This window comes from Dendrobates tinctorius, unplaced genomic scaffold (genome assembly GCF_039654945.1).
Source record: "Dendrobates tinctorius isolate UK_male_01 unplaced genomic scaffold, ASM3965494v1 ptg000011l, whole genome shotgun sequence".
NCBI classification, from domain to species: Eukaryota; Metazoa; Chordata; class Amphibia; order Anura; family Dendrobatidae; genus Dendrobates; species Dendrobates tinctorius.
The window spans coordinates 100,087,686-100,209,581 of record NW_027361679.1 but is presented as its reverse complement, the minus strand read 5'-3'; the positions used below and the strand labels follow the sequence as shown (position 1 = coordinate 100,209,581).

The 121,896-nt window shown below is 47.0% G+C and overlaps 1 protein-coding gene across 2 annotated transcripts; it reads right to left on the bottom strand.

Annotated features, from left to right (window-relative positions):
* Positions 1-1,141: 1,141 nt before the first annotated feature.
* LOC141049172 (PC-esterase domain-containing protein 1A-like) lies at positions 1,142-86,947 on the bottom strand. Of its 2 annotated transcripts, none has more exons than XM_073545349.1 (9): positions 86,817-86,947; positions 41,185-41,280; positions 10,095-10,174; positions 9,759-9,991; positions 9,517-9,688; positions 9,158-9,398; positions 8,836-8,931; positions 8,669-8,716; positions 1,142-2,022 (listed from the first exon to the last, which is right to left on the bottom strand). In XM_073545349.1, the coding sequence occupies exons 1-9, from the start codon at positions 86,830-86,832 to the stop codon at positions 1,811-1,813; spliced, it is 1,194 nt and encodes a 397-aa protein (XP_073401450.1). In that variant the 5' UTR covers positions 86,833-86,947; the 3' UTR covers positions 1,142-1,810. The 2 variants fall into 2 exon arrangements, with proteins under 2 accessions (XP_073401450.1, XP_073401459.1); XM_073545358.1 differs by having other exon boundaries at positions 41,230-41,280.
* Between the last annotated feature and the right edge of the window lie 34,949 nt (positions 86,948-121,896).

Here is a 121,896-nt window from a genome sequence, read left to right as displayed (position 1 = left end):
TGCGTGTGGCAACCATGTGCCACATCAGTATCACACGTATTGGCGCCTGAGAAAAGCCACAACAGTTTGCCCTGTTCTCAGACACCGGGTGCTGAAAACAGCTCACATCATTGTCCCCTGCTCTGCCTGCGATCAGCAGGCGATCAGATGTTTAGAGTTGTATTCAAGTGTAAAATGAATAAAATAAAAAAAAAACAATATCCCTCACCTGTCCGAAGTTGAAAGAATCCAGTGTGTCCCACGTCGTAATCCTTCTGTGTGACATTTGCTCATCAGCATGAGCGGTGGTGGGAGGTGAAGGCTCATGATTAAGGGCAGGGGAGAATGACTCGCTGCAGCGAGAGCGGGCCTCAGGTGAACTGTGGTGACCTCAATGAGATCACCGTTAGCACCATGAGGAAAAAGTCTCATGATGCAGAGCCCAGCTCACTGAGGTCACCGCAGTTTAGGGGCCTGGCTGGGAACGCAGTCTCAGTGACCTGCGGGAATCTCAATGACATTAACGCTAGTCACTGACGCTGCGCTCGCAGCAGCTCATTCTCTAGTGGTTTGCAGCGTGGTAGGTCGCATTTTGGCACCGTCCAGGTTGAGAACTATTTATCGCAAACATGGATTACAGGCGTGGGACAGAACGTCTGATAGGTGAGAGATATGGTTGTTGTTTTTTTGTTTGTTTTTTACGGGAGACTAGGGCTTCAATGGAATGAGGTGAGTATAACTGTGTTTGTTATTTTTAGATATAAACCTTTACACTAGAATACAGCTCTCAACATTGTCCCCTGCTCGCAGCCGAGTGGGGGACAATGAGAGCGGTCTTCAGCACATAGCCCCGGGGACCAGCGAGAACAGTATTGTTGATTCCCAGAAGCCGGATAGTGTCACACTGATGACACACGGATGTGTCATTATTGATGGGAAAAAAAATGAATACACATCTTACCAAAAAACTCCTCCTTCTGTGGATCTTTCGTGTCCATCTATACTGGGTTGCTTGCATGGTGAACCAGGGTGCACAGGATGAGCGTGGCAGAACATGAGATTATAGGAATATGCATGAGATCAGAAAAACCTGGTGATTACTTTCAGTGGCTAGAATCTGTGGTTCGACCCCGGGGAAGAATTATGAATTAAGAACACTGACTTTTCTGACTGCTCTAGAGAAATTTAATTCCAAAGCAGTAAAAATATCCAATGTAACAAAAACAGGAAAAGTACAAAAAAAAAACAAAACATAAAAAATACAACTTAGATTACACTCTTGGAAAAAGGTAAGGACTCAGCCCCGTCACATTCACAGATTTGTACCAGTATATACTACACACAAAACTGGGGTAGGGTCAACCATTTTTCCCCACTGACTCCACACATCACTGACCAAACATAGAAAATTAAATGTAAGAGAACATCTGAGACAAATGTGCAAAATAGAGTAAACAGCAATTCTACAGCAGCATGAGTGGGAGTAGGTTAATACTATTTTCATTTTATAGATACTCCACAATACAGGACGGCGGTGACAACCTCCGGGGTGATGGTGTGTTATGCCATTTTACCAATAACATCATGGCCCAATAGAGTGCAAAATCCAAACATATAGCCTATTCAGGCATTGCTTAGTGCTATTGCTTGCCCCAGAGCACACACTCTGAAAGACGTAAATACTTTAGCAACAGTTTATAGGAATTCTTCCGAGAGGTTCAGTACAACAAACAAGTGTAAAAAAACGAAAAGCAGCAGTATAGTGCGAGTGACTGTGGTCGGACTCACACAATGCAGGGCCGTGAATTGTGTCAAGGGACCCCAGCTGAGATTAGTAGATCCTGGGCCAATACTTTGGAGGATGAACATATGGGTGGGTCCACATGTCCCTCGAATTCGGCCTCCTTCTTGTTGTGACCTTCATATTCCAGTCTTCTTGTGGGTACGGGGCATGGGAAGGAAAGTTACCGAAGTTCATGGGTGGTGCCTCGGTGGGGAAGAGGAAGCTCTTTTCACTACAACGGAGGTTGGCAAAGGCAAGACCTGGAGGAAGACAAGATAAATTATTGGAAGGCTCCACCAGCCAAGGTGTCCAGAGGGAGGACCTACTGAGGGAGGTCCGTGAGCAGGGAAGCCTTTCCGAGGTGGGATAAGGGAAGAGAGTAAAAAGGAGTGTGGACCAACCGAGAGGTTAATGGGGATGGAGGGACGACAAAGAAAGTTAGAGTGGAAGGAAGACAGACCAAGTGGTCGGTGGGGAAGGAGTAAATATTTACCAAGGTGTCCGAAAAGAGGGAGTGAGGGATGACTGATCGAAGCATCCTAAAGGAAGGGAGGGCTGACCAAGGTGTTCGAGGATGAAACATGGAAGGACATGGAGGAAGTTAGGGTAGGAGACCCAACTGAGAAGTGTTGAGGAAAGTAGAGAGTAATGGAAGGAGAATCAACAGAGGGTTGTGGAGGAAAGGATGGAGTAAGGCCTGAGGGAGGACCAACTGAGGTGTCTAAAGGGAGGGGCTGAGCAAGGTCTAGTGGAAGGGCAGAAAGATGGGTAAGGGGGTCTTATACAAATTCCATAGTAATTTTAGGGAGGTGGTAGTGAGAATGTTGGTACAGGGAGTAATTGTAACATTGAGTTCTGGGATTAATGATGCTGTTAATAGCAAGTTTGAAAAACAGGGATTTTTGTGATAACTCACCGCAAAATCCTTTTCTCCGAGACGCCCATTGGGGGACACAGACCATGGGTGTTATGCTGTGGCCAATAGGAGGCTGACACTAAGTTGAGATAGAAAAAAGTTAGCTCCTCCTCCGCAGCATACACCTTCCTGCTGGCCCCAAGTGAACCAGTTTGGTGCAAAAGCAATAGGAAATTATTAATATCATATTGGAGTACAATTGCCAACCTCATATCAGAGTATAACCCACTGAATGGGAGACAAGAAGCAGGAGCTGTCAGGCTAACAGGGTGGGTGCTGTGTCTCCCAATGGGCGTCTCGGAGAAAAGGATTTTACGGTGAGTTATCACAAAAATCCGTTTCTCCTTCGCCTCATTGGGGGACACAGACCATGGGACGTCCCAAAGCAGTCCATGGGTGGCAACAATATAACACATAAAATCCCATGTAGTGGCTGAGTAAAGGTGCCTGTTGCAGAATAATCTGCCGAGGACCGTACTGCAGGAGTCTGAGTATGAGTAGTGCTTCAAGAATGTGAAAATGCTGAGCCAGAACGCAGCCTTGCAGACTTGTTCGGTCAGCATACGAAGTCGAATGGCCCAGAGGGCGGACATCGACCACGTAGAATACGCCCTAATCCCTACTGGGATGGGCCGCTTCTAAATTAGTATAACTCCTGAACAGCCAAATTGATTTCTCTGGCTATTGTGACCCTGAAGTGGCTTACAAGAGAGTGCCATCCTCAGGACATACGTCCTGAGAGCCTCAATGCATGCAGGGCGTGCGTAACTACCTCCATCTGAAGTACCAGAGTCGGGCCCAAAGAGGGCAAGACAAAATCATTGTTAAAATAGACGGGTCAGCCAACGCTGGGAAAATGGGGTGGAAACGATCTGAGGACAATCGTATCCAGGTTGGAATGCAGAGAGATAGAAAAAACAAATGAGCTAAACAGGACATGTCTGTCAGCTCCAAGAGTTGAGTAATAAGTGACACTGCGACAAGAAGGGCAACTTCCCAAGACAGAACTGCCCGCGAGACATCCTGAAATGGTTTGAAAGGCGTCTCTTAAAGCCCACCCAGGATTGACTTAACATTCCAGGCTTCTAACGGACTTTTGTAGGGGGGTACCCCTGAGAAGTCCTGAGAATGAAAGTCATGAATTACGTCTTGGAAGCAATCCTGCAAGACCAATCCTGGATGCCTAGGAAGACTGGAAACGGCCACTACCTCTGTTTACGTGATGACCGTTGCCAGGAAAGGAAGACGAAACTGGTGCCACAGAGTAACCAGTCATGGATATCGAGACCGGGCTCAGACTGCTGAGTACCTTGGCCTTCAGTCTTGAAGCCATCAGATCCCCATTCGGATTCTCCTAACGAAGGCAGTCCTGTTAAAAACGTCCTCCGTGGTGCATGCCAACAACCGTGGAGATATGTTATTGATTCGAATGGAGTGATACACGAGTAGATACTGGAGCTGGTGCCGGGCAACCTGGATCACTTGGAATACAAGGATATACAAAAAGACTGCTCTCCAACCAAGAAGGCTGGTATAGATAGCCACTACTGGTGATTAGATCAGAAGAGAAATCTTTCTCTTTGGTATAGAGGGAGAACTTCCATGTCCACCGCCTTTGAGGCTATCCGACGTGCGGGGTGGGGGGGGGAGCAGCTCCGCCGCCGAGGAGAGCAGTCTTCTGGCGCAGACTGCCAGAAGATAATACAATTAATTGAAGAGAATCACTTCAATTGTTACCGCAATCTCTCCCCACCCCGTACCTCACGGCAATCCGGAAAGACAAAGGAGATGAGTGCCAAAGACTGTGAACTGAAGATGCTGTTCTCGATCAAGGTAAGAACTGAATGGAGGGACTCCATTTGTGGATGGTGTACCTCGGCCAAGATCCAGCGAGGGTCCTACAGATCCGTCCCTTCTGGGAAAGCATGGACAGATTGAATATGAATAGGCGATTGCTACATTCTGTAACATCAAATAAAGGTTCCTTCCTGATGCCGTACATCTACGGCTCGGAAAAAGAAGCCCTTGTTCCACTGCTATGACAAAGCGTCCAGGCCCGCGACACCACGGGAGAGTGCAGCGCATGAATGGGGCGTGTCTGCGCATGAGTCAGCGCTTCCATCTTGTTAGGCGTCCAGTTTCCCCCACTGCATAGGGGGAATCTCAAGCCACGTCCTGTGCAGTCTCTCATTCTTCTGCGGCCGCAAAGACGTCAGTCCCAGCGACTTGCCCAGGCTAATGCTAGGCGTCTGGTTCTAAGTTCTTTGGAAGACGTGAAGGAGAAAAAAACAATTTTGTAGAGGGACGCTAAGAAAAAAGGAATCTTTGCATTTAGAAGACCCAGACTTTGGGCTCGTTCGATACGAACAGCATACAAAAAAAGGAGACCTCACGAACCAGAAATAGGTGGCCGTCCGTAATGCTGTATGTCGACGGCTTATGCCGGAAATCACTGGGTGGAAAACTGTCAGAGACCTATCTCTCTTAGGTCCAGATACTTTGGGGGTAGACCCTTACATTGCTGGCTGGACCCATGGGAAGACTGGGATCTTTTGCCGATGGGAGCGCCGGATATATGCGAGGGGACCAATATCAGATTTGTTGCCGAAGGCAATGGGGAAGATGCTCTAAGCCCTGCTGGGGAAGACTTTTATCCTTTCTTCTATGGTCTTACAGATAAGCTGAACCCACTACTGCATAAACCACTCTGGTAAGAAAGGGATGTCGGAGTTCCTTCTGTGGGTGCAGCCCTCCCTCCATTCCGTGAGCCATAATGTCTTAATGTATGTGATGGCATTTGCAGCTGATGTGCAGCCGGCCGCATGTGAAAAGGACGTCCAGCTAAAAAGAGAAGAGAGCTGGTTTCGAGACTCACAGAACGGAACGAATCAGGCTCTCATCTGTAAGTCTGTGGGACCTTTAATTGACTATCCACCTGGCCTGCATGGCCCAGGGTTTCAACCCAATGTTTCCGCTAACCAGCGGAAAAAAGGGGGATTCCTTCCTTCTGGAGGCTTCTGATTTGGTTATCCCATCACTTCCTTTGCCGGTCAACTATGCCGCAAGCCACCCGGAGTGTGGTAAACCCAGTTCTTTCCTTTTTTTTTTTTTTCTGTCATCTTTAGAGAATCTAAAATCAAGGCAAAACATTAAGCTGATACACAGAGTCCTGTACTCTGTAAACCTGTGGTGAAGGGGAAGCGAGGCACAGAGCATACGGACATTTAAGCCGTAGTTGGTCGAATAGCGTACTGTGAGCCTTTTCTCTAGATGTCTGCGCATCTGTAGAATGCCTGCGTCTGCTAATCGACAGCTGCTGTGATCCTGTGAACGCTCTGATGCACAGAGGGATCGAGGATAACCTGTGCCAAAAGGAGAAGCCCACCGGGGGGGTTCATAAGCCAGGCCCAGTGTTGATGGAGACTAACACTGGCGTGGTGAGATGGCCTATGGATCTCCACGAATCAACCTTTCGGGCATGCGCAGGGCAAGTATAATTCCAGAATAAATACTGCTGGAAAAATATTCTAATCCTCTGGAATGCAGGCTGGCCGGGGATATAAAGGGTCAAAGAATACTCACATATACCTATATATATATATATATATATATATATATATACACATACACATATATATACACAAATATGCATCCACACACAGTATCTTCCAGGTCTCACCCTGTAGGCTGTGGTCCTTCCTAAGAAAACAGCACTCTTGTTAGCGCTGAATAGGCGCTATCCTTGCCCCCAGTGTAGCATGACCCTTTAAGTCATAAGGGTGCCCGCACCCTGGTCTGCAGGACGGTGGTACTTGCCCAGCCTCACGCTGCTTAGCAGCTGCCACCTGAAGGACAGAGCGACCGGCGGCGCACTCCGATGGAGGATGAGAGCGACAGTCCTCTGCTGACGGACCATAACTCCTCGAGGGGCATGGTCCCACAGCCAACATGACAATGTACGTAACCCAGGCCGGCAAGGAATATGGTCGTCGGGATTAGATCCCCCTCCTCCCCGCGGTGCGCGTCCCGGCAAGGAGCCTCCGTGATGGGACTTCAGAATGGAGGCGGCGTTCCCGTGAGAACCACCGCCGCGTCACTCTGGGAGAGGGGCTCCTCCGAAGTAGGCCGAAGCCGGAGCCTAGATTATTGACTGGCGTGGCTCCAGGGAAGGAGTCCGTGGGCCAAGCGCTTCCCAGCGCACGCTGGGGGAGGCGCTGACACTCCCGCTCTGCCATGCCCAGTGTACCTGCGAGAAACGTCAGGCAGGTGGGCGGGACCTGACGTGACGCGCGGCTGGTGGGCGGAGAAACCGCCGGCGGCCTAGTAAGGGCCAAAGCTGGGTGCTAGATTAGCGGTGCCTGGCCGGATAGAACGACCAAGCCCGTGACCCAGAAGCCCCCTTACCGTCACGCCAGGGGGAGTGAGAGCAGAGCCTCTGCCTGCAGGCCAGTGCTGCGACAGGGACGGTGCAGAAACCCTCAATTCACCATACCCTCTGAGGGAGAGGTGGAGAGGGACCATCCAGCTCCCTGCAGCACCGCTGTTCCATCAGTGGTGGTGCAGAAGGAGCAGCGCAGACGCCGTGGGGGGCCTCTGTGTATCCTGAGGGTTCGCTCCACTAGGAATTCACAGGGCTATGTCCGACTGCGGCAGAACTTGCGCTGCGTGGCTTCACGAGAGCAGTCACGCTCAGCCTAGAATGGCCGATGGCCTGGCACTCACCGCGGTGCGCATCCCGGCATGGAGCCGCCGTGACCTCGGACTGTTCGGTCACTTACCCGGTCACTTGAGGGGCCATGGGTAATCTTCAGGATGGTACGGGGTAAGTGAATGCCTCAATTCAGCATCTCTTAGAAGGGAAGTGGAGAGGAACTGTCCGCCTCCTTGCATCATCCGCTTTAAAAAGTGGTGAAGCAGTGGGGGCTGCATGGACGCCATGTAGAGGCCTCTGAGCATCCTATGGGTTCAATCCCTAAAGATGGGCAGGGCAGGTTGTCCGGCATAGGCCTGGCTGCGGAAGAGGATACATGAAGGCAACACTCCATCTGCTCATCTGTAAGTCGGTGCTGGGAAATCGGTGCCCTTTAAGAGACCCGTCGCCCTTGAATCAGCTCAGGCATGGCATCCCACGTCGCAGGAGAGGATACATGGAGGCGACAGTCGCACATGCTCGCCTGTTGTTGGTTTGGGGAAATCGGAACCTTGAAAGGCTCCGTTGCCCCTTCATCCGGATTAAAAAATGAAAAAGTAAAATTCAAAAATTAAAATAACAAATGGTCTGAAGACCAGACCAATGTGCCTCCTACAGACACAAAGCAAGAACTGGTTCACTTGGGGCCAGCAGGAAGGTGTATGCTGTGGAGGAGCCAACTTTTTTTTTTGTCTCAACTTAGTATCAGCCTTCTATTGGCCACAGCATAACACCCATGGTCTGTGTCCTCCAATGAGGCGAAGGAGAAAAGTAGTGATGTGGCTACTGTTCCCCTCACATTACCTCAACGGATCACGAAGCTGAGCTCATAGCGGAGGCAGATGCCTTCCTAAGATTATAAATCTCTACAATGGTCCCTGATGGCAGGGTCATTAACTGGAGGAGAAATTAAGTAACCAGTGTTTATGTTGGCTCTAAGGAGTGGTATGTTGGTTACAAAGATTGATACAGCTGGAACACAGAAAACACCATCTGTGGAGGGAGAAGAGGAGGAGATAACGCCGCAGTGCGAGAGGAAGCAGGGACAACACCACAGTGCAAGAAGGAGAAGAGAAATAGGACACAACTCCTTGGTGCAGGAGGGGGAAGAGGAAATGAGTCAGCTGTGGTGCAGGAGTATATGACACACTGTGATGGAAGAGGGATTAACCGGAGAAGTGGTGCACTCGGTCTTTACCATCTCAGTTGATGAGCTTCTTCTTAATGTAGTACCTGAGGCACAGGTTACATATAACGTTAATGAAATATCTATGAAGAACTGTAATGCAGTGATACTCACCATCACCAGATGTGGAGTCAGTGTTAATCCTGTTGAAGGTTATGTATTCTACAGAAACAGATAATTGGATTATGAGTCAATGCAGCTGCTCCCACACACAAGCCTCTGCCTAGTATACTGTAATTTTATGACTATCCCATTAAGAGCGGATGGTAGTAAAATCTTACCCTGGCTGTAGGGGGTACGCTTATTGGTTCTGGGGTGCATCTTGGGATTTTTTCTTAATGTAGCCAAGTGTGCAGGTGCAGCATGAAGAGTAGAGCCTGAAATAAAGATGGGAAAAAGAGCAAATTATTATAGGACTGCCATATGTATAGCTCAATATGGCAGGAGAGCCGATGTCAGGATTGTCTACAATGATATACTGAGCAAGTGGACGGAGCAAGTGTCCAGGATAGAAACATTAGATTGTGAGTGCCTCAGACTACAGGAAGTAATATGTGTGAAGTACAGATAACACATGATGAAGAGATAAGCAGTATCACGCACATTCCAACATCTTGCTCTTTGGCGGCTGCACCCCCCAGGCCATTGCAATGTGGGACAGCAGGATCTGGGAGTACTTCCGATGTGCCAGCTGATTCCAGTGGGTGGAATCATGGCATCGGAGACGCAGGTCGCCACGGAAGTGATAGTGCATGTCTAGCACGTCCAGCTTGTGGAAATCTGCTAGAGTGCCACTGAAGAAGTTCCCTTCCACGACGCTGATCCGAAGGTTGCGTGCAGGGTTCTGGAAACAGAGATTCACAACAGTAAACATGTTATACTGGAAAAATATACATGCAACCCCGATGTAACATGACTGATAACCGATATATATCCACATGGACTTTACAGGTTTTCCCTACCTTCCATGACTCAGACATTGAAGCAGTTACGTCTGGGAAGTAATTATCCCTGTATCCAACTGGCATGGTCATGTTCCATATTATGAGGCACTCGGGTCTAAGTACCTCCTTGAGACGCAGAAATAGGTAGTCCAGGTTGGTTTTGTAAGCTTCTAAATGTTTGTTATCAAATCTGAAAGACATGAGTACAATGAGGATCTGCCATCAATATGATGGCATCTACCGTGAACCATAACGATCACCTTGTGAGATCCCATATACAGGAGTTTGCTATCAGCACATCAGGTTGCGGACCACTCTGAAAATCTGACAGTATGCTCTCCAGGTAAGCAGAATAGACACGGGACAGGAAATAGTAGCGTACTAGATGGTGGCCACTCCGGTACTGGCGAACTTCTCGATAAGCAGTACCGTTTTGCATTCCATTTAGGATGCCGCCCTCTACCAGTGAGTCTTTCTCAAAAGTTATCTCCCCCTGTGGAGAAGAATTCAACGGTTGAATCATGTACAGCACAGGTAGACTAGAAGGACAGAGCATGTTAAGAAAGTGCAGCTCATGCACATGTTGAAGATTTTACCTTCCGTTTCAACTGTGCTTCAGATAACAACTTGTCATCTTGCAGGAGCATCACCAGGTCTTTATACACGGATCTCTGGACTGAAAGACAAAAGATTCACATGGCTCAGGTGTGAGCTCTAAACCATCACCATCATGAGAAGGAGCTGCCGACTCTGACCCAACTAAAGAGGAAAGACTGCTTAGACACGAGCCCAAAGCCACCATAACATTAAGAAATAGCAGCCAGCTCCATCCTGAATACTAGAGGGAGAAATGTTCAGGCACATACTTTGAGTCATCATCACTGAAAGTAGTAGCCAGCTCTGACCTTACTGCTTAAGCGGAGAACTATTCAGATGTGAGCCTAGATCTATTTGCGCCAATGCATCAAAGAGTTATGCCAAAAGCTGGTGTAAAAGCTTTAAAAAAAAAAAAAAATTGGAAAAATTTTGATGTGGCATTGTCACAGTTGAAAACGGCGAAGCAGGGAGGGATAGGGAGCAGTGAGGGCATGCTGCCGTTGTCACAGCTTGTCTAATTCATGAAGCGTTTTGTTCAGTACGCAAGAAATCTCAATATCACTAAAAAAAATAGCCAGATCTGACTTGACTAATGGGGGGTGAAATGTTAAGAAACAGGACCAGTGACTTCATCATGGCAAGGAGCAGCCGGGTCAATCCTGACTACTGGGGGGGAAGAACTGCTCAGGCACAAGCTGGGAGCCAACATAACTATGGGAAGAAGCAGCTGGGTTTGACCTGACTACTTGGGAAGAATTACTAAGAAAAACTCAGAGACATCATGGTAAGGGGATGAGCGGACACATGGAAGTATGGGTTCTGGTATCCGACCCGAACTTTATGCCAAACATGAGCCTGATGCTTTCATCGTTACCATGAGAAGCAATTAACAATATCAAAACACTATCAGAGCTTTGGAGAAGTGCCCGGCTGTTGAACATGGCAGTTAGACAGGGCAAGAGACAGGTAAGACATTGAAAGAAACCTATTTCCAGAACATTTTCATTGCAACAAATATTCACCATATACATTTGTATAATTTCTATTCTGGCTTCTGCATTCACTCACATCCACCATCCTTGTGTAAGCAGATGCGGAAATGCAGTAACGCAGGGATTGCAGAACAAGGCTATATAACAATATTATTTAATTTCTTAACAAAAGGGATGGCAATGGTCTCCTTGCAGGGAGTTAATAAACAATGAGCGGTGAACAATAAACAAGGGGGTTAAATGGTTAACTCGACAGTCTGGACAGTCTGATATTTAAATAGCACTTATCGTAGTCTTCTCTGGTCCTTATCCACATACTGTCTGATGGGAGTTGGAGTACCGGCAACGGCCGGCGTGGTGTCCTCAGAAGAATTCCAACAAAGCACGGTCCAGCTTCTGGCGGCAACGGGTGGTCACCGGTTCTGCCCGCTCAGCCCCTAGTCCATAAATCTGTGCAGCCAAAGTGGGGAGCGCTGCAGGAGTCTTTGTACAACAGGTTTGCTGCCGTGCATCTGTCAGCAATGGGGAACGCACCTCATTGTCCTGCACGTGGCACCCGTTCCTCTGCACGAGCACTGTACTCTGCTTCGCCAGGCACGCGGCACTCTGCACACTCACTGGCTTAATGGTGTGTACGCAAGAACTCTGCCGCAGCTCAACTCCACGCGCTCTCTCACACTGCGGAGCACGCCGCACACTTGCCTCTCCTCTCTCTGCCGGCGGGAAACTGAGACTTCTTTCCCGGGTTTCCTGTACACCGTTTGGCTTAGCCATGCCCCATCTCCCCGGGTCATGGGACCTGTCCGGTCCCTCATTCTTTTCCCCCAGCAACACTGGACGCAACCTCGACAGTTGCAGACCCGGCAAGACGCAGGTAACCGCAGCCCGGTCTTCCTCATTACACTTGCACAAACTCTTGGCACTTCATCCAAATCAGCCCCTCTGTCCTCTCCCATGTACAGCAATAATGTTATTTTCACAATCCTCAACTGTACAGATCCATTGACTTCCACCAAAAAACACAAGAGACGCTCTCATAAATCATGTAACCATCTGCTCACTCTATCCTCCTTCTCCTAGTTGCAGGATATGTCTTTCCCAACCCCGTCCTTCTTGTAATAGTAAGTCGAACTCGTCCCTTTCTACACTCAGAAACCCTGTGAGTCACATTAATATTCTCTGCATGCCTTCTGTTTCTTTTAACTGTAGCCTCTGGAACTCACGCTCAGATAAACTCTCCTACATCCATGACTTTTCCTTTTGAAATTCCCTTAACCTTCTGGCTCTCACTAAAAGATGGATCCAGGAGTCGGACACCACTGCCGCTGCTGCTTTTTCATATGGTGGCCTACATTTTTCACATACTCCCAAAGCTGTGCAGACAAAGTGGAGGTATTGGTCTGCTCCTATCAACCAAATGTACTTTTCAGGTTATCCCCCCATTACCCTCACTTATCTTTCCTTCTTTTCAGGTCCATACTGTCAGACTCTCCCGGCCCTTCTACCCGCGAGTGACGGTTGTGTATCGCCCTACGGGTCCCTCCCCGCAGCTCTTGGATCACTTTGCCACCTGGCTTCCACATTTTCTATCCTGTGACATCCCCACCCTCATTACCGGGACTTTTACACCCCCATTGGTGATCCCCTCTACCTTTCTGCCACTCACCTTTTGTAGCGCCTGCAGTCCCTCTCTTGCTGCAAAGATACCAGCGTACTCACCACCGAGGCTCCCATCCTGCTCCTTCCGGGTCTGCTGCTGCCCGTGGTGCGTGCACTCCTAGCAGGTCTCCAGGCACTGTGCTTAGAGTGCACGCACACACATGACCTCTTTTGTAAAGGAGCTGTGCCTGTTCCTCTAAAGTGTCCCCAGCCAATAGCTGGAGGTCTCTTACTATTTAAAGCCCCTCCTCCAACATGGAGGTGCCTTTGCAATGTTGTGAGTTTGTTCCTAACACACTTGTCAGTTCTCAGGTCCCAGTACTAGTATCTTGCCTACTGCACCCGCCAGTGCTTTCCTCAACGGCAGCCGAGCCATCTGCACTCACCAGTGCTCACGTCTGCATCTGTTGGACATTTCCCCGGGCCATCCCTGCTAACCGTTCCTAGGGGTCAGCTGCCATCTACCCAAGATCGGTCCTGGAGTAGCACCTGGATCACCTCCCTTGTCTCTCCACAAACCTCGGTGTTGTTAGCTGCTGCATGTCTGTGGTCAGATTGGGTGAGGCTCATAGTCACACCTCTCCAGGTCTTCCTTAGGCTCTGGCACAGTGGTTCCACCACCCAGCCCGTTACAGTTTGCACAGGTCATGGAATCCGCTGGCTCCCAGGCGTCTTCCATCTCGGACCTACACCAGGAGGTCTCCCGTCAGAAGGATCAGCAGGATAAGATTCTATCCTATGGTCTGTGAATACCAGTCTTGATGCGCTGGCAGTACTGGCCACTTCCACATCCTCTCAGGCGGCAGTTACCACCACGGTAACCCACCAGCAGCCAGCTATGCACCAGGTTCTGGACCTTGTCTGTCGGCTCCACACTTTGGCGGAGATCCCACTCTGTGTCGGGGGGTTCATTATCCAGTGGACGCTGCACTTTTAACTCCTGGCTCATCAATTCACCTCAGACTGAGTCTAAGTGGCGTTCATCACGACACATGTATCTGGTGAGGCCATAGCATGGCTCAATCCTCTGTGGGAAAGAGGGGATCAGTTAGCATCGAACCTACAGTCCTTCTTGGAAGCTTCTCGTAAGGTCTTCGAAGAACCCGTTCTTGTTTCTTCTGAAGCCTCTTCTGTGCTCCAGTTACGCCAAGGTAACATCTCTGTGGGCTAGTATGAGGTCCGCTTTTGTACCTGGTCTTCAGAACTCGCTTGGAACAATGAGGTTCTGGTGGCAATCTTCTGGGAAGGCCTTTTCGGGCGAATCAAGGATAAACTGGCTGGTCGAGAGATAGCCACCTCTCTGGATGACCTGGTGTCTCTCACAAACCGAACTCACGTTACGTTTCAGGAACAGACCATCAAAGAGGTGAAATGCGAAAGATCGGTATGCCTGGCTCCCACCTTTCAACAACATATCATTAAGCAAGTTCCTGCTGTGACTTCTTCACTGGAACCTATGCAGATTGCCCAGTTGAAGCTATCCAAACGCCACCAAGAGTTTTGTTGGGCCGAAGGGACATGCTTGTACTGTGGCAACTCCGAAAACCAGATTCGTTCCTGCCCCGAGAGACCGGGAAATGCCAGTGCCTAGGGTCAGTAGGAGAGGCTACCCTGGGAAAGACTTCTACCTCTCCATAGTTGACACTGACTGTATGTATCCTGCAGAAAAGGGTCTTTTGTTGAATTGGCCCACCTGGACTCCAGGTCTGCGAGTAACTTTGTTCAACAGGCTGTGGTCGAGCGGTATAACATTCCTGTCATACGTCTTCCGGATCCGTTGGTGATTTCTTCGGTGGATGGAAAGCCTCTTCCCTAGACCATCCAGTTCACCACAGAGCCCGTGGAGCTTCAGGTGGGGATGCTGCATTCGGAGAAGATTTCTCTTCAAGTGCCGTCTGGTCTCTCTTATCCTCTACTTCTAGGTCTCCCGTGGCTGCAAAAACATGAACCTGTTCTGGACTAGACGTCTGGAGAAGTACTCCACTGGGGCTCAGGAGGTCATGAAACGTGCCTTGCTCCCATTCGTTCTGTCCGGTATCATACTAATTTGCCTGGCCTACTCGCGGCATATTGGACGTATGCGGATGTCTTCAAGAAGGAGGCTGAGACCTTGCCACCTCATAGGCAAGACTGCCTGACTGACCTCCTGCCGAGCACCTCACCTCCACGAGGCCGAATCTATCCCGTTCCAGGCCGAGACTCGTGCTGCTATGTTCAGGTATAAAGAAGAGAACCTCGCAAAGGGATTTATCCGGAAATCCTCATCTCCGGCCGGAGCTGGGTTTTGCTTTGAGAAGGACGCTCCCTGTGACCCTGCATTGATTAAAGGGGCCTTAACCAAATCACCGTAAAAAATAAGTACCCCCTACCCCTAATCTCTGAGCTGTTTGATCGCTTGAAAGGTTCCAGAGTCTTCACAAAGCTTGACCTACGAGGGACATACAACCTGGCTTGAATTCGCCAGGGAGACGAGTGGAAGACGGCTTTCAACACCCGCGATGGCCATTACGAGTATCGTTTTATGCCGTTTGGACTCTGTAATGCCCCAACAATCTTCCAAGAACTCGTGAATGACATCTTCCGTGACCTGCTCTATACCTAGTATAGTATACCTGGACAAGATCTTGCTATTCTCTACTCATCTGCCAACACACAGGAGGGACCATTTGCCAGGTTCTACTAAGGTTAAGAACTGTCTCTATGCCAAATATGAAAAGTGCATATTCGAACAGTTCTCTCTTCCGTTTCTGGGATACATTGTTTCTGAGACCTGTCTGAAGATGGATCCCTAGAAGGTATTTTCTGTCATGAAGTGGCCCCCTCCAGATGGTCTTAAGGTTATCCAGCGGTTTCTCAGGTTTGCAAGTTATCGCCAATTTATTTAGCATTTTTCTTCCCAGACTACTCCTATTTATGCCCTGACCCGCAAAAGGAGCCAATCCTAAGGAATGAATTCCTGAAGATGACGCCTTTGTATGCCTCAAGCAGTCATTTTCCTCGGCTCTGGTGCTGCATCGCTCAATCCATAACAAGCAGTTCTTCCTAGAGGTGGATGCATCTTCCACATGGGCCGGAGCGGTCCTCACTGAGAAGTCTTCATCCGGTCGCATGTTGTCCTGCGGCTTTTTCTCTAAACTCTTCTCGGCACCAGAACGTAATTACTCTATTGGCAATAGAGAACTGCTCACGATCAAGCTGGCTCTGGAGTGGCGGTACTTGCTGGAAGGAGCGTTGCACCCTGTGGTAATTTACACTGACCACAATAATCTCGCTTATGTGCAGTCTGCTCAGCAGCTTAACCCCAGTCAAGCTGGTGGTATTTGTTATTCGCTCAATTCAACTTCACACTCCACTCTCGGCCGGCTGATAAAAACGTTAAGGCGGACGCACTCTCCAGGTCCTTCCAGGCCTCCGACCAGGAGGAGGAGTTTAACCATATCATCGAGCCCTACAAGATGATCACAAACGCTCCGCTAGACTTCTCTCGTCTACCCTCCAGTAAGACTTACGTGGTTGAACCTGACAGGAAACTGGTTTTTCTCTAGGGACCTCCTTCAAAGGTGGCGGGCCATGCCGGACAGACAAAGACTCCTCTCCTTATCTCTCGACACTATTGGTGGCTGACTCTGCGCAAATATATTGTGAATTTCGTCTCTGCTTGTTCTTCGTGTGCCTGAAATTAAACTCCCAAACAGCTTCGACCGGTCGATTGCTTCCCTTGCCTGTGCTCTCTGCTCCCTGGCAGCATATCTCCATGGATTTCATCTAAGATCTGCCAGTGTCGGCTGGATGTACCGCCATCTGGGTGGTGGTGGATCGTTTTTCCAAGATAGCTCTTTTCATCCCGCTATCTGATCTTCCATCTGCGCCAGTACTGGCAAAATAATTAATTCTTCACATAGTCTCCGATAGAGGTGTCCAGTTTACTTCTCGTTTCTGGAGGGCCACCTGTAAGCTACTGGATGTTACTTTGCCAAGTGGAACGAGTCAATCAGATTCTGACTAATTTTCTCCGGCATTTTGTCAATGCTCATCACAGTGACTGGGCTGAGCTCCTGCATTGGGCCGAATTCTCTTACAATAACCACGTTAGGGAGTCTTCAGCCAAATCTTCGTTTTTTGTGGTCTAGGGTCAACACCCCAAAGTGCTGTTCCATGTGGTTGTCACCTCCGAAATTCCTGCTGCCGATTCCCTCATCAGGAACTTTTCTGAGATATGGAAGGACACCAAAGCATCTTTGGTGAAATCCTCCGAACGGATGAAAAGACAAGTGGATAAGAGACATCTGGATTCACCTCTGTTTCATCCTGGAGATAAGGTCTGGATATTACCCAAGTATATCAGCCTCAAGATACCATCTTATAAATTGGGTCCTCGCTTCACTGGTCCATTCGAGGTGCTGAAGTGGATTAATCCAGTATCCTACAAACTCCTTGCGAATCCCCAATTCCTTACATGTGTCTCTTCTCAAACCTGTTGTCCTCAGTTCTTTCTTCAAGGTTCCTGGTGCCACTCCGACTTATGTCAACTCTAAGGAGGCTGTTTTCGAGGTAGAGAACATTTCAGCCACCAAGAAGGTAAGAGGAAAGACCTTCTTTCTTGTGTATTGGAAGGGGTTTTGTCCTGAGGAGAGGTCCTGGGAGCCCAGGGAGAACATCCATGCCCCTCTCCTCCTGGAGAAATTTGACAGGCTTGAAAAAGAGGGGGCGTAAGGGGGGTACAGTAGCGCCCGCATCTCTACCTGCAGTCCCTCTCTCCCTGCAGAGATACCAGCATACTCACTGCCGATGCTCCCGTCTTGCTCCTTCTGTGTCTGCTGCTGCCTAGGGTGCGTGCACTCCTAGCAAGTCTCCAGACACTGTGCTTAGATTGTGCACCCGCACACTTCCTTTTTCTTAATTAAGCTGCGAGCGTTCCTCTAAAGTGTCCCCAGCCAATAGCTGGAGGTCTCTTACTACTTAAAGCGCCTCCTCCTACATGGAGATGCCTGTGCAATGTTGCGAGTTTGTTCCTAACACACTAGTCAGTTCTCAGATCCCAGTACTAGCATCTTGCCTACTGCACCTGGATCGCCTCCCTTGTCTCTCCACAGACCTGGATGTCGTTAGCTGCTGCAAGTCTGTGGCCAGATTGGGTGAGGCTCCTAGGCCCTCCAGGTCTTCCTTGGGCTTTGGCACAGTGGTTCCACCACCCAGCCCGTTACACCTTTTATCGCTAAACTCCTCTTTCAGCCTTCCACTGCTTACTATCTCTCCTACACAAGAAATCGGAAATATGCAGACCTGATCTTCTCCCGGCTCTGCTCAGTGATGATTTTACTAACTACCCTCTACCGCTCTCTGACCACAATCTTCCTTCATTCTCTGTCATGAAATGTCACCCCACTCAGGAAACCGACTCTTTCCACACTTCTAGAAATATATATGCTAATAACACGCAGAAACTTATGAAGAATTTGAAGTCAACATTGGCCCTAATATCCTTCCTTTCATCTCCTGACTCTGCACTGAAACATTATAATAATACATTGCAGAGTGCCCTGGATGAAACTGCACCTCCTACACATGGAACAACTCTGTACAAACGTTGACAATCCTGGCATATCCTACAAACACATTACCTACAACGGTGCTCCTGGTGCACCAAACGTCTGTGGAAAAAAATCCAATCTGCCGAAGATTTCATCCATTACAAGTTTATGGTTAAAACATACAACTCTACACTTCACCTCTCCAAACAAACCTATTTCAACATCCGCATTACCTCACTATCCTGCAATCCTAAACGTCTGACACTTTTCTTTCCTTCCGCAATCCTAAACTACAGGCCCGACGACAGACCTCAGTGCTGACGATCTGGCCAATTATTTCAAAGAAAATATTGACCATATCCAACAGGAAATTTTCTCCCAATCCCTTAATATCATTCACTTTCCTGCCTTCAACACTGCATCTAGCTCACTCTCTGTCTTTGTACCAGTCATGGAAATGATCAGGGTCTTTGCATCTTCTCGTCTTACTTCTTGCACCAGTGACCCTTATCCCTCACATCTCCTCCAACCTATTTTCCCAGTTGTCACCACTCACCTAACTAAAATTTTCAACCTCTCTCTTATCTGGTATCTTTCCCTCCTCGTTTAAATATGCCAGCATACATCGATTACTTAAAAAACCATCCCTTGACCAAAATTGTGCTGCTAAATTAAGACCTGTTTCTAATCTTCCCTTTATCTTTAAACTCCTTGAAGGCTTGATCCACTCCCGTCTAAACCACTATCTCTCAGATAACCCTCTTCTTGACTCTCTATAATCCGGTTTCCGCTTTTTACACTCAACTGAAACTGCCTTCACTAAAGTCTCTAATGATTACTAACAATTAAATCACTAAACCATTCTGGATTCTCCTGGATCTCTCTGCAGCATTCGACATTGTGGATCACCAGCTCCTCCTCACTATGCCAGCTTCTAGGACACTGTTCTCTCTTGGTTCTCCTCCTATCTCTCTGTACGCGCCTTCACTGTATCTTTTACTGGATCCTCTTCTTTTCTCCTTACTGTCAGGGCTCCTCAAAAATCAGTCATAGGCTCATCATCTTTCTGCTTGCATACTGCCCCTATTGTACAAATAATCAGTAGATTTGATTTTAAGTACCATCTCTATGCCAATGACACCCAATCATACAGCTCTACTACTGACATCACGTCTGCATTATTACAAAACAAGAAGGGGAACAAAAAGGGAGGAGTCCAAGCTCCTTAAAACTTGAAAAATTCTTTATTACAAATCCATTAAAAATAATTGACAAATGGCTATTCCTCAGCAGTGCCATTGGACATGAAGCATACAGGAGTGCAGCGACGCGTTTCGATCACTAGGATCTTTATCACAGCTAACTAAATCCTATACCATACATAATTATATAGTCCAAACTAACCAATAGGTCCTGTCCGCTGCCATTTAGGGCTAGTGATACAGGGCATGCTCTGGGTAGTCTATTTAGACTTGTTGAGGTGGAGATGTGGATATTATCTGTGCACTTTGGATTATGCATGTGCACTTTATTAACCACTAATTTTAACATTAATTTACCGCATGCTGTAAATCTTCAGCACATGTAACATTTTTGTGCAATATTTGAAGAGCTTAGTGTACCATGTATATGAAGTGATAAGCCTTGCCTTCTGAGTATTTCGGCTGTCAGTCCTCTTTTATTCTACTCCTCCATTTTTTGTCTGGTTTGAGGCACCAACAAATTTAATCAGGTTTGTATAAATTGTGTGTGTATGAAAAGTGCCGGTTTATACGGTTCACTAAGGTAAATTTAGTTTTCATTTAGTCTCCCAATAAATGTGAGAATTCTTTGTTTTCTTTGAACATGCATAATTCCCATTTGTTATGATAAGAAAGTAAACAAACAGTTTTCCACGTACACAACAGTCGTGTGCAGGTACTGTTTTCCTGTGAAGAGAAGAAAAAGGCTGGAATATTTGATGGACCTCAAATAAGAACACTTATGAGAAACCCAAATTTTATCACATCAATGAATGAGACAGAAGAAAGAGCTTGGAATGCATTTTGTAATGTGGTGCAGAATTTTCTAGGGAATAAGAAAGCAGACCACTATGAAGAGATTGTGGAAGAGCTACTAATGAGTCTGCGAAATCTTGGATGTAAGGTTGGTTTCACACTTGCGTTTTTTTGCGCTGTTTTTGCGCAAAAAAACGCATGCGTTTTTTCCCTATACTTTACATGGGTGCGCATAGACATGCGTTTGTACGCGCATGCGTTTTTTTGTAGTGTGCGCCCGGGCGCACAAAATGCATCCTGTTGCATTTTTTGTGCGTCCGACCCGGCTCAAAAAAACGCATGTGCACGCAATGCGCACAAAATTCACCCAAAAACACATTATAGTCCATGGGATCGCTGATGGTAATGCGCACGTCAGCGCAAAAAAAGCATGCGTTGTTTTTTTTTTTAAAAAACCCATGCGCAAAAACACAAAAAAAAGCATACAAACGCATGATGTGTTTTTTATGTGCGTTTGCACTCCGCACGCAGCGCAAAAAAACGCAAGTGTGAAAGTAGCCGTAGAATGAGTATCAAGATTCACTATTTACACAGCCATTTGGACTTTTTTCCAGAGAACCTTGGGGATGTGAGCGAGGAATAAAGGGGAGCGTTTTCATCAGGACATTAAAACAATGTAAGAACGGTATCAAGGCCGCTGGGACTCACATATGATGGCTGACTATTGCTGGAGCTTGATGAGAGACAACCCAGAAGCTGTACACCACAGATCAGCCAAGAAAAGAGAGTTCAAATAACTGCCATTTGCCATTCATCTGTGTGCCATATATATTTGTGTTTGTATATTTTGCAGATTAATTCTGTAAGTATATTTGATTTGCTGTACATAGACTTTGTAATATTTGTTATTCCTTGATTAAAAATATACAAAATGTAGTACCGAAAATCATGTGTTTTTATCATAAAACATTCAATAGGAGTAATTTTCATCAAAAATTGGAAATATCTCGAAATCCTGATGTGATAGCCAAAAACGGAGTTCATATTCGTAATCAGCAGCCAAAATTGACTTAAAATATGTTTTAAAACCTTTTGCCAGAAAAATTGCGTTGACCAGTCAGCCTGTTTTTTGTTCAAGACACCCAGATTTAAACCTTCATTAATCATTTAAATTTATTAAATTCAATTGTCAGGTTTCCTTTCAATTTTTCAAAAGTAGCAGTGTCAGAGAGAAGTTCCTGCATTTAATTTTTATAATCTTCTGTGTTAAGGATCATGCCATCCTTATCACTTTTCTTAACCCCTTTACTCCCAAGGGTGGTTTGCACGTTAATGACAGGGCCAATTTTTACAATTCTGACCACTGTCCCTTTATGAGGTAATAACTCTGGAACGCTTCCATGGATCCCGGTGATTCTGACATTGTTTTCTCGTGACATATTGTACTTCATGTTAGTGGTAAAATTTCATTGATATAACTTGCGTTTATTTGTGAAAAAAACGGAAATATGCCACAGCTTGGAACGGAAGGAGCACCGTTTGACTTTTTGAACACAGAATTGGCTGGAATTGAGATCAGACGCCATGTTGCGTTTGGAGAGCACCTGATGTGCCCAAACAGTGAAAACCCCACAATTCTAACTCCAACCCTAACCCCAACACACCCCTAACCCTAATCCTAATGGGAAAATGGAAATAAATACATTTTTTTAATTTTATTATTTTTCCCTAACTAAGGGGGTGATAACGGGGGGTTTGATTTACTATTTATGGCGGTTTTTATGTTTGGCAGCTGTCACACGCTAAAAGACGCTTTTTATTGTAAAAATAGTTTATGCATCACCACATTTTGAGAGCTATAATTTTAGATGGATATTTATATGCGTCTTTTTGATTGCGCATTATAGCACTTTTTGTTCGGCGGTATGATAAAGCATTATTTTTTGCTTTGTTTTTTATTTTTATTTTTTAAGGTGTTCACTAAAGGGGTTAACTAGTGGGACAGTTTTATACAGCGGGTCGTTACGGACACAGTGATACTAAATATGTGTACTTTTATCGTTTTTATTTTTTTTTATTTCCAAAAAATGAATTTATTAGGGATTTTTTTTTATTTAGTGTTTTTTTTTTTTTTTTTTTTTACTTTATTACTTTGTCCCAGGGGGGGACATCACTGTCTTGTGCCAGATCGCTGATCTGACACTTCACACAGCACTGTGTCAGATCAGCGATCTGACAGGCGCTGCAGCAGGCTTCATCGTGTAGAGTAGCGCAGCACATCGCGCTGTGCTGGGGGTCTCAGGGAAGCATGGAGGGAGCCCCCTCCCTGCCGATGCATCTCTAATCCGGTACACTGCGATCATGTTTGATCACAGTGTGCCAGGGGTTATCGTGCCGGGGGTGGTCCGTGATCGCCCCTGACACATAGTGCCGGGTGTCAGCTGTGATCAGCGGCTTATATGTCGGATTTATAGGAGACTGGCTGCATTTTAAAATAGATCTCGGGTATTTAGATATCCTCTGCACTTGATTCCAACCATAAACTCTATCTGTTGAAAAGTCATCAAGATCACGTGCAAATTGCGATCCATGATCTCATTTTCCACCTTAGTAACATTTTCTTTCAATTTCAACATAGAGGAATCAAACTGAGACAAACTCTTATATTCATCGAATGAGCTAGTAACATTTTCCATCTCTTTTTGGATATCAGAAAGCTTTTTTTCTTCATATTTAATAATTAATTTCATCAAATTGATGGAACAGTTGGCTAAAATATGATACCACTCATTTTTAAATTCTGGTGTGTATATCACAGTTGGCACTTTCTTTAGTCTCAATCCTCTAGGGATCACTTCTTTTGATACATAATTTTGAAGGGTGGTAAAGTCCCACCAATCTCATTTCTTGCAAAGACAGTTTACAACTGTGACATTTTTGTAGTAAAATCCACAAGATCTGTAGTGTTATTGATTTCATTACCAAACACTTGTGCAGCTTTCTTCAGTCTACCATCAGGTATCAATGTAGCCATACTGAGGATATCAGATAAAACTGAAAGCTAAATGTGCACTGATTCACTATATCACCACATAGTATGTATGTGAGGAAAGACGGAAGAACACGGCATGTCCAAATATCGCATTTAAATAGATTTATCACTTTCAGATGTAAATTAATATTATATTCATTGGAATTAATGTAATCCACAGACTTTGGTATGGCAGACACATCTTCACCCCATATAATAAGGGTATCATCAATGTATCTGCCATACCATATCAGCTCCTCATAAAAAGGGTTATCAATAGAATAAATGTATTTACATTCCCAAAATACCACAGTGATATTAGCAAGAGAAGGTGAGTATTTGGCACCCATGGGAACCCCTGCTTCCTGAATGTACAATTCATCAAACGAAAAAAAAATTATGTTTAAGCAAAAAGAAAACAAAAACTTTAAATCAAATCCTCCGAATATGCACTATGATTGATGAGAAAATTTTTTAGAGCATTCATCACTAAATCATGCGGTATGCAAGTATAGAGCGATATGACGTCGCAACAGAGTTCAAAACGCGTCGCTGCATTCCGGTATGCTTCATGTGCACTGTCACTGCTGAGGAGTAGCCATTCGTCAATTATTTTTAATGGATTTGTAATAAAGAATTTTTTCAAGTTTTAGGCCATGTGCACACGCTGCGGATTTGGCCTATGCGGATCTGCAGCAGTTCTGCAGACAGTGTACAGTACCATGTAAGTCTATGTGATTTACAATCCGCTGTGGACATGCTGCAGTTTTTCAACTGCGGAAAAGCTGCGGTTTTGAATCGGCAGAAAGAATTCACATGTCACTTCTTTCCGCGGATTCCGCTGCGGTTTGCCACCTATTCCATTGTCCAGGTGTCAAACCGCAGGGGAAAACCGCTGGCCAATCCGCAGGTAAAACCGCAGGTCACTTTAGCTGCGGTTTTACCTGCGGATCCGCAGATACAAATCCGCGGGTGAATCCGCAGCATGTGCACATAGCCCTAAGAATCTGGGACGCCTCCCTTTTTTTTCCCTTCTTGGATTATATGCGTGAGTCCAGACGGAGTTCTGGGCACCTTCAGGCTGTCGGTGAGCTGGCTTGGGCGTATAACCCACTTTTTTCTATTATTACAAAACACCAGTGATTGCCTTTCTGCTGTCTCTAACATCATATCCTCTATCTGAAACTGAACCTGTCAAAAACCTTGTGTATCCATCCTCTACTAATCTACCTATGCTCGATATTGCAATTTCCATGTGTGATTCTACCACTACTCCCCAGCAACATGCCCACTGTCTTGGGGTCAAACTTAGTTATATAGGTTGAAAAAAGGCCCAGGTCCATCAAGTTCAACCTTCCCCCACCAATTGTACTTATTGTCACTAAATTAACTATAACTCACAAAGTTATGTGTATTGAGGAAATCATCCAGCCCTTTTTTAAAAGCTGTAATACAGTCCGCCATTACTACCTCTTGTGGTAGGGGATTCCACATTCTGACTGCTGTAACTGTCCTGAATTGCAGATAAGAACTTGCAGCTTTTAGCATAAACAGAAGATTCTATGTCCCACTGAATATCTTCATAGTTATCCCCTTCCTGACAATTGTAGTACATGATCGGGAAGGACGGACTTCCAGACCGATGCAGTACATGTATGACATGTCAAACATGTGACAACTGCGACTAATCACGCGATGATCACATGAATTTCCCTGCCGTTTCTCACAGCAGAGAACATGGCGCCTTCATCCGGGGGTGGCAGCGTCCCCCCCCCGCAACTGTTCGATCCACATAACTCCCAAAGCAAAATCTGTGTGGATGAGTCTCTAATCCACTCCACTTCAAGGGGAAACTCAAATTATGACAATACCTGCCCAGTAAGAGGGCCAGGTACTGAATTAAGCTGTACAAACTGTGTGAGATTACCTCAGGTATACTCACAAGTTTAGGGCTTATGAAGGGAAGGACACTCGGATTTAACTCCCTGAATGCCCCCCTGTACTGGGACTGAGTGGGAAAAATGTGAGGGATTTGGTGCACCCACTGCTGGATCAAGGTTATCACCTCTATGTAGATAACTTTTATACCAGCGTCCCACTGTTCAATTCTCTCTCTGTGTGAGCTACCGCAACCTGCGGTACTGTCCACAAAAATTAGAGAGGCCTCCCTAGGTTGCCAATTGGGCAGTTACTCAGAAATGGCAAGAGCAGAGCCCAATGTAGCGACAACATACTGATGGTCAAGTACGAGGACAAGACAAGAGGGATGTCCTTTTCTTGACCATCATACATGATGTTGGCAGAACCCCCAGCACTGTACGAGGAACCTCTACACAGGTCCACAAACCACACTGTGTACTCGGGCACAACAAGAACCTTGGGGAAAGTTGATCACTCTGATCAAGTTCTCCAGCCGTACACAGTGCCATGAGAAAAGCCAAGGTGTGGTATAAGAAGCTGGCGGTGCACATCGTACAGATGGCAATGTACAACACCTTCGTGCTATCACGACGTGCAGGCAAAACCAGGATCTTCCTTCAGTTCTAGGAAGTAGTGATCAAGGCCCTAATATTTGGCAGTCAAGAAGGAGCAGACACCAGTACTTCCGGAACCATAAGTGCCTGTGTTGTACTAGGCCAACATTTCCGCGGTGATGTCCCTCAATTTGCAAAGTGTGTAACAGAAGGGGGACAAGAAAGGACATCACTTATTAGTGTGACACCTGCCCTGACAAGCCTGGTCTGTGTATGAAAGACTGCTTCAGAGTCTACCACTCATCCATGAACTAATAATTTTTTTTCTGACTCGCACAACTCACATATGACTACCTGATGTAAACCACACAACTCATGTGCCAACCTGATGCACCCTACACTACTCACATATGCCAAACTGACAAATACTACATGTGTATGCCACCACAAAATTCACATACCAGGAAAACACTAGATCAATTCCAAACAGTGGTTTTCCTTCACATATGGGTATCCGCATACTCAGGAGAAATTAGACAAAATTAGTCTATTTTCTCCTGCGACTCTTGTGAAAAAAATATTGTGGCTAAAAGATCCTTTTTTGTGGAAAAAATTTTATATTTGAATTTTTATTTTCACGTCTCTACATTCTAAACTTCTGTGAAGCACCGAAGGGTTCAAGGCGCTCACCACACATCCAAACTTCCTTGAAGGGGGTCTAGTTTCCAAAATGGGGTTACTTGTGGGGGATTTTCCACTGTATAGGCATATCAGGATCTCTACAAATACGACAAGGCGTCCGCTCTCAATTCCAGCCAATTTTGCATTTAAAAAGTCATACGGTGCTCCTTCCCTTCTGAGCCCTGCCGTGCGCCCTAACAGTGGTTTTCCCCCACATATGGGGTATTGGGGTACTCAGGACAAATTTCACAACAACTTTTGGCATCCAATTTTTCCTGTTAGTTTTGTGAAAATAAAAAAGTGGTGTCTAAATTAAAACTTTAGTGAAAAAGTTAAATGTTAATTTTTTCCCTTCCACGTTCCAATTATTCCTGTTAAGTACCTTAAGGGTTAATGAACTTCTTGAATGTAATTTTGAACACCTTGAGAGGTGCAGTTTTTAGAATGGTGTCACTTTTGGGCATTTTCTGTCATATACAGTAGACCGTCTGAAAGTCACTTCAAAAGTGAGGTGTTCACTAAAAAATGGTTCTGTAAATTTTTTTGTAAAAATGAGAAATAGCTGGTCAACTTTTAACCCTTATAACTTCGTAATAAAAAAAAGTTTCCAAAATTGTGCTGTTGTAAAGTAGACATGTGGGAAATTTTATTTATTTACTATTTTGTGTGACATAACGCTCTGATTTTTTTTTTTTTTTAAATTCGTTTATTAGACCATAAGCAGTTTTACAGTACACACATTTAGTACAAGATGTTAAGCTCGATACAAAATATATAAGTTCAAATAGCCTGTAGACGTAAGACATAATGTATGTATCAATTGTGTGTAAATAAAGCAAATATAATATAAATTGAATCGCAGTAGTATTATGTTAATGCACCAGTAGTAAAACCTGCCTGGCTTCTAAACCCTACCTACATCTTACCAAAACATGAACATAAACTAAACTATTCCGCAGCCTACTTCTATATAGTGAGCAGTTTACTGTGCGATATCTCCGCTCTGCAAAGTAAGGTGAGAGGGGTTCCACCTCTCCCAAATCTTATTAAATTTACCCGGGCACCCTCTATTTTGGTACAGTGTACGTTCATATGGGATAATCGAATTTACCAGAGTGATCCAGGACCCAAGAGAGGGAGGTGAATTTCCCATCCACCGTAATGCTAGTATCTTCCGTGCCATGAACAGTGTCTCCCGTAAAAAATCCCAAAATAATGACCCCATGTCTCCTCATCCCACACTCCAAACAGACAGATCAGTGGCTCAAGGGGAACTGGGACTTGTACCAAAGATTTTAATAATGACGTCACCCCTCTCAAATATTGCACAACAACAGGACAACATCAGATCATATGAATAAAGTCTGCATCCATTGAATGACATCTCAAACACTCCGATGACGAGTATAGGCCCATCTTAAAGAGTCGGATAGGAGTCAAATATGATTGATTAATAATATACAGTTTGTATCATCTTGTTGTTGGCAGACGGAGACACCCAAATTGGTTACTCCAGGATTTCTTCCCATTCCTCACTCTGTGTATCAGGGATGAGCCCCTCCCATTTCTTCTTAACGGAATCTAAGGCACATTCTGTCCCCACTGACAACATATATGTATATAGACAGGAGATGAGACCTTGAGGGCCCTGTGACTTGAGGATCCTTATCAAGGGTAGAGACTTAATGGCATCACTCATATTTAGACTTCTCACATGTAATTGAAGAGCTGACCTTCGTTGTAAATAAAGGAAGAACTGGGATCTCGGAACACCTCGATCAGCCTGTAATTGCTCAAAGGACACCAAAGTCCCTTGATCGTATAGATCATCCATCGTAGGGACACTATACTGAACCCAGAACTCGGCAGATGGATGTTCACATAGCGCCGGGAGGTAGTCATTATTCCACAGGGGCATTTCAGCTATAATATCCCCAAATCCAACCACCCTCTTAATCTGTCTCCATATCGATCGAGCCAGACAGAGCAGAGGTAACAGCCCCTGCAGCATGAAGTAGATGACTCTCAGAATTCGGGAGGTGACCTCCAGGCATCCATGTACTTATAGCCTTGGCCTGTCCAGCTAGACAATATAAAAAGAAATCGGGTAATGCCGCCCCTCCTCTCCTCTTGGGCCTTTGCAGAGTGGTGTTTGAGTTTAGGCCTGGTTTTCCACCAGATAAAGGATGTGATTTGGGAATTTAGATTAGCAAAAAAGGATTTGGCCACCACTACAGCACTATGTTGAAGAAAATAGTTAAGCTTGGGGAGTAATATCATTTTAATTAAGTTAATACGTCCGGCTACAGACAGTGGAAGTTTTGGAAGTTACCCCAAATCGCGAATTTACCTTTAACCGTCTCCAGCAATGGTTGCATATTGAGTTGTAAATCAAATTTACTACCCTTAGAAATATAAACACCCAAATATTTAAAACTAGTTACAGTGGGTAGTAAGGAGAGTCTCAAGTCGTGGCATTGGAGTGTGGAAAAGAGGCATTAAAGCATATTTCTCCCAAATTTATGTATAGGCCAGAATATTTACTAAATTTATTTATGGTAGTGATCACTTTTGTTAGGGTCTCCTCTGCTTTGTCCATAAATATCACTATATCGTCAGCATATAGGCCTATGGTATCCGTCCTACCTGCTATTTCTATACCAGCAATATCAGGGGAGGATCATATACGAATTGCCAGCGCCTCAATAGCAAGAGCGAAAAGGGCTGGGGAAAGAGGACACCCCTGACGAGTTCCCCTATGCAGTGAGAATGATTCAGATATGGAGCTATTTACGATGACCCGGGCCTTGGGCTTCATGTATAAGACATTGACCCATTTTTGGAATCTATCTCCAAACCTGTACCTCTGCAAACATGCACGGAGAAAAGGCCATTCAAGCGAGTCAAAGGCCTTAGCCGCATCCAGCGATGCCAGTGCCCATTCATTATCTGGTACCAGAGAGCTATACTGGACCACTGACTAGACACGTCTGATATTCATGGAAGTGCTCTTACCCGGCATAAAACCAGTCTGATCAGAGTGTACAAGATCCAATATGACTGAATTTACTCTTTTGGCAAAAATCTTCGTAAAAATTTTATAATCCACATTGACTAGTGATATAGGCCTGTAAGATCCACAATCTAAAGGGTCTTTCCCCGCCTTTTTAAGAACTATTATATTGGCCTCATAAAAGGACTCCGGCATGCATCCCCCCCCCCCAATCCCACGAAACACTGTCAACAAAAGGGGCGCCAATATATCCTGATATTTCCTATATAACTCCACAGGGAACCCATCCGGCCCAGGGTCCTTCCCGGAGGCAATGTCTTTTATGGCATCCTCTACCTCCTCTAGAGTAAACTCAGCATCCATAAAGGCCTGATGGGAAGGACTTAGCGTAGGAAACTCTATGTCTAGCAAATAGTTTAAGCACTCCGGGCCATCCACATTAGTCTTAGAATTATACAATGAACCATAATAATCAGAAAAGCATTTTAGTATCTCCTCAGTTGAGGAAACTACCGTACCACCTGAATCATGGATTTGTAGAATTGTGTTAGTTGCATTATGCTGTCGTACTAAGTAAGCCAGAAACTTATTCGCCTGATTCCCCATTTCAAAATAAGATTGCCGGGCAAAAAATAATTTACGTTTTGTCTTAGTGTCAGTATATTGAGCATATAACCTTTGAGCGGTCAGCCATTCTACCCTATTACTGTTAGTTTGATCCGATATATAAGCTGCCTCCGAGTCCTTCAGACATCTCTCCATCTCGCCATCCTCCTCCGATGTCATCCGCTTAATGTGAGAAATCGTAGAGGATAGACAGCCCCGTAGATAGGCTTTGAGGGCATCCCAAAATACATTAATATTTCGGGGTTCGGGGTGGGACGAGACGAAGCAACGTAACTGATCTATCGTTCTATCAGGGGATGTTATCAGCTTTAGCCAAAAAGGATTCAGTTTCCATGCTATCCTATTAGTCAATGGCCCATATTTAAGTTTGAGAATAATTGGACTATGATCCGAAATCCCCCTGCCTCCATGTTTAATATCATCCACCCACGCCGCCAGACTGCTGGACCCAAAAATGTAGTCTATACGAGACAGTGAACGTTTGGTGGAGGAATGGCAAGTGTACTCCCTTGTCTCTGGATGGCGCACTCTCCATAGATCTAGCCACCCACTACCCGCTATGAATTGTGACAATTGGGATGTATTCCATCGCCCAGTCTCAATTTATCAAGATGGTTGTTCATGACCAAATTAAAATCTCCCATACAGATGACATGTGCGTCTGGGTAATTTAAAGCAAAGCTCAGTGCCTTCTGAACAACTGATATATTGGCCGGAGGGGGATTGTAAATACAAAGAATGACATATTTCTGAGAGTTAATTAGCGCGTGTACGAACACAAATTGTCCCTCGGGGTCTCTCCAGGCGTCCCCGGCCTCCCACCAAACATCCTTATGAATTAACAGAGAAACTCCCCTCGAGTAGCTGGTATGAAAAGCATGTATAAGCCATTGCACCCACGGTTTCTGTACCCACCGAACTGTATCTCTAGTCAGGTGCGTCTCTACCAGGGCCACAATGTGAGGACGGTAATGTCTGATTTGTGAGAACACCTTAATTTTCTTTTGAGGGGTTTTTATGCCTCTCACATTCCAGGTCATACAAATCAGCTCAGAACCCATCCCGTCTGTCTGAATATGGTGTATAATGGTGCCCGAACCAGGTGCAGAGAGCCCACACAGATAACAGAATTTGGCGTCGGCTGTGGCCTACATCTAAACAACTATAAAAATTAAAACTTTTAAGAAAGAAAAAGCAAAACAGGAACCTAGTAACATAGGCGTACAGTCTTACGCCCCCATCAAAAGATAAACAAGGGGATACCATCACTGAGTACAGCGTCCGGTATAGCTGGTATCTGGGAACTCGCCGGGAGAGCGCCAATTAGACCGGTAGTTGAAAGAATCTGAAGTAACAGCTGTCACCCTAGGACCCCCTCGCAGGGGATCCCCCATGGGACCGCAGCCACTCAATCGCCTCTGCCGGATCTGTAAAAAAATACGGAGGAACCCTCATGGACAACTCGGAGCCGGGCCGGATATATCATATAAAATGTTCCTGTCTCTGAGTCGCCTCTTGACCTCGGAGAACTGCGCCCTTTGCTTCTGCAGCTCCACGGAGAAATCCGGAAAGATGGAAACGACAGCATTGTTGAATTTAATAGGACTTTTCAGGCGTGCGAGATGCAAAGTGGTATCTCTGTCCTTGCAGTTGAGCAGGCGTGCCAGGAATGGTCGAGGTGGGGCCCCCGGAGGCAGGGGTCTTGTAGGGACCCTGTGAGCTCTTTCAACGGCGAACATGGAGGAGAATTCGTCCCCCAGGGAGGTCTTAAGCCAATCCTCCAGAAATTGCTCAGGGTGCTGACCTTCCGAGCGCTCAGGTAGCCCAACAATACGGATATTATTCCAGCGCATTCTGTTTTCTAAATCGTCCGCCTTCTGCTTCCAAGCATTCATGGAGCCCGCCACCTTTGTCAATGTAGTCTCCATAGGCGCAATGGTATCTTCCACCTTAGACACCCTCGTCTCCACCTCCGTAATGCGCCCCTTCATGGCCTGCATATCCTGACGGAGTATCCCCACCTCCGTGTAAACATCCTCAACTTTCTCCGTCAGGGATGTCCTGGTAAATGAGATAGCCTGCATCAACTGCTCAGATGCTTGTTTAAGGGTCAGTTCCTCCTGTTCCGTCTCATCCTCGCCCCCAGACTGGCGATTTTTGCGCTGAACTTGAGAGGATGTGCTCCTATTATGCCGCGCACCTTCAGAGGGGTCAGATCTAGCAAATTCCTTCAATCTTTCCGCAGCTCCCAACCCTTTAAGTTGGCTCATGATTGTCTGCGGTGCGTTTTGCTGAGACAACTGAAACTTGTAATCCAGGTAATACCCACTACAGATGGAAATCACAGCAGCTGGCAACAGTTAAATATGGTTCAGGCTACAGAGGGATGTCTGAGAGATGACAGGATGGCAGCCAGGCACAATTCAGATGATCCTTATGGCCCAGGGAGGGGGTCCCGCAGAGGCAGCTGCAGTGGGGGAGGGTGCACAGGGCCTCCCTTAATGATGGCGCCAGCCGGCACAGTGAGCGGGTAAGAAGAGAGGGATACCACGTGGGGCCCGTTTTCCAGGGCACTCACCGCGCGCTCCCTCAGGTTGTCAGCGGATTTTCTTCACCGCCTGGCGGCGGTGCAGCAATGGGAAGCCAGCGCTGCAGCTCTCAGCAGCTGAGCTGCGCGCCCAAGATGGCCGCCTCCTCGTGGGGGGACTAGCCGCCCGCCTCTATCTCCCCTGCCGCCCGCTCCCAATAGCCGTCTCCCGACCTGCCACGGAGTTCCCAGGGGGTCCCGGCATCCAAGGGGGTTCAGCCAGCCGCAAGTGAGTCACCAGGAGAGGGTCTAGGGATCAGGATTCATCAGGATTAAGAGGAGCTCTCTTCATCAGCGTCCTCTCCTATTCACGGCATAGCCACGCCCCGCCTAACGCTCTGATTTAAGGGCATACAAGTTCAAAGTTTGAAAATTGCAAAATTTTCCAAATTGTGCATTTTTTTTCACAAATAAACACAAGTCATATCGAAGAATTTTTACCACCCTCATAAAGTACAATATGTCTCAGAATCAGTGGGATCCGTTGAAGCGTTCCAGAGTTATAATCTCATAAAGGGACAGTGGTCAGAACTGTAAAATTTGGCCCGGTCACGAAGGTGAAAATGATTTCTTCCTTGCTCCTAGGTGCCTGGAAGTAATCCCTGCCTCCTCTCCTTATTATAATACCCACCTCCCATCAGCGTCAGTTACGGCCCTGGAATACTGCATCCTGCACTCCCTCAGAAATACATACCTCATCCTCCCTTCAATGGGCATTGCACTTCGGGATCTTCTGCGCAGGCGAGTCACTGTGACCTCTGGCATGCGTGGCGATAAGGTGCCCGCACAGTCATTGATAGGAAACATGTGTACATAGCGATGGCTACAGTGGGTACGGAATGTATTCAGACCCCTTTACATTTTTCACTCTTTGTTTCATTGCAGCCATTTGGTAAATTCAAAAAAAATTCATTTTTTCTCATTACTGTACACTCTGCACCCCATCTTGACTGAAAAAAAAAACCAAAATGTAGAAATTTTTGCAAATTGATTAAAAAAGAAAAACTGAACTATCACATGGTCATAAGTATTCAGACCCTTTGCTCAGTATTGAGTAGAATCACCCTTTTGAGCTGGTACAGCCATGAGTCTTCTTGGGAATGAAGCAACAAGTTTTTCACACCTGGATTTGGGGATCCTCTGCAGGTTGGATGGTATACAGCCATTTTCAGGTCTCTCCAGAGATGAACAATTAGGTTCAGGTCAGAGCTCTGGCTGGGCCAGACAAGAATGGTCACAGAGTTGTTCTGAAGCTACTCCTTTGTTATTTTAGCTTTGTGCTTCGTTGTCTTGTTGGAAGGTGAACCTTTGGCCAAGTCTGAGGTCCACAGCACTCTGGAAGAGGTTTTCATCCAGAATATCTCTGTACTTGGCCGCATTCATGTTTCCTTCAATTGCAACCATTCGTCCTGTCCCTGCAGCTGAAAAACACCCCCCACAGCATGCTGCTGCCACCTCCATGTTTCACTGTTGGGATTGTATTGGGTAGGTGATGAGCAGTGCCTGGTTTTCTCCAAACATACTGCTTAGAATTATTACCAAAAAGTTCTATCTTCTCGTCAGACCAGAGAATCTTATTTCTCATAGTCTTCATGTGCTTTTTTTAGCAAACTATGCGGGCTTTCATATGTCTGGCACTGAGAGGCTTTCGTCGGGCAACTCTGCCATAAAGGCCTGACAGGTGGAGGGCTGTAGTGATAGTTGACTTTGTGGAACTTTCTCCTATCTCCCTACAGCATCTGACTATTGCAACACCCTACTAATCAGTCTCCTTCTCTCTCCTCTCCAATCCATCCTGAATGCTGCAGTCAGGATCAAATTCCTCAGCAACCGTTACACTGATGCATCTACCCTGTACCAGTCATTGTCCTCGTTGTCCATCCGATATAGAATTTAATATAAACTTATCACTCTCACCCAGAAAGAGCACCACGGTCCAGCACCAGCGTACATCTCCTCCCTTGTTTCAGTCTACCACCCTACCTGTGCCCTTCGTTCTGCTAATGACCTAGGATTGACATCATCAATAATCCGAACCTCCCACACCAGTCTCCAAGGATTCTCGCAAGCTACACAGATTCTTTGGAATGCATTATCTGGGACACGTCAATTAATCTCCAATACCCACCCACATATGCATGTCCTAAAAATGCATTTCTTTAGACTGACCTATCACCTCAACATACTTATCTAACTATCCCTGTTGTGCCCATACAAAACCAGGACCCTTGTATCATCTGGCCACAAACCCTACATGCACTTAATAGCCATGTGTTCGTACACATACTGTACTAGCTGGTGACCGATTCATGCAAAATTACATGAACACCCTATATCTAATATATAAAGCTCAAAGTGTGTGTGTGTGTGTGTGTGTGTGTGTGTGTATATATATGTGTGTATGTCCGGGATAGGCATCCGCACCGTCGCAGCTACAGCCACAAAATTTGGCACAGTCACACGTCTGGACCCCGAGAGCGTCCTAAGCTATGTTGTGAGGCGAAATTTCAACCCTGCGCGTTCCAATTCACCAAACAATTTTGCCCCCGTCTACATACTGGGGAAAAAGTGTGTGCGCGTCAAGCCCCGCCCCTCATTATGATGTCATAATGCCCCTATTTGCATACTGGGGAAGCAGTGTGTGCATATCAAGCCCCTCCCCTCATTATGATGTCACAATGGTTGCCATGGCGACGCTGATGTCATCATAGGTTGCAAGCCCTGCCGCCGCTCATTATGATGTCATAATGGTTGACTATGAGATGGAGGATGTGTGACGGGTATATGGGCACTGGACTAAGGGATGGAGGATATGTATGACGGGTATATGGGCACGGGTCCAAGGTATGGCTGATATGTATGATGGGTATATGGGCACTGGACTATGGGATGGAGGATATGTATGATGGGTATATGGGCATGGGACTATGGGATGGAGGATGTGTGATGGGTATATGGGCACTGGACTATGGGATGGTGGATATGTATGATGGGTATATGGACAAGGGGACTATGGGATGCAGGATATGTATGACGGGTATATGGGCATGGGACTATGGGATGGAGAATATGTATGATGGGTATATAGACACGGGACTATGGGATGGAGGATATGTATGATGGGTATAAGGGCACGGGCCCATGGGATCGTGGATATGTATGACGGGTATATGGGCACGGGTCCAAGGTATGGCTGATATGTATGATGGGTATATGGGCACTGGACTATGGGATGGAGGATATGTATGATGGGTATATGGGCATGGGACTATGGGATGGAGGATGTGTGATGGGTATATGGGCACTGGACTATGGTATGGCGGATATGTATGATGGGTATATGGGCACGGGACTATGGGATGGAGGATATGTATGATGGGTATATGGGCATGGGACTATGGGATGGAGAATATGTATGATGGGTATATAGACACGGGACTATGGGATGGAGGATATGTATGATGGGTATAAGGGCACGGGCCTATGGGATCGTGGATATGTATGATGGGTATATGGGCACGGGACTATGGGATGGAGGATGTGTGATGGGTATATAGGCACTGGACTATGGGATAGAGGATATGTTTGACGGGTATATGGGCACGGGACTATGGGATGGCGGATATGTATATGGGCACGGGACTATGGGATGGAGGATGTCTGATGGGTATATGGGCACTGGACTATGAGATGGCGGATGTGTATGATGGGTATATGGGCACGGGACTATGGGATGGAGGATATGTATGATGGGTATATGGGCATGGGACTATGAGGTGAAGGATGTGTGATGGGTATATGGGCGCTCGACTATGGGATGGCAAATATGTATGATGGGTATATGGGAATGGAACTATGGGAAGGAGAATATGTATGATGGGTATATGGGCATGGGACTATGGGATGGAGAATATGTATGATGGGTATATGGGCACGGGACTATGGGATGGAGGATATGTATGATGGGTATATGGGCATGGGACTATGAGATGGCGGATATGTATGATGCGGATATGTATGATGGGTATATGGGCACGGGACTATGGGATGGAGGATATGTATGATGGGTATATGGGCAGGGCATGGGACTATGAGGTGAAGGATGTGTGATGGGTATATGGGCACTCGACTATGGGATGGCGAATATGTATGATGGGTATATGGGCATGGAACTATGGGTTGGAGAATATGTATGATGGGTATATGGGCATGGGACTATGGGATGGAGAATATGTATGATGGGTATATGGGCATGGGACTATGGGATAGAGGATGTGTGATGGGTATATGGGCACTCGACTATGGGATGGAGGATATGTATGATGGGTATATGGGCACGGGCCTATGGGATCGTGGATATGTATGATTGGTATATGAGCACGGGACTATGGGATGGAGGATAATTATAATTTGCTATAACTAACCACAGTTAGTTACTATGCCCGGGCAGCGCCGGGCTCTTCAGCTAGTTTATTATAATGATGGCTGGACCGTACAATACAAGCAATTGTTACCATCCATCTTTAATATCTCCCCTATTTCTTCATAGATTGTAAGCTTGTGTGCAGGGCCCTCTCTCCTTTTGTATCTGTTGATTTATGTGATTATTGCTATTCTCTAATGTCTTTTATTGTCTTTACAAGTCCTATAACATGTAAAGTGCTGCGGAATATGTTGGCGCTATAGAAATAAAATTATTATTATCAGAAGAAGTAGACAGCTCTGATCTGAATACTGAGGAAGAACTGCTCAAAACATGAGCCATCACCACCAAGAGGAAGGGCAGCTAGAACTGAGATATCTACTGAGGAAGAACTGCTGAGGCAACAGAACGAACCCGGCCATTACCACGAGAAAGAGCTGCTGGCTCTAACCTGACTACTAAGGCTATTTGCACGCTTTGTTTTTTTCCTAGCGGAAATGGTCCAGAAACGCAATGGAATCCTTATGCAAGGTAATTCATTGACAATCCTGAAGTGTTGTGCACATGATCAGTAAATGTCCGTGTGTTTTTTTCTGCAGCATGTCAATTCTTTGTGCGTTTCTTCAGTGTTTTTCACCCATTGACTTCAACTGAGTCAGTCAAATCCGCAGCAAAAGCGCAGGTATAAAAATGTTTGCAGATTTGCTGAGTTTTTGTATTGCATTTTACTGTCTTTCTATGGTGTTTCCTATGTTATCATCTGTCGCTCACAGCGCTGTGGGATCGTGCTGTCATATGTCAGCTGTTACTGTGACCCACGGTAACGTTACCGCAGACTGTCGGTCAGAGCGCTGCGGGATCATGCTGGCAGATGTCACCGTGGTCTCGCAGCTGTGACTGTGACCAGTAGCGGTGACCTGCGGTGAAAAGCTGGCGTGGACCGATGAGACTAGTGCTCCCATCGGGCTATGTCTGCTGTCACAGATAACAATGACAGCAGGTGCCGCTGATGAGAGAAGTAGTATCATCTGCCGGTGCCTGTGCTCACAGTTTAAAAAAAAACAAAACAAAAAAAAAAAACATTCACATTAAAAAAAAACAAAAAAAACATTATACTCACCTAACACCAAATCCCCGACGATCTTGTCTCCTATAAATAATGTAAAATAATAAACCAACATATATTCACCTGTTCGCTATAGTCTATGTAATCTAGATTGTCCCACAGAGATCTCACGTGCAAAACAGTCACATTAGGAGATGTGACCGCTCTACCTGGCCACTAGCTATACACTGACAGGAGGTAATCGCTCCCGATCACTGAGCTGCCGTGTTACCGGGAGTTCATCAGCTTCAGTGCTGTCATATACGGCACCGCTGCATGAGAACTTTCCCACATAAAAGTAGTGCCGTAAGGGTGATCACCTGAGCTGATCAGGTGATGAAGAACTCTCTCACGGCAGCTCAGTGATACACTGACAGGAGGTAATCGCTCCCACACTGTATCACTGGCTGTCTTTGAGAGCAGTCACATCACTGAGGTGAGTGCTCTCAAAGTGATCAGGATCGTTGTGGGACATTAAGGATTATCTTCTCTGGTGAAGAATATTGTGTTTTTTTATTTTATTTTTGTTGCTTCGGTGGATTAGGCGTTCTGTAAGTATGGTTTAATTAAGATTATTTAAGGAGTCTGTCATTATTTCAAATAAAGGACTTTATTCTAGGTGTCTGTTTTTACACAATTTCACTAGGGGGCTGCTAATGGATAGGTGTCTTATAGACATCTCTCCATTACTAACCTGTGGGATTGATGTCTCCCGACGATACAAAGATGACATCAACCCAACAAATAAGAACCCCACTTGCCACCGCTACAGGGCAAGTGGGAAGAGAGAGGCTAAGCGCCAGATTTGGCGCATCTTATAGATGCGCCTTTTCGGGGGCGGCTGAGAGCTGATGTTTTTAGTCTGGGAGGGGCCAATATCCATGGCCCCTTCCTAGGCTATTAATATCAGCCCGCAGCTGTCTGCATAGCCTTTGCTGGTTATTAATTATATTGTCATTTTTATTTTGGGTCCCCCATTTTAATAGCCAGTAAAGGCTAAATATACAGCTGTGAGCTGATATTAATAGCCTGGGAATCTCTATGGGTATTACCCCCTTCCCAGGCTATAAACATCTGCCCCCAGCAGTTGGATTTCCCTCTGCTGGTTATTAAAATTATGTGGGAGCCCACGCAATTTTTGTTTTCCATTTTGTTTCTTTAAAATTAACAGTTGATGTCTGGTTACAGCCCATATACATTTGTTCTGTTAACGCTCCTACATAGGCTGGTGACAATGTATGTATAGGTTTTGTGTTTGCTTATCGGCTTAGTAATGAGGGTGTCGGGCTGACACCTTTTCATTACTAAAGCCCCCGTTAACACACTGCGATATCGCTAGCAATATCGCTGTAAAGTCACCGATTTTGTGACGTTGCAGCGATATTGCTAGCAATATCGCTGCATGTGATACTTACCTCCAACCCGCTCCCCCGCTGGTTATCGCTGATCGCGCGAGAAGCTCCTGGACCATTCCTCGTCGGCCACTTCCTGTGGCGCCGACGAGCGACGCGTGGAGCCGGGCGAGAGGACGCAGGATCGCCGCGTCTGACAGGTAAGTAGCGATCCCCGTCCCCAGCGATGTCGCTGGTGAGATCTGCCTGTGTGGCAGCTCACTAGCGACCACCTAGCGATGCACCAGCGATCCTGACTGCGTCATATCGCTGGTCGGGATCGCTGGTGCATCGCTAGGTGTAACGGTACCCTAAGCCTAGAGCTACATGTCAATGACAGCTGCTGACCTAATCCCATTACCCTGATGCCATAATGCATCAGCTTGAAAAAAGTGGTGTTAAACCAAGAAAGTACATCACAAAACTTTTTTTTTTTAAATATATTTAGCTCAAAAAGCCTTCATTGCTGTGCAAAAATGCATACAAAAACGCACCAAATCGTGGCAAAAATGTGCATTTTTGCCGCAGCGTTTCTCCTGCCAAGAGATGCAGAAATCTTGCAGAAATTTCTGCAAGCAAATACTCAAATTGCCCCCATAGCCTAAAAGAAAAATTGCTCACACATGAGCCTGAACCCATCATCACCATGAGAAGGAACAGTCAACTCTGACTTGACAACTGGGGGAAAACTGCACAGACATGAGCCCACACACACATCATCACGAGTAGTGGCCTCTGACCTGGCTACTAGGTTGAGAACTGCTCAGACACGACTCTGCAGCCATTAACATAATAAGAAAGAACAGCTGGCTCTGACCTGACTAACGAGGGGACAATTGCAGACATGAGCCCAAACCCATAATCGCCATGAAAAGGAGCAATTGGATCTGATCTGACTACTAGGGTGAGAAATGCACAGACACAAGCCCAAAGCAATCATCATCATGACAAGTAGCAGCCAGCACTGACCTGACTACTGGGGGTTGCTATTCATATTTCATACATTTCACATCGACATGTTTTAGCACGATAGAGTGCAACTTTTTTTTGTATGTTTTATATGGAGGTGGCTGCTCCTATTCACACTAGTTTGGATGTGCCAGTCAGTCTTTTGTTATTACAAATCTGGAACCATCATCATGAGAAGGATCAGCTGGCTGTGACCCAACTACTGAGGAGGAGCTGCTCAGACATGAGCCGAAGTTATTATAAGGCCAATTTCACATGTTGAGTATGTGGTCAGTACTTCACATTAGTATTTGTAAGCCAAAACCAGGAATAGGTGATAAATGTAGAAGTGATGTCGTGTTACTACTATACTTTCTTTCAATGTTCCTCACCTGGTATTGGCTTACAAATACTGATGTAAAATACTGACCAAATGCTAATAGGGTGACCATAGCCTTACCATGAGTAGGTGGCTCTAAACTGACTATTGGGGGAACCAGAGCCAGCCATCATCAATTTGCGGAGGAGCAGACAGTTCTGATCTTACTACTGGGTCGGAAAATTCTTCAGCACATCTGGGGGATTCAGATTGAAATATACACACAGAACATACAGAAAGTGATCACTTACTTGAATCTCCGAGGACAATGACAAACTTGTTGTGTAGTAACTTACGCACATCTGCTGAACGGAAGCCCGCCATGCTTGCACCACAAGATCCAGACCCTGCAAGAGAACGCAGAGACATGGCTGTCACTGGCAGCAGCACACAGTACAACTTGCCGCAGGTTTAATCTCAAGACTAATGGCGGTCTTGCAGGTGCTGGTGCGTCCAGCCGGTCCTGTGCTGGGTAATGGAAAACCACACAGCTGCATAAGCTAGTGGTTGCATAATGTCACAGACATGGCATTGTATTAATTTTAGTTTTGTTTATCAGGGGCTAATCTTACTGGGGGCTTTGCAACAGCTTGAGTTTGTGTTTGATTGGTTCTTTTCTCTCCTCAGAGCAGGTCTGATATGATTGGGCCAGAGAAAGGGTGCCAAAATGTAAGTTATAAACAGATCTACATTCCTGTCAGGACTCCAGAACAAATAAATTCTTTAAGTTATCAACTAGTGCCGCCACTAAATCGTGTCATGGAAGATTTCATCCAGTGTCTGATGCTTATGGCTAATTCAGCTGGAGGGGAAGCCTGGTTACAGGATTGCTTACATCGTCTTGTTTCTGGCACTGCAGGAGCTTACCAGCCATCAGCCATATTGACAAACTTATTACTTCAGATTTGCCTGACAGCTTAGTGAGCTGTGAGATTAAACTGTGCACTAGGAGAGAGATTTTTTTTCTCACTTCCACTATCAGGGAGATGCTGGACTACGGAGAAGCAGCCGTCCACGTGAACTTTCCGGCCATTCATGAAAAGCATCCAAAAGATGTCAGGCAAGGTCCGCAAGCATCTGAGCGGAGCACAGCTGAAGAAACATGGGGAGTTCCGTTACCACCGGATGAAGCAGGACCACCGAACCACGGACCCAAAAGCTGGCCTTCTTCTTCCCTCCTTCAGATGTCTACTGTGACAGAGGGTGCAGCGATTCCGGATGGCAGACATTTTCACTACATGGATTTTGGTGAGCATTATATTACTTCATTTAATGTTGTGATCTTGAATTGATACAGCCTTTAAAATATTTTATTTTCCAGTCTGTTTCTCAATCTATTAATAATTTAGCTACTGAGCAGATTGTGGTTGGCTCAGTTAATAGTTAAGTTCCCCCAGTAATCTGGGCGGATTGGTTTTTGGTATTTTATGTAGTCAGAGGTCTGTATGAAGGAGGATCTGACCTGTAATATTAGAGGTAAAATTGCCCAGTAATCTGGGCGGATTGTTTTTTTGGTATTTCATGTTGTCAGAAGCCTGTACGAAGGAGGCTCTGACCTGTGTTATTAGAGGTAAATCACCCAGTAATCTGGGTGGATTGTTTTTAGTATTCTATTAAATTGATTATTTATTTATTATTTACTCTAGTTAAATCGTTTAATAATTGGTGGCAAGTGTTTACATTTTATGCATCTGTATTGGATGCAAGGAAACGACACTGCGTTGTAGACTATTTCAGCACATCAATGCTGCGTTTAGGCCGTTACCTGTTCATCTGTCTGGATTTAATTCTTTGTTTGCCCTTTAGGAATTTAGTTTTCCTGGAAAAGTCGCTTCCTATGGGTTTTTTCTCTCCCGTTTTTTTATTTTGAAGGTTGTGCTACATTTTTTACAATGGTGCGTTCAGCTACAAGTTATCGACAGTTTATGCTTAATTTGTCGTAGTTTGTTGGATAATTTTGTTTCTTTGTTGGTATTTCTTGGAGTACCATTAGCAGAGGATGAACAGTTTTGCCATGTCGTCAGTTAGAATTTCTTTGATTCTTGATTGTTTTTTGACAGTATGACGTGCTTGGTGCAATTTTTATTGTGTCAGTCAAAGTGACATTGCGGTAATTTCAGTCTGGTCTAGACTTATTTAACTTTGTTATGCACATTATTCTGATGGGTACATTGTTCTTGAGTGAAATGTAGGATGCCACAGTTGGTGATAACTCCCTCCACATAGCTAACAATTTTTGTTGAAATCAGATCTTTTGGTTTGGTTTCAATTTTTAGATAATTACAAAGGAATTTCTTGGCAACACGCCTTTCAAGATCTGCCTTCTATACATTTATTTAATGCACTTAGTGAGTTTGACTTTGGTGTTATTTTTTATCATGAGTGGTGTGCTGCCGCATGGCACCCAACTTGGCTTTCAAAAGGTTTTACTTTTATCAACTTAAAGCCCCTTTACATTTAGCGATGCACCAGCGATCCCGACCACGACCACGATATGACCTGGTCAGGATCGCTGGTGCATCGCTAAATGGTCACTAGTGAGCTGCCAAACAGGCAGATCTCACCAGCGACGCAGCAGCGGTTGTTACTTACCTGTCAGACGCGGCGATGAAGACATCCTCCCGCCCGCGTCTCTCGTCAGCGCCAGCAGGAAGCAGCCGACGAGAAATGGACCTGGACGATCTCGCGCGATCAGCGATCGCCAGCGGGGGAGCCGGTCGGAGAGTATCACACACAGCAATATCGCTAGCAATATCGCTGCTGCGTCACAAAATCGGTGACGCTTTAGCGATATCGCTATGTGCAAAGCCCCCTTTAGTCTTTGAATTTTTCTGTATTTTGGTGTGTTTATTTTCTTTTGTATTCAAAATTATCAAATTCAAGAATTTGGTTTTGAGTCCCTCAGTAGAAGGGATTGGATCTTTTTTGCCATTTACATTCATACTCCCAACATCGCATGGGCCTTTGTTCCACTTAGGTATTTTTTTTCCAGTATCTGACAGTTAATATTTGGTTTAGGCTAGTTTCTGTTATCAGAATCGTCATTTTATCTGTTCATTGGTTGTTTCATCAGCGTCAATCAGATTCATGAGAGTCGTTACTGGGCGGTTCGTAGGATGGTAGTCCATTTCTGTACCAATGGTGGTCCCTCACTTGATGTAGATACCCGATTTGGTTCCTGGTCATGTGGCCGTTAACATCTGGGAGTCTTACTCTTATGCCTGGAAAGCAAGGGGTAATTTTTTTTTTTGTAATGGTATGCTTTCCCGTATTAAGGCACATTTTTGAGTCGCTTTTATGCTTTCTGATTTCTTATTTAGCCAGAATCGGTAGGTTTCATATATTCAGACGAATTTAGCGGGGGTTTTTTCCCTTTTTTCTTCGTCTTCATGGCGAAGCGGGGTTGACAGATTTCTTTGTAGTGAAACAGGGTATATGTTACAAGTATTCGTGTTCTTTGCCCATGATGGGCATCATCACATTACTGAAGCCCTGTTAGTCAGGTTATTCGATGCCTTAGAGGAGAATAATAATAATAATAATAATAATAATAATAATAATAATAATAATAATAATCTTTATTTATATAGCGCCAACATATTCCGCAGCGCTTTACAGTTGAACAGTTTCAAACACAACAGTCATAAGTAACAACGTTAACAGTACAATAATTAAAGCGAAATAAGACGACCCTGCTCGTGGGAGCTTACAATCTACAATGAGGTGGGGGAGATACAAAGCACAGGTTTGTATTTACAGTGATGTATTTACAATGATGGTCCAGCCATCTTCAGGGGGTGGGGGATAGACGGAGATAGTGAATGGGCTACACACACACAAACATAAAATGACTTTGATTACTGAATGTGATAGGCCGCTCTGAACAAATGTGTTTTGAGCGAGCGCCTAAAACTATGCAAATTGTGGATGGTCCTAATATCTTGGGGTAGAGCATTCCAGAGGATTGGCGCAGCACGGGAGAAGTCTTGGAGTCGGGAGTGGGAGGTACGGATTAGGGCAGAGGTTAGTCGAAAGTCATTTGCAGAGCGCAGCGGTCGGTTAGGCCGATAGACAAATGAGGGAGGAGATGTAAGGGGGTGCCGCACTGTAGAGAGCTTTGTGGGTGAGAACAAGTACTTTGAATTGTATCCTGTAATGAATGGGCAGCCAGTGTAACGACTGGCGAAGAGCGGACGCGTCCGAGTAACGATTAGCCAGATAGACAACCCTGGCTGCTGCATTAAGGATGGACTGGAGAGGGGAGAGTCGAGAGAGGGGGAGGCCAATTAATAGAGCGTTACAGTAGTCCAGGCGGGAGTGGATCAGGGCGACAGTGAGGGTTTTTGTTGTTTCCATGGTGAGAAAAGGGCGGATTCTAGAGATGTTCTTTAGGTGTAAGCGGCACGAGCGGGCAAGAGATTGTATATGGGAGGTGAAGGAGAGATCGGAGTCAAACATAACACCCAGACAGCGCGCCTGCTGTCGGGGTGTTATTATGGTGCCACCCACGGAGAGGGAAATGTCAGATTTAGGGAGGTTAGTAGATGGCGGGAGCAGAAGAAGTTCAGTTTTGGAGAGGTTGAGTTTCAGATAGAGAGCAGACATGATGTTGGAGACTGCAGACAGACAGTCAGTGGCGTTCTGTAGTACAGCGGAGGTAAGGTCAGGGGATGATGTGTATAGTTGTGTGTCATCAGCATAGAGATGGTACTGAAAGCCAAATCTGCTGATGGTTTGTCCAATTGGGGCCGTGTAGAGAGAGAAGAGAAGGGGGCCAAGGACTGAGCCCTGAGGTACCCCGACAGTGAGAGGAAGAGGAGATGAAGTGGAGCCAGAGAACAGAACACTGAAGGAGCGGTCAGAAAGATAGGAGGAGAACCTGGAGAGAGCAGCGTCCTTGATGCCTAGTGACTGGAGCCTAGAGAGTAGGAGATGGTGGTCAACAGTGTCGAACGCTGCAGAAAGGTCGAGAAGAATGAGCAGAGAGTGGTCACCGTTACGTTTTGCTGTCAGAAGGTCATTGGTCACTTTGATGAGTGCAGTTTCTGTCGAATGTAAGGGGCGGAAACCGGACTGTGAAGGGTCGAGGAGGGAGTGAGTGGAGAGGTAACTGGTAAGGCGGGAGTATATCAGGCGCTCCAAGAGTTTAGAGATGAAGGGGAGATTGGAGACTGGTCTGTAGTTGTTTGTGCAGGATGGGTCGAGGGTGGGTTTCTTTAGTAATGGAGTAATGATAGAGTGTTTGAAGGAGGAGGGGAAAATGCCAGAGGAGAGGGAGAGATTAAAGATTGTAGTTAGGTGAGTTGTGACGACTGGGGAGAGACTGGAGGAGATGTGAGGGAATGGGGTCGGTTGTGCATGTAGTCGGACGAGAAGAGGAGAGGAGCCTGGAGACGACTTCTTCTGTGATGGGAGCAAATGTGGAGAGTGAGCCAGGGGAAATGCAGGGAGGGATGGGAGTCACTGAACTTGGTGATTGGGAGCGGATTTCCTGACGGATATTGTCTATTTTCTCTATAAAGTGGGAGGCCAGGTCATCAGCGCAAATGTCTGTGATAGGGGCTTGTGCTTTTGGCCTGAGGAGGGAGTGAAAGGTGTAAAAAAGTTTCTTGGGGTTGTTGGATAGTGAGGAGATCAGGGTGGTGAAGTAGGTCTGTTTGGTGAGGTGAAGGGCAGAGTTATATGTCCTTAACATAAATTTGAAGTGTATGAAGTCTTCTGGTGTGCGTGTTTTCCTCCATAAGCGTTCAGCACACCTAGAGCATCGCTGGAGAAATCGGGTTTGCGATGTGAGCCAGGGCTGTTTCACTCTGTGTTTGGAGGTTCTGAGGGTGAGGGGAGCTACTTGGTCAAGGGTGCTTCTAAGAGTGTCATTGAAGTGATGTACAGCCAGATCAGGACAGGACAAAGAAGAGATTGGGGACAGTGATGAGTGTAGGGAGTCTGAAAGTGTATGAGGGTTAATGGCTTGTAGATTTCTGACTGAATGGTAGGTAGGAGGGTGCTGGGGTGAGTGAGGATTTGTGAGTGTAAAGGAGAGAATGTTGTGGTCAGAGAGGGGAAGCGGTGAGTTATCTAGGTAGGAGATTGAGCAGAGCCGGGCGAAAACCAGGTCCAGGGTGTTACCGTCTTTGTGTGTTTCAGAGGTTGAGAGCTGAGAGAGGCCTAGAGAAGTGGTTAGTGATAGAAGCTGGGATGCAGATGTGGAAGTGGGGCTGTTAATGGGGATGTTGAAGTCTCCCAGGATAAGGGTTGGTAGTTCTGAGGACATGAAGTGCGGCAGCCAGGCAGAGAAATGGTCCAGGAAGTGGGTGGGTGAGCCTGGGGGCCGGTATATGACCGCTACTCTGAGGGAGAGGGGACGAAAGAGCCTGATGGTGTGGACTTCAAAAGAAGTGAATGAGAGTGATGGAACTGGGGGGATGACCTGGAAAGTGCATTGTGGGGACAGGAGTATGCCGACTCCACCACCAGGTCTGTTTGTCGGTCTCGGGGAATGGGAGAATTGTAAGCCACCATGGGAAATGGCAGCAGGAGAGACAGTGTCAGAATCCTGAATCCAGGTTTCCGTGAGGGTCAACAGATTCAGAGAGTTTTTCAGAAAGTAATTGTGTAGGAAAGGAAGCTTGTTGCATACAGACCGTGGATTCCAAAGGGCACAATTAAATGAAGGAGATGAAGGAGTGCAAATAATATTAGTAAGATTTTTAAGGTTTCGATGTGAGGTAGGGGTTGAGGTTGGGAGATGGTGGACCGGGTTTGGGGGAGATGTCCCCTGAAATCAGTAGGAGCAGGAAGATGAAGAGCAAGTAGTTTTTGGAATTGTATGAAGATTTTTTGTGCAGTGTGTTTGGGCAAGATGGGCTGAGGTTTTTCAAAAAGGTGAGAAGTGCATGGGAGCTGTACATGGGAGAAGGAAAGAGAGAGGAGCTGATGTATACGAGTTGTGATGGAGGGGGGATTGGTCGGTGAAAGTGGATTGCAAGAGAACATAGGAGGATAGGAATAAAGCAAATGGATAAAAGGGAGAGCAGAGTGTGGGTTACCTGACTCCTGCCCTGACTAACTGCCATGTATAACTGCTGTATCCGATGCTTATCTTCGTGACGCTTTGCTTCTGTGATGCGTGCACCCCTAAGGGTGGTTCTAAATTTATAGTCCAGACTGCTGGGTCAGAAGTGATGGACTGTGGGAACTGGTTGAGGATAATTTGGCAGCTGGGGTCAGCACACCAGGGTTTTGTTTTTTTTTGTTTTTTTTTTTTTGAGATGATCAAAGACATTCAGCCTGGCAACATCTATTTTAACACCTCCACCAGATAAGACCTACACTGATCCCAGGCATGGATATGCAATAGTGAGTTTTAAGTACAATGCACCAAATGATTTATAACAATGAATTAGCAGACACATTAAAATATGTTTCTAGAGGGTAAAGCGGCAGATGACACAGCAGACTGCAAGCAGAGGTGGGAATTTTACCATGAGTCTATTGCAGCAGATGAGACAGCAAACAGAGGTGGGAAGTTGTACCATTTGAATATATATTGCAGGAGACAGGAGGCAGAGGGAATTTTACCATGAGAATCTATTGCAGCAGATGAGACAGCAATCAGAGGTGGGAAGTTGTACCATTTGAAAATATATTGCAGGAGACAGGAGGCAGAGGGAATTTTACCATGAGAGTCTATTGCAGCAGATGAGACAGCAAGCAGAGGTGGGAAGTTTTGCCTTGATGATTGCAACCTTACTCTTTCTTTTCTTTACGCGGCTTTTGTTGTGTCTCTTTTTTCGCTGCAATCAGAGTCAGTGTATTGGTTTTGGCTTACTGCTCAGTTCGTTCGGGTTTATGTTTGTCGGATTTCCAGGTTTCTGCATTTATTAGGTTGATGTTTCTTCCGAAAATCCAAGACAGACCATTGTGATAAAGGTGCATCGGTCACTCTTTTTTCGATGTCCAGTTTCTTCAGTTTGCCCAGTTAGCAATGTGGAAGGTTGGTATAGTGTAAGGGATTCGCCCACGGTCTTTTATCTTGTCATAGCAATGGTTGCCTTGCAACCGTTTATCAGTTCAATTTTATTTTAAAGAAATGCTTGAGTCAGCATTTCGTTGATGGTTTTAAGTTCACTTCCCTTTCATTCTTGATTGGTTCAGCTACAATTGCTGCTCGTTTAGGTTATCTGATTCATTGATTCTTAGAATTGGGAGATGGCAGTCAAAAAAAATCTAGATTTAAATGGGGTTGGTGCAATAGGTCTTGTGTCATCATGGAAAACCACACAGCTGCATATGATTGTGGTTGCATGATATCACAGACATGGCATTGTATTAATTTTAGTTCGGTTTATCAGGGGTTAATCTTACTGGGGGCTTAGCAACAGCTTAAATGAGTGTGTTTGATTGGCTCTTGTTATCTCTCCTGACTTCACAGCAGTTGTCCTGTGTCTTATTTCGTATAAAGGGCCTTTTACACATAGCGAGATCGCTAGCGCTCTTGCTACATGTGAAACGTGCCTCCGATATCGCTGATCGCACTCGAACGTCCTGGGCCATTTTCTCCTCGTTGGCGTCCCGCTGGCGCCGACTAGTGACGCATGGACGCAGGCGGAAGTAGTCATCGCTGCCGTGTGACAGGTAAGAGCGACCACCGAGCATCGCTGGATCGCTGCTGCGCCGCTGGTGAGATCTGCCTGTTGGCAGCTCACTAGCGACCATTTAGCGATGCACCAGCGATCCTGACCAGGTCATATCGTTGTCGGGATCGCTGGTGCATCGCTAAATGTAACGGGACCCTTAGAGTTTAATGAGGTTGGTGCAATAGGTTTTGTGTCATCATGGCCAGGTGGTCTGGAATGAGGTGACACAGGAGCAGAGAGAAAAGTGGTGGTGGATGTAGAAGTCCCGTCTACTAGACAACTGCGTTGTACATCAGGGAGCAGTAATGACGGAGCTCGGGTGCATCTTAGATCGCAAGGGGGGGGGGGGGGGTGAGAAGGGATCCCAGTCCACGGTGTGGCCGGACAGTGGATACGGTCAGGTTACAGGTGCTGTCGTACTGAGCGGCTGGAACAGCCATGCTTTGTACTGCCTGAAACCAGGTGACCCAATCTGACCTCTACCACTTATAAGGGCATGAAACCCTCTCAACAGCCTGGGAGACCACGTCCATAGGAGGCAGCTGACTGTGGCCAGAAGCAACCCTCTCACTAGCAGCTGCCTCTTGATATACTGAGCGATGCTCTGCAGCAGAGTCATCATTTGCACAATGCTCCACAGTATATTAATCTGAGATGCTCTGCAGCAATTCTAAATGCAAACAATCCCCATATTACTACAGGCTATTCAAGGTACAATATTAGTATACTGAGAGCTTCTGCAGCACATTAGTATATTATAGCGTTATATGTGAGGCGCTCTTCAGGACAGTCGAATAATACAAATTTATAGGCGAAATGCTCTGCAAACATTAAAATAGTACAGAGTTATAGGTTCTTCGGGACAGGGAAATGAGCGTTATGCGAGATGCTCAGCAGGACAGGCAATAAATTTATATGTGAGTTACTCTGCAGGACAGTAGAATAGTATACAGTAGATATAAGTGACATGCTCTGCATGACTGTAGAATAGAACAGAGTCATAGGTGAGATGCTCTGCAGGACATCAGAATAGTATAATCATGGGTAAGCTGCTCTGGAGGACTGAAAAATAGCATAGCTATTAGTGAGATGCTCTGCAGATTGTAGATTATATACACACATACACACATATATATATATATATATATATATATATATATATATACACACACACACACACACACACACACACACACACACACACACATATTATATATATATATATATATATATATATATATATATATATATATATATATATATATATATATATACACATACATACACACATTTATATATTCTATACATAGTTAAATGCAATATATACCCGGTACACACAGTGTATATACATATTTACATGCACTATATACCCGGTACACACAGTGTACACACGTAGTCAAAATTGTTGGTACCCCTCATTTAATGACAGAAAAACCCAAAATGGTCACAGAAAAAACTTGAATCTGACAAATGTAATAAGTCAAAAATCTAAGATGATGATGAACAAATAAAAGTCAGAAATTGTTTTTCAACCATGCTTCAACAGAATAAAAAAAAATAAATAAAATTCATGAAATAGGCCTGGACAGAAATGATGGTACACTTAGCTTAATATTTTATTGCACAACCTTTTGAGGCAATAACTGCAATCAAACGTTTCATGTAGCTGTCAATGAGACTTCTGCATATCTCGACAGGCTCTTTGGCCCACTCCTCAAGAGTAAACTGCTCCAGTTGTCTCGTGTTTGAAGGATGACTTTTCCAGATGGCATGTTTCAGCTCTTTCCAAAGATGCTCAATAGGATTTAGGTCAGGGCTCATAGAAGGCCACTTCAGAACAGTCCAATGTTTTCCTCTTAGCCATTCTTGGGTGCTTTTAGCTGTGTATTTTGGGTCATTATCCTGTTGCATGACCCATGACCTGCGACAGAGACCAAGCTTTCTGACACTGGGCAGCAAATTTCTCTCTAGAATACCCTGATAGTCTTGAGATTTCATTGTACCCTGCACAGATTGTAGACACCCTGTGCCAGTTGCAGCAAATCAGCCCCAGAACATAACAGAGCCTGCTCCATGTTTCACAGTAGGGACAGTGTTCTTTTCTTGATATGCTTCATTTTTCCCATCTGTGAACATAGAGCTGATGCGCCTTGCCAAAAAGTTCCATTTTTGTCTCATCTGTCCATAGGACATTCTCCCTGCACATGCACTATACACCCGGTCCACACAGTGTATATACACAGTTAGGGCTCATACTCACTTGCGAGAGACTCGCAGGATTCTCGTGCGAGTCTCTCGCATGAAAATCCGGCACTGGGACTGGTGCGTTCGGTTGCATAGAAATACATATAGCCGCACACTCCGGTCCGAGTGCCAGTGGAAGTGCCAGGTTTTTCATGTGAGAGACTCGCACAAGAATCGTGCGAGTCTCTCGCAAGTGAGTATGAGCCCTTACATGCACTATATAGAGTGCCTTGCAAAAGTATTCGGCCCCCTGGAACTTTTCAACCTTTTCCCACATATCATGCGTCAAACAAAAATACCAAATGTAAATTTTTGGTGTTCAACAAGTGGGACACAATTGTGAAGTTGAACTAAATTTATTGGTTATTTTACATTTTTTGTGGAAATACAAAAACTGAAAAGTGGGGCGTGCAATATTATTCGGCCCCTTTACTTTCAATAGAGCAAACTCACTCCAGAAGTTCATTGTGGATCTCTGAATGATCCAATGTTGTCCTAAATGACTAATGATGATAAATATAATCCACCTGTGTGTAATCAAGTCTCTAAAAATGCACCTGCTCTGTGATAGTCTGAGGGTTCTGTTTGAAGCACAGAAAGCATCATGAAGACCAAGGAAAAAAAACAGGCAGTCTATGATACTGTTGTGGAGAAGTTTAAAGCCGGATTTGGATACAAAATGATTTCCAGAACATTAAACATCCCAAGGAGCACTGTGTAAGCGACCATATTGAAATGGAAGGAGTATAATACCACTGCAAATCTACCAAGACCCACACCAAACATGTGGAAAAAGGTGTTCTGGTCAGATGAAACCAAAATCGAACTTTTGGGCAACAATGCCAAATGATATGTTTGGCGTAAAAGCAACACAGCTCATCACCCTGAACACACCATCCCCACTGTCAAACACGGTGGTGGCAGCATCATGGTTTGGGCCTGCTTTTCTTCAGCAGGGACAGGGAAGCTGGTTAAAATTGAAGGGAAGATGGATGGAGCCAAATACAGGACCACTCTGGAAGAAAACCTGTTGGAGTCTGCAAAAGACCTGAGACTGTGACGGAGATTTGTCTTCCAACAAGACAATGATCCCAAACATAAAGCAAAATCTACAATGGAATGGTTCACAAATGAATGTATCCAGGTATTTGACTTGGCCATTCTAAGTCCAGACCTGAATCCAATCGAGAATCTGTGGAAAGAGATGAAAACTGCTGTTCACAAGCAATCTCCATCAAACCTCACTGAGCTAGAGCTGTTTGCAAAGGAAGAATGGGCAAGAATTTCAGTCTCTTGATGTACAAAACTGATAGAGACATACCCCCCAATGGACTTGCAGCTGTAATCGCAGCAAAAGCTGGTGCAACAAAAGTATTAAGTTAAAGGGACCGAATAATATTGCACATCCCACTTTTCAGTTTTTGTATTTACACAAAAATTTAAAATAACCAATACATTCGGTTCAACCTCACAATTGTGTCCCATTTGTTGTTGATTCTTCACCAAAAATTTACATTTGGTATCTATATGTTTCAAACATGATATGTGGGAAAAGGTTGAAAAGTTCCAGGGTGCCGAACCCTTTCGCAACATGCACTATATATACACACCTGGTCCACACAGTGTATATATACATAGTTACATGCACTATACCAGGTCCACAAAGTGTATATACATAGTTACATGCACTATATACTCAGTCCTCACAGTGTATATACATAGTTACATGCACTATATACCCAGCCCTCACAGTGTATATACACAGTTACATGCACTATATACCCAGCCCTCACAGTGTATATACAGTTACATGCACTATATACCCAGCCCTCAGTGTATATACAGTTGTGGCCAAAAGTATTGACACCCCTGCAATTCTGTCAGATAATACGCAGTTTCTTGAAAATGATTGCAAACACAAATTCTTTGGTATGATCTTCATTTGTCTTAAATGAAAAACCACAAAAGAGAATGAAGCAAAAAGCAAAACATTGATCATTTCACACAAAACTCCAAAAATGGACCAGACAAAAGTATTGGCACCCTCAGCCTAATACTTGGTTGCACAACCTTTAGCCAAAATAACTGCGACCAACCGCTTCCGGTAACCATCAATGAATTTCTTACAATGCTCTGCTGGAATTTTAGACCATTCTTCTTTGGCAAACTGCTCCAGGTCCCTGATATTTGAAGGGTGCCTTCTCCAAACTGCCATTTTTAGATCTCTCCACAGGTGTTCTATGGGATTCAGGTCTGGACTCATTTCTGGCCACCTTAGAAGTCTCCAGTGCTTTCTCTCAAACCATTTTCTAGTGCTTTATGAAGTGTGTTTTGGGTCATTGTCCTGCTGGAAGACCCATGACCTCTGAGGGAGACCCAGCTTTCTCACACTGGGCCCTACATTATGCTGCAAAATTTGTTGGTAGTCTTCAGACTTCATAATGCCATGCACACGGTCAAGCAGTCCAGTGCCAGAGGCAGCAAAGCAACCCCAAAACATCAGGGAACCTCCGCCATGTTTGACTGTAGGGACCGTTTTTTCTTTGAATGCCTCTTTTTTTCTCCTGTAAACTCTATGTTGATGCCTTTGCCCAAAAAGCTCTACTTTTGTCTCATCTGACCAGAGAACATTCTTCCAAAACGTATTAGGCTTTTTCAGGTAAGTTTTGGCAAACTCCAGCCTGGCTTTTTTATGTCTCGGGGTAAGAAGTGGGGTCTTCCTGGGTCTCCTACCATACAGTCCCTTTTCATTCAGACGCCGACGGATAGTACGGGTTGACACTGTTGGACCCTCGGACTGCAGGGCAGCTTGAACTTGTTTGGATGTTAGTCGAGGTTCTTTATCCAACATCCGCACAATCTTGCGTTGAAATCTCTTGTCAATTTTTCTTTTCCGTCCACATCTAGGGAGGTTAGCCACAGTGCCATGGGCTTTAAACTTCTTGATGATACTGCGCACGGTAGACACAGGTACATTCAGGTCTTTGGAGATGGACTTGTAGCCTTGAGATTGCTCATGCTTCCTCACAATTTGGTTTCTCAAGTCCTCAGACAGTTCTTTGGTCTTCCTTCTTTTCTCCATGCTCAATGTGGTACACAGAAGGACACAGGACAGAGGTTGAGTCAACTTTAATCCGTGTCAACTGGCTGCAAGTGTGATTTAGTTATTGCCAACACCTGTTAGGTGCCACAAAGTTACAGGTGCTGTTAATTACACAAATTAGAGAAGCATCACATGATTTTTCGAACAGTGCCAATACTTTTATCCACCCTCCTTTTTATGTTTGGTGTGGAATCCAATTTGGCTTTAGGACAATTCTTTTTGTGTTTTTTCATTTAAGACAAATTAAATGAAGATGATAATACCGAAGAATTTGTGTTTGCAATCATTTTCAGGAAGAATCTGAGTATTATCTGACAGAATTGCAGGGGTGTCAATACTTTTGGCCACAACTGTACATAGTTACATGCACTATACCAGGTCTACAGAGTGTATATACATAGTTACATGCACTATACAACCCCTGGCAAAAATCATGGAATCACCGGCCTTGGAGAATGTTCTTTCAGTTTAATTTTGTAGAAAAAAAGCAGATCACAGACATGACACAAAACTAGTCAATTCAAATGGCAACTTTCTGGCTTTAAGAAACACTAAAAGAAATCAAGAACAAAAAATGTGGTAGTCAGTAATGGTTACTTTTTTTAACCAAGTATAGGGGGAAAAAATTATGGAATCATGAAAAACAAAAAAACACTCCAACACATCACTAGTATTTTGTTGCACCACCTCTGGCTTTTACAACAGCTTGCAGTCTCTGAAGCATGGACTTAATGAGTGTCAAACAGTACTCTTCATCAATCTGGCTCCAACTTTCTCTGATTGCTGTTGCCAGATCAGCTTTGCAGGTTGGAGCCTTGTCATGGACCATTTTCTTCAACTTCCACAAAAGATTTTCAATTGGAATGAGTTCCGGACTATTTGCAGGCCATGTCATTGACCTTGTGTGTCTTTTTTCAAGGAATGTTTTGACAGTTTTTGCTCTATTGCAGGATGCATTATCATCTTGAAAAATGATTTCATCATCCCCAAACATCTTTTCAATTGATGGGTTAAGAAAAGTGCCCCAAATATCAACATAAACTTGTGCATTTATTGAAGATGTAAAGACAGCCATCTCCCCAGTGCCTTTACCTGACATGCAGCCCCATATCATCAATGACTGTGGAAATTTGCATGTTCTCTTCAAGCAGTCATCTCATTGGAACGGCCCCAAACAAAAGTTCCAGCATCATCACCTTACCCAATGCAGATTCGCGATTCATCACTGAATATGACTTTCATCCAGTCATCCACAGGTCACGATTGCTTTTCCTTAACCCAATGTAACCTTGTTTTTTCTGTTTAGGTGTTAATGATGGCTTTCGTTTAGCTTTTCTGTATGTAAATCCCATTTCCTTTAGGCGGTTTCTTACAGTTCGGTCACAGACGTTGAATGTTGAATGTTCCTCATTTGTTTTGTTGCGTATTTCATGTTTTGGAGACATATTGCTTAAGTTTCCGATCTTGATGCTTTGATGTCTTCCTTGGTCTACACCAGTATGTTTGCCTTTAACTTCTTTACCCCCAAGGGTGGTTTGCACATTAATGACAAGGCCAATTTTTACAATTCTGACCACTGTCCCTTTATGACGCAATAACTCTGGAATGATTCCATGGATCCCAGTGATTCTGACATTGTTTTCTCGTGACATATTTTACTTCATGTTAGTGGTAAAAGTTCATTCATATAACTTGCGTTTATTTGTGAAAAAAATGGAAATTTGGTGAAAATTTTGCAATTTTCCAACTTTGAATTTTTATGCCCTTAAATCACAGAGATATGGCACACAAAAAACTTAAGTAACATTTCCCACCTGTTTACTTTACATCAGAACAATTTTGGAACCCGTGACACCATTGTAAAAACTGCACCCCTCAAGGTGCTCAAAACCACATTCAAGAAGTTTATTAACCCTTCAGGTGCTTCACAGGAATTTTTTTGAATGTTTAAAAAAAAATATGAACATTTAACTTTTATTCACAAAAAAGCTAATTCAGGTCCAATTTTTTTTTATTTTACCAATGGTAACAGGAGAAATTGGACTGCAAAAGTTAATGTACAATTTCTCCTGAGTACGCCGATACCTGATATGTGGGGGGGAACCACTGTTTCGGCGCATGGCAGAGCTCGGAAGGGAAGGAGCGCAGTTTGACTTTTTCAATGCAAAATTGGCTGGAATTGAGATCGGACACCATGTCACGTTTGGAGAGCCCCTGATGTGCCTAAACAGTGGAAACCCCAAGTGACCCCATTTAGGAAACTAGTCCCCCTCAAGGAACTTATCTAGATATGTGGTGAGAACTTTGAACCCCCAAGGGCTTCACAGAAGATTATAATGTATAGCCGTTCAATTAAAAAATCATTTTTTCCCACAAATATGTTCTTTTGACCCCCAATTTTTATTTTCCCAAGGGAAACAAGATCCCAAAAGTTAATGTACAATTTGTCCTGAGTACGCCGATACCCCATATGTGGGGGTAAACCACTGTTTGGGCACAGGGCAGAGCTCGGATGGGAATGAGCGCCGCTTGAATTTTACAACGCAGAATTGGCTTGACACCATATCGCATTTGGAGAGCCCATGATGTGCCTAAACAGTGGAAACCCCCCACAAATTACACCATTTTGGAAACTAGACCCCCCCAAGGAACTTATCTAGATGTGTGGCGAGAACTTTGAACCCCCAAGGGCTTCACAGAAGTTTATAATGCCCGGGCGTGAAAACAAAAAAAAAAAAAAAATCATATTTTTTCCACAAACATGATCTTTTTGTCCAATTTTTTATTTTCCCAAGGGTAACAGGAGAAATTGGACCCCAAAAGTTGTTGTGTAATTTGTCCTGAGTACGCCGATATCCAAGGCCGTATTTAGAGTTTATGCTGTCCTAGGCACTTTTAGTGCTGCCTCCCCATTGGCGAGTATGACTAAGGCTAGTTTCACATTTGCGCTTTTGAGCGCAGCGACGGCTTGCGCACGGCCGCAGCTAAGCCCCGCCCCCGCCGGTAGCTCCGCCTACCGGCGCATGACGCTGCATGCGTACTGCGTCCCCTATCTTTATCACTGGGGGAGCAGGCCGTGCGCAGTATGCGTTTGGCGGCGCATGCGTCATTTTCACGGTGCGACGACCAGCGCCAAACGCAACCTGCTGCAGTTTGGTTGCACTCGGCGCACCGTGAAAAGGACGCATGCGCCGCCAAACGCATACTGCGCACGGCCTGCGCCCCCAGTGATAAAGATAGGGGACGCAGGACGCATGCAGCGTCATGCGCCGGTAGGCGGAGCTACCGGCGGAGGCGCGGCAGGGGCGGGGCTTAGCGGCGGCTGTGTGCAGGCCATCGCTGCGCTCAAAAGCGCAAATGTGAAACTAGCCTAATGCAGACACTTTGGCAAAAATCGCTGATGTGAAAAGTAGCCTCTCTCCCTAGCAGGGCTGTGGAGTCGGAGTCGGAGTCGGTGCTCATTTTGGTGGAGTCGGTATAAAATGGACCGACTCTGAAAATATATAATAAATTGGGTACAATAGTTCAATGCAGAATGTGCTGAATATTTTTTCATAGGAATTTGGGAAAGTTATGAAATGTCCTATAAATGGCTGTTCTATTCCTGATCTAAGGCTACATTCACACAGCGTTTTTGCTGCGTTTTTTGAGGATACGTCTTTCAACTGCAAAAGCAGATCAGCTTTTTAAAAAACCGCATCACCTGAAAGGTTTTTGAGCTCATAGATAATGTTTTCAATAGCAAAAGCGGATTAGAAAAACGAAACGCCACACAAACTGACATGCTCATTCAGCCCAAAAATGATCCTCACAAAACGATGTGTCTGAATGTCATATCTTGAAACCCATTGACTTTGCCGGGATGCCCAGAGTCACTGCATTTTACTGCAAAAAACAGATCCGCAAAAACTGTGTGAATAATGGCCGGTTATTGCCGCCAGAACCCCTAAAATTTATTCCATCTTGAAGAGACGTGCTGGGAAAGGGGCAATTGTCGATCAAGCCACTCGGTTGGGCAGCACTTAGTTAATGATTGAGCGATTGCTTGAACTAAAACCGTTTCTTATAGATATGATGAACCCTCAGGTAACCCTAAATGAAGGTCAATGGACACAGGTGGATGAATTGAAGGAATTGCTTAATCACCCATTTACCGTGATTAAAAAATTACAAGCTGAGGATTTAACTCCTGGCAGGAGTGGAAGAACTTGCTACCGTATATACTCCTGTATAAGCCGACCCGTGTATAAGCCAACCCCCCTAATTTTGCCACAAAAAAAACTGGGAAAACTTATTGACTCGTGTATAACCCAAGGGTGGAATCCATAGACTATGCCCCCATATGCTGCTTCACAGAATATGCCCCCATAAGCTGCTCCATAGATTATGCCCCATATGCAGCTCCATAGATTATGCCCCCATATGCTTCTCCATAGTTTATGCCCCATATGCAGCTCCATAGATTATGCCCCCATATGCTGCTCCAGAGAACATGCCCCCATATGCTTCTCCATAGAACATGCCCCCATATGCTGCCCTATAGAATATGCCCCCCATATGCTGCCCCATAGACTAAGCCCCCATATGCTGCAAAAAAAAAAAAAAGCCATTCTCACCTCTCCTGGGTCCATCGCCGCTGTCTGCCGCTTCTTGTGTCAGTGACTATTCAGCCAGTAGAGGGGCGGCGTGCACTAACCACGTCACCGCGCCCCCTGCTGCCTAAACGTCACTGACAGAGGATGCAGCAGAGACAGCGGTGAGCAGAGATGGACCGGGGGACAGGTAAATATCGCTATACTCACCTATCCTGCCGTGGTCTCTGCAGCCTCGCTTCTCCACTGTCTCCCTTCCTGGCTTCAGCGGTCACGTGGTATGTGCACATATTCATGAGTGGTAATGAGCGGTACCATGTGACCGCTGAAGACAGGAAGGGAGACAGTGGAGAAGCGAGGCTGCAGAGACCGCGGCAGGACAGGTAAGTATGATCTCTGACACCCCCACTCCCCCTCCGACCCCCAGGTATATGACCCGTGTATAAGCCGAGAGTGGGACTTTCAGCCCCAAAAAATGGGCTGAAAATCTCAGCTTATACACGAATATATACGGTATTTTGCCTGTCCCAAAGAGGAGATTTAATCGCAGATGGCATTTCTGCTTCAATGAAACGGAGAGAGACACAGCTATTGGAAAATAAAATTTTTCTGGCAGCTGTTTATGTGGACCCAAGTCATCGTATACTGCTTGATGATCAACGGCTTACTAAAGGAAAAGAAGCTCTGACTGAGGTAGCAGTTAGGATGAGTGGCCTACAGGAGAACTGCCAGGCGCAAGAGGACTTGGGTCCTGACAGTGCTACTGCTGCCATATCTCAATCCTCATCAGATGAGGAGTTTGACTTTGACAAGTATTTGGATGATATGGAGCAGGCAAAGCGTTGCTGCAAGGAAAAAGATTTCACTCCGTCTCCTATAGCAAGCAGATTGACCATATTTCAGCAAAATGTTTCACTTGCTCTCAAAGAAAAATTCAACCGTTTATCAAAACTGACTGTGCATGAGGCAATTCCTTTATACTTGGAAATTGTTAGAGATGTTGCCCATGTGGTTACAGCTTTGCCTCCAACCCAAGTTAGTGTGGAGAGGTTGTTCTCTAGCCTTAAAATTATTAGGTCAGATTTGAAGGAGGATCTGATGGAGGCGATACTATTTCTCAGAAGACATTCATAGACTGCACAAACGTTATTTAGTATGCTTTTGTTGAAAACTGTTTTTTGCCACTTACATAGTTTATTACAGTGATAGATAGATAGATATATATATATATATATTACACACACAATAAATATATATGTAATCAATATTACATAGTGTATTACATATTTACAATTTATTACAGTTGTTTGTGTTCTTAAGTTGTATTCCAATAAATATATAATGTTGATTATTGTATCATAAAAATGATTAAATATCTGATGTTCACATTGTACTACAATAAATTTTTCACTTAAATATAAGCAATATATGTGGGAGTCGGAGTAAGGGAAATTGAGGAGTCAGAGTCGCAGGTTTGGCTTACCGACTCCACAGCCCTGCTCCCCGGTGCAGCCGTCTCCCCCCCTCCCCGCTGGTCTCATTCTCATCTGCCCCCTCCCATACTCATCTCCCCCTCCCTGTATGCATGCCTGGGCTCACCTCGCGCGGTCCCTGCATGCATCTCGTTTACAGCTCCAGGCGCCGGCATTATTCTTCCTGTGTCTGTGAGCGGTCACATGATACCGCTCATTAAAATCATGAATATGGACGCCACGCCTATGGGAGAGGACTGGCGTCCATATTCATTACTGTAATGAGCGGTACCAGTGGGGGTAAACCACTGTTTGGGCGCATGTCAAAGCCTGGAAGGGGAGGAGCACCGTTTGACTTTTTTAACGCAGAATTGGCTGGAATTGAGATCAGACTCCATGTTGGGTTTGGAGAGCCCCTGATGTGCCTAAACAGTGGAAACCCCCCAATTCTAACCCTAATCTCAGCCCTAACCCTAATGGGAAAAAGGAAATAAATACATTTTTTTAATTTTATTATTTTTCCCTAACTAACGGGGTGATAAAGGGGGGTTTGATTTACTATTTATAGCGGGTTTTTAAGTTTGGCAGCTGTCATACACTAAAATACGCTTTTTATTGTAAAAATAGTTTTTGCATCACCACATTTTGATAGCTATAATTTTTCCATATTTTGGCCCACAGAGTCAAGTGAGGTCTTATTTTTTGTGGGATGAGTTGACGTTTTTATTGGTACCATTTTCGGGCACATTACATTTTTTATTCGCTTTTTATTCCTATTTTTGGGACGCAGAATGAACAAACAAACACCAGCATTTCATGAATTTCTTTTTTTTTTTTTTTTGGGGGGGGGCATTTACACCGTTCTGCGTGTGGTAACATTGGTAAAGGGGTTTTATTCTTATGGTCCGTATGATTACAACGATACCTCATTTATATAATTTTTTTATGTTTTGTCGCTTTTATACAATAAAAGCAATTTTATATAAAAAATTATTTTTGCATCACTTTATTCTGTGAGCTTTATTTTTTCGCTGATGGCACTGTATGGTGGCTCATTTTTTGCGGGACAAGATGACGTTTTCAGCGGTACCATGGTTATTTATATCCGTCTTTTTGATCGCCGGTGATTGCACTTTTTGATCTGCGGTATGATAAAGCATTAATTTTTTGCTTTTTTAAGGGGTTAACAGTGGGACAGTTTTATAGGGCAGGTCGTTACGGATGCAGCGATACTAAATATGTGTACTTGTATTGTTTTGGTTTTTTATTTACGAAAAAAAGAATTTATAAGTGAATTTTTTAGCAGGCACTGAGAAGGCCACCTCCCTGCAGGACCCAGAAGGCCCCCGCGGCCATAATGGATCCACATAGTGTCGCTCCCAGGTTCTTAGGGAAGCACACAGGGAACCCCCTCCCTGCGCGATTCTTCCTTATGCCTCCGATACACTGCGATCATGTTTGATCGGTGTTCCAGGGGTTAATGTGCCGGGGGGAGGTCTGTGACCACCCCTGTCACAGTGTCGGGTGTCAGCTGTGATAAGCAGCTGCGCTCCCCCAGTGAGCGCCGCTGATCGCGATGACGTACTATCCTGTGTCCGGTCATACGGTCCCAGGTACCGTGGATGGGTTAGTACGTCACATTTCAGAAAGGGGTTAACAACCTTCCCATGTTGTTTGTATTTGGTCCAGATTTTAGACACAGCTGACTGAACTACCAACATCTTTTGCAACATTGCGTGATGATTTACACTCAAAGAGTTTGATAATGCTCTCCTTTGTTTCAATTGACATCTCTCCTGTTGGAGCCATGATTCATGTCAGTTCACTTGGTGCAACAGCTCTCCAAGGTCTGATCACTCCTTTTTAGATGCAGACTAACGAGCAGATCTAATTTGATGCAGGTGTTAGTTTTGGGAATTAAAATTTACAGGGCGATTCCATAATTTTTTCCTCAGAATTGAGTGATTCCATAATTTTTCCCCTCTGCTTGGTCTAAAAAAGTAACCATTACTGACTACCACATTTTTTGTTCTTGATTTCTTTTAGTGTTTCTTAAAGCCAGAAAGTTGCCATTTGAATTGACTTTAGTTTTGGGCCATGTCTGTGATCTGCTTTTTTTCTACAAAATTAAACAACTGAATGATCATTCTCCAAGGCCGGTGATTCCATAATTTTTGCCAGGGGATGTACACAGTTACATACACTATATGCCAGGTCCACACAGTGTATATACACAGTTACATGCACTACATACCCGGTCCACACAGTGTATATACACAGTCACAGGCACTATATACCCGGTCCACACAGTGTATATACATAATTACATGCACTACACCAGGTCAATACAGTGTATATACACAGTTACATGCAGTATATACCCGGTCCACACGGTGTACATACACAGTTACATGCACTATATACCCGGTCCACACGGTGTACATACACAGTTACATGCACTATAAACCCGGTCCACACGGTGTATATACAGTTACATGCAGTGTATACCCCGTACTCACAGTGTATATACACAGTTATATGCACTATATACCCAGTCCACACGGTGGATACACACAGTTACATGCAGTGTATACCCCGTACTCACAGTGTATATACACAGTTATATGCACTATATACCCGGTCCACGCGGTGTATATACACAGTTAGATGCACTGTATGCCCGGTCCACACAGTGCATAGATTCAAGATTCAAAGAAGCTTTTTTGGCAGGTCTAAATACACATTAGTTTTGCCAAAGCAAGTGTACAAAAGGGAATAAGGATAGGGACTGTAGGGATGTTGGGTAGGGGCTGTAGGAAAGATGGATGGGGGCAGATCCAGGATGGGGGCTATAGAAGTCCATGGCATAGGGAAGGTGGATGGGGGGGATGGAGGCAGATCCAGGATGGGGGCTATAGAAGTCCATGACATAGGGAAGGTGGATGGGGGGAAGGGGGCCGATCCAGGGTGGGGGGGGGGTCATAGAAGTCCATGGCATATCATAGTTCTCTTTCTCGCAGTCTATGACATTCGCTCACATATTGCGCTGCTATCTCCACTGCTCTCTCTTCTTCCCCCAGCAGGATATATGTTTTCTCTTCCTCCTTCATGGTGATGAAATCTGGGAAGAGATGTGAGTCTCCTGAAGTGAGTGTACCTCACAGCTGAGTATTTGGAGCAGTGTAGCAAGAAGTGGGTCTCATCCTCCAGGGCCTCCAGGTCACAGTGTTGGCACAGTCTTTCCTCCCTGGGCTTGTAGCTCTGCATGTGTCGGCCGACCTCAATGGCCAGACTGTGGGCACTGAGTCTACACCGGCTCAGGATCTTGCGGTCTCTGGGGTCCAGGAGCCAGTCTGTAGTCTCTCTGTAGACTCCGGTACATGGTCAGTTTCTGTGAGCTGATGTCGTCGTTCTTCCAGTCACTTACGTACCTCTCCTGGCCTTCGTCTATCATCTTCCTGATTCTGGCTTCTTCAGGTTGTTGTGGTTGGTGTTCTGGTCAGGTTGGGTTTGGGTGGGCTGTTCCGAGGATCCTGTTTTTTCTGTTTCACCTACATGTGTCAGGGCTTTATGGTGATGGGAGCTTGGATTGCTCCTTTGTAGGTGAGCCCGGAACGACAGTGCCCTCTTTAGAGCAGTTAGGTGTAGAGGGAATCTGCCGAGCTCAGCCTGGCAAGCACTGTTGGAGGTGCTCTGATGGACTTGGAGAAGGTGCTTGCAGAATTCCAGGTGGAATATTTCTGTTGGGCTGGAATCCCACCTTGACCAGTCTGGGTAGGTGTGAGGGCCCCAGACTTCGCTGCCATACATGAGGATTGGGGCGATGATAGTCGAAGATTTTTAACCAGACCCTCACTGGTGGCTTCAGATGGTAGAGTTTCCTTCGGATGGCATAGAAGGTTTTGCAAGCCTTGTCTTTCAGGGTCTCTATGGCTTGTTTGAAGCTCCCTGACCGGTGAATCTCTAGGCCCAGGTAGGTAGATTTGTCCGTTCCTGTAAGGGCGCAGTTGTTGAGGACAAATGAAGGGTGCTGGTCTGATTTTCTCTCTCTCTCTTCTGGAACACCATGATGTTGGTTTTCTTTAGGTTGACCGGAAGTGCCCAGGTGGAGCTGAATTTCTCTAAGATTTTCAGGTTTTCTTGGAGGCCTTTCTCGGTTGGTGACAGAAGCAGCAGGTCATCTGCGTACAGCAGGAATTTCACCTGCGCCTCGTGGAGGATGAGACCTGGTGCTGTGGAAGATTCCAGAGCGGTAGCCAGCTCGTTGATGTAAAATGTTGAAGAGCGTAGGGCTTAGGTTGCAACCTTGTCTGACTCCACGGATCTGCTGGAAATAAGCAGTTTTATTACCGTTCACACTCACGCTGCAGAGGTTCTCGTTGTAGGAGATTTTGATGCCATCGTAGGTCTTTCCTCCTATTCCGCTCTCCAGCAGTTTCAGGAATAAGCCTGGGTGCCACACCGAATCAAAGGCCTTTTGAAAGTCCACAAAACAGGCATATATCTTCCTGTTCTTTGTATTGTGGACGTGTCTCTGAATGAGACTGTGCAGGGTATAGATGTGGTCGGTAGTGCGGTGGTTTGGCATGAACCCTGCTTGGCTCTTGCTGAGGACGTTGTGCTCGGTGAGGAAACTGAGGATCCTCTTGTTCAGGATGCTGTTGAACAGTTTTCCCAGGTTGCTGCTGACACATATGCCTCTGTAGTTGGCAGGGTCATACCTGTCCCCATTCTTGTGGATGGGTGTGATGAGGCCTTAGTTCCAGGTATGAGGGAAGTAGCCAGCACTTAGCACAATATTGAAGAGTTTAACCATTGCGGCTTGTATTTCTGGTGGGCTGTACTTCAGCATTTCTGGTAGGATTCCATCCAGGCCTCCGGCTTTTCTACCTCTTATGGAAGAGATTCTCTCTGCTACTTCCTGTAATGTAATAGGTGTATCCACGGAGATTTGGAAGTTTTTTACTTTTTCCTCCATTGCTTTTAGTTTTGCCATTATGCTTTCCTGTTCTTGGCTTAGTTCTTCCTTTGGAATGTCTTTGTAGAGGTCTCTGAAGTACTGGAACCAGATGTTGCCATTTTGGATATGGATGTTGTTTTTCTTGTCTTTTGTGCCCATGTGGTTCCATAGTTCCCAGAAGGAGTTGTCTTGGAGGGCATCTTGGAGTTGGTTAAGTTTGGTGGAGATGTAACTCTGCTTCTTCCTCCTGAGGATGGTTTTGTATTGCCTTTGTATGGTGTCGTAGGCATACCTCAGACCCGGATGGTTGGGGTCGCTGTGTTTCTTGTTTGAGGCTGTTCTTAGGGTCTTCCGTACGGCTTTACATTCTCTGTCAAACCATCCATTGATCTGTTTTTCTTTTGGTCTCTTGTAGTTGACTTTAAGGTCGGACAGTCTGGCCATTGCATAGAATATATTGTTGAGGTCTTTTGCAGCTTGACTCACTCCCTTTGGGTTAGGCTGGTACTCGTAGTTGTAGAAGTGGTGGAGCATCCGCTGTATTTCAGGTCTGCTGGGAGCCTCTTTATACTTTAATGCCGACATTTTGTGCCATTTATAGGATGGAGGCCGGGTGAAGAGGCCGCTCTGCTGTGGCTTTTGAGTGGATGGTTTCTCTGTAGATTTCAGGTACAGAAGAAGTTGGCTGTGGTCTGACAGGTGCGTTTGTGGGGAGACTATGAAGGAACTGATATTTGCCAGGTTCATATCTGTAATGTCATAATCTACTACACTCCTCCCTACATGGGAGCTTAGTGTACACCTCCCTAAGGAGTCTCCTTTGGTTCGTCCATTGAGAATATGAAGTCCTAAGCTTCTACATACATTCAGGAGCTTTTTACCACTTTTGTTGACTGTACTGTCATAGCTGTTTCTCTCTGTGAGTATTGAGTCTTGGCCGTCATTCTCTGCTCCAAATATGTAGATGTTCCCGTCCGTGGTCAGGAAGTCTTTTTCTCTCCCTGTTCTTGCACTGAGGTCTCCAAAGATGAGAATTTTGCCCAGGGCTTGAAAGTGTGCGGCTTCTCTTTGTAGGATCTCGAAGCAGTCTGGATTGAAGTAGGGTGACTCTGGTGGTGGTATATAGGTGGCGCAGAGGTGGACATCAGACTGAGAGGTGAGGATGGAGCTGCTGATCCTGATCCATATGTGGCTGCCTCCTCTCTTCACTGGTTTGATGTACTGGTGGAATTTCTCTTTATACCAGATCAGTATTCCTCCTGAGCTCCGGCCCTGTTTGAGGTTTTTATTTTTCAGGGCAGGGACATAGATTTCCCTGTATCCGATGGGCACCAGAGATTCATTTTCGACTCTGGTCCATGTTTCCAGGAGGATCTGAATGTCTATATTTTTGAATGTCTTTGTATAAAGTCAGGGTCATTTGTTTTACATCCAAAGGTCGATGTGTTGAGACCCTGAATATTCCAGCTGCTGATTGTAAGTGAAGTCATTTTTCTATATATCTTGGGTGTATATACCTTGTAATGAGTGTGGCTGTGTAGGACAAACTGGATTTCTGACTGTTTTGTAGATGTGCTTGGTTCCATCCAGTCACATTAGTTTCCTGCATAGTGCGCTGAGCAGGGTCGTTATCTCATCCATATCTCTGCTCTGCATGTATCTGTGTGGGGTCGGTGGACACCTCCGTGGAGGTCTCCTCCTCTGATGGTCTGATTTTGGATGAAGAGCTTGTTCTGGAGATAGGATTGGGGTTTTCTGCCTTTTTATTGATGGGGGTCTTTCAGTGTCATTATGGTCACTGTTGAGTCCAGGCCTCGGTATATGTGTATATACACAGTCACATGCACTATATACCCGGCCCTCACAGTGTATATACACAGTTACATGCACTATATACCCAGTCCACACGGTGTAGATACAAAAAAAAAAAAAAAAACACACAAAAGGAGCAATTGGGGAAAAAAAACAGCAATCCAACAGAGAAGTCTCTCAGGCCAAATGGCATATATTTTTCCGCACTCCCCAAAAGACTATATAATAATATTTAGGACAGTCAAAAAAAACTGAACAGAGCATACATAACACACTAAACCATTGACCATAAGTCCTGATATCCTGATATAAAAATATATTTTATTAATAATATAATAAAAACAAAGTTTTCCACAATAGTAGCAACACATCAATGTACACATATAATATAAATCCTCTTTACATAAAATAGGAGGGTGTAACTATCCCATCGAATGGGGCTATACTAGTAATAGACATCAAGCTGGAAAGATAAATATAATGTGACTGAAACTCACAATGTGTATGCCTACAGAAAATTTATATACCGTATTTTTCGCTTTATAAGACGCACTTTTGTTCCCCCAAATTTTGGGGGAAAGTAGGGGGTGCGTCTTATAATCCGAATATACGGGGGAGGGGGGGTGTATATATATATATATATATATATATACTGCAGGGTCCAGGGGAGGTGGGGGCAGCTTTGGAGCAGTGCTGTGAGCTGGTAAAAGCTGCCGGAGGGAGCCTTTGATCTCCTGCTCCCGCTCATATAATATGCACTGCCGCTGTCCATCACCATGGTGCTGAAACCGCACCACGGTGACTGGCTGGGGGAGCGGCGCATATTATAGCTGCCTGCGCCCTCCTTTGATCGCACATGATCCCCTGTGTTAGATATCGCCCCCATGCTGCTGCCCATAGTAAAATAAAAAACTCTTTCCTTACCTCCTCCAGCGCTGATCTCCCAGTGTCTCTGCTGCCGCTGTCATCAGGCACGCAGAGATGATATCACACTGCTGTGCTGATCACATGACCGACACTGAGAACCAGGAAGTGGAGGAGGAGCTCAACCACACTGAGGGAGACACGAGGAGGGACAGCGCTGAGAAGGTAAGGAAAGAGTTTATTTTACTAAAAGCAGCAGCATGGAGGCGATATCTAACACAGGTGGCCGTGTGTCAGCCACAGGGGGCCAGTGTGCCAGCCACAGGGGGCCGTGTGTCAGCCACAGGGGGCCAGTGTGTCAGCCACAGGGGGCCAGTGTGTCAGCCACAGGGGGCCAGTGTGCCAGCCACAGGGGGCCGTGTGTCAGCCATAGGGGGCCAGTGTGTCAGCCACAGGGGGCCAGTGTGCCAGCCACAGGGGGCCGTGTGTCAGCCACAGGGGGCCGTGTGTCAGCCACAGGGGGCCGTGTTTCATCCACAGGGGGCCGTGTGCCAGCCACAGAGGGCCAGTGTGCCAGCCACAGGGGGCCGTGTGTCAGCCACAGGGGGCCAGTGTGCCAGCCACAGGGGGCCAGTGTGTCAGCCACAGGGGGCCAGTGTGCCAGCCACAGGGGGCCGTGTGTCAGCCACAGGGGGCCAGTGTGCCAGCCACAGGGGGCCAGTGTGCCAGCCACAGGGGGGTGTGTGCCAGCCACAGGGGGCCGTGTGCCAGCCACAGGGGGCCAGTGTGCCAGCCACAGGGGGCCGTGTGTCAGCCACAGGTGGCCAGTGTGTCAGCCACAGGGGGCCAGTGTGCCAGCTACAGGGGGCCGTGTGTCAGCCACAGGGGGCCAGTGTGCCAGCCACAGGGGGCCATGTGTCAGCCACAGGGGGCCAGTGTGCCAGCCACAGGGGGCCGTGTTTCAGCCACAGGGGGCCGTGTTTCAGCCACAGGGGGCCCATGTGCCAGCCACAGGGGGCCCGTGTGCCAGCACAAGGGGGCTATATTCAATATAAGGTGGCCATATCCAGATTAAGGGGGCTAATTTTAGGATGGGGGGGCTATGAGGGACATATACCCTATATGATTTGTTAGACGGACACTGGCATTATAAGACGGACCCCATTTATTAAAAAATTCTCTATTCCTTCACCACATTTAGGGGTGCGTCTTATAATCAGGTGCGTCTTATAAAGCGAAAAATACGGTATACGTGAATTTTAATTAATTTTCAAAACCTGTGTACAAATATAATAAAATACCACCAAAATATCTATTCACATGTATGTGCAAATACAGTGATAATGTACTAATGAAGAAGTGAAAAAATAAAAAGAGACCAGCAGGTGTCTCAGGACTGATTGTGTAATAAACAATCAGTACTCATAGTACCCATACCCATCCATATAAAAGATGTATAACTACGGCGTGTCCTAACTTAGGACAAAAACCAGAACCCACAGACTAAAATTCCAAATACCGTTTATATATCTAATCATAACTTACAGGTATAAAGTTTTTCTGATCGCCTAGGGATAGTCGCCCTTCCCCAACGCGCGTTTCGGCCTCTTGCCTTCGTCAGGGGCCCCCTGACGAAGGCAAGAGGCCGAAACGCGTGTTGGGGAAGGGACACGCCGTGGTTATACATCTTTTATATGGATGGGTATGGGTACTATGAAACGCGCGTTGGGGAAGGGACACGCCGTGGTTATACATCTTTTATATGGATGGGTATGAGTACTATGATTACTGATTGTTTATTACACAATCAGTCCTGAGACACCTGCTGGTCTCTTTTTATTTTGCACATAATTGTTCATTTTATTTTTTCACTTCTTCATTAGTACATTATCACTGTATTTGCACATATATGTGAATAGATATTTTGGTGGTATTATATTATATTTGTACACAGGTTTTGAAAATTAATTAAAATTCACGTATATATACATTTTCTGTAGGCATACACATTGTGAGTTTCAGTCACATTATATTTATCTTTCCAGCTTGATGTCTATTACTAGTATAGTCCCATTCGATGGGATAGTTACACCCTCCTATTTTATGTAAAGAGGATTTATATGTGTACATTGATGTGTTGCTACTATTGTGGAAAACTTTGTTTTTATTATATTATTAATAAAATATATTTTTATATCAGGACTTATGGTCAATGGTTTAGTGTGTTATACGGTGTATATACAGTTACATGCAGTGTATACCCCGTATCACAGTGTATATACACAGTTACAAGCACTATATACCCGGTCCACACGGTGTATATACACAGTTACATGTAGTATATACCCCGTACTCACAGTGTATATACACAGTTACATGCACTATATACCCGGTCCACACGGTGTATATACACACAGTTACATGTAGTATATACCCCGTACTCACAGTGTATATACACAGTTACATGCACTATATAACCCGGTCCACACAGTGTACACTCACTGGCCACTTTATTAGGTACACCATGCTAGTAAGGGGTTGGACCCCCTTTTGCCTTCAGAACTGCCTCAATTCTTCGTGGCAGAGATTCAACAAGGTGCTGGAAGCATTCCTCAGAGATTTTGGACCATATTGACATGATGGCATCACACAGTTGGCGCAGATTTGTCGGCTGCACATCCCTGATGCGAATCTCCCGTTCCACCACATCCCAAAGATGCTCTATTGGATTGAGATCTGGTGACTGAGGAGGCCATTTGAGTACAGTAAACTCATTGTCATGTTCAAGAAACCAATCTGAGATGATTCGAGCTTTATGACATGGCACATTATCCTGCTGAAAGTAGCCATCAGATGTTGGGTACATTGTGGTCATAAAGGGATGGACATGGTCAGCAACAATACTCAGGTAGGCTGTGGCGTTGCAACGATGCTCAATTGGTACCAAGGGGCCCAAAGAGTGCCCAGAAAAAATTCCCCACACCATGACACCACCACCACCAGCCTGAACCGTTGATACAAGGCAGGATGGATCCATGCTTTCATGTTGTTTACGCCAAATTCTGACCCTACCATCCGAATGTCGCAGCAGAAATCGAGACTCATCAGACCAGGCAACGTTTTTCCAATCTTCTACTGTCCAATTTCGATGAGCTTGTGCAAATTGTAGCCTCAGTTTCCTGTTCTTAGCTGAGAGGAGTGGTACCCAGTGTGGTCTTCTGCTGCTGTAGCCCATCTGCCTCAAAGTTCGACGCACTGTGCGTTCAGAGATGCTCTTCTGCCTACCTTGGTTGTAACGGGTGGCAATTTGAGTCACTGTTGCCTTTCTATCAGCTCGAACCAGTCTGCCCATTCTCCTCTGACCTCTGGCATCAACATGGCATTTCCGGCCACAGAACTGCCGCTCACTGGATTTTTTTTCTTTTTCGGACCATTCTCTGTAAACCCTAGAGATGGTTGTGCGTGAAAATCCCAGTAGATCAGCAGTTTCTGAAATTCTCAGACCAGCCCTTCTGGCACCAACAATCATGCCACGTTCAAAGGCACTCAAATCACCTTTCTTCCCCATACTGATGCTCGGTTTGAACTGCAGGAGATTGTCTTGACCATGTCTACATGCCTAAATGCACTGAGTTGCCGCCATGTGATTGGCTGATTAGAAATTAAGTCTTAACACACAGTTGGACAGGTGTACCTAATAAAGTGGCCAGTGAGTGTATATACTTCAGTCAAATGAACTATATACAGTTGTGGCCAAAAGTATTGACACCCCTGCAATTTTGTCAGACAATACTCAGTTTCTTCCTGAAAATGATTGCAAACACAAATTCTTTGGTATTATCTTCATTTAATTTGTCTTAAATGAAAGAACACAAAAGAGAATGAAGCAAAAAGCAAAACATTGATCATTTCACACCAGGGCTGTGGATTCGGTAAGCCAAACCTGCGACTCAGACTCCTCAATTTCCCTTAGGCTGTGTGCACACGCTGCGGAAAAGGTGCGGATTCATCCGCGCGGATTTTGTAAAAACCGCAGGTCAAAATACCTGCGGTTTTACCTGCGGATTGCTCTGCGGTTTTTCGGAACCGCAGCAAAATCCGCAGCGTGTGCACACAGCCTTACACTGACTCCACGACTCCGACTCCCACACATATTGCTTATATTTAAGTGAAAAATTTATTGTAGTACAATGTGAACATGAGACATTTTCATTTTCATGACTATGAAAATTGTAGATTCACTCTGAAGGCATCAAAACAATGAACTACCACATGTGGAATTATATAATTAACAAAAAAGTGTGAAACAACTGAAAATATGTCTTATATTCTAGGTTCTTCAAAGAAGCCACCTTTTGCTTTGATTACTGCTTTGCACACTCTTGGCATTCTCTTGATGATGAGCTTCAAGTGGTAATCACCGGAAATGGTCTTCCAACAGTCTTGAAGGAGTTCCCAGAGATGCTTAGCACTTTTTGGCCCTTTTGCCTTCACTCTGTGGTCCAGTTCACCCCAAACCATCTCGATAGGGTTCAGGTCTGGTGACTGTGGAGGCCAGGTCATCTGGCGTAGCACCCCATCACTCTCCTTCTTGGTCAAATAGCCCTTACACAGCCTGGAGGTGTGTTTGGGGTCATTGTCCTGTTGAAAAATAAATGATGGTCCAACTAAAGGCAAATCGGATGGAATAGCATGCCGCTGCAAGATGCTGTGGTAGCCATGCTGGTTCAATATGCCTTCAATTTTGAATAAATCCCCAACAGTGTCACCAACAAAGCACCCCCACACCATCACACCTCCTCCTCCATGCTTCACGGTGGGAACCAGGCATGTAGAGTCCATCCGTTCACCTTTTCTGCGTCACACAAATACACGGTGGTTGGAACCAAAGATCTCAAATTTTGACTCATCAGACCAAAGCACAGATTTCCACTTGTCTAATGTCCATTCCTTGTGTTCTCTAGCCCAAACAAGTCTCTTCTGCTTGTTGCCTGTCCTTAGCAGTGGTTTCCTAGCAGCTTTTATACCATGAAGGCCTGCTGCACAAAGTCTCCTCTTAACAGTTGTTGTAGAGATGTGTCTGTTGCTAGAACTCTGTGCATTGACCTGGTCTCTAATCTGAGCTACTGTTAACCTGCGATTTCTGAGGCTGGTGACTCGGATGAACTTATCCTCTGCAACAGAAGTGACTCTTGGTCTTCCTTTCCTGGGGTGGTCCTCATGTGAGCCAGTTTCTTTGTAGCGCTTGATGGTTTTTGCCACTGCACTTCAGGACACTTTCAAAGTTTTCCCAATTTTTCAGACTGACTGACCTTCATTTCTTAAAGTAATGATGGCCACACGTTTTTCTTTACTTAGCTGCTTTTTTCTTGCCATAATACAAATTCTAACAGTCTATTCAGTAGGACTATCAGCTGTGTATCCACCAGACTTCTGCACAACACAACTGATGGCCCCAACCCCATTTATAAGGCAAGAAATCCCACTTATTAAACCTGACAGGGCACACCTGTGAAGTGAAAACCATTTCCGGTGACTACCTCTTGAAGCTCATCAAGAGAATGCCAAGAGTGTGCAAAGCAGTAATCAAGCAAAAGATGGCTACTTTGAAGAACCTATAATATAAGACATACAGCATTTTCAGTTGTTTCACATTTTTTTGTTAATTCTATAATTCCACATGTGTTAATTCATAGTTTTGATGCCTTCAGAGTGACTTTACAATTTTCATAGTCATGAAAATAAAGAAAACTCTTTGAGTGAGTTGTGTCCAAACCTTTGGTCTGTACTGTGTGTAATATATAACACTACGACTTATCTCAGCTAAGACAAAGCCTAGTTCCTCAAGCTACATTCACACCATGGGCATAGCCAGGATCAAACCTGGGGGGGGGGGGGGCAGAACCTCATACTGTTCCGCAGAACCTCATACTGTACACCTCAGCTGCTGCAGAACCTCATACTGCACACCCCTACACTTGAAAATAAAGCCTGCACCTTAAGAAGATGTGGTGGTGATGAATGCAATCTATTTATTCCAACTATCAATTGATGTTGATGTGTTACTGAAGACGAGCATTGCCTGTCCTGGGCATCCTTTTGGGCAGCTATGAGGTGTACCTGACTGGTGCTAAAAAAAAAAAAAAAAAAAAAAAAAAAAAAGGAGTGTTAGTCTGTGTACTACCTGGTTTTCTTTCTTTCTTTTTGGTACAGATACGATATGGATAGACAGATATGGATAAATGGATATATAGATAGAGCAGATTTCAAATCTGCTTTTGCTATTGAAAACATTATCTATGTCTATGAGCTCAAAAACCTTTCAGGTGATGCAGTTTTTTAAAAAGCTGATCGGCTTTTGCAGCTGAAAAACATATCCTCAAAAAACGCAGGAAAAACGCTGTGTGTGAATGTAGCCTTAGATCAGGAATATAACAGCCATTTATAGGACATTTCATAACTTTCCCAAATTCCTATGAAAAAATATTCAGCACATCCTGCATTGAATTACTGTATCCAATTTATTATATATTTTAGGAGTCGGTCCATTTTATACCGACTCCAACTCCACCAAAATGAGCACCGACTCCGACTCCACAGCCCTGTATTCACACAAAACTCCAAAAATGGGCCAGACAAAAGTATTGGCACCCTCGGCCTAATACTTGGTTGCACAACCTTTAGCCAAAATAACTGCGACCAACCACTTCCGGTAACCATCAATGAGTTTCTTACAATGCTCTGCTGGAATTTTAGACCATTCTTCTTTGGCAAACTGCTCCAGGTCCCTGATATTAGAAGGGTGCCTTCTCCAAACTGCCATTTTTAGATCTCCCCACAGGTGTTCTATGGGATTCAGGTCTGGACTCATTGTTGGCCACCTTAGGCTAGTTTCACACTAGCGTTTTGGAGCGCAGCGACGGCCTGCGCACGGCCGCCGCTAAGCCCCGCCCCTGCCGCGCCTCCGCCGGTAGCTCCGCCTACCGGCGCATGACGCTGCATGCGTCCTGCGTCCCCTATCTTTATCACTGGGGGCGCAGGCCGTGCGCAGTATGCGTTTGGCGGCGCATGCGCCTTTTTGACGGTGCGCCAACGCAACCAAACTGCAGCAGGTTGCGGTTGGCGCAGGTCGGCGCACCGTCAAAAGGACGCATGCGCCGCCAAACGCATACTGCGCACGGCCTGCGCCCCCAGTGATAAAGATAGGGGACGCAGGACGCATGCAGCGTCATGCGCCGGTAGGCGGAGCTACCGGTGGAGGCGCGGCAGGGGGCGGGGCTTAGCGGCGGCCGTGCGCAGGCCGTCGCTGCGCTCCAAAACGCTAGTGTGAAACTAGCCTTAGAAGTCTCCAGTGCTTTCTCTCAAACCATTTTCTAGTGCTTTTTGAAGTGTGTTTTGGGTCATTGTCCTGCTGGAAGACCCATGACCTCTGAGGGAGACCCAGCTTTCTCACACTGGGCCCTACATTATGCTGCAAAATTTGTTGGTAGTCTTCAGACTTCATAATGCCATGCACACGGTCAAGCAGTCCAGTGCCAGAGGCAGCAAAGCAACCCCAAAACATCAGGGAACCTCCGCCATGTTTGACTGTAGGGACCGTTTTTTCTTTGAATGCCTCTTTTTTTCTCCTGTAAACTCTATGTTGATGCCTTTGCCCAAAAAGCTCTCCTTTTGTCTCACCTGACCAGAGAACATTCTTCCAAAACATTTTAGGCTTTTTCAGGTAAGTTTTGGCAAAGTCCAGCCTGGCTTTTTTATGTCTCGGGGTAAGAAGTGGGGTCTTCCTGGGTCTCCTACCATACAGTCCCTTTTCATTCAGACGCCGACAGATAGTACGGGTTGACACTGTTGTACCCTCGGACTGCAGGGCAGCTTGAACTTGTTTGGATGTTAGTCGAGGTTCTTTATCCAACATCCGCACAATCTTGCGTTGAAATCTCTTGTCAATTTTTCTTTTCCGTCCACATCTAGGGAGGTTAGCCACAGTGCCATGGGCTTTAAACTTCTTGATGACACTGCGCACAGTAGACACAGGAACATTCAGGTCTTTGGAGATGGACTTGTAGCCTTGAGATTGCTCATGCTTCCTCACAATTTGGTTTCTCAAGTCCTTAGACAGTTCTTTGGTCTTCTTTCTTTTCTCCATGCTCAATGTGGTACACACAAGGACACAGGACAGAGGTTGAGTCAACTTTAATCCATGTCAACTGGCTGCAAGTGTGATTTAGTTATTGCCAACACCTGTTAGGTGCCACAGGTGCTGTTAATTACACAAATTAGAGAAGCATCACATGATTTTTCGAACAGTGCCAATACTTTTGTCCACCCTCTTTTTTATGTTTGGTGTGGAATTATATCCAATTTGGCTTTAGGACAATTCTTTTTGTGTTTTTTTTTCATTTAAGACAAATTAAATGAAGATAATAATATCAAAGAATTTGTGTTTGCAATCATTTTCAGGAAGAAACTGCGTATTATCTGACAAAATTGCAGGGGTGTCAATACTTTTGGCCACAACTGTACCTGGTCCACACGGTGTACATACACCGTTACATGCACTATATACCCGGCCCACACGGTGTATATACACAGTTACATGTAGTATAATGTATACACACAGTTACATGCACTATATACCCGGCCCTCACAGTGTATATACCGTATTTTTCCGACCATAAGACGCACTTTTTTCCCCAAAAATTTTGGGGGAAAGTGGGGGGTGCGTCTTATGGTCGCAATACACGGTCTAACCTAGTGGCTGGTGGCAGCGGGCGGGGCTCTGCGGTGCGGTGGTGGCAGCGGACGGCGCTCTGCGGTGCGGTGGTGGCAGCGGGCTATGCTCCGGTGCAGAGGCGGTGGCTCCGCCGGCATTTCTTCGCAGCCCGGAGGCCCCTGCAGTTCCCTTGCTGGCCGCCGCCATGTTGCGGTGGCCTCCGGGAGCATGGACGCCGGGAAGATGGCCGCCGGTCCGGGGACGGCGCATGCGCCGCTTCAGATCTCGTCCCGAGATCTCGGGTGACGAGATCTCGTTGCCGAGATTTGAATCTCGTCCCCAGAGATCTCGGGACGAGATCTGATCCAGCGCATGCGCCGTCCCCGGACTGGCGGCCATCTTTCCGGCGTCCATGCTCCCGGAGGCCACCGCAACATGGCGGCGGCCAGCAAGGGAACTGCGGGGGCCTCCGGGCTGCGAAGAAATGCCGGCGGAGCCGCGGCCCCTGCACCGGAGCATAGCCCGCTGCCACCACCGCACCGCAGAGCGCCACCCGCTGCCACCACCGCAGAGCCCACCTGCCCCTGCCCCGCTGCCCCTGCCCCAGCACAGCTGCCACCACCGCAGAGCCCACCTGCCCCAGCACTGCTGCCCCTGCCCCAGCACAGCTGCCCCAGCCCCAGCTGCCCCAGCCCCAGCTGCCCCAGCCCCAGCACAGCTGCCCCAGCACAACCAACCTGCCCCAGCACAGAGCAGCCACCGCACGAGTCTGGACCACTGAATGACCCCTGTGACTACTTCTCCACCTGTGCCGGATCCCTTCCCAGGTAAGCTGAATTCGGACTGTAAGACGGACCCCCATTTGACACATTTTTTTTTTTCCCTATTTTCCTACTGAAAATTGGAGTGCGTCTTATTGTCTGGTGCGTCTTATTGTCTGGTGCGTCTTATAGTCTGAAAAATACGGTACATAGTTACATGATAGTATACGCCCACCATTCCAGGAATAAGCAGCACTGAACATGAGCTCCTGAATTTTCATCACTTTATACCTTGTAATGAGGAAACTTTAGGACACAACCTGGAAAAATTTATCCCCGTGGAATACAGAAGTGAGCAGGACGGAGCCGGACTAAAGATTTTTATGAAAAAGGAGGAAAAATAAGTTCTAAAGGACAAAACAAGAATCTCCTGGAGGACAGACAGCAACCACCAGGCAGCACCAGGTCTGACATCCAGAGGACAGCAAGCACCCTCAGGTAGGACCATCCTCAGCCTCACCACACTCATAATCTTGCTAGAACTTAAAACTATCAGAAATAAGAATTAGAATTATAAAAATGGAAAATGTTAATTTGGAACAAGAGAAACAGAACAAAAGTAAATGTTGATAGAGAACTGGAGACACAAGGCAGCAGGGGGGGGGGTTCAAAGATTCTGGAGATAACATACTCTGAAGGGCAGAAGAACAGTCATGCAAAGAAAGCCATAAAAACTGCCACAATTACAGAAAACCCAGAGAAGCTCTATGCTGACTTCACATCTAGTGAGGAAGATAAAAGGAAAACCAATGTGTTATTCTTCACAGAGCATCTCCTAGCCTGGCACACCGCCCTGTGCAAGCAATTTCAACACTCAACCAAGTCGGATACCAATAACGGCCAGCAGATCAGAGTCAGAAACCATAAAGACGACGAGTGCAGCTCACTAACCATCACTCTGTACAACAGTGGCACCGTCCTGGTTCATGGGACTGAGGACAATCTGGAGCAATTTGAAGACAGATTCCCTCATGTTAAACTCCAGGCCCAATCCCACAAAGAACAACAAACCCCAGCCACCTCTGATATCCGCACCATTACAGTGACCTCTGATATCCGCACCCCTACAGAGACCTCCATAGATACCACTGCCCCCAATGCTTCACACCCTTCACCCCAGACCCTCAGAGACTGTTTCTCTCAACTAGAAAGAGAATTTGTATGATTTAAGGAAGACCATCTGAGAAACACTGGTGACAGAAATGCTAATGACCACATAATTAATGAGATAAACAAACTGAAATGTGAATACAGGTCATCACTGCAGGAAATAAGAGCCACAATGTGTGAACTGCAGGAAGAAAATGCCTACCATTCACGTTCACACCGTGGTTGTGCAAGGGTGGCACAACCCTGTAAGGTGAGCACCCTGTCGATTCAGTTAGGGAATTTAATTTCAACACAGGTACACTCATTGCGCCTCTCTTTGCATTTTATTTTTCAGGCCAAGACTCAGTAGTCAGAGAGAGAAACAGATATGACAGTACAGGCAACAAAAGTGGTAAAAAGCTCCTGAACGTACAGTATGCAGAAGTTTAGGACTTCATATTCTTAATGGACGAACCAAAGGAGACTCCTTAGGGAGGTGTACACTAAACTCCCATGTAGGGAGAAGTGTAGTAGATTATGCCATTACAGATATGAACCTGGCAAATATCAGCACCTTCATAGTCTCCCAACAAACGCACCTGTCAGACCACAGCCAACTTCTTCTGTACCTGAAATCTACAGAGAAACCATCCACTCAAAAGCCACAGCAGAGCGGCCTCTTCACCCGGCCTCCATACTATAAATGGCACAAAATGTCGGCATTAAAGTATAAAGAGGCTCCCAGCAGACCTGAAATACAGCGGATGCTCCACCACTTCTACAACTACGAGTACCAGCCTAACCCAAAGGGAGTGAGTCAAGCTGCAAAAGACCTCAACAATATATTCTATGCAATGGCCAGACTGTCCGACCTTAAAGTCAACTACAAGAGACCAAAAGAAAAACAGATCAGATGGTTTGACAGAATGTAAAGCCGTACGGAAAACCCTGAGAACAGCCTCAAACAAGAAACACAGAGACCACAACCACCCGGGTCTGAGGTATGCCTATGAAACCATACAAAGGCAATACAAAACCATCCTCAGGAGAAGAAGCAGAGTTACTTCACTACCAAGCTTAACGAACTCCAAGATGCCTTCCAAGACAACTCCTTCTGGGAACTATGGAACCACATGGGCACAAAAGACAAGTAAAACAACATCCATATCCAAAATGGCAACATCTGGCTCCAGTACTTCAGAGACCTCTATAAAAGACATTCCAAAGGAAGAACTAAGCCAGCAACAGGAAAGCATAATGGCAAAACTAAAAGCAATGGAGGAAAAAGTAAAAAACTTCCAAAACCCCGTGGATACACCTATTACATTACAGGAAGTAGCAGAGAGAATCTCTTCCATAAGATTTAGAAAAGCCAGTGGCCTGAATGGAATCCTACCAGAAATGCTGAAGTACAGCCCACCAGAAATACAGGCCGCAATGGTTAAATTCTTCAATATTGTGCTAAGTGCCGGCTACTTCCCTCGTACCTGGAACCAAGGCCTCATCACACCTATCCACAAGAATGGGGACAGGTATGACCCTGCCAACTACAGAGGCATATGTGTCAGCAGCAACCTGGGAAAACTGTTCAACAGCATCCTGAACAAGAGGATCCTCAGTTTCCTCACCGAGCACAACGTCCTCAGCAAGAGCCAAGCAGGGTTCATGCCAAACCACCGCACTACTGACCACATCTATACCCTGCACAGTCTCACTCAGAGACACGTCCACAATACCAAGAACAGGAAGATATACGCCTGTTTTGTGGACTTTCAAAAGGCCTTTGATTCGGTGTGGCACCCAGGCTTATTCCTGAAACTGCTGGAGAGCGGAATAGGAGGAAAGACCTACGATGTCATCAAAATCTCCTACAACGAGAACCTCTGCAGCGTGAGTGTGAACGGTAATAAAACTGCTTATTTCCAGCAGATCCGTGGAGTCAGACAAGGCTGCAACCTAAGCCCAACGCTCTTCAACATTTTACATCAACGAGCTGGCTACCGCTCTGGAATCTTCCACAGCACCAGGTCTCATCCTCCACGATGCGCAGGTGAAATTCCTGCTGTATGCAGATGACCTGCTGCTTCTGTCACCAACCGAGAAAGGCCTCCAAGAAAACCTGAAAATCTTAGAGAAATTCAGCTCCACCTGGGCACTACCGGTCAACCTAAAGAAAACCAACATCATGGTGTTCCAGAAGAGAAAGAGAAAATTAGACCAGCACCCTTCATTTTTCCTCAACAATTGCGCCTTTACAGGAACGGACAAATATACCTACCTGGGCCTAGAGATTCACCAGTCAGGGAGCTTCAAACAAACCATAGAGACCCTGAAAGACAAGGCATGCAAAACCTTCTATGCCATCCGAAGGAAACTCTACCATCTGAAGCCACCAGTGAGGGTCTGGTTAAAAATCTTCGACTATCATCTCCCCAATCCTCATGTATGGCAGCGAAATCTGGGGCCCTCACACCTACCAGACTGGTCAAGGTGGGATTCCAGCCCAACAGAAATATTCCACCTGGAATTCTGCAAGCACCTTCTCCAAGTCCATCAGAGCACCTCCAACAGTGCTTGCCGGGCCGAGCTGGGCAGATTCCCTCTACACCTAACGGTTCTAAAGAGGGCACTTTCATTCCGGGCTCACCTACGTAGGAGCAATCCAAGCTCCCATCACCATAAAGCCCTGACAAGTGTAAGTGAAACAGAAAAACCAGGACCCTTGGAATAGCTCACCCAAACCCAACCTGACCAGCACACCAATCACAACAACCTGACAAAGGCCAGAATCAGGAAGATGGTAGACGAAGGCCAGGAGAGGTACGTGATTGGAAGAACGACATCATCAGCTCACAGAAACTGACCATGTATCGGAGTCTACAGAGAGACTACAGAATGGCCCCATATCTGGAGAAACTCCCGGACCCCAGAGACCGCAAGATCCTGAGCCAATATAGACTCAGTGCCCACAGTCTGGCCATCGAATCCGGACGACACAGAAAGAGCTACAAGCCCAGGGAGGAAAGACTGTGCCAACACTGTGACCAGACTCTCACATCTCTTCCTGGATTTTATCACCATGAAGGAGGAAGAGAAAACATATATCCTGCTGGGGGAAGAAGAGAGAGCAGTGGAGACAGCTGCGCAATATGTGAGCGAATGTCATAGACTGCGAGAAAGAGAACTATGATATGCAATGGACTTCTATGGCCCCCACCCTGGATCTGCCCCATCCACCTTCCCTATGCCATGGACTTCTATAGCCCCATCCTGGATCTGCCCCCATACACCTTTCCAACAGCCCCTACCCAACATCCCTACAGTCCCTATCCCTATTCCCTTTTGTACACTTGCTTTGGCAAAACTAATGTGTATTTCGTCCTGCCAATAAAGCTTCTTTGAATTTGAATACACCCGGTCCACACAGTGTATATACACAGTTACATGCACTATATACCCGGCCCACACGGTGTATATACACAGTTACATGCAGTAAATACCCGGTCCACACACTGTATATACATAGTTACAGGCACTATATACCCGGTCCACACACTATATATACATAGTTACATGCACTATATACCTGGTCCACACGGTGTATATACACAGTTACATGTACTATATACCCAGCCCTCACACTGTATATACACACCGTTACAGGCACTATATACCCGGTCCACACACTATATATACATAGTTACATGCACTATATACCTGGTCCACACAGTGTATATACACAGTTACATGCAGTATATACCCCGTCCTCACAGTATATATACAGTTACATGCACTATATATCCGCTCCACACGGTGTATGTACAGTTACATGCACTATATACCCGGCCCACACACTATATATACATAGTTGCAGGCATATATACCCTGTCCACACACTGTATAGTTACAGGCACTATACACCCGGCCCACACAGTGTTTATACACAGTTACATGCACTATATACCCGGTCCATACAGTGTACACAGTCACATGCACTATATACCCGGCCCACACAGTGTATGCACACAGTTACATGCAGTATATACCCGGTCCACACGGTGTATATACACAGTTACATGCAGTATATACCCGGCCCACACACTGTATATACACAGTTACAGGCACTATATACCCGGTCCATACAGTGTATATACAGTTACATGCACTATATACCCACCCCAATGGTGTATACACACAGTCACATGCAGTATATATCCGGTCCACACAGTGTATATACACAGTTACATGCAGTATATACCCGGCCCACACAGTGTATATAAAGTTACATGAACTATATACCCGGTCCACACGGTGTATATACACAGCTACATGCACTATATACCCGGCCCACACACTGTATATACACAGTTACAGGCACTATATACCCGGTCCATGCAGTGTATATACAGTTACATGCACTATATACCCACCCCAATGGTGTATACACACAGTCACATGCAGTATATATCCGGTCCACACAGTGTATATACACAGTTACATGCAGTATATACCCGGCCCACACAGTGTATATAAAGTTACATGAACTATATACCCGGTCCACACGGTGTATATACACAGTTACATGTACTATATACCCGGCCCTCACACTGTATATACACCGTTACAGGCACTATATACCCGGTCCACACACTATATATACAGTGTTACATGCACTATATACCTGGTCCACACGGTGTATATACACAGTTACATGCACTATATACCCCGTCCTCACAGTATATATACAGTTACATGCACTATATATCCGCTCCACACGGTGTATGTACAGTTACATGCACTATATACCCGGCCCACATGTATATACACAGTTACATGCACTATATACCCGGTCCACACACTATATATACATAGTTGCAGGCATATATACCCGGTCCACACACTGTATAGTTACAGGCACTATACACCCGGCCCACACAGTGTTTATACACAGTTACATGCACTATATACCCGGTCCATACAGTGTACACAGTCACATGCACTATATACCCGGCCCACACAGTGTATGCACACAGTTACATGCAGTATATACCCGGTCCACACGGTGTATGCACACAGTTACATGCAGTATATACCCGGTCCACACGGTGTATATACACAGTTACATGCAGTATATACCCGGCCCACACACTGTATATACACAGTTACAGGCACTATATACCCGGTCCATACAGTGTATATACAGTTACATGCACTATATACCCACCCCAATGGTGTATACACACAGTCACATGCAGTATATATCCGGTCCACACAGTGTATATACACAGTTACATGCAGTATATACCCGGCCCACACAGTGTATATACAGTTACATGCACTATATACCCGGTCCACACAGTGTATATACACAGTCACATGCACTATATACCCGGTCCACACAGTGTATATACACAGTCACATGCACTATATACCCGGTCCACACACTGTATATACACAGTCACATGCACTATATACCCGGTCCATACAGTGTATATACACAGTTACATGCAGTATATACCCGGTCCACACAGCAAATATACACAGTTACATGCACTATATACCCAGTCCACACGGTGTATATACACAGTTACATGCAGTATATACCCGGTCCACACAGTGTATATACACAGTCACATGCAGTATATACCCGGTCCATACAGTGTATATACACAGTTACATGCACTATATACCCGGCCCACACGGTGCATATACACAGTCACATGCACTATATACCCGATCTACACGGTGTATACTCACAGTTGCATGCAGTATATACCCGGCCCACACGGTGTATATACACAGTTACATGCACTATATACCCGGCCCAAACTGTATACACAGTTACAGGCGCTATATACCCGGTCCATACAGTGTATATATACAGTCACATGCACTATATACCCAGTCCACATGGTGTATACACACAGTTACATGCAGTATATACCCCTCACAGGGTATATACACAGTTACATGCAGTATATACCCCTCACAGTGTATATACAGTTACATGCAGTATATACCCGATCCACATGGTGTAAATACACAGTTACATGCAGTATATACCCGGTCCACACTGTATATACATAGTTACAGGCACTATATACCCAGTCCACACACTATATATACACAGTCACATGCACTATATACCCGGTCCACACGGTGTATACACAGTTACATGCAGTATATACCCGATCCACACACTGTATATACACAGTTACATGCAGTATATACCCAGCCCACATGGTGTATATACAAAGTTACATGCACTATATATCCGGTCCACACAGTGTATATACACAGTTACATGCAGTATATACCCGGCCCACACAGTGTATATACAGTTACATGCACTATATACCCGGTCCACACAGTGTATATACACAGTTACATGCAGTATATACCCGGCCCACACAGTGTATATACAGTTACATGCACTATATACCCGGTCCACAAAGTGTATATACACAGTCACATGCACTATATACCCGATCCATACAGTGTATATACACAGTTACATGCACTATATACCCGGCCCACACGGTGTATATACACAGTTACATGCAGTATATACCCGGCCCACATGGTGTATATACACAGTTACATGCAGTATATACCCGGCCCACATGGTGTATATACACAGTTACAAGCAGTATACACCCGGTCCACACTGTATATACACAGTTACAGGCCCTATATACCCGGTCCACACTGTATATACACAGTTACAGGCATTATATACCCGGTCCATACAGTGTATACACACAGTTACAGGCCCTATATACCCGGTCCACACGGTGTATATACACAGTTACATGCAGTATATACCCGGCCCACATGGTGTATATACACAGTTACATGTAGTATATACCCCGTACTCACAGTGTATATACACAGTTACATGCAGTATATACCCGGCCCACATGGTGTATATACACACAGTTACAAGCAGTATACACCCGGTCCACACTGTATATACACAGTTACAGGCCCTATATACCCGGTCCACACTGTATATACACAGTTACAGGCATTATATACCCGGTCCATACAGTGTATACACACAGTTACAGGCCCTATATACCCGGTCCACACGGTGTATATACACAGTTACATGCAGTATATACCCGGCCCACATGGTGTATATACACAGTTACAAGCAGTATACACCCGGTCCACACTGTATATACACAGTTACAGGCCCTATATACCCGGTCCACACTGTATATACACAGTTACAGGCAGTATATACCCGGCCCACACGGTGTATACACACAGTTACAGGCCCTATATACCCGGTCCACACGGTGTATATACAGTTACATGCAGTATATACCCGGTCCACACTGTATATACATAGTTACAGGCCCTATATACCCGGTCCATACAGTGTATACACACAGTTACAGGCACTATATACCCGGTCCACACACTGTATAGTTACAGGCACTATATACCCGGTCCATACAGTGTATACACAAAGTTACATGCACTATATACCCCTCACAGTGTATATACACAGTTACATGCAGTATATACCCCTCAGTGTGGATATACGCAGGTCAGTGCTCGGTACTCACCGGTGCGGTCACACATCACCCACGCCCGCGCCCTGAGAGCATCTACTCCTGCTCCTCCACGTCAGCCCCGCCCACCTGCATAGCTCCGCCCCCTGCCCGGGCTAACTGCCATGAGAGCCAGTACATTACTGTTATGGTTACATGTGGCGCGAGTTGTGCACTACATGGGTATATATCCAGATGTAAAGACCACCTAAAGTAGTGCATAAAAGTCATCCAAGAGTCCAAACCTTCTCCTTTGAAATCAGCAGAAAACTGCACTTGAAGCTCCCTGCCATGAATTTCTATGGCTGAGGGCTGTAACAATACTAACATCACCAAGCACAAGGTCCCCAAGTGTTGGATGGAGTGGTGTGAAGCATGCTGCCACTGAATTCTGCAGCAGTATAAACGTTCTGAGGAGTTGAAAGAGGAGATGATTATAGTCCTGAAAAACCTCGACGCTGTGCATTATTGGTGCGAGAAGACTGCTGCCTACTGTCCAAACGGCACAATGCGGAACCTACCGGGAGAAGACGGGGTGCAAAGGGGACAAGTTTGGATAGAACAGCCATTGATGATGGCGTTCCTCAGTATTAGAGGTCTGCGCGCCACACCAGAGTGTGGGTTTTGGTGCCAGGAAGGAGAGCGGAACGGATGTGCGCAAGGGATGAGGCTGCAACCGGGATGACCGGCCACAGTAAGGAGTGTGCACCAGCGGGCAATGTTGCTGTCAGTGACGGGACCCAAGTGGAACCAGACCCGGAATAGAAAATACACTGGTTAAGGCCCAAATCCCAGATCTTCACCGGTCAAGAGCCGGAGCCCAGCCCTCGGACCTGAGAGATGCCCGCCGGCCGTCAAGCACCAAAGATCCGCTAGGAGACTTTGCCCGAGAGAGGACACTTGCGGTGGTGGACAGATGTGAGTATCTAGGCCATCACTTCCAGCACTGACGTACGGTACAGGGGTTGGACTGGGCTAGGACAGTGGACAGGGCGGGGGTCAATTGAAGCGAAGGAGGCCCAATGTGCTCTGGTCTACTTTATTAGAAGTAGAAATGGGGAGACCCTTGGATGTTCGGATTTGACCAATCAGTTAAAAAAAAGTTCAGGTTCGGGTACCAGAACAGTACCCGGACCCAGACCCCATTCACTTGAATGGGGGGCCCGAACATCCAGTGTTTGCCATGCTGTCATCTGCATGACAGCGTTGCGAACTCTGCCTCTAATCGGTGGTAAAATCATTACCGCGGTCAGACAGCTGCGGTAAGGGGCCATTGACATGGATATTGACCCCGCCCCCCCAGCCTAAAACTACCAGCCCACAGCTGCCCAGAAAAGGCACATCTAATATATGTGCAAATTCTGGCACTTAGCCTCGTTCTTCCCACTTGCCCTGTAGCGGTGCCAAGTGGGGTTCATATTTGTGGGATTGATGTCACCTTTGAATTGTCCAATTCTGGGCAGCTGTGGGCTGCTATTTTTATGCTTCGGGGGGGGAGTCAGTTTCCATGGCCCCTTACCAGCCTGAGAATACCAGCCCCCAGCTGTCTTCTTTAGCAAGGCTAGTTGTCAAAAATAGGGGGACCCCATGACATTTTTTTAGTATCAAAAATACAAGGAAACCCACACAGTTTGTTTTTTTTAATTATTTATTTGGAGCGGTACTGATTTTGCAGAAGTAGTGTTTGTCGCACTGTTTTGCACATGACAGCGCAAGAAACATCCAGTGTTTGAGGGGCCAAACCTGAACAGTAAGGCTGTGTGCCCACGTAGAGATTTTTAAGCGTTTTTGCCGCGATTTTCGGCGCGAAAACGTTTAAAAATCGTGTACAGAATGCCCCCCATGCATTCCTATGGCATTCCGCACATGCTGTGCTAATGCTGCGCTTTTTTCTGCGGCGGAATCGCATCGCGGAAAAAATCGCAGCATGCTCATTCTTTTGTGCGGAATCGCAAAGAATTGCCGCGATTCCGCACCCATAGGAATGCATGAGAATCGCTTACTTCCCGCATGTGGCTATGCCCACCATGCGGGAAGTTAAGCGTCTCATGTGCGGTTGGTACCCACGGTGTGGAGGAGAGGAGACTGTCCTCCAGGCCCTGGGTACCATACCCCTGTAAAAAAAATAATAAAAAATAAAAAATCAGGGTATATTTACCTTCCGATGTCACGCGCTGCATTCCCGGCCTAGCGTTCCCAGTAATGCCTTGCGGCAAGGCCCTGTAATGACGTAGTCTCGCGAGATCGCTATAGCAACGCGAGACCAACGTCATCACAGGTCTCGCAAGACCTAGAAAATGGTAGCACACCAAATATGAAATATGTGAAATACGAATAGCAGAGTGGCTTAAGTAATACATTTCATAATGGCTTTTGTAAGGCATATCAAATATGAAATAAGTGAAATATGAATAGCATGATGGCTCTAGAAAAACATATGAGATACTTAGCACAAAATTTGGCCAAAAGATGTGAGCCCATTCACCAACGACAAGGTGATTTCAGATTGAATGGGTCCCTATACTGACTGCCTGGTGTGAACTGACCTCTGGCTAGTAACATGATAAAGCCTGTGTATATAGGACGATAGGAACCAAACATGTGATTGAATGCGATTAGATGTGCCGTCAGTTTTTTCTATTACTTGTATACTGGCTTTCTGACTGAGCACTCCGCCCTTCATCAAGTGGTGATTTTAATCGCATTCAATCACATGTTTGGTTCCTATCGTCCTATATATACACAGGCTTTATCATGTTACTAGCCAGAGGTCAGTTCACACCAGGCAGTCAGTATAGGGACCCATTCAATCTGAGATCACCTTGTCGTTGGTGAATGGGCTCACATCTTTTGGCCAAATTTTGTGCTAAGTATCTCATATGTTTTTCTAGAGCCATCATGCTATTCATATTTCACTTATTTCATATTTGGTGTGCTACCATTTTCTATTTACTGTATATACTCGAGTATAAGTCGCTCCGAGTATAAGCCGACCCCCCCTAATTTTGCCACAAAAAACTGGGAGAACTTATTGACTCGAGTATAAGTCTAGGGTGGGAAATGCTCCATAGATTATTCCCCCATATGGTGTCCTCAGAAGAAGCTCCATAGATTGTTCCCCCATATGCTGCCCCCATAAATAGCTCCATAGATTGTTCCCTCATATGCTGCCCCCATAAATAGCTCCATAGATTGTTCCCCCATATGCTGCCCCCATAAATAGCTCCATAGATTGTTCCCCCATATGCTGCCCCCATAAATAGCTCCATAGATTGTTCCCTCATATACTGCCCCCATAAATAGCTCCATAGATTGTTCCCTCATATACTGCCCCCATAAATAGCTCCATAGATTGTTCCCTCATATACTGCCCCCATAAATAGCTCCATAGATTGTTCCCTCATATACTGCCCCCATAAATAGCTCCATAGATTGTTCCCTCATATACTGCCCCCATAAATAGCTCCATAGATTGTTCCCTCATATACTGCCCCCATAAATAGCTCCATAGATTGTTCCCTCATATACTGCCCCCATAAATAGCTCCATAGATTGTTCCCTCATATGCTGCCCCCATGCTGCTGCTGCATGTAAAAATAAAAAAAAAAGACATACTCACCTCTCCGTCGCTGGGTGTCAGATTCTCACCTGTCCTGCGTCCATGGCTGCTCACCGCTATCTGCACGTCATCAGTCAGTGACGTTCAGACTGCAGGGGGAGCGGCGCGCACTAACCACGTCACCGCGCCCTCTGCTGTCTGAAGTCACTGACCGATGACAGACAGCAGCAAGCAGCCATGGACGCAAGACAGGTGAGTATCGCTATACTTACCCGTCCTGACGCTGTCGCTTGAGTCCCCAGCTTCTCCGCGCTCTCTCTTCCTGCATTCAGCAGTCTTGTGATACCGCTCATTAATATGCGCATATTCATAAGTTTTAATGAGCGGCACCACGTGACCGCTGAAGGCAGGAAGAGAGAGCACGGGGAGAAGCTGGGGGCTCAAGAGACAGCGTCAGGACGGGTAAGTATGACCTGACACCCCCGCCCCCCCTCCCCCTCTGACCCCCTTTGTATATGACTCGAATATAAGACGAGAGGGGGACTTTCAGCCCAATTTTTTGGGCTGAAAATCTCGACTTATATTCGAGTATATACGGTAATATGTAAGTTGCCTTTTGGTATGCACCTATTCAGACTAGTTCTAGATGTGCCGTCAGTTTTTTCTATTACTAAACTCCAGAGAGCTAGGAGCTGCAAGAGAACTCCTAGCAGGGTAACTGCGAGACCAAGTTACCAAGGGTCATAGACAGGGAGGATAGTCAGGACGTAGCCAATGAGTCATACACAGAGATAGCTGCAAGGTACAAGAGGGGCGAGCAGAGAGTATTCAGATCACAGGCAATGAGTCATACACAGAGAGGGTAGCGTAGTACAGAATCAACAGGCAAACTCACAACAGGAAACAGGGCCGGGTCAGAACCATATAAACAAGCTATAACAATGAACAGCCACAGGCACACAGAGGTCAGCACACTCTGCCAAAGGCAAAAGTATAACTGGCAGGGATTGGAGCTTCCCAGGGGTTTAAGAAGCTCTCCCAGAACCAAAGAGAGGTCACAATCATTAACCCCAGGTGTGCAGGTCAAAACCTGCACTGAGCTCCAGACATTAACCCCTGACTTGCAGCTTAAAACCTGCACTGGGATCATGACAGTGCCCCCCCTCTCAACGGGGGCCTTTGGACCCCCAGGCTTCCCCGGGTACTTGGCATGGAAAGCCCAAACCAGGCGATCTGCATGTACAGAGCGAGCGGGGACCCATGAGCGCTCCTCTGGTCCATATCCCTTCCAGTGGACCAGGTACTGCAAAGAGTGGCGCACCCGCCGAGAGTCCACAATATGTCCGACCTCATACTCCAATTGACCCTCCACCAGCACTGGAGGAACAACAGGCTCGGAGTCCTCTTTGACAGACTCTACGGATTTCAACAGACACTTATGGAACACATTGGATATTTTTAAGGAGGCGGGGAGACGCAACCTATATGCCACTGGGTTGACTATCTCAATAATCTCGTACGGACCAATGAACTTTGGTCCCAACTTAGCTGATGGTACCTTTAAGTTGATGTTACGTGTGGAAAGCCAAACCTTCTCTCCCACCTGAAACATGTCTCCCGAGGCTCTCTTTTTGTCAGCAAAATATTTGTACCTCCCCTGGGCCCGAGAGACATTACGCTGGACTTCAGCCCAGAGGTTTTTTAACCGTTGAACGGACCCCTCTACCCCTGGACAACTGGAATCCACCCGTGAAATCTCCCCAAAATGCGGATTAAACCCATAGTTAATCAGGAATGGGGACATGTTGGTGGACTGACTCACCTGGTTGTTAAAAGCGAATTCCGCCAACGGTAACGCATCACACCAATCCTCCTGTCTGGCGGAGGTCAGACACCTGAGAATTTGTTCCAGGGATTGATTGGTGCGTTCTGTCTGACCATTACTCTACGGGTGATATGCCGACGAGAAGGAGAGTAAGATGCCCAATTTCATACAGAACGCCCTCCAAAATTTGGCCACAAACTGCACACCTCTGTCAGACACAACATTCAGGGGTACCCCATGCAATCGGACCACATGCTGCACAAACAACCTTGACAATGTTTCTGCTGAGGGTAATGCTGCCAAGGGAATGAAATGGGCCTGTTTAGAAAACCTATCCACCACCACCCAGATCACGGTATTGCCCCTGGAAGGTGGAAGGCCGGTAATAAAATCCATGGAAAGATGAGTCCATGGCTTATCAGGAACCGTAAAGATATGAGTTCCCCAGCCGGCCGGTTATGCGAGCTTTTGGAACGGGCACACTCGCCACAAGCAGAAACAAATTTCTTGACATCGGACCTTAGTGAAGGCCACTAAAAACCCCTGGCTACTGCCTCTCTAGTGGCCTCCTGCAGAAGTCTAGGTCGCAATAAATCTGGAACAAACAATTTTTCCCCTGGCCTGGTTGCCGGAGCTAGGGCCTGAGCCCTTAGAATTTCTTGTTCCAACTCAGATGAGACCCCCGCCATTACCACCCCTGGGGTAAGAATGGAGGACGGCGGCTCAGGGGGAGACACTGGGTCAAAACTTCTGGACAGGGCATCCGCTTTAACATTTTTAGACCCCGGTCGAAAAGTAATGGAGAACTGAAATTGTGAAAAAAAAAAAGTGACCGACGGGCTTGTCTAGGAGTAAGCCTCTTAGCAGATTCAAGGTATGCCAAATTTTTGTGATCCGTGATAACAGTGATAGGGTGAGCCGCCCCTTCCAAAAAGTGCCTCCATTCCTCAAACGCCAGCTTGACCGCAAGAAGTTCTCTATTGCCTACATCATAGTTTCTCTTGGCTGAAGAGAACTTCTTGGAGAAGAAGGCACAGGGTTTGAGATATGTAAGGGTGGCCGGACCCTGGGACAGCACAGTCCCCACCCCCACTTCAGAAGCATCCACCTCCACAATGAATGGTTTGGACGGGTCTGGTTGTACCAACACCGGGGCAGACATGAAACATTTCTTAATAGCTGAGAAGGACTCCTTAGCGAGTACAGACCAATTTTTTACATCAGCGCCCTTCTGGGTAAGATCCGTGAGTGGTTTAACCACTTGTGAGAAACCTTTAATGAATCTTCAATAATAGTTCACAAATCCTAAGAAGCGCTGGAGCCCCCTGAAATCTCGAGGCTGAACCCAGTCAGTGATCACCAGCACCTTCTAAGGATCCATACGAAACCCCTCACAGGACACAATCAACCCCAAAAAAGACAGTTCCTGTACAAAAAATGAACATTTTTCCAATTTAGCGAACAATTCGTTCTCCATGAGTCTCTGGAGAATTGTCTGTAGATGTTGCAAGTGAGATTGGCTGTCCGGGGAATACACCAAAATATCATCAAAATAAATAATAACAAAACGGCCTATCAGGTCAGAAAACATAACATTGATGAAATTCTGGAAAATAGCGGGTGCATTAGTTAACCCAAACGGCATTACCAGGTTTTCAAAGAGTCCTTCTGATGTGAAGAACTCAGTTTTCCACTCGTCCCCTTCCCGAACCCTTATCAGATTGTAGGCCCCCCGGAGATCTAACTTGGAGAACCATTGGGCCCCAGCTAACTGGTTACATAAGTCTGGGATGAGGGGAAGCGGGTAAGTGTTCCTAACCGTTATCTTTTTCAGTTCCCGAAAGTCGAGGCACGGCCGCAAACCACCATTTTTCTTCTTCACAAAGAAGAATCCTGCTGCCACAGGTGACACAGAAGGCCTGATATGCCCTTTGCGGAGACTCTCAGCTATGTACTCCTTCATGGCTTGGCGCTCAGGCCCAGACAAATTGAACAATCGAGCCTTAGGTAACTTGGCTCCGGGTACTAAATCAATGGCACAATCGTAGGGTCTATGTGGTGGCAGCGCCTCAGCCTCACTTTCGGAAAAAACGTCTTCAAAATCCTTCAGGTACTCCGGAATACCTTCCAGACCGACAGACGACACAGATACGGATTTAACAGCGTTAACAAGATGTCCCAGGCTACCACATTTATCCTTGCATCCCCATTGAGTGATCTCTCCTGTAACCCAATCAATGGTAGGATTATGGCGTTGAAGCCAAGGCATCCCCAGTACCAGTCCTGCAGGCAAGTTATCTAACACAAGACAGCTTAATTTTTCCACATGAGTGGGACCCACTTTTAGAGAAAAAAGTTCAGACCTGCAACAGATACCATCCTGGGTAAGAGGGGATGAGTCAATTGCCTCAAGTTTAACAGGATCCTGAAGCCTGACTGTCCCTATCTTATTAAGAGTCATAATTTTGGTATCAATCAGGTTCGCAGCAGAACCACAGTCAACAAAAGCAGTAGTCTGAACCAGACCATTACCAAGTTCCAGTTCCACCTGCAGCACCATTTTTGCACGTGAGGAAAATTGTACCTGAAGGTCTTGGTAGCCTCCTCGACTACTACCCAGACCTAGTTGTTTCCCGCCACCTTGGAGGATAATGGACAGGAGGGGCAGTCCTTCTTCCATTGTCCAGATTCCCCACAATAGAAGCACAACTGCTTCTCCCGGCGGTGTCTTCTTTCCTTTTCCTCACAGGTGACAGCGCTCACCTCCATAGCCACAGGAAGAGTCCGGGTCTCATCTCCACTGAAGAATAATGGTGTTTCCAGTTGCATAACGCTTCTAGCCCGCAGTATGCGATCCATGCGAACCGCTTGGGTCATGGCATCCTCCAGGGAGTCAGGTGGAGGATGGAGTGCCAGGGCATCCTTCAGACGTTCACACAGGCCTCTACGGAACAGCCCCCGAAGGGCGGCATCACTCCAAGAAATCTCGGCTGCCCAACGTCTGAATTCAGTACAGAACCACTCGGCCGAGTGCACCCCCTGACAGACACTCATCACCTTGTCCTCAGCCAAACGCACTCTATTAGGCTCATCATAAATAAGCTCTAAGGCTTAAAAAAATGCATCCACAGACATTCTCTCAGGGGCAGAAGAGAAAAGCGAAAATGCCCAGGCTTGTGGGGACCCCCTAAGCAGGGACATAACCACCCCCACCCTCTGTTTCTCATCCCCAGAGGAGCGGGGTCTCAAAGAGAAAAAGAGCTTACAGCCCTCATTAAATGCTCTGAATTCATCTTTGTTACCAGAAAATGTATCTGGCAATTTAACCGGGGATTCGGGTGGGACTAAAATGATATCTCTATTCCCCACCTGCTGAAAGCCTGCGGAAAGTACCCCATGAACTGAGTCCCAACCCGCCATTGGGACTGGGCCAGAGCTTGGTGTTCCAAACTAAGCTTCTGCAGCGACTGAGTAAAGCATTTCACCTACTCAGATAAAGCACACATTGGGTCCATGCTACAGACGTGAGGAGAGAAAAATAAATTCAGGGCCAGTTATAATGTCAGGAACGCCGCACTGAACTTGCTCACTGAGCCAGTGCGCGTGTCCTGAGTAAAGCGAACTGTGCTCAAAGATACCTGTGGAGTGGGCAGCAGCCGAGTAGATGCGTACTTCAGAACAGCAGGACCTGAAGCACGTGACTGCTAGGGGCGTGGCCTAAGCTCCAGAGAGCTAGGAGCTGCAAGAGAACTCCTAGCAGGGTAACTGCGAGACCAAGTTACCAAGGGGCATAGACAGGGAGGATAGACAGGACGTAGCCAATGAGTCATACACAGAGATAGCTGCAAGGTACAAGAGGGGCCAGCAGAGAGTAGTCAGATCACAGGCAATGAGTCATACACAGAGAGGGTAGCGCAGTACAGAATCAACAGGCAAACTCACAACAGGGAACAGAACCGGGTCAGAACCATATAAACAAGCTATAACAATGAACAGGCACACAGTGGTCACCACACTCGGCCAAAGGCAAAAGTATAACTGGCAGGGATTGGAGCTTCCCAGGGGTTTAAGAAGCTCTCCCAGAACCAAAGAGAGGCTACAGTCATTAACCCCAGGTGTGCAGGTCAAAACCTGCACTGAACTCCAGACATTAACCCCGGACGTGCAGCTCAAAAACCTGCACTGGGATCATGACATTATAGTTAGGTGGGTATGACATGACACAGGGTCGGACTGGCCCACCGGAATACCGGTGAAATGCCCCTGGGCCCCAGAGAGGAGGAGCAAGAAAAAAAAAATTGATGCGGGCCCTTTAAAAGTGAAGGAGGCAAAGGCGCGCGCAGACTCATGCACGCTGTCCCGACCCACCGCTAGGACCAGGGCCATCTGCACCACCCAACAAACCGAGGTAGGCGCTCGGGGACCTGGGCGAACAGACAGACAGCATGGGGTCCAGGCAGCGCTTGTATCGGGGCCCCCTCTAATACTCACCTCTCCTCATTCCGGCAGCTGCAGTGTCTTCAGTGCCCTGTGACGTCTCAGGGCAGAGGGAGCTATGACGTCATCACTGCGAGACCTCTCTGTCCTGAGCGTTGCAGAGTTGGGAGAGACACTTAGTGTACAGGACCTGCGGTGGGAACGGGAGAGGTGAGTACTTGATTTTTTTTTCTTCATGTATGCTGCATGGAGGGGCAGGGGGGCACATAGTATGCTGCATGTAGGGGCCATAGTATGCTGCGGGGGGCATAGTATGCTGCAAGGGGCCCATAGTATGCAGCATGGAGGAGCAGGGGGGGCTGAGGGCTCATAATGTGCTGCATAGAGGAGCGGGGTTCCATAGTATGCTGCAGCGGGGGGCCATAGACATAGTACTATGCTGCATGGAGGAGCAGGGGGGCCTGGGGCCCATAATGTGCTGCATGGAAGAGCAGGGGGGCCCATAATGTGCTGCATGGAGGAGCAGGGGAGGCCATAATGTGCTGCATGGAGGAGCAGGGGGGGCCGGGGGCCCATAATGTGCTGCATGGAGGAGTAGGGGAGGCCATAATGTGCTGCATGGAGGAGCAGGGGTGGCCATAATGTGCTGCATGGAAGAGCAGGGGAGGCCATAATATGCTGCATGGAGGAGCAAGGGGGTCTGTTGTGAACTCATTTTCTGGTCTGCCTCTGGTTTCTGGTGAGGGAGCTGGTTGTGCTGACAGAGGAGTGGTGAGTTCTCTTTCCGGGCTCCCTCTGGTGGTGGCAGGAGGTAATGAAGCTGATCTAATTGGCAGAGACCTGCCACCTGATAATGAGGAGGAGGAGGAGTGGACATCTGGAGTCTCAGACTGGATTTAAGACAGCCGACTCCCTATTCCCATGCTGGTGATTTTTTCCTGCCTCCTGAGGTCTTAGTTTCCAGCTCAGTTCCTGCCTTCTCAAGCTAAGTTATTTTTGCTAATGTTCACATTTGATTTGGTCTATTCAGTTTTTTGTGTGGTCAGCCAGCTGGGGCTGTGCTGAATTTCCACTCTTATGTCACTGTATGTGCAAGTTTGCTTTTTGTCCCTTATTAGATTGGCTTCATTTTGCTCTGTTCTCAGAATATGCCAGAGTGCTGATATAGTGGGAGAAGTCTAGTGACTTCAGGGTATTTTTTGCTATCAGAAGTGTTGGCCATTTTTGCAGGATTTTTTTGCGTGATTGCAGACAGTATCTTTCCTTTCCTGTCCTTTCTAGCTAGTGTGGGCCCCATCATTTGCTCAGCCTATTTTCCTACCTGTGTTCATGTTTTCATCTTGCCTCACCGTCAATACATGTGTGGGGACTGTCTATTCCTTTGGGGTCTGCTCTGGGGCAGTTTAGATTTCCCCTTTTCTTGCTTTACGCTTATTTAGTCCTCTGGCTGTGACGAGGCGTCTAGAATCATCGTAGGTACGCTCCACGGCTACTGTTAGTTGTGTGGTCAGGATCAGGGGTCTGCAGTCCGCGTAGTTACCAACCTCTCTGGTTTTCTGTGACTTGGCTTGGTCTTGTTTTCCTCCTCGGTGACCCATTCATAACAGGGGCCATAGTATGCTGCATGGAGGAGCAGGGGGTCCAAAATGTGCTGCATGGAGGAGCAGGGGAGGCCATAATGTGTCAAATGGATGAGCGGGGGGGCCATAATGTGCTGCATGGAGGAGCAGGGGAGGCCATAATGTGCTGCATGGAGAAGCAGGGGAGGCCATAATGTGCTGCATGGAGGAGCAGGTGAGGCCATAATGTGCTGCAATGAGGAGCAGGGGGGCCATAATGTGCTGCATGGAGGAGCAGGAGAGGCCATAATGTGCTGTGTGGAGGAGCCGGGGAGGCCATAATGTGCTGCATGGAGGAGCAGAGGAGGCCATAGTATGCTGCATGAAGGAGCAGGGGGGCCATAATGTGCTGCATGGAGGAGCAGGGGAGGCCATAATGTGCTGCATGGAGGAGCAGGGGGGCCATAATGTGCTGCATGGAGGAGCAGGGGAGGCCATAATGTGCTGTGTGGAGGAGTCGGGGAGGCCATAATGTGCTGCATGGAGGAGCAGGGGAAGCCATAATGTGTTGCATGGAGGAGCGGGGAGGCCATAATGTGCTGCATGGAGGAGCAGCAGGGCCATAATGTGCTGCATGGAGGAGCAGGGGACCATAGTATGCTGCAGGAGGGGCAATAGCATGCTGAGGGGGAGCCATAGTATGCTGCAGGGGGGAGGCATAGTATGCTGCATGGAGGAGCAGGTGGGGCCGGGGGCCCATAATGTGCTGCATAGAGGAGCAGGGGGGCCATAGTATGCTGCATAGAGAAGCAGGGGGTCCAGGGGCCCATAATGTGCTGCATGGAGAAGCAGGGGAGCCATAGTATGCTGCATGGAGGAACAGGGCGGCTGGGGGCCCATAATGTGCTGCATAGAGGAGCAGGAGGGGCCATAGTACTGCAGGGGAGGCCATAATGTGCTGCATGGAGGAGCGGGGAGGCCATAATGTGCTGCATGGAGGAGCAGCGGGGACATAATGTGCTGCATGGAGGAGCAGGGGGGCCATAGTATGCTGCAGGAGGGGCCATAGTATGCTGCGGGGGAGCCATAGTATGCTGCAGGGGGGAGGCATAGTATGCTGCATGGAGGAGCAGGGGGGCCGGGGGCCCATAGTGTGCTGCATAGAGGAGCAGGGGGGCCATAGTATGCTGCATAGAGGAGCAGGGGGTCCGGGGGCCCATATTGTGCTGCATGGAAGAGCAGGGGGGGCCATAGTATGCTGCATGGAGGAGCAGGGGGGCCCATAATGTGCTGCATAGAGGAGCAGGGGGGCCATAGTATGCTGCATAGAGGAGCAGGGGAGGCCATAATGTGCTGCATGGAGGAGTCGGGGAGGCCATAATGTGCTGCATGGAGGAGCAGGGGAGGCCATAATGTGTTGCATGGAGGAGCGGGGAGGCCATAATGTGCTGCATGGAGGAGCAGTGGGGCCATAATGTGCTGCATGGAGGAGCAGGGGGGGGCGATAGTATACTGCATGGAGGAACAGGGCAGCTGGGGGCCCATAATGTGCTGCATTGAGGAGCAGGGGGGCCATAATGTGCTGCATGGAGGAGCAGGGGAGGCCATATTGTGCTGCATGGAGGAGTCGGGGAGGCCATAATGTGCTGCATGGAGGAGCAGGGGAGGCCATAATGTGCTGCATGGAGGAGCGGGGAGGCCATAATCTGCTGCATGGAGGAGCAGTGGGGCCATAATGTGCTGCATGGAGGAGCAGGGGGCCATAGTATGCTGCAGGAGGGGCCATAGTATGCTGCGGGGGGGGGCCATAGTATGCTGCAGGGGGGAGGCATAGTATGCTGCATGGAGGAGCAGGGGGGGCTGGGGGCCCATAATGTGCTGCATGGAGGAGCAGGGGGGCCATAGTATGCGGCATAGAGGAGCAGGGGGGGCCGGGGGCCCATAATGTGCTGCAAAGAGGATCAGGGGGGCCATAGTATGCTGCATGGAGGAGCAGGGGGGCCCGTAATGTACTGCATGGAGGAGCAGGGGGGCCGGGGGCCCATAATGAGCTGCATGGAGGAGCAGGGGGGCCCAAAATGTGCTGCATGGAGGAGCAGGGGGGCCCATAATGTGCTGCATGGAGGAGCAGGGGAGGCCATAATGTGCTGCATGGAGGAGCAGCGGGGCCATAATGTGCTGCATGGAGGAGCAGGGGGGTCATAGTATGCTGCATGGAGGAGCAATGGGGGCTGGAGCCCATAATGTGCTGCATGGAAGAGCAGGGGAGGCCATAGTATGCTGCATGGAGGAGCAGGGGAGGCCATAATGTCCTGCATGGAGGAGCAGAGGAGGCCATAATGTGCTGCATGGAGGAGCAAGGAAGGCCATAGTATGCTGCATGGAGGAGCAGGGGGCCCAGGGGCCCATAATGTGCTGCATAGAGCAGCAGGGGAGGCCATAATATGCTGCATGGAGGAGCAGGGGAGGCCATAATATGCTGCATGGAGGAGCGGGGTCCATAACGTGCTGCATGGAGGAGCAGGGGAGGCCATAATATGCTGCATGGAGGAGCAGGGGAGGCCATAACCGCTTTCTGTACGTGACCTTCCTAATAACGTAGCCGCTCTCTGTATGTGACCTTCCTAATAACACAGCTGCTCTCTGTACGTGACCTTCCTAATAACGCAGCCAATCTCTTGTATGTGACCTTCCTAATAAACGCAGCCACTCTCTGTATGTGACCTTCCTAATAACGCTGCCGCTCTCTGTATGTGACCTTTCTAATAACGCAGCTGCTCTCTGTATGTGACCTTCCTAAAATCGCAGCCCCTCTCTGCATGTGACCTTCCTAATAACGCAGCCGCTTTCTGTATGTGACCTTCCTATTAACGCAGCCGCTCTATGTATGTGACCTCCCTGTTAATACCATCGCTTTCTGTATTTGACCTTCCTAACAAAGCAGCCGCTCTCTATACGTAACCTTCCTACTAACGCAGCCGCTCTCTATATGAGACCGTCCTAATAACGCAGCCGCTCTCTATATGTGACCTTCCTAATAACGCCGCTGCTCTCTGTATGTGTGTATGTGACCTTCCTAAAAACGCAGCCGCTTTCTGTAAATGACCTTCCTATTAACGCAGCCGCTTTCTGTATGTGACCTTCCTAATCAGGCAGCCGCTCTCTGTATGTGACCCTCCTAATAACGCAGCCGCTCTCTGTATGTGACCTTCCTAATAACGCAGCCACTCTCTGCAAGTGACCTTCCTAATAACGCAGCCGCTTTCTGTATGTGACCTTCCTAATAATGTCACCGCTCTCTGTATGTGACCTTCCTAATAACGCAGCCGCTCTCTGTACGTGACCTTCCTAATAACGCAGCCGCTCTCTGTATGTGACCTTCCTAATAACGCAGCCGCTCTCTGTACGTCAGCTTCCTCATAGTACAGCCGCTGTCTGTATATGACCTTCCTAGTAACGCAGCCGCTTTCTGTAAATGACCTTCCTATTAACGCAGCCGCTTTCTGTATGTGACCTTCCTAATCAGGCAGCCGCTCTCTGTATGTGACCCTCCTAATAACGCAGCCGCTCTCTGTATGTGACCTTCCTAATAACGCAGCCACTCTCTGCAAGTGACCTTCCTAATAACGCAGCCGCTTTATGTATGTGACCTTCCTAATAATACCACCGCTCTCTGTATGTGACCTTCCTAATAACGCAGCCGCTCTCTGTATGTGACCTTCCTAATAACGCAGTCGCTCTCTTAATGTGACCTTCCTAATAACGGAGCCGCTCTATGTACGTGACCTTCCTAATAATGCAGCCACTCTCTGTACGTGACCTTCCTAATAACGCAGCCGCTCTCTGTAAGTGACCTTCCTAATAATGCAGCCGCTCTCTGTACGTGGCCTTCCTAATAACGCAGCCGCTTTCTGTATGTGACCTTCCTAATAGCACAGCCACTCTCTGAAAGTGACCTTCCTAATAACGCAGCCGCTTTCTGTATGTGACCTTCCTAATAATACCACCGCTCTCTGTATGTGACCTTCCTAATAACGCAGCCGCTCTCTGTATGTGACCTTCCTAATAACGCAGTCGCTCTCTTAATGTGACCTTCCTAATAACGGAGCCGCTCTATGTACGTGGCCTTCCTAATAACGCAGCCGCTCTCTGTACGTGACCTTCCTAATATCGCAGCCGCTGTCTGTATGTGACCTTCCTAATAACGCAGCCACTCTCTGTATGTGACATTCTAATAACGCAGCCGCTCTATGTATGTGACATTCTAATAACGCAGCCACTCTCTGTACGTGACCTTCCTAATAAACGCGGCCGCTCTCTGTATGTGACCTTCCTCATAACGCAGCCCCTCTCTGCTTGTGACCTTCCTAATAACGCAGCCGCTCTCTGTATGTGACCTTCCTATTAACGCAGCCGCTCTCTATATGTGACCTTCCTAATAATGCAGCCGCTCTCTGTATATAACCTTCATAGTAACGCATCCGCTCTCTTTATGTGACCTTCCTAATAACGCAGCCCCTCTCTGTATGTGACCTTCCTATTAATGCAGCCACTCTCTGTATTTGACCTTCCTAATCAAGCACCCGCTCTCTGTATGTGCCCCTCCTAATAACGCAGCCGCTCTCTGTATGTGACCTTTCTATTAACGCAGCCGCTCTCTGTATGTGTCTATGTGACCTTCCTAATAACGCAGCCGCTCTCTGTACGTGAGCTTCCTAATAATGCAGCCGCTCTCTGTATATGACCTTCCTAATAAAGCATCCGCTCTCTTTATGTGACCTTCCTAATAACGTAGCCGCTCTCTGTATGTGACCTTCCTATTAATGCAGCCGCTTTCTGTATGTGACCTTCCTAATAACGCAGCCACTCTCTGTATGTGACCTTCCTAATCAAGCACCCGCTCTCTGTATGTGCCCCTCCTAATAACGCAGCCGCTCTCTGTATGTGACCTTCCTAATAACGCAGCCACTCTCTGCATATGACCTTCCTAATAAAGCAGCCGCTCTCTGTATGTGACCTTCCTAATAATGTCACCGCTCTCTGTATGTGACCTTCCTAATAACGCAGCCGCTCTCTGTATGTGACCCTCCTAATAATGCAGCCGCTCTCTGCAAGTGACCTTCCTAATAACGCAGCCGCTTTCTGTATGTAACCTTCCTAATAACGCAGCCGCTTTCTGTATGTGACCTTCCTAATAGTACCACCGCTCTCTGTATGTGACCTTCCTAATAACGCAGCCGCTCTCTGTATGTGACCTTCCTAATAACGCAGCCACTCTCTGTATGTGACATTCTAATAACGCAGCCACTCTCTGTATGTGACATTCTAATAACGCAGCCACTCTCTGTACGTGACCTTCCTAATAAACGCAGCCGCTCTCTGTATGTGACCTTCCTCATAACGCAGCCCCTCTCTGCTTGTGACCTTCCTAATAACGCAGCCGCTTTCTGTATGTGACCTTCCTATTAACGCAGCCGTTCTCTATATGTGACCTTCCTAATAATGCAGCCGCTCTCTGTACGTGAGCTCCCTAATAATGCAGCCGCTCACTGTATATAACCTTCCTAGTAACTAGAGTTGAGCGATACCAGCCGATACTTGAAAATATCGGATCGGAATGGATCGGCCGATCTTAAAAAAAAGTATCGGTATCGCCGATTCCGATACCGGGAACCAATGCAAGTCAATGGGGCCAAAATATCGGAATTAAAAAAAACCCTTTCTTTCCTTGTAGGTTAATTCTACAAGAAGAAAAACAACTAAGAATAATGTAGAATGTATTGTGGGAGGTGGAGGAGACATTAAAGCCATAGAGGTTTAGCCCAATCAAATGGAATAGCAGGAATTAAACTTTTTTTTTAAAGACGTTAGGAGTTACAAAGATATTGACTATGTTAGCCTCATTTATATTTTGCCAGACATGTATGTCTTCTTCTTCTTTCTTCTTTCTTCTTCTTTCTTATTCTTCTTCCTTTTTTTACCTTCTTCTTCTTCTTCTTATTCCTTTTTTTACATTCTTCTTCTCCTTCTTCTTCCTTTTTTTAAATTCTTCTACTTCCTTTTTTTACATTCTTCTTCTTCTTCCTTTTCTTACATTCTTCATATTCTTCTTATTCAACAATTATTATTCTACATATTCAACTTCTTCATCTTCTTCCTATTCTTCTTCATCATATTCTTATTTGTGTCAGGCATTCCTGTAGTTGTTATCTAGAAAAGTTAGAAGTTTACACCTTCCGTTCTGCCTGTCACAAAAGATTTACAACAGGATTTGTCCGCGTTCAGTTTGGCCTGCAGTAGCAGGCCTTTTCCAGGGGCACCACGAGAAGGAACGGACTCACCCCCATACACTGCTTAGTCTTCTTCTGCTTATAAATAAGATAATATCATTTGCTCAAAGTATTAGTCTTATGCTTAATGTTCTTCTGCTTTGTTTTTTTATGCTTCTTTGTCTTCTCTCTCTTGTTGTTCTGCATCTTGGTGGTTGTCTTCCTGTTCTTTGTCCTCTTGAACCAGCTGATGGTACTGGCACCCGGAGGGGCAGCAGAAGGAACAAGAGTCAATGGCACTACCGAGGACCAGCTGACGGTGCTGGAACCCGGTTACTAAGCAGGAGGTACCTGTGCTACAAAGCACTACCAAGGACCAGCAGACGTTGCCGGAACTCGGATACCGAGATGGAGGCACCTAGGCCAAAGGCTTTGCCGAGAACCAGCTGACGGTGCTGGAACCCGGATGGGTAGCATAAGCTGCAAGAGCAAATGGAAATAGCGAGGACCAGCTGACAGTGCTGGCACCCGGAGGGGCAGCAGAAGGAATAAGAGCCAATGGCACAACCGAGGACCAGCTGACGGTGCTGGAACACGGATACTAAGCAGGAGGTACCTGTGCTACAAAGCACTACCAAGGACCAGCAGACGTTGCCGGAACTCGGATACCGAGATGGAGGCACCTAGGCCAAAGGCTCTGCCGAGAACCAGCTGACGGTGCTGGAACCCGGATGGGTAGCATAAGCTGCAAGAGCAAATGGAAATAGCGAGGACCAGCTGACAGTGCTGGCACCCGGAGGGGCAGCAGAAGGAATAAGAGCCAATGGCACAACCGAGGACCAGCTGATGGTGCTGGAACCCGGTTACTAAGCAGGAGGTACCTGTGCTACAAAGCACTACCAAGGACCAGCAGACGTTGCCGGAACTCGGATACCGAGATGGAGGCACCTAGGCCAAAGGCTCTGCCGAGAACCAGCTGACGGTGCTGGAACCCGGAGGGGCAGCTGAAGTTACCCCTGAAAAGCAAAGTTGGCATGCCGCAAGCTGGCCGCAGTTACCGAATCACACAGTCCTACAGGGGGTGCTTGTCCTACTGGCACTACGGAACAAGCCTTTCTTACCAGAACCCGCAGTCCACATAGGAAGCACCTAAACTGCTGGCACCCTAGCCTCGGCTAACCCAACCGCAACACAAAATGGCAACTTGGGGTGGCAAACTGACATTGACACTTCCCGGAAACAGCAGGCAGGGCTGGAACCAAGCTGGGCAGGAGGGAGTACCCGTGCCAAAATCAGTTATGAGCAGCAACTGGCGATGTTGGAGCCCAGGGACAAGCACTTAGCAGGCTGAGGCCTGATGTGCTGTCAATTGGGAGGCAGCAGGACAGATTGCCATCAAAACAGCAGGGGAACAGCTGACGTTACTGAACCCCACAAACACAGGAGCTAGTGTTTTACTCTGTGAAGACGCACTTCCGAGCAACAACTGGCTGTGTTGAAGCCCAGGGACAAGCACGGAGCAGGCTGAGGCTGCATTGAAGAAATTTTAAGATCGGTTGTAGACTTCTACTAATTTTAACCAAGCTCCACTTAGGCCTGTGGCTTCACTGATTTTCGTATTTCCCCTGTCCTCCAACCCCGCCAGTTACAGCTCCGAAGTGGCGTCTGCACAATCCACACTTGTTCCTGTGTTACAGGTGTTCAGTCCGGTCAGTTAATCCCCTGATGTGTGTCCGGCAATGTCGCCTGCTCTGTCCACATTCCCATAACTAGTTATGGGAATGTGGACAGAGCAGGCGACATTGCCGGACACACATCAGGGGATCAGCTAGCGTTACTGAACCCCACTGAGACACGGGAGCAAGTGTCTCTTTCCGTGTGGACGGCACTTCCGAGCTACAACTGGCTGTGTTGAAGCCCAGGAAATAGGAGGGTGTAGGCAGAGGCCTACTGTCTTTGGAATGCGGAGACAGCAGGAGAGACTGCCATCCACACAGCAGGGGATCCTCTAGCGTTACTGAACCCCACTGAGACACGGGAGCAAGTGTCTCTTTCCGTGTGGACGGCACTTCCGAGCTACAACTGGCTGTGTTGAAGCCCAGGAAATAGGAGGGTGTAGGCAGAGGCCTACTGTCTTTGGAATGCGGAGACAGCAGGAGAGACTGCCATCCACACAGCAGGGGATCCTCTAGCGTTACTGAACCCCACTGAGACACGGGAGCAAGTGTCTCTTTCCGTGTGGACGGCACTTCCGAGCTACAACTGGCTGTGTTGAAGCCCAGGAAATAGGAGGGTGTAGGCAGAGGCCTACTGTCTTTGGAATGCGGAGACAGCAGGAGAGACTGCCATCCACACAGCAGGGGAACAGCTGACGTTACTGAACCCCACTGAGACACGGCAGCAAGTGTCTCTTTCCGTGTGGACGGCACTTCCGAGCTACAACTGGCTGTGTTGAAGCCCAGGAAATAGGAGGGTGTAGGCAGAGGCCTACTGTCTTTGGAATGCGGAGACAGCAGGAGAGACTGCCATCCACACAGCAGGGGAACAGCTGGCGTTACTGAACCCCACTGAGACACGGCAGCAAGTGTCTCTTTCCGTGTGGACGGCACTTCCGAGCTACAACTGGCTGTGTTGAAGCCCAGGAAATAGGAGGGTGTAGGCAGAGGCCTACTGTCTTTGGAATGCGGAGACAGCAGGAGAGACTGCCATCCACACAGCAGGGGAACAGCTGGCGTTACTGAACCCCACTGAGACACGGCAGCAAGTGTCTCTTTCCGTGTGGACGGCACTTCCGAGCTACAACTGGCTGTGTTGAAGCCCAGGAAATAGGAGGGTGTAGGCAGAGGCCTACTGTCTTTGGAATGCGGAGACAGCAGGAGAGACTGCCATCCACACAGCAGGGGAACAGCTGGCGTTACTGAACCCCACTGAGACACGGCAGCAAGTGTCTCTTTCCGTGTGGACGGCACTTCCGAGCTACAACTGGCTGTGTTGAAGCCCAGGAAATAGGAGGGTGTAGGCAGAGGCCTACTGTCTTTGGAATGCGGAGACAGCAGGAGAGACTGCCATCCACACAGCAGGGGAACAGCTGGCGTTACTGAACCCCACTGAGACACGGCAGCAAGTGTCTCTTTCCGTGTGGACGGCACTTCCGAGCTACAACTGGCTGTGTTGAAGCCCAGGAAATAGGAGGGTGTAGGCAGAGGCCTACTCTCTTTGGAATGCGGAGACAGCAGGAGAGACTGCCATCCACACAGCAGGGGATCAGCTAGCGTTACTGAACCCCACTGAGACACGGGAGCAAGTGTCTCTTTCCGTGTGGACGGCACTTCCGAGCTACAACTGGCTGTGTTGAAGCCCAGGAAATAGGAGGGTGTAGGCAGAGGCCTACTGTCTTTGGAATGCGGAGACAGCAGGAGAGACTGCCATCCACACAGCAGGGGATCAGCTAGTGTTACTGAACCCCACTGAGACACGGGAGCAAGTGTCTCTTTCCGTGTGGACGGCACTTCCGAGCTACAACTGGCTGTGTTGAAGCCCAGGAAATAGGAGGGTGTAGGCAGAGGCCTACTGTCTTTGGAATGCGGAGACAGCAGGAGAGACTGCCATCCACACAGCAGGGGATCAGCTAGCGTTACTGAACCCCACTGAGACACGGGAGCAAGTGTCTCTTTCTGTGTGGACGGCACTTCCGAGCTACAACTGGCTGTGTTGAAGCCCAGGGACAAGCACGGAGCAGGCTGAGGCTGCATTGAAGAAATTTTAAGATCGGTTGTAGACTTCTACTAATTTTAACCAAGCTCCACTTAGGCCTGTGGCTTCACTGATTTTCGTATTTCCCCTGTCCTCCAACCCCGCCAGTTACAGCTCCGAAGTGGCGTCTGCACAATCCACACTTGTTCCTGTGTTACAGGTGTTCAGTCCGGTCAGTTAATCCCCTGATGTGTGTCCGGCAATGTCGCCTGCTCTGTCCACATTCCCATAACTAGTTATAACTAGACACTAGTTATGGGAATGTGGACAGAGCAGGCGACATTGCCGGACACACATCAGGGGATTAACTGACCGGACTGAACACCTGTAACACAGGAACAAGTGTGGATTGTGCAGACGCCACTTCGGAGCTGTAACTGGCGGGGTTGGAGGACAGGGGAAATACGAGAGACAGTGGAGCCACAGGCCTAATTGGAGCACGGTTAAAAATCAGTAGTAGTAGGACTGTGTAGGCAGCAGAAGACTTTGCCATCCACACAGCAGGGGATCAGCTAGCGTTACTGAACCCCACTGAGACACGGGAGCAAGTGTCTCTTTCCGTGTGGACGGCACTTCCGAGCTACAACTGGCTGTGTTGAAGCCCAGGAAATAGGAGGGTGTAGGCAGAGGCCTACTGTCTTTGGAATGCGGAGACAGCAGGAGAGACTGCCATCTCCACAGCAGGGGAACAGCTGGCAGTGCTGAACCCCACTAACACTTGAACGAATGTGTTTTGCTCTTTGGAGATGACACTTCTGAACACCAACTGACGCTGTTGGAGCCCAGGATCAGGCGTGGAGCAGGCTGGGGCCTACTGGATTTTGGCAGGTGTAGGCAGCAGGAGACTTGCCATCTCCACAGCAGGGGAACAGCTGGCAGTGCTGAACCCCACTAACACTTGAACGAATGTGTTTGGCTCTGTGGAGACGACACTTCTGAACACCAACTGATGCTGTTGGAGCCCAGGATCAGGCGTGGAGCAGGCTGGGGCCTACTGGATTTTGGCAGGTGTAGGCAGCAGGAGACTTGCCATCTCCACAGCAGGGGAACAGCTGGCAGTGCTGAACCCCACTAACACTTGAACGAATGTGTTTGGCTCTGTGGAGACGACACTTCTGAACACCAACTGACGCTGTTGGAGCCCAGGATTAGGCGAGGAGCAGGCTGGGGCCTGTTGCTTTTGGCAGGTGAAGGCAGCAGGAGACTTGCCATCTCCACAGCAGGGAAACAGCTGGCAGTGCTGAACCCCACTAACACTTGAACGAATGTGTTTGGCTCTGTGGAGACGACACTTCTGAACACCAACTGACGCTGTTGGAGCCCAGGATCAGGCGTGGAGCAGGCTGGGGCCTACTGGATTTTGGCAGGTGTAGGCAGCAGGAGACTTGCCATCTCCACAGCAGGGGAACAGCTGGCAGTGCTGAACCCCACTAACACTTGAACGAATGTGTTTGGCTCTGTGGATACGACACTTCTGAACACCAACTGACGCTGTTGGAGCCCAGGATTAGGCGAGGAGCAGGCTGGGGCCTGTTGCTTTTGGCAGGTGAAGGCAGCAGGAGACTTGCCATCTCCACAGCAGGGGAACAGCTGGCAGTGCTGAACCCCACTAACACTTGAACGAATGTGTTTGGCTCTGTGGAGACGACACTTCTGAACACCAACTGACGCTGTTGGAGCCCAGGATTAGGCGAGGAGCAGGCTGGGGCCTGTTGCTTTTGGCAGGTGAAGGCAGCAGCAGACTTGCCATCTCCACAGCAGGGGAACAGCTGGCAGTGCTGAACCCCACTAACACTTGAACGAATGTGTTTGGCTCTGTGGAGACGACACTTCTGAACACCAACTGACGCTGTTGGAGCCCAGGATCAGGCGTGGAGCAGGCTGGGGCTTACTGGATTTTGACAGGTGTAGGCAGCAGGAGACTTGCCATCTCCACAGCAGGGGAACAGCTGGCAGTTCTGAACCCCACTAACACTTGAACGAATGTGTTTGGCTCTGTGGAGACGACACTTCTGAACACCAAATGACGCTGTTGGAGCCCAGGATTACGCATGCCGCATGCAGAGGCCAATGGGCAGCGGTTTTTATGGAGGTTGTTGACTACTACTGATTCTAACCATGCTCCACTTAGGCCTCTGGCTCCACTGTCTCTACTATTTACCCTGGCCTCCAACCCCGCCAGCTACATCTCTGAAGTGGCGTCAGCACAATCTACACTTGTTCCTGTGTTACTGGTGCTCAGTCCCGTCAGTTGATCCCCTGATGTTTGTCCGGCAAGTTCGCCAGCTCTGTCCTCATTCCCACTACTGGTTGGGCATGGTTAAAAATCAGTAGTGGTTTGAATGTTGATGGAGCTGGTGACTTTGCCGTCCACACAGCAGGGGATCAGCTGGCGTTACTGAACCCCACTAACACAGGAGCTAGTGTGTTTCTCTGTGCAGACGACACATCTGAGCGACAACTGGCTGTGTTGAAGCACAGGGATTATAGTTCAGGTGGTAGAAAAATGAACACACCAGCAGACCTGGATACAGTTGCCAACCACTAATTTAGTCTGTAAGAGGAATGGCAAAGTCTTTGGAGATCCAGGCCTTGTTCATTTTCAGAAAAGTCAGCCGGTCAACATTATCGGAAGATAGTCGCGTACGACGGTCTGTTAGTACACCACCTGCGGCACTAAAGACGCGTTCCGATAATACACTGGCAGCAGGGCAAGCCAGCACCTCCAATGCATACTGGCTAAGCTCTGGCCATGTATCCAGCTTAGAGACCCAAAACTTGAAGGGGGAAGAGCCATCTGGGAGTACAGTGACAGGGCAAGACATGTAGTCTGACACCATCTGACGGAAGCGTTGCCTCCTGCTGACTCGAGGCGTCGCTGATGGTGTAGACAATTGTGGTGGACACACAAAACTTTGCCACATTTGGGCCATAGTGGTCTTGCCTTGTGCTGTGGCGCTGCCTCTGCTCCCTCTTTGTGCAGAGTTTCCTCCACTGCCTCGACGCACAGAGCTGCTTTGTAAAGCACTAGCAACAATGCTGTCGGTTGGAATGGAAAACATTATGGACTGCACCAGTGACTCTTCGTACTCCCGCAGTTTACGCTCCCGGTTCAACGTTGGTATGAGCCTTTGTACGCTGTCCCGGTAGCGAGGATCTAGGAGGGTGTACACCCAATAATCAGCCGAGACAAGAATGTGGGCGATGCGGCGGTCGTTTCTCAGGCACTGCAGCATGAAATCAACCATGTGCTGCAGACTCCCAACTGCCAAAGAACCGCTGTCCCCTGTTTGAGGCGTGACCTCGGCCTGCTCTGCATCACCCCACCCTCGCTGTACATACTGAGTAGAGGTTTGTGTACCTCCCTACTCTGGAGAGATGTCTTCCTCCTCCATCGACTCCTCCTCATCCTCCTCACAAAGTGTCCCCTGCCTAGGCCTTTGTGAGGAAACACGTAGCGCAGACTGTCCAGAAGCAGATGGCATTTGGGACTCCTCATCCTCCACCTCTTCCGAAACCTCATCCCTTAGTGCTTGCAGTGTTTGTTGAAGCAGGCAGATAAGGGGGACAGTCATGCTGACTAGTGCATCATCTGCACTCGCCATCCGCGTGGATTCATCGAAGGCACGCAAAACGAGGCAGATGTCCTTCATAGAGGCCCACTCAATGGTGCTGAAGTGTGAACGGCGCACAGTGCGACTTGTTTGCGCCTGATGCAGCTGGTACTCCATGACTGCTGCCTGCTGCTCACACAACCGCTCCAACATATGTAACGTTGAATTCCACCGGGTGGGTAGGTCACATATGATGCGATGTTCCGGAAGGCCAAATCGTCGCTGCAGAGCAGCGAAGCGCGATCTTGCCGTGCTGGAACGCCGCAAGTGAGCGCACTCTATGCGGACCTTGTGCAACACTGCATCAAGATCCGGATAGTCCCTCAGAAAGCTCTGCACGACCAAGTTAAGCACATGTGCCAGACATGGGATGTGTGTGAGGTTGCCTAGGCCAAGAGCTGCCACCAGATTTCGGCCATTGTCACACACTACCAAGCCCAGCTGGAGATTCGCTGGCCCAAACCACACATCGCTCTCCTGCTTGATAGCATTCCAGAGCTCCTGCGCTGTGTGGCTTCGATTCCCCAAAGAAATTAATTTGAGTACAGCCTGTTGACGTTTGGCCACGGCTGTGCTCATATCGGTCGTAACAGGCTCCTGCTCTGCTGTTTCTGAGGAACTTGAGTAGGAGGAGGAGTCTATGTGTACAGACTGGAGTCCTGCAATCCGTGGCGTTGGAAGAACACGTACAGCGCCACTCTCCAGATCTGTACCCGGCTCCACAACATTGACCCAGTGGGCAGTGAGGGAAAGGTATCGTCCCTGTCCATGGTTACTGGTCCACGCATCGGTGGTCAGGTGGACCTTGCTACTAACGGCGTTTAGTAGCGCATGTTTTATTTTGCCCTCAACATGTTTCTGCAGGGCAGGGACGGCTCGCCTGCTGAAATAAAAGCGGCTGGGCACGTTGTATTGGGGGACTGCCAATGCCATTAAGTCCCGGAAGGTGTCAGTGTCCACCAGCCTGAATGACAGCATTTCAACTGCCAGAAGTTTGGCAATGCCAGCATTCAGAGACTGTGCTCGGGGATGGTTTGCCGAGTAAGGGCGCCTTTTATCCCATACCTGTGCTACCGATGGCTGTGATGGATGGGAACGTACTGCTATGGGTGGAATCTGACAGGGTCTCCGGACATCAGTGGCAGAGGTTCTTCCTTGGCGATCCTGTGAGGAAGCCGAACCAGCAGTGTGTGAGCTGGAGGAAGAGGCCCCAACACGAACTGAAGAGGTGGTAGGTGGAGCTGTACGTTGGCCTACGTCTTCAGGGTGTCTCTGCAACTCCAACTCGTGCTTGGTGCGCACATGTTTCCACATATTTGTGGTATTGAGGTTGCTGACATTTCTCCCTCTTTTGACTTTCTGATGACACAGCTTGCATTTGACAAAGCAAATGTCATCTGCAACTGTGTCCAAAAAGGACCACGCACTGCAAGTCTTGGGAGCGCCCGTTTTGCCTTTGGAATGAGGAATGCTCCTAACAGGTGCCGAAGTGGAGGGTACAGGCAACCAAGTCTTCCCCCTCCCTCTGCCTCCTGTTTTGGCCGGTAGGGGAATCTCTTCCTCCGAGCTGCTCCCACCACCTTCCTGTTCCTCACGCCATGATGGGTCAAGAACCTCATCATCTTCCCTCCCCTCTTCAAACAGCTGCTTCTCCGGGGTTGTCTCGCCAGCACCGTACGCACCAGAAAGTGGCAACTGAGTCTCGTCATCATCTGATGCGTACTGAGGTGTGCTGACCATAGGCACTGGCCCATTCGCCTCTTCAGATTCAGAGGGACAAAGAAGTTGCGCATCACTGCATACTCCCTCTTCTTCACATTCAGGAATGCTGCTTGGCTGGCCCCCTCTTTCCAAGCCAACAGATTCCGAGAACAGAAGTAGAGACTGTGATGGCTCCTGTCCATGTCTCTCTGACTGCCTGGGCACTTTGGCAGGTGGTGAAGAGACAGATGGTTGCTCTTCGGTGCTCTGGTCCTGAGAGGCTGTGGAAGTAATTGAAGTCGATGCGTTAGCTGCCATCCATCCGACAATGGCTTCAATTTGTTCCTCCCGCAGCAGTGGGGTACGTTGAGGTCCTACAAAGCTGCGCATAAAGGACTGTTGCCTGCTAAAACTGGGGGATGCTGATCCACTGGTGCCCGCAGCAGGCCCAGAATCCCCACGTCCTCTACCTGCAGAATCCCCACGTCCTCTCCCTGCAGAATCCCCACGTCCTCTCCCTGCTGAAACTCCACGCCCACGCGCCTTACTCCCTGCCTTCTTCATCTTGCCAGACTGCTTAAGATAGGCAGAAAAGTACAAAGGGGGGCCTTAGTGTGCTTATTCCTAAACAGCTGGTTACAGGTACAAGAAACACTAATTTTATGAAGTGTGTGTGGACTACACTTTAATAGGAGCTGATGTGGCCTACACAAGTTCCAAATGTAGTGTTTGGTGAACTTTTTTTGTGGTTTCTTTGTTGGAAACAAACTCAAAGTATGTGAACAAAGAATTGAAACTGATAGTATCACCAACTTTTTGGAGCTATTACAATGCAGGCAGGTAACCTACAATGCAAAAGATGAGGCTCCAAAAAAATTGGGTAATACTAATCTGGCTGCGCCGGCAGGGCACAGGCCAGAAAAAAAGGCTCCTCTATCTACTCCTATATAGTGTTTGCAACCAACCAATGTTGATGGATACGGATGGATGCACACTAATAGGAGAAGAAAAAATGAGCTGCACTCAAAGACAAATATGTGTGAGGCAGTGACGCACGTTGAGCGTCCTACAACCAGACGTAGCTGCAGGACACTCTACTCAGCGTGAGCTGCACTCACACACAGTCAGAGACCTCTCAGACAGCCGTGAACAGTGCAGCTAAGTGGGCACTGGCACTGACAGGCTGCAGAAAGGCTCCGCTGTGTACTCCTATATAGTGTTTGCAACCACCGTAGATGGAGACGGATGGATGCACACTAATAGAAGAAAAAATGAGCTGCACTCAAATAAAAATATGTGTGAGGCACTGACGCACGCTGAGCGTCCTACAACCAGACGTAGCTGCAGGACACACTACTCAGCGTGAGCTGCACTCATACACAGTCAGAGACCTCTCAGACAGCCGTGAACAGTGCAGCAAAGTGGACACTAGCACTGAAAGGCTGCAGAAAGGCTCCGCTGTCTACTACTAGTGTTTGCAACCAACGTATATGGATACGGATGGAAGCACACTAGATTGAAATTATGTAAAAAATGCAGCTCAAAAATTAAAAGATGTATGAGGCAGCAGTGAGGCACGCTGGGCAGCCTACAACCTGACGTGGCTGCAGGACCCACTCCACAGCGTGAGCTGCACTCACACAGCCCTTGCAGACAGCTGTGAACACTGCTGCTAGCGCAAAGAAGGCTACAGTGGTGGTTTATGTAGCCTGGGTAAAGCACTAGATGTTTGGTGGAATCGCTATTTCTAACTGTCCCTCACAGTCTTCTACAGCAGCCTGTCCCTAACTGAATTCACAGCAGAGTGAACCAGAAATGGCGGCTGCGGTGGCTTTAATAGTGCATCATGACATCATTTCGGCAGCCAATCACAGCCATGCCAATAGTTAACATGCCTACATGCCTAACAGGATGTGCCCACACTTCGGAGGATTCCCATTGGCTTAATCAAAGCAAGCAGGCTCATAGCATGATGGGAACTTCCGATTCCGGTATCCGATATGACAAAAGTATCGGAAGTCAGTATCGGAATTCCGATACCGCTAATATCGGCCGATACCCGATACTTGCGGTATCGGAATGCTCAACACTACTAGTAACGCATCCGCTCTCTTTATGTGACCTTCCTAATAACGCAGCCCCTCTCTGTATGTGACCTTCTTATTAACGCAGCCACTCTCTGTATTTGACCTTCCTAGTCAGGCACCCGCTCTCTGTATGTGCCCCTCCTAATAACGGAGCCGCTCTCTGTATGTGACCTTCCTATTATCGCAGCCGCTCTCTGTATGTGTCTATGTGACCTTCCTAATAATGCAGCCGCTCTCTGCATATGACCTTCCTAATAACGCATCCGCTCTCTTTATGTGACCTTCCTAATAACGTAGCCGCTCTCTGTATGTGCCCCTCCAAATAACGCAGCCGCTCTCTGCATATGACCTTCCTAATAACGCAGCCACTCTCTGCATATGACCTTCCTAATAACGCAGCAGCTCTCTGTATGTGACCCTCCTAATAACGCAGCCGCTCTCTGTACGTGACCTTCCTAATCAGGGAGCCGCTCTCTGTACGTAACCTTCCTAATAACGCAGCCGCTCTCTGTATGTGACCTTCCTAATAACGCAGCCGTTCTCTGTATGTGACCTTCCTAATAAACGCAGCCGCTGTCTGTATGTGACCTTCCTAATAACGCAGCCGCTCTCTGTATGTGACCTTCCTCATAACGTAGCCGCTCTTTGTATGTGACGTTCCTATTAATACTATCGCTTTCTGTATTTGACCTTCCTAATAAAGCAGCCGCTCTCTATACTTGACCTTCCTAATAACGCAGACGCTCTCTATATGTGACCTTCCTAATCAAGGACCCGCTCTCTGTATGTGCCCCTCCTAATAGCGCAGCCGCTCTCTGTATGTGACCTTCCTAATAACGCAGCCACTCTCTGTATGTGACCTTCCTAATAACGCAGCCGCTCTCTGTATGTGACCTTCCTAATAAACGCAGCCGCTCTCTGTATGTGACCTTCCTAATAACGCAGCCGCTCTCTGTATGTGACCTTCCTCATAGCGTAGCCGCTCTCTGTATGTGACCATTCTAATAACGCAACTGCTCTCTGTATGTGACCTTCCTAATATCGCAGCCCCTCTCTGCATGTGACCTTCCTAATAACGCAGCCGCTTTCTGTATGTGACCTTCCTATTAACGCAGCCGCTCTCAGTATGTGACCTCCCTATTAATACCATCGCTTTCTGTATTTTACCTTCCTAATAAAGCAGCCGCTCTATATACGTGACCTTCCTAATAACGCAGACGCTGTCTATATGTGACCTTCCTAATAACGCCGCCGCTCTCTGTATGTGTGTATGTGACCTTCCTAATAACGAAGCCGCTCTCTGTACGTGAGCTTCCAAATAGTGCAGCCGCTCTCTGTATATGACCTTCCTAGTAACGCAGCCGCTCTCTGTATGTGACCTTCCTAGTAACGCAGCCGCTCTCTGTATGTGACCTTCCTAATAACACAGCCGCTCTCTCTATGTGACATTCTAATAACGCAGCCACTCTCTGTATGTGACATTCTAATAACGCAGGCACTCTTTGTACGTGACCTTCCTAATAAACGCAGCCGCTCTCTGTATGTGACCTTCCTCATAGCGCAGCCGCTTTCTGTATGTGACCTTCCTCATAGCGCAGCCGCTCTCTATATGTGACCTTCCTAATAATGCAGCCGCTCTCTGTACGTGAGCTCCCTAATAATGCAGCCGCTCTCTGTATATAACCTTCCTAGTAACGCATCCGCTCTCTTTATGTGACCTTCCTAATAACGCAGCCGCTCTCTGTATGTGACCTTCCTATTAACGCAGCCGCTCTCTGTGTCTATGTGACCTTCCTAATAACGCAGCCGCTCTCTGTACGTGAGCTTCCTAATAATGCAGCCGCTCTCTGCATATGACCTTCCTAATAACGCATCCACTCTCTTTATGTGACCTTCCTAATAACGTAGCCGCTCTCTGTATGTGCCCCTCCTAATAACGCTGCCGCTTTCTGTATGTGCCCCTCCTAATAACGCAGCCGCTCTCTGCATATGACCTTCCTAATAACGCAGCCACTCTCTGCATATGACCTTCCTAATAACGCAGCCGCTCTCTGTATGTGACCTTCCTAATAATGTCACCGCTCTCTGTATGTAACCTTCCTAATAACGCAGCCGCTCTCTGTATGTGACCTTCCTAATCAGGGAGCCGCTGTCTGTATGTGACCCTCCTAATAACGCAGCCGCTCTCTGTTTGTGACCCTCCTAATAACGCAGCCGCTCTCTGCAAGTGATCTTCCTAATAACGCAGCCGCTTTCTGTATGTGACCTTCCTAATAATACCACCGCTCTCTGTATGTGACCTTCCTAATAACGCAGCCGCTCTCTGTATGTGACCTTCCTAATAAGGCAGTCGCTCTCTTAATGTGAATTCCTAATAACGGAGCCGCTCTCCGTAACTGACCTTCCTAATAATGCAGATACTCTCTGTATGTCACCTTCCTAATAACTCAGCCGCTCTCTGTATGTGACTTTCCTAATAACGCAGCCGCTCTCTGTAAGTGACCTTCCTAATTACGCAGCCGCTCTCTGTACGTGACCTTCCTAATAACGCAGCCGCTCTCTGTACGTGACCTTCCTAATTACGCAGCCGCTCTCTGTATGTGACCTTCCTAATATCGCAGCCGCTCTCTGTATGCGACCTTCCTAATAACGCAGCCACTCTCTGTATGTGACATTCTAACAACGCAGCCGCTCTCTGTATGTGACCTTCCTAATAAACGCAGCCGCTCTCTGCATGTGACCTTCCTAATAACGCAGCAGCTTTCTGTATGTGACCTTCCTATTAACGCAGCCGCTCTCTATATGTGACCTTCCTAATAACAACACCTCTCTCTGCATGTGACCTTCCTAATAACGCCTCCGATCTCTGTATGTGACCTTCCTAATAATGCAGCCGCTCTCTGTATATGACCTTCCTAATAACGCATCCGCTCTCTGCATGTGACCTTCCTAATAACGTCTCCGCTCTCTGTATGTGACCTTCCTAATAATGTCACCGCTCTCTGTATGTGACCTTCCTAATAACGCAGCCGCTCTCTGTACGTGACCTTCCTAATAACGCAGCCACTCTCTGTATGTGACCTTCCTAATAACGCAGCCGTTCTCTGTATGTGACCTTCCTAATAAACGCAGCCGCTCTCTGTATGTGATCTTCCTAATAACGCAGCCGCTCTCTGTATGTGACCTTCCTCATAACGTAGCCGCTCTTTGTATGTGACCTTCCTATTAACGCAGCCGCTCTCGGTATGTGACCTCCCTATTAATACTATCGCTTTCTGTATTTGACCTTCCTAATAACGCAGACGCTCTCTATATGTGACCTTCCTAATCAAGGACCCGCTCTCTGTATGTGCCCCTCCTAATAACGCAGCCACTCTCTGTATGTGACCTTCCTAATAACGCAGCCGCTCTCTGTATGTGACCTTCCTAATAAACGCAGCCGCTCTCTGTATGTGACCTTCCTAATAACGCAGCCGCTCTCTGTATGTGACCTTCCTCATAACGTAGCCGCTCTCTGTATGTGACCTTTCTAATAACGCAACTGCTCTCTGTATGTGACCTTCCTAATATCACAGCCCCTCTCTGCATGTGACCTTCCTAATAACGCAGCCGCTTTCTGAATGTGACCTTCCTATTAACGCAGCCGCTCTCAGTATGTGACCTTCCTAATAACGCAGCCGCTCTCTATATGTGACCTTCCTAATAACGCCGACGCTCTCTGTATGTGTGTATGTGACCTTCCTAATAACGCAGCCGCTCTCTGTACGTAAGCTTCCAAATAGTGCAGCCGCTCTCTGTATATGACCTTCCTAGTAACGCAGCCGCTCTCTGTATGTGACCTTCCTAATAACACAGCCGCTCGCTGTATGTGACATTCCTAATAACACAGCCGCTCTCTGTATGTGACCTTCCTATTAACGCAGCCGCTTTCTGTATGTGACCTTCCTAATAACGCAACCACTCTCTGTGTGTGACCTTCCTAGTCAGGCAGCCGCTCTCTGTATGTGACCTTCCTAATAACGCAGCCGCTCTCTGGACGTGACTTTCCTAATAACGCAGCCGCTCTCTGTATGTGACCTTCCTAATAACGCAGCCGCTCTCTGTATGTGACCTTCCTAATAGCGCAGCCGCTCTCTGTATGTGATCTTCCTAATAACGCAGCCACTCTCTGTATGTGACCTTCCTAATAATGTCACCGCTCTCTGTATGTGACCTTCCTAATAACGCAGCCGCTCTCTGTACGTGACCTTCCTAATAACGCAGCCGCTCTCTGTATGTGACCTTCCTAATAACGCAGCCGTTCTCTGTATGTGACCTTCCTAATAAACGCAGCCGCTGTCTGTATGTGATCTTCCTAATAACGCAGCCGCTCTCTGTATGTGACCTTCCTCATAACGTAGCCGCTCTTTGTATGTGACCTTCTTATTAACGCAGCCGCTCTCGGTATGTGACCTCCCTATTAATACTATCGCTTTCTGTATTTGACCTTCCTAATAAAGCAGCCGCTCTCTATACGTGACCTTCCTAATAACGCAGACGCTCTCTATATGTGACCTTCCTAATCAAGGACCCGCTCTCTGTATGTGCCCCTCCTAATAACGCAGCCGCTCTCTGTATGTGACCTTCCTAATAACGCAGCCACTCTCTGTATGTGACCTTCCTAATAACGCAGCCGCTCTCTGTATGTGACCTTCCTAATAAACGCAGCCGCTCTCTGTATGTAACCTTCATAATAACGCAGCCGCTCTCTGTATGTGACCTTCCTCATAACGTAGCCGCTCTTTGTATGTGACCTTCTTATTAACGCAGCCGCTCTCGGTATGTGACCTCCCTATTAATACTATCGCTTTCTGTATTTGACCTTCCTAATAAAGCAGCCGCTCTCTATACGTGACCTTCCTAATAACGCAGACGCTCTCTATATGTGACCTTCCTAATCAAGGACCCGCTCTCTGTATGTGCCCCTCCTAATAACGCAGCCGCTCTCTGTATGTGACCTTCCTAATAACGCAGCCACTCTCTGTATGTGACCTTCCTAATAACGCAGCCGCTCTCTGTATGTGACCTTCCTAATAAACGCAGCCGCTCTCTGTATGTGACCTTCCTAATAACGCAGCCGCTCTCTGTATGTGACCTTCCTCATAACGTAGCCGCTCTCTGTATGTGACCTTTCTAATAACGCAACTGCTCTCTGTATGTGACCTTCCTAATATCACAGCCCCTCTCTGCATGTGACCTTCCTAATAACGCAGCCGCTTTCTGAATGTGACCTTCCTATTAACGCAGCCGCTCTCAGTATGTGACCTTCCTAATAACGCAGCCGCTCTCTATATGTGACCTTCCTAATAACGCCGCCGCTCTCTGTATGTGACCTTCTTAATAATGCAGCCGCTCTCTGTATGTGACCTTCCTAATAACGCAACCACTCTCTGTGTGTGACCTTCCTAGTCAGGCATCCGCTATCTGTATATGACCTTCCTAGTAACGCAGCCGCTCTCTGTATGTGACCTTCCTAATAACACAGCCGCTCTCTGTATGTGACCTTCCTAATAACACAGCCGCTCTCTGTATGTGACCTTCCTATTAACGCAGCCGCTTTCTGTATGTGACCTTCCTAATAACGCAACCACTCTCTGTGTGTGACCTTCCTAGTCAGGCAGCCGCTCTCTGTATGTGACCTTCCTAATAATGCAGTCGCTCTCTGTATGTGCCCTTCCTAATAACGCAGCTGCTCTCTGTAAGTGACCTTCCTAATAACGCAGCCGCTCTCTGTACGTGACCTTCCTAATAACGCAGCCGCTCTCTGTATGTGACCTTCCTAATAACGCAGCCGCTCTCTGTATGTGACCTTCCTAATAGCGCAGCCGCTCTCTGTATGTGATCTTCCTAATAACGCAGCCACTCTCTGTATGTGACATTCTAATAACGCAGCCACTCTCTGTATGTGACCTTCCTAATAACACAGCCGCTCTCTGTATGTGACCTTCCTAATAATGACACCGCTCTCTGTATGTGACCTTCCTAATAACGCAGCCACTCTCTGCAAGTGACCTTCCTAATAACCCAGCCGCTTTCTGTATGTGACCTTCCTAATAATACCACCGCTCTCTGTATGTGACCTTCCTAATAACGTAGCCGCTCTCTGTATGTGACCTTCCTAATAATGCAGTCGCTCTCTTAATGTGACCTTCCTAATAACGGAGCCGCTCTCTGTACGTCACCTTCCTAATAATGCAGCCACTCTCTGTATGTCACCTTCCTAATAACGCAGCCGCTCTCTGTATGTGACTT

Coding starts and splice junctions, on each gene's coding strand:
- LOC141049172 (XM_073545349.1), bottom strand. Junction 9,689..9,758: donor TGTATATGGGATCTCACAAG/GTGATCGTTATG, acceptor CATGTCTTTCAG/ATTTGATAACAAACATTTAG. Junction 8,932..9,157: donor AAAGAGCAAGATGTTGGAAT/GTGCGTGATACT, acceptor TCTTTATTTCAG/GCTCTACTCTTCATGCTGCA.